The sequence below is a fragment of the Monodon monoceros genome, unplaced genomic scaffold (assembly GCF_005190385.1).
Source record: "Monodon monoceros isolate NGI ecotype Baffin Bay Population unplaced genomic scaffold, NGI_Narwhal_1 Super_Scaffold_4, whole genome shotgun sequence".
Taxonomy (NCBI): Eukaryota; Metazoa; Chordata; class Mammalia; order Artiodactyla; family Monodontidae; genus Monodon; species Monodon monoceros.
In genome coordinates this window covers 19,762,544-19,877,006 of record NW_021703781.1, presented here as the reverse complement: position 1 = coordinate 19,877,006, position 114,463 = coordinate 19,762,544, and the positions used below count along the sequence as shown (strand labels likewise).

The window sequence follows — 114,463 nt, the reverse complement described above, 5'->3', positions numbered from 1 at the left end:
AAAACTCCTAAAGTGATTTGAATGTGCAGCCAGGGTTGAGAACCACTGGATTAGATATTGTACTCTTTATTAAAGACACAAATTTCTTTTTCAGTTCATTTCTAATTAACTGGCCAACTTTTTACAGTTCACCAAATACTGAGTTCAAATTTTTATTTTTTAAATCGGTTATGCAACAAAGTTCCAAGTGAATAAGCGTCCTATTTATGACAGTGTTTTAAGCCACCTAATTGAAAGCATTATATATTTAAAATTGAATATTTTTAAAAACTTCTAATCATCACAATTATAGCTTTCTAAACTACTGAGCAATCCTGCCCCCAAAGATAAATATGACAATGAGAAGAGATTTGAGAATATAAATATTTTAATCATTCACATAGCAAGCTCAGTATGTTTCAAATTCTTTATTATACATCATGGTTGCACAATTTGAGGCTGGTTAAATACAACTGTTTTTCAATTTTTCTTTGAATATTTTCCAGATTACTACATGCAAGTGACCATGAAAATATTTGGCATTTTAAAATTTTGAAACTCTGAACAGGCACTTACATGAAGGAAAACATTACCATTCACAGATATCCACATTTAAAATAGATGCTCCAGCACATGGTACCTGGAACCTTTTGCCAGTTAAGAAGTTGGTTACTGACCATTTTTCAAAGTGCCATAGTAGTAAAACAGGCTTAAAGAAATGTAATTTGGGTTACTTAGCTTACCCATAAAGTAAGGTTAACTGACAAGACTTGCACTGAAGTGTATAAAAAAATATTGGTACAAAAACCAATGAACCGTAAGTGAAAGTAGTTTCACACAACAGGCTTCATTTTAGTTCCTACACCCCACATTTAGTGTATTTGCGATCAGACCCCATGCATAGCATAAAAACAGATGACTGCAACCTTCTTTTTCAGAGGCTTTGAACAATACTTGAATTTAATATTAAAAAAAATTTAAACAGAGTGGATGAATTAGTTTAAATTTGAGTTTGAACTAGTCAACTTTCCAATTTAACAAACATGAAATTGTCGAGATTTGGGTAACTACATACTTCACCAGTTCTCCTGAGTCCCCCATCCTCAAATTTTCCCCTGAAAAGGGAAGAGAATATTTGCAAGAAAATTATATTTGCATATATGTGCTAAAAAGATTCCTTAAATCAAAAAAATTTTTTCAAAGTATTTATGTAAAAATTATATAGTTTTAACAAACTAAAATGCCAACATAGAGTCAACTCCACATTGCAGAAAACATACCGTGGTACCTATCTGATAATATGGTACCCCCCCCCAAAAAAAGCTGCAATGACATGCCACATAATCTCTTATGGAAAAAAATTTAATATTCACACCACAGAAGACTTCAAAGAGAACAAAATTCAGGAAGCCATGAAATGGTAGACTCAGAGGCACCTACAGCGAAACACTCATATGCATTTCTCAAACACATATGGAAAAACAAAAATGTAGTTTTCAAAAATATTGAGATGCCATGTTTTAAATCTTTGCAGGATTAAGGGCCACTCAGGTTTTTCTAATTTTATTTGAACACAAAACGTTTAATTTTTTGCGTGTAGAGAATAAGAGGTAATCATTAGCATGAAAAAGGAGAATAAAAGAATTTGTAATCAACATTATGCAGAAAGAAAGCAAAATTACAAATACCAACCTACTCACATGAAAATCTTTAATGTTTATGCTGATGTACAGCTGAGTGCTTATCATTAAATGAAAGTGTGTGGTTAAAAAAACAACAACACGGCAGTTTAAGAAAGTTCCAGTGTTTCAAAGAAAGCACTTTTTAAATGTATATACATGAAGAACATTTAGTTATGTCATAAAATAAACTCAGCACTGTAAGATAAAGGAAGACTATCATAAATGGGGTTTTGGCCTTTTCCCCGCCCTACACGCTGCGACCATCTTTAACCTGCCGAACTTCAATCTCAACAGATATAGGAGTTTTTTTCTTTTTTTTCTCCTATTCAGTTCACATTTCAGGCTGCTCAGCAGATGCCTGCGATTCTGGCGATTCAAATCGCTGGTGAAAGTTTGTTCTCTGTTTCCTCAGTTTTTCAGGAGCTTTTCTCCACAAAATTATCTCCTAGAAGACAAATGCAAGACAACAAATTAATGTCCTCATATTATTCCTTATATTTTCACCATAGAAATAATGCCACTTCAATTTTAACCATAACAAAACTAACTTCTTCCCTACAAAAGCCCTCCTCTTTCCTTATTGACTCACCTTCTTCCAATTCTAATATTGGGCCTCCCCTTCTGGCAACTCTGCTCCCCCCCCCCACCAACACCCATGCATGCCACCACCATGAATCCAATCTGGCACAAAGTTCTAGCTATTACTGCTTTAAAGAATTCCTAAAATCTACCTTTTGTTTGTTGTTCCACTGCCCTTATCCAAATTCAAGCCCTTGTCACTTCAACCTTAGATACTAAAACAGCTTCCTGGTAGATGGTTCTCCCTTCCTTGCCTGATACCCCTTTCTAAGCTATCCTTCCTATCACTTCCAGATTAGTCTAAAACATTGCTTGGATGACTCTTCCAATAGTTCTCAAGTTCCTCCAGGATAAATCTCCAACCCGGCATTCAAGCCCTCCATAACATTTATCTAATTTATCAACATCACTCTCTTCCCTACCTAGACCCCAGTACCCCACCAGCCAAACTGGGTTACTCTCTGCATCTAACGCACTTCAAATTAAACTTTCCCTCCATCTTCCCCTTTATATTCTTCAAATCCCTCTTCCTCTGCCTAAGTCTTACCCTAACCAATACATCCTGAGATCTCTTCTCTTCTAAATTCTTAAAATTACTTGCTTCATAAAGTCATGGCACGCTGTTTGTTTTTTAACGAACATAGCAGAATTTAAACATCCAAATGAATGCCCGTGGGAAGCATATACTTACTCAATAGGGCCACAATATGTAATTGATTTGGAAATTGTAAATTTCATATAATCTAATTTGAAATTATAAATCACCTATGTTTAATTATACAGCATTATGGCAGCATTAGCAGAGTAACTTTTCTCTCTTCCAAATTACTGTCAAACTATTACTTAAGTTTTCTGTTAATTATACAATCTCTCTCTTTCCACATATCGGCAATGTGAGGGCCTTGAGGACAAACCATGTTTAAAAATGTAGCTTTGGTATTCATCACAGTACTCAACACAGAATAATCTTTTTTTTTTCAGAATAATTTCTAATTTAGTTTTGAACACTCAGCTGACATTCAAATATTTATTAATCTGATTCCGAATACAGAAGACCATTCTAATCACAATCTTTTGTTCAAAATTCACCAAAGGCTTTTAACTGATTTTCAAATGAGAACAACTTTTATGATAAACATCTTATATTTAAAAAGTATTAGGGGGCTTCCCTGGTGGCGCAGTGGTTGAGAGTCTGCCTGCCGATGCAGGAGACGCGGGTTCGTGCCCTGGTCCGGGAAGATCCCACATGCCACAGAGCGGCTGGGCCCGTGAGCCATGGCCGCTGAGCCTGCACGTCCGGAGCCTGTGCTCCGCAACGGGAGAGGCCACAACGGTGAGAGGCCCGCGTACCGCAAAAAAAAAAAAAAAAAGAAAGTATTAGGGACTTCCCTGGTGGCACAGTGGTTAAGAATACACCTGCCAATGCAGGGAACATGGGTTCAATCCTTGGTCCGGGAAGATACCACATGCCGCGGAGCAACTAAGCCCGTGAACCACAACTACTGAGCCTGTGCTCTAGAGCCCGCGAGCCGCAACACGCCTGGAGCCCACACGCCTAGAGCCCGTGCTCCGCAACAAGAGAAGCCACTGCAATGAGAAGCCCGTGCACCACAACGAAGAGTAGCCCCCGCTTGCCACAACTAGAGAAAGTCCGCACACAGCAACAAAGACCCAACGCAGCCATAAATTTTAAAAAAAAGTATTAGATTTGGGTCATCTCAAAAACATTTATAAGAAGATTGTTTAATTATGGAAAAATGGAAACCCCCAAATCCATCAAGTTGATGCAGTCATTAAAAGTGATAAAGGAAATCTTTGTCGATAAAGGAAAGCTATTCAAGATACTATTGACTGAAAAAACAAATTAAAGAACAATATGCATAATAATCATCTAAAAGCACATATACCAATTTGTCTAGAAAACTAATCACAATGGTGGCGGAATTTTTGTTGACCTTTTACTTCATTCTGTTTTTTATTGCCTGATTTTTTTTTTTTAACAAGTAGCAGGTATTGTTTTTATAAAAAACAAAGGTTTCAAGAGAAAAATAAAAGCCTTGCCAGGGACCTCCCTGGTGGTCCAGTGGTTAAGACTCGTCACTTCCACTGCAGGGGCCGCGCGTTCGATCCTTGGCAGGGGAACTAAGATGCCGCATGCCGCAAAATTAAATTTAAACAAAACAAAACAAAACAAAAGCCCTGCCAAATTATAGCCCATTCTGGAGTCCTGCAGAATGACCAGGAAGAGATGGATTACAACATAGTTCCATTCATGCTTACTTCTATAACATACTGTCAGTGTTTTCACTTACTTAGAAACCCCCACTTGCTCAGTACAATAAAGCTTAGAAAAGTGGCTGCTTTCCAGGTGTTTTTGGAATTGCCACAGAACAAAATAACATCTGGGTGGCACCATACCTGCTGCTTGAAGTACCTCCTGTCTTCCTCGTCAACAAGGACTAGATTCAAAAAGTACCTTACTGAAAATTTTTTGTTCACATCTCTCATTGTTGGAGTTGGGTCATAGCCTGCTAAAAACAGTCTTATTGGAATTGATTCACCTGAAAGAAAAGCAATTTCCATTTAATTCTAAAGGATGATTAAATATATCAATAGTTACATAACACCTAAAACTAAGCATCATAGAGAAGACATTAATGCTTCAGTTCCTCACAAGACAGCAGCATAACAAAAGCTTTAGACAAGGGTTTCTCAGCCTTGACACTATTGACATTTTAGGCCCGATAATTCTTTGTCATGGATAAGGTCCTATGCACTGTATGAAGTTCAGCAGCATTCCTGGCCTCTACCCACAAGATGCCAGTAGCAGTCCCCAAATATGATAACCAAAAATGTCTCCAGGCATTGCCAAATGTCCCCTGGGGAGGGGGGACCAAAATTGCCCCTAGATGAGAACCACTGCTCTAGAGCCAAAATGCCTGGATTTGAATCCCAACTCCAGCCAAGTCACTTAACCATCTGTTTCATCTGTACCATAATTTCTAATCATGTGTATAAATTCTTGAATACTTATTACTAATTCACCCAAAGCAACAAACATGTTCAGAATGATGACATTCCTTCATTAGCAATGAAGCAATAGCAAAAAGACTGCTATTCAGATTCTCATGGCTTCTCTTTTTCTAAGAATAATTATTTGCATATTCTGCTTTGAATCCTTTTTATGTAATACTTTTCTTATGTATATCTATTTCCTTAAAGATGTACAACCCATCACTTTACATAAAAATTTGTGGCTGCTGGAATTTTACAAAGTTATGTTGCATAACACAAGAGTACACACACAAGAGTCCTGGAGTCAGAAACCCCTGGACTCAAACTCCAACTGTGCAATGACTAGCTATTGAAGGAAACCAGAATATGTCACCGAAAAATATTCCTCTTTGACATACAGATTATTTTGAGCTGAAGGCAATTAAGCAGCAGCAAAATCAGAAAAGAATCCCCTGTTCTGCCTAAAGGCAGGATATAAATTCTCCTTTTACTGAAGACAGCCTCTTTTCAGGCCAGGGATGGCACCAGAGGAATATGCAAACAAGCCTACTCCATTGGTTTTCTCCCACATATTTACCTGCCCGTAGTTTGCCGCCCTGGGAAGCCTAAACTGCTCTCCTTTGCCCAGTCATTTCTCTCCAAATTTATTGTTCTTTTGAAGATGCTATATAAGCTGAAATTCTAAGTCACAGCTTTGAGTTACTTTTTTGTTGAGGTTTCTCCTGGGTGATGTGTACTGCATGCATTAATCAACTGCTTTTCTCTTATTAATCTTTTTGTTAAAGAATTCCAGCTGAAAATCTAAGACGGGTAGAGGGAAAGTTCTGCCTCCCCTACAGTATATCACCTTTAACAAGTTTTTTACCTCTACATCTCAGTTTCATGTATAAAATAAGGGCTACCACTACCTAACTCAAAGTGTGGTAGGGAACTTGACGGCGCCTGAGAATACAATGCCTCATCTATAGTTGGTACTCAGTAAATGGTAACTACTCTTTGAAGTAATTACTAACAGAGTAAGAAAAACCCAAAGACATAAATTTAAAATGATAAATACTGGCTTCATTGTCTTAGACACTGAAAATTATCTACTAAGGGAACTGCTTATTTTCTTGAGGGCTATATAAGAACTCCAAAATCCCACAGAAATGAATACTCAATTATACTACACCTTATGTTCAGCGTGAGTAAAAAAGATTTACAGAGAGAAACTACGGTAACAAAAGATAATTAAAATATTATAAATTCAGAACTAGGGAAGAGATATCCATAAATGTCTCTTCTAAATTCTAAATTTAAACTGAGTAAAAAATTAAACCTTATTTCAAACTAGAAAGTACTAGTATAGTCTTCTCAGCATTTATACAAAGATGATCTTAAAAATCATTGTAAGAATCATTTTAAGAATTCACAGATGTATTCACACTGAATAAATACTTTCAAACTAATCTGCCATGAACAGTGCTATCTGCACTACCTGTAACTTAAAAGTAAATGAAAAGTGTATTACCTTTTACTGGTGCACCATCCATTATTTCATATTTAGCGATTGTTTCTGTTTCTGTTGTGGTACTGGGTCCTAGTGCAATAATGTAAATGATATTAATTTAAATACTGCTAGAATATGATCTCCAGACTTATACCTTCTTCCTATTTTCTGACTACATTATTTTAGTACTAATTTACTTTCCCCTTTTGTGAAAATGTTGATCATTCTTTTCTATTTCTTGATCTACACTTACTTACCACCCAACTGAAGGTCTCACTCCCTTCCTCCCAAAGGTAATTCAGTAGACTCTTGAAAAACTGCAGGGGCTGGAGCGCTTGACCGTACACACAGGAAAACGTGTGTATAATTTATAGTCCATTCTCTGTATCCTCCACTCCTCCCTATCCACGGTTCCTCCCTATCTGTGGATTCAACCAACTGCAGATCATGTAGTAGTGTAATATTTACTACTGAAAAAAATCCGCTATAAGTAGACCCATGCAGTTCAAACCTCATGTTATTCAAGGGTCAACTGTATACAGTTCAGAAATAATCTTCACAGACTTCCTTCTATCATTTCTAATATCTGCTAAAATAGAAACTATCAATGCACAGCAGTGCACTGACATGCTAGTTTTCTCTGCAACACCCAAAATGTTTTCTCTTGTTAACTTTAACATAGACAAAACATCAAAGTGAATACCTGACATACATACAGTTCTTTTAAACAGTCAATGATATAAGTTTAAAAGGTAAACTAAAACATATAGTAATGATCCCAATGTTGTAAAATATATAATATGCAAAGGCTAAGGTCTGTTCTGGATTATGAGTACAAATTATTTTTTATTTAAAATTTTCCAGAACCGAACATAATTTTTATAACTAGAAAAAAATGTTTAAATAAACAATTTCTTTTTAAACAACAAATGGGAACCTGAAGTTTGGTTTTAATATCTTTAAATCACTTTAACTTTTTTTTTTTTTAATTTTTTTTCCCCAGTCTGTGGCTTGTCTTTTTATTCTCTAAACCATAGACAGTTTTTTTTTTTAATTAATTAATTTATTTTATTTTTGGCTGCCTTGGGTCTTCGTTGCTGTGCACGGGCCTTCTCTAATTGTGGCGAGCGGGGGCTACTCTTCATTGAGGTGCGCAAGCTTCTCATTGCTGTGGCTTCTCTTGTTGTGGAGTGCAGGCTCTAGGCGCACAGGCTTCAGTAGTAGTGGCATGCAGGCTCAGTAGTCGTGGCGCATGGGCTTAGTTGCTCTGAAGCATGTGGAATCTTCCAGGACCAGGGCTCGAACCCACATCTGAGCATTGGCAGGTGGATTCTTAACCACTGTGCCACCAGGGAAGTCCCTAATCACTTTAACTTTTATTAGCAGGTGAAAAATGGAGATTAAGAAATTACAGATATTTAAAATCATGACTACCAATTATAAATTCTTAAAAACTGTTGCCTAAAATTCTTTTTAGCAGAAAACCAGCAAAGTTAAAGGGAACAAACTAAATCTAAATATTAATTAAAATCAGGGAATTCCCTGATGGTCCAGTGGTTAGGACTTCGCACTTCCGCTGCAGGGGGCACAGGTTTGATCCCTGGTCAGAGAACTAAGATCCCACAAACCACATGGCGTGGCCAAAAAAATAATAATAATTAAAATTAAAAAGCAGTTATGGGGCTTCCCTGGTGGCGCAGTGGTTGAGCGTCTGCCTGCCGATGCAGGGGACACAGGTTCGTGACCCAGTCCGGGAAGATCCCACATGCCACGGAGCGGCTGGGCCCGTGAGCCATGGCCGCTGAGCCTGCACGTCCGAAGCCTGTGCTCCGCAACAGGAGAGGCCACAACAGTGAGAGGCCCGCGTACCGCAAAAAAAAAAAAAAAAAAAAAGCAGTTATGAACCAATAGAAGATTTGGGGGCAACTGGTCAGCTATCTGGAGAAAAATAAAGTTGGATCCATAGCTGATCTCTTACATCAGGACAAATTCCAAATGAATTAAAAGTTTAATTAATTAATTAAAATTCCTAAACTATAGTATATTACTTTAGTAGAATCAAGCACAGAAAATTTTTAGAACCTCAGTGTAAAAAAGGCCTTTCTAACTGTGGTATAAAACCCAGAATCCATAAGAGTAAAAACTGATAAATCTGACTTACATAAACATCAAGAACTTCTAGATGGCAAAAACCACCATAAGCAAGACAAACTGGGGAAGTTTTGCTGCTCTTAATACAGAAAGAGGGGGACTTCCCTGGTGGTGCAGTGGTTGAGAATCCGCCTGTCAATGCAGAGGACATGGGTTCGATCCCTGGTCCAGGAAGATCCCACATGCCATGGAGCAACTAACCCTGTGCACCACAACTACTGAGCCTGCGCCCTAGAGCCCGTGAGCCACAACTACTGAGCCCACATGCTGCAACTACTGAAGCCCATGCGCCTACAGCCCGTGCTCCGCAACAAGAGAAGCCACCACAATGAAAAGCCTGTGTACCACAATGAAGAGTATTCCCCGCTCGCCGCAACTAGAGAAAGCCTGCACGCAGCAGCGAAGACCCAATGCAGCCAAAAAAGGAAAAAAAAAAAAAAAAACAGAAGAAAAAGGGATTGATTTTCCTAATATATAAAGAGTTTCTACACATCAAAAGGAAAAGACTAATAATCCAATAGAGATGGGGCAAAGGATATGGATAGGTGGTTTACAGAAAAGAAATACAAATGGCTTTTATACACACATGAAAAGATGCTCACCCTCACTCAGATGAGAAAAATGAATTAAACTTTTCCCCCCTACCCATGAGATCAGCTAAAAGTTTTATAACATCATGCTTATGAGAATATAAGGAGAAAGAGGTACCCTCCTACATTCATTGCTGGTAGTAATGCAAACTGGTACAGTCCATAAAGAGGAGAAACTAATAATATGAATCGAAATTACAAATGAATATACCCTGGAAACAGCAATTCCACTTCTAAGATTTTATCTTGCACACAAACCAACACATATGTGAAATGATATTATTAACTAAAGCATTGTTTATAATAGCAAAAGACTAGAAACAACCTGTTATGTCCACCAATAGCTAGCACACCCATTGAATGGAATACTGTAAGAAAGATGAGGAAGTGTTCCACACATTGATATGTAAAGAACTCTAAAGTATGTATTGTATATAACCACTTAACTAAAAAAAGGGTGGGGTGTAATGTAGAGGCACTTGCAGGTATATGGATAAATACTTAAAGGATTTTAAAACTTATAAACATATCACCTATGAGTAGCTGGAGTACATAAACAGGACACTTTTTACTGTATAATCGTTCACACTTTTTTTTTGAACCATGTGAATTTATTATCTATTCAAAAATTAATTTTTTTAAAAACAAATGAGTAACTCACTGCCAGCAATATTAAGTATCAAAGTTAGTCTCCAAGGTGGATATTTATTTTAAGTTTAAACAATATTTTAAGATTTCAAAATTTCAACTAAAATGAATTTCAGTTCAAATACTCTTCAACTTACCAATTCCCGTGATCTCTTTTTTGATCAGTTGTAACTCCATATGTTGGATTTTTATTCTTACTAATAAGAAGTAAATTTTTCCAACAATCACATCCTTTAAATGATACCTTTGGGGAAAGAGTATTTGTCACTTACTAAATATCAGTTTACAAAACAAACAAAAAGAGTGAAATATGTCCTGAAAGGCTTTATTAGATATCTGTAGGATAATTACTATTTAAGAATACCATTCTGACCATTCATGTGTTTAATGTTCTTTTTTGAAAAAAGTACTCATCATTTTACTATAAAAATAAGGAAGTAAAGTTTACTTGACCATCGATACACCTCAGAGGGAAGAATTAGCCTGATTAATTGTTGGTCCCTACGTAGAGGTTAACTTAGTTTCCAAAGAACTTAAGCATGGAAAATTAAGATTTTTATGCCTGAAAATTTTTATTTGGTGTATGAAGATGTTTTGAACATTAAAAACTCTACACATGGGTTTAGTGTCAGTATTACTCCAAGTGCTAGAATAGTGCAGCTAACAAATCACCTGGCCACAAAGAGAGACTCCATAAATTGAGTTTGTTGCTGTAATACCTACTAATCAAAGACTTTTCCCAGGGACCTTGAAATAATATGGTAGCAAACCTAGGAATTCCTGTAATTCCCAGAGGGCTTTTTTTTTTTAAACTTCTCCCAGGTTTGGATCTCAAAATAATATCCCAAGAGTTGATTAATGCAATTATGTTAGTCTGAAAGGAGGCTTCCAGTGACAAGTTTTATATCCTAAACTATCTAATAATTTTATCAACAATATAATTTAAGACCCTGAACGCGTGTGTATCACAATTTCAGTGATATAAACTGGGACATGACAAGTAATAAAAATCATGTAACAGAAGAGTGCACAGGAAGGGGACAAAAGAATGAACATCCATTTCTTCAACAATAAACTTTAGTGAAAAATAAATAAAAGAGAAAACCTATAAATTAAAAGAGATTTAAGAATAAAAAAAACAAATGTAGTGTGTTTGGATCCACTGGATTTGAGCAAGTCTTGTTTGGATACTGATTTGAACAAACCATATGGGGAAAAAACATTTATGAGTAAATTAGGGAAAAGTGAACACTGACTAAATATATGACGAGGTTAAGAAATTATTAATATTTTTAGATATATACTTTGGTATATGTTTGAAATTTTCCATAATAAAGCTTTAAAAGGCATTAATAAATAAAATAAGTGCCCATTTCTGAAAATGCACAACATATATAAACATATATACCCCCTCCCATGGAAAGATATACATGAGAATTTAATAGTGGTTAAGTAGTAATGGTGAAAATATGTGGTATTTTTACTTCCTTTGACTTTTCTACATTGTCAATTTTTTTAATAATAAAAATGTATTGCTCATGTAGTCAGAAAAAGAACATTTTTGCTTATTTTTAAAGAGATGACCAGCTAAAATGATCTCAAGACAAGAAGATAAATTTTTTGAGACACAGGATTAGATGCCTTCTGAGATGGTGAGATCCTCTATAAAAAATGGTCAATTACCAGGAATAGAATAAGAAAGACATCTGCGCTGAGTCAGAAACAAAACTAAATTCCTAAAGTTTCTTTCAGCTCAGAGATTCTGTTGGTGTGTTAACATCAGATTAATGTTGATTCTATCCTTACCTTGACCAATTTACAAAGACATAAAAGGTTTATTTCTTAATTTTCCCTGAATATTTATGTTATCTGTTTGTGAAAGGTACTTACTTTGATTTATTATATTCAAATTCTATGTGTAGACAATCTTCAATGCCCACTTCCATCTTAATAGAATTGTTGACATCAGGATAGGTAGCAAGCTGGTGAACAATAAGATCATATTCTTTTACCAAGTCTGTCAGTCTTCTTACTATCGTCACTTTAAGGAAATACCTACAAAATTAATGGAGAAGACAAGTTAAATCTCCTGTGATATATCTCAGTGTTTTAAATAAGCAAACATTAACTGCAACTCTGCTTTCTCCTTGCTGGAACTCCTTAGGGATCAATTTACTCCATTTACTTCATGAAGAAGTTTTCATTTTTAAATAAATACCCCCACCATAGAAAAAATGCAAAGTTCAATTTTAAGAATAGTGTACATACTTTTTAGATCAATTTGAAGCACCATCATCAAGCCTACTTGAGGACATCTCTCTAGATCACTGCTTTTTGTTTGTTTTTTGTTTTTCTCTAGATCACTTCTTAACCATACACTAAATGAGATTCATTGGGAAACTAATGGATTTAGAGAGTAATTCCATTTACAGGACAAATGAAGTACCTAAGAACAATTCACACAGGGAAGTGTATGACTAAAACTTCTCATAATAGGATTCTCTAAAACTACAGAAGGCTCTTACTACATCAGATGAGCATTAGCCAGAAAAAAACAAAATATCTGACAGAATTTAAAAAATCTTAAGCCTTCCAGTCCAAAATTATAATTAGAAGTTCTAATAAGACATTCAATAGTAGTCATTACTTTCTGGTTTTGATCTGTCTACAGTTTCTGATACATGTTCATACCTTAAACGGACATTGGCACCGATGTAAGATTCATATGGCTTTTCAACTTGCATAAATTCAAAATCATAACTTCTGCTCTGAGTCAGTTCTCCAGGTAAGGCTAGTTCTTTCACTAGGTTTACAAATTCGTGAGTATTACTCTTGTCATTGAAAAGTTCTAAGAAATTTTAAAAAGCAAAAAGACCAATTATATTTAATACCCATCTCATTAAAACCCAAACTTCTACTTCCAAAGCAAATAATTTTTACAAAAAGAATTAGTTGGATTTGTCTCCACTTTAAATACTAGAGCTATGATCTGAATTCCATTATCTTTCTCACTATTATGCTCCACTTAGGCATAAAAAAATTCAAGCAGCATAGCAAAATGAAAATTTCTATTATAAAAAAATGAATTCATTCCTTTAATGCATTTAGGGTTTGCCCAGTATGAAGCTGTTTTAACAGACATATTTCCAGCAATTATTTGAACTTCCTCCCTTCTAGGCAAAAAATGTATTGTCTTGTTGTTTTGCTTTAGTTAGGCAAATATATTACCTTGATAAAACTATAATACGCAAAAGACTAAAATCAACTATCAGTTAATTACTATAATTTGCCCCTTAAATATAATCTCATCCAAAATAGACATGTAAATAAATATCCACCCACTCCAATTTTGATACTTTAAAAATGTACAGTAAAACTTAGAAAGCTAGGACCTATTTTCTTTTCTCTTTTCCGAATCTGCAGTACCAAAAGATTTATACAGTTTAACTCCTACTAAATCAAGAATGTCTCTGAAATACACATATGGAAACATACACAAGTTGATCTAAGTCAAAAAGAAATTACATTTTTCCTTTTCACATGGAATTTTCTATTGACAAGTGAGTCTGGCTACAGGTACACACTAAGTTAGGAAGACAAATGGCATGGGTAATTAGAAAGTGAAGGATGAAGGTGACACTGCTAATTGTGAATAAACCTGGTGAAAAATGTAGGCAGATGGAAATTTCAGTGAGTAAACTAATTTACTTGAATTATTTTTCAAGGCTGGTAGCTTACATAACTCCTTTCACTTTTAGTAATTAAGTTTAATCACAAATAAAGGCAGGATTAGTCAAATATCATTTAATACAATTAAAAGAAACATGATTTAATGTTTATAAAATAAATCCTCTTTTATTACGCAAAATCAATTCCTTCTTTCCATAAAGCTAAGTGCCAAATCAAACTCTCTTCAAACTCAGTTATCAAAGAAAAAAAAAGTAATACTATTTTAAAACTCACCAATTTGACCTACAAATTCAATTCTAATTCCTTGGTGCTCTAGCCTCTTTCCAGATTGCTTAAAGGCTATGTTTACCTGCCAAAACATGAAATTGTAAGAGATGTTAACAATCCTTTGCGGGCCTACTAGCAGATTGCTTCCAGATGAATACAATGTATAAATATTTCAGGTATTCATTTCTGAAGTCTGAGACACCACCACATACCTAGATCCTACCTAGACCTTACAGTGCCAGAGAAGGTAAAACCTGCTCATATACAATGAGTAATGAACCTCTTACTTATATGTACACTTAAAGCATCTTCTTTGTTAGTAAGGAATCCTTCTTCACAGCTGGAGAACTATAAAGACTCAATAAAAGGGAAAACTTTCAACTATTCAAATATGTTTTCAGGTCAAACAGTTAAAAAATTCTACAACAGCATTTTAATGTAAGGTTATTACTAATTCCAAGAACTGATCTTAAAGATCACTTTCAGCCTTTTATAACCAACAATATATTGTTATAATTCCTGATCTTAAAAGCAATGCTTATTGCCCTGAGTCTGCTACTCATCCTAAAAACAGAATGTCTAAAGATTTAAATTTTGAGTATGATTATCTTACGTACTTTTCAAATTAAATATATAATCTAAAATCCCTAAATTCATATGTGCCAAATGGAAACCTTAATTTTATACATTTTAATTTGACAAAATATCTATAAAGTACATACATATTAAAAACAAAACTCGAAACATTTAAGGATTAGCTAACATACCAAAAAGCATACTTCCAGGTTTATTCTTTACTATAAAAAATATTGGTAGCATGACTCTTAAAAGCTTTTCTTCCAAATAGTGTTTTCAAAAGAGAACAGAAATTAAGGACCAATAAAAACTGAAGTTCAGTTACTTCTGTCTGTAAACTACATAATTAAAATATTCATGCTTCTATATCTTCCATATATCTGTGACCAGGATGAGTTAGTTACTTGCCTTCCAAATTAATATCTCAGAAAAACAAGTAAATAATTAAACAAATTTGTAGTACATCATATGATGGAGTATAATTAAAGTATAAAAATAATAAGGTCAAAGAATATTTAATGATGTGGGAAGATGTGCATGGTATGTCACATGAAGGAAGCATGGTCAAACTGTATACAAGTATAATGCCAATTATATTTTTTAAACTACAGAAAAAACTCTTAACAGGAGTTACTTCTGGAATGTATGCTTATGGGTAATTTTGTTTCCTTCTCTGTAGCTTTTTTTGACAGACGGCAATTAAATTTAACTTTAGAAAGTATATGCTTCAGGAGTCCCAAGACAATTCAATGGGGAAAGAATATTCTTTTCAACAAATAATGCTGGAACAACTCAATCTCAACATACAAAAAAATGAAATTGGATCCCTACCTTGCACCATATACAAATATTAACTCAAAATGGATAAAAGACCTAAATGTAAGAGCTACAGTTACAAAACTCTTAGAAGAAACATAGGTGTAAATCTTCTTTATCTTGGATAGGCAACTGTTTCACAGATGACACCAAAAGCATGAGAAATGAAATTTTAAAAAAGATAAACTGGACATCATCAAATAGAAAATTTTAGTACTTCAAGACACCACCAAGAAAGTGAAAAGACAACTCACAGAAATAGAGAAAATATTTGCAAAACATAACTGACAAAAGACTTGTATCTAGAGTATATAAAGAACTCTTAACAACTCAACAATCAAAAGACAAATAACCCAATTAAAAATGGTCAAAGGATATGTAGACTTTTCTCCAAAAGAGTTATACAAACAGCAATAAGCACATGAAAAGATACTCAATATTATTCATCATTAGGGGAAATGCAAATCAAAACCATTATGACCACTTCTCACCCACTAAGATGGCAATAAAAAATACAGACAATAATAAGTATTGCCAAGAATGTGAAGAAACTGGAACCCTCATACATTGCTGAAGAGAATATAAAATGGTGCAGCTGCATTGGAAAAGCCTGGCAGTTCCCTTAAAAGTTAAACATAGAGTTAACGTATGACCCAGCAATTCCATTCCTAAGTATACACCCCAGAGAAATGAAAACACACAGTCACACAAAAACTTAACACACAAATGTACAGCAATATTCATAACAGTCAACAAACAGAAACCCAAATATCCTCAACTGAAATGTCCTCAACTGATGAATGGATGAAGAAGTGTGGTACATCCATATACTACACAGATATATACTGAAATATTATTCCGCTATAGAAAAGAATGGTGTTTTGATACATGCTGCAACATGAATGAACCTTGAAAACATTATGCTACATGAAATGAGGCAGACACAAAAAGACAAATCTTATATGACCACTTATATGAAACAGAACAGGCCCAGAACAGGCAAATTTATAGGAAAAAAAGTAGACTAGAGGGACTTACTTCCCTGGTGGAGCAGTGGTTAAGAATCCGCCTGCCAATGTAGGAGACACCGGTTTGAGCCCTGGTCCAGGAAGATCCCACATGCACGCAGCAACCCTGTGTGCCACAACTACTGAGCCTGCACTCTAGAGCCCGTGAGCCACAACTACTGAGCCTACATGCCACAACTACTGAAGCCCATGTGCCTAGAGCCTGTGCACCACAAGAGAAGCCACCACAAAAAGAAAAAAAAAGAAGCCACCACAATGAGAAGCCCACGCACCGCAACAGAGAGTAGCCCCCCTTCGCCGCAACTACAGAAAGCCTGTGAGCAGCAACGAAGACCCAACGCAGCCAAAAATAAATAAACTTATTTTTTTAAAAAAGTAGGCTAGAGGTATCCAGGGACTGGGAGAAAAGGGAAAAGAGTAGTTATTGCTTGATGGGTACAAAGTTTCTGTTTGGGGTGATGAACAAATTTTTAAAATAGTGGTGATGGGGGCTTCCCTGGTGGCACAGTGGTTGAGAATCCGCCTGCCAATGCAGGAGACACGGGTACGAGCCCTGGTCCAGGAAGATCCCACGTGCCACGGAGCAACTAAGCCCATGTGCCACAACTACTGAGCCTGCGCTCTAGAGTCCGGGAGCCACAACTACTGAGCCCGCGTGCTACAACTACTGAAGTGCTACAACTACTGAAGCCCGTGCGCCCTAGAGCCCTTGCTCTGCCACAAGAGAAGCCGCTGCAACGAGAAGGCCATGCACTGCATCGAAAAGGAGGCCCTGCTCCGCAACTAGAGAGAGCCCGAGCACAGCAACGAAGACCCAATACAGCCAAAAATAAATAAATAAATTTATTAAAAAAAAAATAATGGTGATGATTGCACAACACTGTGAATGTGATTAATGCCACTGAATTAGACACATAAAAATGGTTAATATGGTAAATTTTATTATATATATATTTTTAAAAAGGAATAAACCTTGAAGACATCATGCTGAGTAAAAGAAGCCAAACACAAAAGGCCACATATTTTATGATTCCATTTATATGAAATGTCCAGAATAGGCAAATCCACAGAGAAAGAAAGCACACTTATAGATTAGTGGATGCTAGGTGTCTTAGTCCATTCAGGCTGCTATGACAAAATACCATAGACTAGGTGGCTTAAAAACAACATAAATTTATTGCTTACACTTCTGGAGGCTGTGAAGTTCAAGATCAAAGCGCCAGGAGATTTGGTGTCCGGGGATAGCTTGCTTTCTGGTTCACAGACGGCTGTCTTTTCACTATGTCCTCACATGTCAGAAGGTGCACATGGGATTTCTCTGAGGACACTAATCCCATTCATGAGGGCTCTGCCCTCATGACCTAATCATCTCCCAACCCCCCCCAGCCCCACCCCCCCAATATATCACACTGGGGATTAGGTTTCAACACATGAATCTTATAAGGACACAAACATTCAGTTTATGGCACCAAGGGAGTTACTGCTAATGGTATGGTGTTTCTTCTGGGGTGATGAAAACATTATGGAATTAGATAGTGGTGACAGTTGCACAACTCTGCAAATATAGTAAAAACCTCTGAACTGTACACTTTAGTAGGGTGAATTTTATGGTATGTGAATTACAACTCAATAAAGCTATCTTTAAAAAAATAAATGAAAAAAATAAAAAATGAAAGTATATGTCACAAATAAACCAATGGAACAGAACAGAGATGTTGAAACAGACTCATACAACCTCTGGCTGATGACAAAGGTGATGCTGCAGTGTAGTGGGGGAAAGGATGGCTTTTTAATAAATGTCCTGGGTTAATAAGATATCCATGTGGGGAACAAACAAACAAACAAACAAGTAGCCTTGACTCCTATATCACAAAGACAAAATCAATTCCAAAAAACTGAAGATCTAAATGTGAAATTGTTTTAAATTATAGGAAAAACAGGAGAACATCTTCATGCCCATACGGTAGGCAAAGATGTCTTCAACAGGATACAAAAAGCACTAACATTTGTAGAGTATTAAAATTAAGAACTCCTGTTCATCCAAAGATACCATTAAGATAGTGAAAAATCCAGCCAGAAAGATATTTATAATACATATGCAAAGGACTCTATATTGAGAAGCACGTATCAAGAACATACCAAAAAAAAAAAAAATCTTACACATCAATAAGAAAAAAAGTCAACTGAGTATAAAAATGAGCCCAAAAAACTCCCCACCAAAACCCAAAGCCTTGAATAGGCATTTCACAAAGGACATCAAATAGCCAATAAATATATGAACAGTCACTCAACCTCATTAGATGTCAGGGAAATGGAAATGTACACATGTAGCGAGAAAATGAGAAGATAAGACGACAAGCCATAAACTGGGAGAAAATATTTGCAGAAGCCACATCTGAGAAAGGGCTGTTTTCCAAAAAGGGCTGTTTCCCACTCTTAAAACTCAATAAGAAGAAAACAAACAACCCGAATGAAAATTAGGCAAAAGATTTGAACAAGCACTTCACCAAAAAAGATATATATTTGAAGATAAACATATGAAAAGATGTTCAACATCATATTATTAGGGAACTGCAAATTAAAACAATGAGATACCACTACAAAACTATTAGAATGGGCAAAATCTAGAACACTGACATCATCAAATGCTAGCCAGAATGTGGTACAACATGAACTCTCATTCATTGCTGAAAATGGTAGTGCTACTTTGGAAAATAGTTTGGCAGTTTCTTACAGAACCAACACTATTTCCTTTACTCGTTTGACATGTTCCATCCTTTTAATGATTTTGTCTGCTCTCTTTCAGGCCTCTTTTCTTTCTCCCCATCATTTTAAAGGGAGAGTAAAGTAGAAAAGCAAAAAATTTATTTCAAATATAACACTAAGACATCAGTAAGTAAACTGGCAAAGGACCAGAATAGACGATGCAGTAAAATAGCTAATAAACCTAAGTTCAACCTATCTAGTAACCAAAGAAATGCTATCTAAGAATAGTATCATTTTTGCCTATAGAAATAGCAAAGATTAAAAAGTGACCATATTCAGTACTACCCTGAGTGAAACAAGGCATTAAGTGAACATGTGATTTGATGCAAATTCTCCAGGTTAATATGTATTGATACCCTTCAAATATTCATGTCTTTTGGTCCAGCAACTCACTTCCAGGAATTCATTCTAAGGAAGTAATCTTATCCTACAGAAATTTGGAGAAAAACTTATGTACTAAAGTTTTATTACTAAAAACATGCCTGTATTACTAAAGATACGGTGATATACTACAAGCAGTCTGAAAAATACAGTAGAAACTATTTAAATATCCAATAATAGGGAAAAGTTATGCTTAATATATTATACATACATTAACTAATGCAGAGAAACTAGGAGGAAACACATTCAAATTTTAACAGTGAATTATTTCCATATGATGGGAATATAGATAATTATTTTATTTCCCAAACTATCTACCATGTGTATGTATCACCTTAACAAGCAGGGGAGAGAAACTCTTAATATTTCAAAAATATTGAAAATAATTGAAAAATTATTTCAAATGTTTTATGACTTGATTTTATCTAGGATATTATCATTCTTCAGTATCACAAACTAATAAGTACTAATCATGTTCCGTAAGGTATAAGAATAATCTTATACATCACTTGGTAAGGAAAAGGAGGAAAATGTTAAACCACAGAAGGCATCATAAATGCATCTGACCATGCATGGACACGTTCCAAATGTACTTAAGTCTTCTATAAAGTATCAAGAAATGAGATCAACAGACACAATGACAGTAGTACAGACAGATAAGCTATAAAGAATGAGAAAGAAACTTTTAGAAAGGTATACTAGAGAATTATCCCCAATCTCCACAACTCAACTTTATGTTAAAGGAGAAACAAACTTTGAGTGGATCACAGCCCCACTGTAGAAACTGTCTGAAGTTAAACAGATGCACATAGTCACAAACACACAAAATTTTGCACAGAGTTTAATTTAGACTCTGCCCCTGTAACCCTTCCAGTTTAAGAATCTTTCCTGTAAATGTTCTATTGAATCAAGGATTTAACTGACCTGAAAAAAATTTTCCATCTCTAATAAAATCATTCAAATTTAGATACAGCACAAGCCATTTTCATGACTAATTCTAATACGCTACAACTAGGTAATTCTCCAAACAAAATATTTACCTTCCCTGAAACAGATTCTCCATCATAGAAAAGATAGTGTTTTTCTACTTTGCCATCCTCAGTTTTCATTTCTGCCATTTTCCTGGTTTCCCCATCATTAAGGACAACATCGATCTCACAAATGGGACCAAAAAATCCTCCAAGAAAACTCTGAAATAAAAGGAAAATGTTCATAATTATGTTTTGTCAGTCACTACATTTCTAAATTCAAATTTAATTACCTATAACCTACAGTTAATCAATGAATTCACAAGGAAATAACAACTTATATCAAATACTACATCAAAACTAAAATTTCATACAATATGCATACAGTTAATGCTGTACTGTATGCTTAAAATTTTGCTGAGGATATATTTGTTATATGTTTTCTACCACAATAAAATTAAAAGACAAAAAAGAAAACAAATTTAAACACGCTATAATTTCAATCATTTCCACAGGTAACCACTATAAATAATCAAATAGTAACATATACCAAAGATCTAAAAGGACTACCCCAGTGGTCCAGTGGTTAAGACTCCCCACTTCCACTACAGGGGATACAGGTTCAATCCCTGGTTGGGGAAGTTCCGCATGCATGCCGCGGGGCTAAAAAATTAATCCTAACATCTGGATTTGAAAGGTTACCTTTAGTAATACAACTATGAGGTTCTTTCATTATACTGCTATAATGAAACTCATACAATCCCAATTACTCATGAGTTATTACAATGTACTAGTTATGGTAAAATCTACTGCTATATAGGTCTGAACAGCATGTGTTACATTGTGTAAGCCCTTGGAATAAAACTGGCTCTAATGGAGGAGACTAATTAAATTTCTACAAATTTTGTGAATACCCAAAAGAAGTGAGCTAAAACTAGGCATGTTTGGTAAGACCAGCCCTCCTGCAGGAAGTTAGTACTGGTGCAGTAGCAAAATCTAGAGCAAGGAACTTGCGTTAAGGCTCAGTTCTGTCCTCAGGAGGACAGCAAACAAGCTAATGATCCTGCTAAGGCTATGTGGGTCATAGGATGATACTATGATCAAAGGAGATAGTGTTTTCCTAAATTCTGAGCTTGCTTCTTTGTTTTTTGGCAGTGCCACGCAGCTTGTGGGATCTTAGTTATAGAACTCGGGCCCTCAGCAGTGAAAGCTCAGAGTCCTAACCACTGGACCGCCGGGGAATTCCCACTTCTTTATTTTTATTAATCCTTTATTAACAAAAGGATTATAATTTCATGAAATCAACTCAAAGAATTGCCAGATTAGTACTTATGACATACTCCAAAGACATAACCAGCAAATCTTCCTTTTGGCAAGATGTTTTAATCTTTCCTGGCAATATTATAAATGACAAACAATTTTAATTAGAAAACTATTCTGAACTTAGAATGAAAAACATCAATGATAGGGCATGTGCACTGTCCCTTCCTAGTTAGCTTTCATACCCCAAGTTTTAAATTCAAAACTTGCTCGAAATGGTATACATTCTCGTAACAGTTACAAATATGAGAATGTATAGCAGCTGAAAATCAGTTACTATTTATCAAGTATGTGCAAAGCACTGAGCCAGCAAAGCGGGGGGGGGGGGGGGGCTGCTGTGGGAGGAGCAATTATGAAAGGGTAGAACATGACAGTCCAAAATTCGGGTTATAAAATAGAAGCAGGAAAATAAAATTTAATTTTCTCATTCCCCCTTAATATTCTTAGAGCTGGTTGCAGGAAAATGAGATTTGAAAACTATAAAAATTGTTTTACAAATGAAAGGAAATATTATGGTAACTTTTCCCACATACATATACTTAACACATACAGCTGAACTGGGATTTGAAAGTTGATATTAAAAGATCAAATAATCAAAAATAAAATAAAATCAAAATTGCCACTAATTAAAATGGTATAAAACAGACTTAAAAGTCACATAAAACTTCACAATTAACTAACAATTAGTAATTGTAAACAATAAGTTTTATTTTGACACTATATGTAAAAATGTAAGTCTTAGGCCTTAAAAATATGTAAAAATTATGTGTTATCCTCTATTATTTTCTGTATGCATGAAGTATTTCGTAACTAAAAATTAAAAATGGACTTACTTTTCAACACAATCAAAACACTAAGATCGGGAGAGATCAGAAGGAATAAAAAAAGCCTAGTGTAGCATATGCAGAAAAACAAAAGGTTGATGATAAACTACAGCACTTTAACACGGTTAAGTTAATGAGGCCATGAAAATTTAGCACTGGGTTAACATCCAGTTTTTTACACCAGGACACATCAAAAATGAACTAGTCTTGGTAAAAGCCTCCAGAAAATTGTGCATGTAGATAACAGAGAGAAAAATATCTGAGAAAAAAGTTTGTCTTGTTTTCCTTCTAGAAGGAGTTGAAAGAAAGATTCTCTACCCAAAGTCTTCTAGAGTTCTTATTTCTAAAAAAAAAAAAAGGAAGGGATTTCCCCGGCGGTCCAGTGGTTAGGACTCTGCGCTGTCACTGCTGAGGGCGTGGGTTCAATCTCTGGTCAGGGAACTAAGATTCCACAAGCCGCATGGTGTGGCCAAATAAATAAATGAAGTTTTTATTTCAAGATGTGCATCTTCTGTATTTCAAACAAAAAGTCACAAAATTAAAATCTTCTTAAAATTATTCACAATCAAATTATAATACTTCTGATATATAAAGAGGAAAAAAATGGTCAGAATGGTGAAGACCAGAAGAAGGAAAAGGAATAAAAGCTGTAAAGAGGGTTAGGATATATTAACATATACTTCTGCTGAAATTACAGAAGGCAGTTTTGAAATCTTTTACGAGAAAGACTACCAAGTTCTTTTAGAAAAGATATCTTCAAGTGAGCATTCAAAATAGGGGATTTTCAGCAGCAATACTAGACAATATACAGGTTCAAATGCTTAGGTGGCCTTTAAATAACTAGAGGGCAATATATATGACTACTTAAATATTAGAGCAATTGTTCTCACAGTTTTCCAATCGTAGCGTGAACTACATATCACTGAATTTAGCTTAATTTAAGATTTTTCACATAATTTGTAAACCTAACACTGAGCATTACCATCTAGCAAAATTACACGTGTATATGTTAAAATACAAACTTTTTAGCCCTCACTGAAGAAATTTCACTACATCCAGTGGCTGTAAAGAAATGCAACTCAAGGTGAGGCAGAAGAGAGGCTCTCAAAATTTATTCACTTAGGGCATACACGAACAATGAAACAGCAAATTTTCATACATATATTATTACACTTGTACCCATTTCAGTGTTATAAAGCTTTACAATTGTGTTTGTTTCAAGAGTAACTTGAAAATAAAAATTGCTCTTGAACATAATTCAAAAGCTCATTAAAAGTAATAATTTTAAATGTAAGCAAAAGATAGGAGGGCCTTTTAAGTTTTCTTTGCAAATTATATTCAACTAAAGAAGGCTTCTTTAACTCCCTGACAAGGCAAGGTCCCCCAATACTTCCTTCTTATCACAACTGTAATTATTTGTTTCCACGTTAAACAAATAATTACACAAATAAATGTTTATCTCCCTCTGGATTGCAAGCTACAAGAGAGCAAGGGCTGTTTCAGTCTTGCTCAGGGCCCCTGGGAGCACCTAAGTATTGTAATTATTTGTTTAAAAAAAAGAGGAAAAGGTTCCAAGTTTAAGAATGAACATGTCTGTCCTCTCTTTTATAAATTAAAACAACTCGATTTCTGACTTTAAATGTATTTATTCAAAGTAACTTTTTTTTTTTTTTTAAATAAACCTAGCTTGGTCTATAAGCCAAAAGTCTCAAGCAGTTTACGGAACCGGGTGAGCTTTGGGAGAGCAGGTACTATTAAGGAGAGCACACAGTAGGCGCTCAACATAAGCTTGCTAAGTGAACCGAGTAAATGAATACTACCATAAAATGAGCCAAGTGAGATCAAATCTAGAGAAGATCGCCAACACACACAAAGCTAAACGCCATCGCGCCCACGCTGGTGCTTCCCACTAACTGTGGTGAGAGTACTCAGATTTCCCTCCCTCCTCTGCTCCCTAGGCCATTTCAACATCCCAAAGCGGTAAGTTTCCAGAATGGCTTGGTGAGGGAAACGAGACCTAACGCTTAAAACAGCGCGCAAGAAACTACTGCCTTTTGCATTAAAAACGTCCTCCCCTCCAACGTCCTTCTCTTTTTCTCTCCCATTCTATAACTGTCAACATCAAGGCTGAACTGGGGTCAGGAAATCGCAGAATATCACCGTATGCAGGCTAAAAAAATCACGGAGTTTATCAAGCTCCCGATCAACACTGGAAGAGAGTGACCAAATCCCCCCGAGTCCGGAACTGGGGGATTCTTGGGTCACCCCACCTGAAAGGAAGCGAGGCTGCCCGGGAGGAGCAGAGGGGCTGGCTACCTTGGAAGGCGAGGGGGAGGCGGGCCCCCGCAGAGGCGGGGTCCGAGTACCCAGCCAGGGCCCCCACAGCCGATCGAGGAACTCGGGCAGAGGCTCCGACATGGCCAGGAGAACGCGCCGCCACCAGCAGGTGCTCGGGCATCGCCGAGACCGGGAAAGGGCGGCGCAGCCCAATAGTCTCCGACCCCGCGGCGGCCAAACAGGCCTAACCCGGCCCCCCCGCCCTGCCCGCCTGCCCCCTCCAGCCGCTCCCCGCAGCCCCTCCCGCGACATCTGGCCCGCCGTTGGCCGCCCCGCCGCGCGCTCCGGGGCGAGGGCTGCAAGCAAGCGCGCTGGCCGCCGCGCACTCACCATTGTCATCGCCACCGCCGCGTGCCCCACACTTCACTCCTCTTCCCTCAGGAGAACTCCCAGCCCCGGCTCCTCCGCCCAGCGTCTTCGTCACGTGACTTCGGGCAGCTCGCCGCACGTGACCCCTCCCTTCCCTTCCTCCCCTTCGCCCAGCACTGGCCCCCTTCGCCCAGCACTGGCCCCCTCCGGGCCTCTCGCCCCGCCCCACTGGTCAGCCTGGCGCTCCGAGGAGAGGCCGTTTGGAGGCGGGGCCTCGTGCTCCACCCCACGGCGGAGGGTTGGGGTCACTGAGTGGCGTCAAGTGGGTGGGGCCAGGGCGGACGTAGGTTCCCCAGGTCCTCCGCGCCCTCTTGTCTGTCACGTGAGGGGCGGTTCGCTGACCGGCGGTTCGCTGACGGGCTTTTTGCCACACCCAGTTCCACTTCTAGTGGAAGTTTGAGCAGCTGGGAAAAAAGAAAGGAGGAAAGAAAAGGTTCGTGTGGGAGGCCATCTCTGCGGGTGGGTTATTAGGCTGAGGAGTTGAAGGGGCGCTGTTACCCGAAGCCCTGATTCGTTAGGCCTCGCAAGAGATGTGCTCTCTCAATTCGGGGATGAGGCATTCTGCCACCATTCTCGAACTCTACCCAACTTCCTTTCTTTCCCTCAGCTTCTGAGATTTGAGAACTCAGAAGCTTTGTCACCTATGAGGAGACCAAAAAAAAAAAAAAGGGTACTGTATCCGTTGCCTCGTAAAGTACACAGATAGTTCCTGAACTATCCGCCCCTTAGCTGTGGAGGACTGAGAAATCACTTGTACCGCCCTGCCATTGCGTGAGGGGTGGAAGGCGTTCCTGAAAAGCGCAATGATGCTGCTCAAAAATACTCTGTCTTGGGCTTCCCTGGTGGCGCAGTGGTTGAGAGTCCGCCTGCCATTGCAGAGGACACGGTTCGTGCCTCGGTCCGGGAAGATCCCACATGCCACGGAGTGGCTGGGCCCGTGAGCCATGGCCGCTGAGCCTGCGCGTGCAGAGTCTGTGCTCCGCGACGGGAGAGGCCACAACAGTGAGAGGCCCGCGTACAGCAAAAAAAAAAAAAGTACTCTGCCTTTAACCGCAGCCTAATCACTGTGGTGTAAGCCTAGAGGACGGGCCCCTGAATGGAATACGGTTTTTTTTTTAACACCTTTATTGGAGTATAATTGCTTTACAGTGATGTGTTAGGAATACTGTTTTAAGATCTCAAAACTTAGCGTTGAGCCACCGCAGTGCACTCTATACATAACCAAAGCAGAAAAAAATGAGTCTGAACCTACCGGTTTTCCCATCATAACAAAACAGCATCAAGTTTGTGAGGCAAGGTCTTAAAGCGAGTCTCAAATTTAAAAGGCTTGAAATTAGAGTTTGGTCTCTAACCACATTAGAATTGAACTAGAAATAACAAAAAGCCAGAAAATCCACAAATGTTTGGAAGGTGAGCAACATAATTCTAAACCTCTATGTCAGTATTTCAGTGGGAATTTTTATATAGTTTGAACTAAAGGATAATGAAAATACAACATAGTAGAATTAATGGGATGCAGTGAGCAGTGTTAAGAGGGAGATCTGTAGCATTAAATGCATGTATTTGAAAAGAAGAAAGGTTTAAAATCTGCAATCTGTGTTCGCCTTGGGAAGTTAAAAGCATATTTAGCATGTGGAGGGGAGCAGGGGTTACATGGGAATTCTGTACTTGCTATGAACCTAAAACTGCTCTGAAAAATAAAGTCTATTTAAAAAATAAAAAGCGCTCACATATATGGTCAAATGATCTTTGACAAAGGTGCAATGATGACTCAATGGGGAAAGGACAGCCTCTTCAACAAATGGTTTTGGGAAAACTGGGTATCTATGTGCAAAAGAATGAATTTGGACCATTATCTTATACCATATACAAAAATTAGCTCAAAATGGATTAAAGACTTAAACATCAGACCTAAAACTATAAAACTCCTAGAAGAAAACATAGGGGAAAATCTTCAGGTCATTGCTCTTGGTAATGATTTCTTGTTTATGACACCAAAAGCACAGGCAACAAAAGCAAAGATAGACAAATGGGGCTACATCAAACTTAAAAACTTCCATTGCAGGGGGCACAGGGAACTAAGAGTCCCACATGCCCAACTGTGCGGCCAAAAATAAAAAATAAAAAAAACTTGTGCATCAAAGGACACAGCAGAGTGAAAAGGCAGCCTATGGAATGGAGAAAATATTTGCAAATCATATATGTGATAAGATACCCAGAATATCTAAAGAACTCTTACAACTCAGTAACAAAAAAATCAAACTGATTAAACAGTCCAACAAGCATATGGAAAGATACTCAGCATCACTAATCATCAGAGAACTGCACGTCAAAACCACAAGATGTCGACTCACACTCATTAGGATGGTTAATATTTGGAAAAAAGAAAATAACAAGTGTAGGTGAAGATGTGGAGAAATCAGAACCCTTATGCACCGTTGGTGAGATTGCAAAATGGTACAGCCCCTGTGGAAAGCAGTATGGAGGTTCTTCAAAAAAGTGAGAATGGGACTACCACATGATATAGCAATCCCAGTTCTGGGTGAATATCCAAAAGAATTGAGAGTTAGGGTCTCAAAGAGGTATTTGCATACTCACGTTCACAGCACATATGAACGTTCCTGTTCATTCATGATAGTCAAGAGATAGAAGCAACACAAATGTTCACGGACAGATGAATTTTAATCTTTAAAAGGAGGAAAATCCTGTCATATGCTACAACATAGATGAAACTTGAGGACATTATGCTAAGTGAAATAAACCAGTCACAGGACTTCCTTGGTGGCCCAGAGGTTAGGACTCCACACTTCCACTGCAGGGGGCATGAGTTTGATACCTGGTCAGGGAAAAAAGATCCTGCATGCCTCATGGCGGAGCCAAAAAAAGAGAAATAAACCAGTCACAAAAAGACAAATACTGTGTGATTCTACTTATATGAGTTACCTAAAGTAGTCAAATTCATAAAACAGAAAATAGGATGCCGGTTACTAGAGATTTGAGGGGAGGAGAAAGGGGAGTTGCTGAAACAGAGTTTCAGATTGCAAGATGAAAACGTTCTGGAGGTCTGTTTTACAGCACTGTGAAAATAGTTAACACTGCTGAGCTGTATACTTAAAAATTGTTAAAATGGTATATTTTATGTGTTTTGTTACCCCCCACACACAAAGCAAATTAAACTCTAAGAAAGTAGAAGGAAGGAAAACAAAAAAATCCTAAAGTTTATAAAGCAGAAATTTCTGTGAAAACAGTGATCTGTGGATTAGCCCTACACTATGGTTAAATGTGCTTTTTTGTGTACGTGGGACATCTTTATACATGTTTTAAAGTTTATCTCTATTATTGCTGATGCTCAGGTCAGCATTATAATGTATAGATAAAATATATAAAAATAAGAAATCACTATGTTCTTTACGTGAAACTAATACTGTAAGTCAATTGTACTTCAATAAACAGGAAAAAGTGGAAATACTTTTCCATTTTTCATTAGGATGTTTGTCTTCTTATTATTGAGTTTATTAATATTTTGGATACAAGTCCTGTATCATATATTAATTGCAAATATTTTTCCCAGTGTGTAGCTTCACTATTTATTCTCTTAATAATATTTTTGGATGACCTGAGAATTTTGGCTTTTACATTTAGGCATGTGATTCATCTTGATTTAAATTTTGCAAATAATGTGAGGCAAGATTTGAGCGCTTATTTTTGTCCACATGGTTCCAGCACCATTTGTTGAAAATAATTTCCGTTCCCCATTAAATTGCTTTGGTGCCTTTGTCAAAAATCTATTGACTATATAATTATGGATTTATTTCTGGACTTTTAATTCTGTCTCATTGATCTGTTTGTCTATCTTTATACAAACCACATTGTCATGATTACTATAGATTTATAGTAAGCCTTTAAAGTAAGGAAGTGTAGTTACTCCAAATTAGTTCTTTTTCAAGAATGTTTTGGTTCTAAGATTTTTGTGTTTCCATATAAATTTTTGAATTGTTAATCCACTTTTTTTTAAGCTGCTGTGATCTTTATTGGAATTGATTGAGCTCTATTTGAGGAAAATTGACATCTTAACAATACTGAGCTTTGCAATCCATGAACATGGTATATTTCTCTATTTATTAAGGTCTTTTTAAATTTCTCTCAGCAATGCTTTGTAATTTTCAGTGTAGAAAGCTTACACATCTTTTGTTAAATTTATTCCTAAGCATTTATATTTTTAATAATATCGTAAATGGAATTTTAAAATTTCATTTTCCAATTGTTCAATGCTTGAGTGTATGTGTGTGTGTGTGTGTGTGTGTGTGTGTGAGAGAGAGAGAGAGAGAGAGAGATTGCCTTTCTATGTTGACTTTATAACTTACAACCTTGTTAAATTTCTTTGATAATGTCCTCCCTTCTCTTTTCTCTCCTCTTTTCCTGAGTCTTCTATTAGTCATATTGGGGCTTCCTGATTGATTTTGTCATTTTCTTACGTTTTCTTTCCTATTTTCCATCTACTTGTCTTTTGGTTCTCCTTTCTAGGTGATTTTCCCTGATTTTATGTTACAGCTCTTAGAACTTTTTTTTATTACTGTGTTATGGTAAACAGCTTCTAAGATGCTCTCCAACGATCCATTTCTCTGTGTACTCCCTTCTCAAATTCTATCAAGGTTGGTCTGTATGACCAACAGAGTAAGGTGGAAGTGATGATGTATGACTTATAAGTTTGCTTCTGACTTGCTCTTTTCTGGATCAATTACTCTGAGAGAAGTCAGCAGCCATGTCATGTAATCCAATGGAGAAGCCCACATAATGAGCTGAGGCCTCCTGTAAACAGCCAGCACTAACTTGCCAGCCAGGTGTTTGAGCCATCTTAGAAAGGTGACCCTCCCACCCCAGTCAAGTCTTCAGATGACTGCAGCCCCAGCTAACATTCTAACTGCAATCTTATGAGGGACCCCCCCCAAACCACCTAGGTAATCCACTTCCAAATTTCTGATCCATAGAAACTATGAAATAATACATGTTATTTTTTAAAATTTATTTTATTGCAATATAGTTAATTTACAAGTTGTGTTCATTTCTGCTGTACAGCAAAGTGATTTAGTTATGCATATATGTATATTCTTTTCATATTTTTTCCCATTATGGTTTATTACAGGATATTAAATATAGTTCCCTGTGCTATACAGTAGGACCTTGTTGTTTATCCATTCTATACATAATAATTTGCATCTGCTAATCCCAAACTTCCAGTCCATCCCTCCCCTACCCCCCACCTTGACAACCACAAGTCTGTTCTCTATATCTGTGAGTCTCTTTCTGTTTCATAGATAAGTTCATTTGTGTCATATTTTAAATTTGATATATAAGTGATATCATATGATATTTGTCTTTCTCTGTCTGACTTACTTAGTATGATAATCTCTAGGTCCATCCATGTTGCTGCAAATGGCATTATTTCATTCTTTTTTTAATGGCTGAGTAATATTCCATTTATATATGTACCACATCTTTTTTATCCATTCCTCTGTCGATGGACATTTAGGTTATTTCCATGTCTTGGCTATTGTGAATAGTGCTGCTATGAACATAGGGGTGCATGTATCTTTTGGAATTATAGTTTTTTCTGGATATAAGCCCAGGAATGGGATTGCTGGATCATATGGCAACTCTATTTGAAATAATATATGTTTATTCTTGTTTTAAGCCACTAAGTTTTGAGGTAATTTATCACACAGCAATAGATAACCATTAGATGCTATTATATTTTTGATTTCCAAGAGCTCTTTCTTATCCTCTGACAGTCCCATTTTAATATCATGTTGTCCTTGTGAAGATAAAGAAACAAAACATCCAGTAATCAACATATAAACATCTAAAAATGTAGATTTGTGCATAAATCACTGATGTAATTTCCTTTATATCAAATCACATATCAAGTGGCTGAATGATCATGATAGTAAAGTCTCTAGTTCCTATGTACCAATGATAAATGATAAATAATTACTATTCCATTATAAGGTGAGAACATAACTAATAAGACTGTAGTCCACAAATAATCATTGATTTAGTGCAGTGGTTCTCAGAGGGGCAATGGGCATTTGGCAATGTCTGGAGACACTTTTGATTGTCAAGTCTGGGTGAGTGCTACTAAGATCAGAAATGCTGCTAAGCATCCTACAATGCACAGGACAGCCCCTTACAACAAAGAAATATCCTGTCCAAAATGTCAATAATGACAAGGCTGAGAAACCCTGGTTTAGTATAAACCTAAGAAGACAAACAGAATTCTGAAAGATCAATCGTATTAATATTTTAAGCAGTGATTTGAGTGGTAAAACAGACTACGTGCTGAGGGAATGGAGACAAAAAGCTTCTGCAAAATCAATCATCCCTTTCTCTTTGCTGCCTTAGCATTTTGTTTATAACTATTGTAAATTGGAAAAAAAATCTATAATGTAATGTATTACAGTTATTTATTTGTTCCCCCCCTACATTGTGAGTAGTCTTAACTGTTTATTCCTGGTGTCTTGGTCCTTAGTAGGTTTTTGTTGATTGTATAATATGAGAAAAAGTGACTGTGAGTTAGAGAGGTACAAAAAGTACAAATTGAAAGAAGCCCAACCCCTTCCCTTCCCTCAAACTCTATAATTATGGCAAATGATTGATTGATAAATAGAACCCAAAAGGTAAAAGAGTAAGAATGAGAAAGAACATGGGTTATATACTATTTCCCCTATGTGCCTAAGAATATTTACTTCTATCTATCTACCTTCCTTTGTGCCAGGCAAGACTAACATATTACATTCACTCTCACTTGATCCCTGTTAAGGCTCTAAGCTCAAGCACAAAGGCTGTCTGGTATGTCTTTGTTCCCCTTTGTACCTTCAATGCCTAGCACAGTACCTGGCCATGCCAGGAATCTTTAAAACAATCTTATGAAGTAGCTATAACACATGTTCATGATAACAATTTTTTAGGGGCTTTGAGCTAATCGTATCACATGTATTGCCTCATTTAATCTTTACCACAACACTATGGGCAAATATTGTTAACCTATAGTACAGATAACAATAACAGCTTGTAAGTTTATTCATCACTCAATGACATTGTTCTAAGCACTTTACATACATTAATTTATTTAATCTCAACAAACCTATAAGGTAGTTACTATCATCATCTTCATTTTAAAGAGGAGGAAACTGAGGTACAGAGAGGTTAAATGAGTTAACTCATCTGATGTTACCTAGTTAGTAAGTGACAGCTTTGAACCCAGGTGATCTGGCTTCAGAGACCACACAATTAACCCCTTCACAACATTGCCCTCCATAGACAATATTAGCAAAATTAAGTAACTTGCCTTAAGTTACAAAGCTAATAAAGAGTGAAATTGGTATTTAAGCCAGGACTTTGAAATTCTAAAGCTCATACTTTTTTAAATTAGTCTAATTACCTCTCTAAAAATAGAAATATTCTACATTTTCTTTGTGGCAAGTTTAAGATCTTTCTTAGTAAAAAAAAGTGTCATTTTTTGATAAAAATCAGCCTAGACTATCTACCCCTTCTTCAAATGTGTAAAACTTATCACTTAACTAGAAAATGCAAAATAGTATGTATATTTTTCTAAACCATGCCTTCTTTTTTCTGCTATGTATTTTTGGGGACCCAAAAGATAGGTCTCATGACAGTAATGTCCTACTGGGCATAAAAACTCGCAAAGTTCCTGTTAAATAATCACAGGTAGATTTATTAATGGAAAGATTAGGGTATAACTTAACAACTATCACCAGAAGTAAAATGCTATAAAGATAATTCCTATGAGTTGTGTCCTATGAGACGCAAACCCATAGAGGAAATTTATCAGGGAGTGTCCTTCGGATCAATGCCTGTGGAGGATTGGGAGGAAGAAGGATTAGACAGGAATAAACTGAGCTGCAATGGAATCACAATATGGTGTCTTCGTGTGACACCATAGAGAGTTCTGAAGCAGTTGTCCCTTCAGAGTTGTCCCAAGTGGAGCATGAGGTCTGAACCTTTATACCCCCACATACATGAGTCTTTGGCTGTGAGCTGTCCTGGGAAAGGAGCATGACCTTAGATGATGTGGCTTCTTCATCTAAGTTGTAGCTATCAGCCAACCTTCCCAGTAGCTGGAGGAATAAATCCTCCAGTTCTAAAGGGGGAATCTGGGCAACACAGTACAGCACAGCATCCATAACAGTCCACCTTTGTGCCTCTTAGATCCATTTGCTTCATATACATTCTGGAAGCAGCTTTTTCAGGACACTGGAGGGTTCTTAGGGAAAACTTATGAGGGGAGGGTCAGTGGAATGAACTGCAGCTGCTTCTGCTGCAACTGGTAGCAAGATATAATCAAAACTCATCAAATTCCTCCTTTGTTATCAATGTAGTTTTCTCTCATCCGTAGCTAACTCCACTACTGGTCTAGATGGCTTAGTTGGAGGATTGACCCAGATCTTCAACCATGAGGATCTGAGCCCCCGGTTACCATGCATTTCTCAGGCCTAACTGCTAACTTTATCCATTTACCATCAAAACTGGGTAAGGAAGTACTAAGAGAAGCCTCAGTAGGTCACCTGGATTTCAAAGATAGTCCTCCCTGTCCCCATTGTGTAGCAACAGCCCTCTCTCCTCCTGATGATCAGGTCCATTTCCCCCACCTAGATGATTACTTCTTATTGACTGTTCATCCCTTGGCACAAAGGGCTTAAAGTGCCTGAATGATGAGAACTATAGCTTAAAGTTCAATAGGATTCTTACTGTGTCCCCTGGTGGAAACATTTCCCCAAGGGTACCATAACATCTAAATCTGCAGAACACAATTGTAGGGATAGGAAGCACAAATTCCCCAAGTAGGCTTGATGTTAAGTGTGTCCTGGCCTACTTCCACTCATTGGTTCCTGGACCCATATATTCTCCACGTATTAAGGGCACAGTACAATATAGAAGTGACTGATTTAGCATGTATACTGCATCCTGGCAGTTGGTGTGCCAACCTCGGTATATCATATCCAAGCTTGTACCTCAGCTGTGCCTTTGATAAACCCTTCTATCATTCTATCATGTTGGTGGCATCTAGGGTCAACAGTGTATCCCATCGTCACGTGCCACTGCTGAATCTCCTTGCTATAAAGTGGGTCCTTTGGTCTGATGCAATGTTATATACGAAGTTATGTTGGTGGATCAAATATTCTGTAAGCCCTTAGATATTGATGTTGCTGGAGGCCCCGTGGGTAGGAAAGACAAATACATACCTAGAATACATGTCTATTCCTGTTAGAACAAATCTCTGGCCCATCCAGAATGGAAGGGGACTAATATAGTCAACCTGCCACCAAAGCCTCCTTGAAGAATGGTGCCATATCAGTGGCACAGCAGTGAGCTCTGTTGCTAGCATATGGGACACTTGGCAACATCAGTAGCTAAAGTAGCCTTGGCCAGGGGGAACCCATGCATAGTCTCCCTCTCTGCCATTATGGCTACTCCTCCATTAGTTCATTGTGCTCTCATTAGGGTAGCCCGTGACAAAGGCTGACTAATACCTGCCGGTCATTTAATCTACCTGGTTGTTAGTGCCTCTTCTGTACTGGATGCTTTCTGATTGGCATTGGCATTTGACCCAAAGATTTTCACACTTTGCATCTTCTCTCATTGGTCCATTCATGTGCCTTTACCCCAGACTTCTTACTCCCCAATCTTGTGATATTTTCTATTTTAGGCCCCTTATCAACTTACCAAAACATTTACCACTACCCATGGAACTGTGTATATCCTAACCTTGGGCTCCTTCTCTTTCTACACAGGGTAAATGACCAGGTTCGCCACCTGAAGCTCTGCTCATTGGATTTCCTCTCACAGCTATTTTCAAGGCTACCCCTAATTGGCACTTCAGTGCACCTGCCATCCATTTTTGACTTGAACCTATATAAGAGGCCAATTCACCTATGAACCCAGCTTGATCTTATTCCTGCTTTGTCAGTCATAAAGAACACTCTCTACCTCCACCATATGGCCATAGTTTTGAGCTGAGGGAGAGATGTCAGTTCATCAGTGGCACATGACATGGGGGTCTGGACGCAGGCTCATGATCCATCCATACAGTGGACCACTGTGATATTCTGTGAGATGTCCAGTTAGTCCAAGTGTCTTCAGATTATATTATGGCAGAGGGCAGAAGATTTAACATAGCCCTGAGAATAGACTAAATGTATACTGTTATCCGTTCCAAGAGAACATAACCTGTTTCTGATTCTCCTTTTTGATAGGGATGGAAATGAAAGCATTTTCCAGCTTAATGCCTGCCTACCACATACCTGAAGCTGTGTAACTCTGCTCCAGCAAAAGTACTATATCTGGCATAGCTGCTGCAAGTACAACTACTACTTCGTTGAATTTGTGATACTCTACTGTCACCCCCCAGAATCCATCTGATTTTTGCAAGATCCAGACTGGTCAATTAAATGGAGATACACTGGGGACTAGTATCCCTGCATTCTTCAGGTTTTTAAAGGTACTACTAATCTCTGACATTCCCCCCAGGATGAAATGTTTTTCATTTGTTTTTGATTTGTTGACAGATGGGGGCGGGTAGCTTTAGAAGTCTCCACCTGGTCTTCCCCATTGCAATAGCTCCTATCACACAGGTCAAGAAATCAATGTGGTACCAATTATGTCCATTCTAATTACACATTTAGGGACTGGAAAAATGACCACTGTGAGCTGGGTCAAGATTCCATTTAATACCTGATCACCTAATGCCCCACTAACAGGGAGGCCATGATGATGCTTTGGATCTCCATGTATCAAAGTTAATTAGACCCTGTAACTGATTGTCTTTGAAATGTCTGAATACTCTCCTTTCCCCAGGTTATAGTACCTGAGTTAATGGCCATCAGTCCCTTTGGGTAAACATTAGAGGAATCAGTGCTGTATATACTTGCCATGGTGTCACAGGGTCTTATTCCAGAGCACCTAACCTCTCTTTTAGTCAGTGGGTTCCAGGTCTGAAAACTAGCTCAGGTAAGGATACTGGAGCCAACTGTTTGATTAAAGGGTTGCAACTTTCAGTCCCACCCCTGACCTCCAGGCAAGGGAGATGGGAGAGGGGCTAGAGATTAAGTTCAATTACCAGTGGCCAATGATTTAATCAATCATACCTATGTAATGAAGACTTCAAAAAACCCACAAAGGACAGGGTTCAGAGAGCTTCTAGGTTGGGGAACCAGAAGCTTCCATGTGCCACCGTGCCAGGCCCCAAACTCCAAGAGGACAGAGACTCCTTTGTTTAGGACCTCACCTTGTGTATCGCTTCATCTAGCTGGATTTACACCCTTTTATAATAAATTGGTGATCAGGTAAGTGAAATGTTTCTCTGAGTTCTGAGAATTGCTCTAGCAAATTAACTGAACCTGAAGAGGTGGTCATTGGAAGCTCCAATGTACAGCCAGTCGATCAGAAGCACAGGTAACAACCTAGGTTTGCGATTGGCATCTGAAGTGGAGGGAAGCCTTGTGGCACTGAGCCTCTAACCTGTAGAATCTGATGCTAGCTCCAGGTAGATAGTGTCAGAATTGAATTGAATTGTAGGACACCCAGCTGGTGTCAGAAACTTTCTGGTTGGTGTGGGGAAATTCCTCACCCCTACCCTGCTAACCCCACCTCTCCAACACACAATGGAATTGGGTGCAGAACTGTTACCAACTATCTTACCTCTGAAGATGCCACTCTATAACTTTGCCCTGCATTCCATTCTGACCTTCCTCATTATGATAATTGTACCACCTGGCTTCTGATGGCTGAACACCTCCACCTGTCCTCTATTATTTTGGGATTTCCCCCCCCATCATTCCCATTGCTATTTGTGAACCCAATTCTGTAATAACATTCTACCATCACCTCTGCCCTTTAGAGGAGAGCTACCACTGATAGCTCAGAGATGCTGCCCCTCTTACCAGCATATTCTTCATTGCTTTGGCCTTCCTTTGGAACAAAGTCATTTGGTAGGTTTTTAGGGCTTACACAAACTGTCCATTCTAGCATGTTAACTTCCTTAAACTTTTTGACCCCTTTTCCACTGCCTGCCATAGTAGTTCTAGCATTTCTACTTAAGAGGAGCTGTCACTTTTTCCACGCTTCTAAGAGCCATTCTAGAAGCATGTCAACACCTTCTCCCGGAGTTCTTGCCAGGGTGATAAAACCTTTATCCCAGAAGAGTACTTCTGTTGCAGGAATGGGAACCCCTTCCAGGGCCCGAGAGTGGGCTCTTGTCTAACACTCAGAAGTGAATTGTCTGAGGAGATACACGTGCTGACAAAGCAAGAGACTTTATTGGGAAGGGGCACCCAGGCAGAGAGCAGCAGGGTAAGGGAACCCAGGAGAACTGCTCTGCCACGCGGCCCATAGTCTCAGGGGTAATGGGGTTAGTTTCCAGTTTCCAGGTTGTCTCTGGCCAATCATTCTGACTCAGGGTCCTCATGGTGGTGTGCACATTGCTCAGCCAAGATGGGTTCCAGCAAGAAGGATACTGGGACATATGGACTGGCATCACCTCTCTCCTTTGGCCTTTCCCGGATTCTTCCAGTCAGTGGTAGCTTGTCAGTGGTAAGGTCCTTCCTTACCAGGACCTCCTGTTGTAAGATAACTCATGCAAGTGGTTACTCTCATGCCTGGCCAGGGCAGGTTGTTTTGGTCAGTGGTTCCCCTAACACTTCCATATTGATAAACACTTCCTTATCCAACTTTGTTTTTCCTCCATCCCTTGATCTAGCACTCTTAGAGTTAAGGCACGTAGACACTTTCTAGGCTTCTGAGGTGCATGTCAGCTAAGCTCTGCAGAAACCTTCACCTTTCCTCCTTAGCAGCCCCAACACTTTCCTGTTGGTTTATATTGTAACTTTAGTTATGGATCTGGTGGCTAGGTGGGGTGGCAAGGCAGACCTTGAGGGAGTGTGCATGTGGTCTTAAAGGTCAGAGGCTTCTTAATCATCTTCAAGCCAGAGGAAAGCATTAATTCTTAAGGAATGGGCCTCTTCTATAGATTCAGAGGGTTTGAGGAAGTCTGGGGATTCGAATTCTGAATCTATCAACCCAGATACATTTCTACTCAGAGGTCTTCATTTCTGAGGGTCCAGTATTTTCCCAGTCAGGGCCCTGATGTTGTATAACAGACTTGGCTAACTTAACATTCTTGAACTCTGCTATTCTTCTGATTATATCCTGGGCCTGAGCCTCAGCTTTTCCTGCCCTTCCACTGCAGAAGACAGTTTCTCAATATGCTGCTGAGGAGGTCCATTAGTTTTCACATTTAGTCTTTAATTAATCATCCTTGGTGTTTCATTAATTGCCTCCAGCAAAAGCCATCCAGTGTCATTGTCTCTATAATTACTACTTCCCCATATTTCTCAGATGCCTCATATACTGCACCCTGGTGCACTTCCTTCCACTGGTACACCATCCCAGTTCATCATCAGTGAAAGTTTGAACGATTGCAGTGCTCTCTTGTGGTTGTTCTGCATCTACAGCCAGTGATGTGGTCCTCATTGCCAGCCAGACAGTAGGTGATCCAGCTCCAAAATCCCATTTTAGCATCTGCTTTCTACCCATCCTGGCACCAACTTTCACAGGTTGGATTCCCCACAGAGCAAACTCTGAGATGAAAACTAGTGTGCAGAAAGTTCCTAAGGGAGCTCTCTCAGGGGGGAATGGAAGGAAGCAAGACTAAGTAAAGGAAGAAACTGAGCTGCTAAACAGTCCCAACAAAGCCTCAGATGACTCCTCAGGGAGCTCTGAATCTGTGATTGCCCTGCTGAATTGTTCCAAGTTCAGGGGAGGGGTCTGGCACTCATATGCTCACATCAACCAGGCATTGGGTGCAGGCTGCCATGGGAAGAGGTGTGCCCTTGGACAAGGTGTCTCTCTTCCACAGAGGTTAATTTGAATAAGTCCTCAGTTCTGAAGAGGGGATCTAGATGGTACAGAACAGGATCCATGACAATGATGCTGACAGGCTTTTCAGAATTAAGGGGAACAGAGATGAGTATAGTATAGCCTTAAAGAAGAGGAATTGTTTGGACAAGAGTAACCCTCTCTGTAGCATGATTGTTTTCTTCATCTGCTAGTTAACAGGATTTGATTCCAGTTACAAAATTTGGTCTCACTGTAAAATAACTTTACAGATATTTTGTTGATGAGAATCTAGAAACATTTGAACAAATAATTACTTCATGAACAAGAGAGCCCAGACAGCTTGACCCTTTGATTATACTTCTGCTTTAATAATGTTTGAAAATACATAGATATCCAGGAAAAAAAGTAAAGCAGTATGAGGTATTGAGAGCACAATTGTGCTTTAATCTGGGTGTTAAGTTTCTAATTGTGACAGCAATCACACTTCTAAGCAAATGCTGTCCACTAGCTCTGCAAACACCTCCAGTGGTACTATTAAAGCAGTTAACTTCACACTGTAAAACATGTCAAATACCCACTCTGTACATTCACTGTATGTTTCATCTGTGTTTTTTCACAAAAAAAGAGGCATATCTAGATTTCAGAGTCAGCTTCCTGAAGATTTAGATATGAAATAATGCCTGTCAATTTGTTTCTCAAACTAAATGTTTTAAGAACAGTATAATTTATTCTTTAAAGCAATTTTATACATATGTGGAGTCTAGTTAACTTCATAGTGATGTTGTTGAATACAATACAAAACAAATGCAGGTATTTTCCAGGACATTAGGATAGAAAAAGGAGGCTTTAAGAATTCATGAGAAAAAAAAGATAATAAAACTTAAACTTCCTTTTCAGATGTTTTAAATTTTCTATAAAGCTTTTTGTCCTCAAATTAATCATTTAACCATGGTACACAAATACATTGCCTGGTGTCAAGCTGGGAAACCCTCTCTTTTATATAGTAAAATCCTCTTCTGGTCCATTCTGACCCAAGTCCTGGTTGTCTGAGGGCAAATTTCTCTCCAGAGACCTAAAGTTGTAATAAAAAGCATCGTTTTCTTCTAGTGGTTGGTATTCCTGTTCGATTTCACGTAGGAAGCCACTTCCAGAGCCACTTCCAGAGCCTGATCCTGAAAAGTCCTCAGAAAGAGGGAAGACATCATTCAAGTTCCTGGATTTCATCATTCTGAAGCATGACAGAAAAGTGGAAAAGAAACATTAAAGTTTGAGACATGAAAAGATAATCATAATAAATTTTTTAAGATATGAAAGTAAATGTAGCCACTCCGTTGCTCAAATTTTAAGTTAAAAGTTTCCCAGTTATTTAATGTTTTAAAACAAAAAATAAGTCAGACCTTTCCACATATTTACAATTCTTACTGTATCTAACTCGTTGCCTTTATCAGCTTCACATCTACTCATTGCAGATGCATATAAAAATGCTAATTTTCTTATCACTAACATAGCAATCCTATATTTAGAATTTACTTAAGGGGTCATTTATTTTTTACAGAAAAGATCCCATTTTTACACTTTCTCCCACTGAAGAAAGGGAGAAGAGAAAGGGAGAAGAAAGGGAGAAGTCTCTAATTTACACAAGTAAATTAGACTAGATATATATTTTTCCTATTTTAAAAATTCTGCAAAATCTCTAATAACTTCACAGGGCTTCAACAAAGCTCACACTTAAATTCTTTGCAACAAGTCATGCATTATATTTGCCAGCATGTTAACATTCAATCTCCTCCCCGCAAATAAGTGCATTCATTCAACTGGGTTCAGTGGGGTAGTTTGAAATCCACTCAGCACCAAAGGACCAGAGCAATGATGCCACCCATCACTGGCAGAATAAGGCAACAAAGCATCAGAGACAAAAGTTGAGTTTCACAGCCTGTGGGTCATTTTCTACATGAAAATAATAAACCACAGGCCATACAACAGATTAGAGTTTCCTTCATGCCTACATTCGATAAATATCGAATATCTGATCCCTGTTCTGAGGGCCTGGGATAGAATGGGGACTGATAGATGAGGTCCCTGCTCAGAGGTTTATAACTTTGGCGGGGAGACAGACAATAAAAAGTGAATAAGCAAATCAGGAAAATATTAGGTGGGGCTAAATGTTATGCAGAGAAACAAAGTGGAATAATGTAATAGAGGGTGACCTGCTGGATAGTTGGTCAGCTGGATAGGAAAAGGAATCAGAGCTGGAAACAGATTTGGTAGTTTCTCCCTCTCCCTCTCCCTCTCCCTCTCCCTCTCCCTCTCCCTCTCCCTCTCCCTCTCCCTCTCTCTCACACACACACACACACACACATATAGTATTTAAAGCCATGCAACAGGATGAAGTCACCCAAAAAAGGCATGCAGATACAAAAGCAGCCCACGACAGAGCTAGGGCCACCCCAACATATTAAATATTAATCAAAGGAGAAAGAACAGCCAGGGAAGTAGAAGGAAACCCAAGACAAGGTGGGGCCATGGAAGCCCAGAGAAAAAAGTATTTCAGAGGAAGGGTGGTCAGCTGTTTTTGACAACAACTGACAAGTCAAGTGGGAATTCCCTGGCGGTTCAGTGGTTAGGACTCTGCACTTCAGTGCCAAGGGCGCAGGCTCTATCCTTAGCCCGGAACTAAGATCCCACAAGCCATGTGGCGCAGGAAAAAAAAGAGAGAGAGAGAGAAGTCAAGTAAGCTAAACATAGAGAAGTAACCAGCAGATGTGTCAACAGGAAGTAATTGTGACCTATTTGTTTGCTGTTTTTATTCTTTTGGATCACCATTCTCCCTATCCCTTTTTTTTTTTTTTTTTTTTTTTGCGGTACGCGGGCCTCTCAGTGTTGTGGCCTCTCCCGCTGCAGAACACAGGCTCCGGACGCGCAGGTTCAGCGGCCATGGCTCACGGGCCCAGCCGCTCCACGGCATGTAGGATCTTCCCGGACCAGGGCACGAACCCATGTCCCCTGCATCGGCAGACGGACTCTCAACCACTGCGCCACCAGGGAAGACCTCCCTATCCCTACTTGCCTCCCTCCCTCCTAAACGTGTACAATAACTATGACTGCTACAAACTTGTATATAGTTTTTGGATCAAATAACATGAGGAGATGGGGAACCATTAAAAATTGGGACTCCTGCTCTCCTTTGCTTTGTAAATTCAGAAGTCGGGGGTGGGAAAGAGGGATAGTTAAAATGTTTAAAAAACTTTAAGCTCCCTTGGAACTTTTACCAGTGTGGAGGAAAATAAAAAAGAACTTAAATTGGGAATTCCCTGGCAGTCCAGTGGTTAGGACTCCACGCTTTCACTGCCGAGGGCCCAGGTTCAATTAAAAAAAAAAAGAAATTAAAAAAAAAAAAAGTGGGCTTCCCTGGTGGCGCAGTGGTTGAGAGTCCGTCTGCCGATGCAGGGGACACGGTTTCGTGCCCCGGTCCGGGAGGATCCCACATGCCGCGGAGCAGCTGGGCCCGTGAGCCATGGCCGCTGAGCCTGCGCGTCCAGAACCTGTGCTCCGCAACGGGAGAGGCCACAGAAGTGAGAGGCCCGCGTACCGCAAAGAAAAAGTAAGTGCTTCTACCAAGCTCTCTGGGTGAAGGTAGAACCAGAAGGGGTTGAGGAGATAGTAAGCATCGGCAACCCTATCAGGAAGTGTTACTATGAAGAGGAGCAGAGAATGGGGCAACAGCTGGAAAGGATGCAGAGTCAAAGAGGGGATTTTACCTAAATGTAGGAGATACTAGAGAATGTCTGCATACTGATGAGAAGAAGATGCTGGGTTCAGAGGGTTAACTGCAGAATTAAAGTCCTGGAGAAGGTGCATGGGGATAGGATGCCCAGCACAAGGAGGGGTGGCCTTAGAAGCTGCCACAGTCATAGTACAGTCAAGAAACTTACCTAAATATTTAAGACAGGGAATTGCTAACACATGAGATGGAAGAGAAGCAAAGCCAAATAGGGAATAATAAGGAAACCCGGAGATGAGGAACAGCAAGAAAATATTTCCCTCCCTGGGCTAGAGGGACAGTGGAGGAGGTGGTACTACCTGAGCCCAGGGACCAAGAGCATCTGGTGGAAGCTGAAGCCATGGATGAGACACAGCCCTGCCAGAGGTGCCACCCAAGGCAGGAATGAGAAGAAACATCCTTGTCTCTCCTTGCTGCCCACGCTGACCAGTCTCCCTTTCAGGCATCCCACTGGCCAAACTCAGCCACAGATCTGGGAGCCTGAGAAATGCAGACCATAGGGATCAGCCCTCACCACCCTCACCCAACGCAGAGCAGGGAGATGGAAGGAGAAGAAATGGATCTGAGAGCAAGAGTGTCCAAGACCGTCACAGAAGCAGGGGCTGTGCATACATATTAACAGGAGTGTCAGAGCAAGAAGGAAAGTTGCTGGCTGAGGAAAGGGAAGATCCTAGAGATTTTTTTTTATTTATTATTTTTAGTTGAGGTAGAGTTGATTTACAATACTATATACATTTCAGGTGTACAACAGTGATTCACAATTTTAAAGGTTATATTCCATTTATAGTTATTATAAAATATTGGCTATATTCCCTGTGTTGTACAATACATCCATGTAGATTATTTATTTATTTTTATTTATTTATTTTTGGCTGTGATGGGTCTTCCTTGCTATGCGCAGACTTTCTATAGTTGGCGCGAGCCGCGGCTACTCTTCATTGCGGTGCGCGGGCTTCTCATTGCGGTGGCTTCTCTTGTTGCAGAGCATGGGCTCTAGGCGCACAGGCTCAGTAGTTGTGGCACACGGGCTTAGTTGCTCTGCAGCATGTGGGATCTTCCCGGACCAGGGCTTGAACCCGCGTCCCCTGCATTGGCAGGTGGATTCTGAACCACTGAGCCACCAGGAAAGCCCGATTATTTGTTTTATTCACAGTAGTTTGTACCTCTTAATCCCCTGCCCCTAGCTTGCCCCTCCCTCTTCCTTCTCCCCACTGGTAACCACTGGTTTGTTCTCTATATCTGTGTGTCTGTTCCTTTTTTGTTATATTCACAAGTTTGTTTTATTTTTTAGATTCCACATACAGGTGATATCATACAGTATTTGTCTTCTCTGTCTGACTTATTTCACTAAGCATAATACCCTCCAAGTCCATCCGTGTTGCTGCAAATGGCAAAATTTCGTTCTTTCTTATGGCTGGGTAGTATTCCAATGTGTGTGTGTGTGTGTATCACATCTTCTTTATCCATTCATCTACTGATGGATGCTTAGATTGCTTCCATATCTTGGCTATTATAAATAATGCTGCTATGAACATTGGGGTACATATATCTTTTCAAATTAGTGTTTTCATTTTCTTTGGATATATACCCAGGAATACAATTGCAGGATCATATGGTAACTCTATTTTTAGTTTTCTGAGGAACCTCCACACTGTTTTGTACAGTGGTTGCACCAATATACATTCCCATTAACAAGGTACAAGGGTCCCCTTTTCTCTACATCCTCACCAGCAATTTATTATTTGTGATCTTTTTGATGACAGCCATTCTGACAGGTGGGAGGTGATATTCATTGTGGTTTTAATTTGCATTTCTCTGGTGATTAGTGATGTTGAGCATCTTTTCATGTGCCTGTTGTCTAACTGGATGTGTTCTTTGGAAAAATGTCTATTCAGATCTTCTGCCCAGTTTTTAATCGGGATGTTTGTTTTTTTGATGTTGAGTTGTATGAGCTGTTTATATACTTTAGATATTAACCCCTTATTAGTCATATCACTTGCAAATATTTTCTCCCATTCAGTAGGTTTTCCTTTCGTTTGTCGATGGTCTCCTTGCTGTGCAAAAGCTTTTAAGTTTAATTAGGTCCCATTTGTTTATTTTTGCTTTTGTTTCCTTTGCCTTAGGACACGGATCCAAAAAAATATTGCTACAATTTATGTCAAAGAGTGTGGAAGATCACACAGATTTGAGGAGGGAAGAAATAGTGTAAATATTTGTTTTGGAGGACTTGCGTTGTTCCTCTAATACCTTAGATTTAAATGAATCACTGTTGAAATCCGTGACTTAAAATAATGGAGGATGCTGTAATATCACGTTCAAGCTTTATGCCGTGGACCTAAAAGCACAGGGTTGCAGAGTTGCATTTTGAAGATGGTGGTGATATAATTTCAGTGATGAAGGGGGTTACCAGGATCCCCAAAGTGATGATAGACTTACGTGGTTTGGGCATGATGATTTACGTGGCTTTCAGGGGAGTGATTTTCTATTTAAGCCTGAAGATTAAAACTTTTATGATAATTCTTTTCATAATGTATCTTTGCTACATATAATTTTGATATTCATTGAAATAATGGGTTTTAATACAATTCAATTTTTGTTACTTATGAATTCCTATTGGATCTTTTTTGCAAGTATAAGGCAGGTTTTATTTGATCAAGAAGAGTTTTGGATATATGGACACCAAGGGAGGAAGTGGGGTGGGGGATGAATTGGGAGATTGCGGTTGACATTTATACACTAATATGTATAAAATAGATAATAAGAACCTGCTGTATAAAACGTAAATTAATTTAATTTAAGTTAAAAAAAAGAAGAGTTTTGACTTTCTTTTTTATGAGTCGTGGTCACTTATTCTTCCTTTCCCTAATTTCTTCTTTTTTTTTTATCACTACTATCTAAACGGAACATTTTTGTCACCCCTCAAAAATCTTGTACCTAATAGCAGTCACTCTTTATTCCTTCCTCCCTCACAGTCCCTGGCAACCACTACTCTATTTCTGTCTCTATGGATTTGCCTATTCTGGACATTTCACATAAATGGAATCATACAATATGTGGCTTTTTGTGTCTGGTTTCCTTCACTTTGCATAATGTTTTCAGGATTCATCCATGTTGTAGCATTTATCAATAACTCCTTCTTTCTTATGGCCAAATAATATTCTACTTAAGGGATGTACCACATTTTGTTTATCCATTCAGGTGACAGACTCCTATTGGATTTTAATATACAATGTGCTCTATTTACATTAATAAAATAATGTTCAATCATTTTCAATACCTATTGGTGAAAAGTATTCAATTTTTGTTTATGCCACAAGAAAAAGACCTTGCAAAAGTGTAGGTGAATAGGGACCTCCCTGGTGGCGCAGTGGTTAAGAATCTGCCTGCCAGTGCAGGAGACACAGGTTCTATCTCTGGTCTGGGAAGATCCCACATGCCGCAGAGCAGCCAAGCCCGCGCTCCGCAACTACTCAGCCCGCATGCCTAGAGCCCATGCTCCGCAACAAAAGAAACCACCACAATGAGAAGCCCGTGCACCGCAACGAAGAGTAGCCCCTGCTCTCAGCAACTAGAGAAAGCCCGCGCGCAGCAACAAAGACCCAACTCAGCCAAAAATAAATAAATTTTAAAAAATAAATAAAATTCTTAAAAAGGTAGGTGAATCATGTATTCTTGTGCATCTCATATACCAGTAAATACAGTACAGTTTTACCCTGTACTGTGCAGTGAAAACCTAACCATGGAACCTAACCATGGAAGCAAGAGCCTGAAGAAAAACGCTCTTGGCAACCCTCCCACCTCCACGCCAAGATCTCAGCAGCGGATGGTGAAAGTAAAATCAAGAAAGTCCACTTACGAAAAAGGGTCAGTCCTTGGAGATAGGATTCTGTTGTATTCACCTGGAAGTAGATCGAACTCTGGTCCCTTTTCATCAATGCAGTTTGCAGAATTGCTGTCAGGGTTGCAGCGTACCCACTGGTATCTGGCTTTCCTCACAGGAGAACCTGCTCAAACATGGAACCCACGTGGTCAATAAATGTCTCTTACACAGCTTCTAATCACTCTGTCCCTAAGAAAATTTTAATTAAATAGATTCTAAATTTGGTAGGTAAGGTGTGGACAGGTTTTATGATCATTAATATCACAGGGGCACCGACTATTTGCTAGCCCTTTATGCACACCATTTGTCCTTCTCACAACACCCCTCTAAAGTAGCCTAGAGTTTAAGGTTAGAACAGGCTTTGGCAATTAGCTTCCTGGAGTGAAGTCCCAGCTCTGCTACTGGTGAGCTGTGAAACCTTAACTTCCCCAAGCCCCCACCAGAAAACTGAGGTACTAAGAGTGTCTCTTTTTCATAAGCTGGTCACAAAAATTAAATGAGAAAATGCATGTAAAGATCTTAACATAGTGCCAGGTAACAGTAAACACTTGAAAATATTAACTATCATTATCTTTGTACTATTTTTTCCATTTTATACAAAGGAAAACTGAGGCTGCACAGGTACTAAGTAAAGGACCCAGGATTCAAACCTGTATCTGACCTGAATCCTGCCTGTTCTGGTAGAGATGAGTTGAATCATGCTCAGAAAGGTTAAGGAATGTACCAATTGGTACCCGAGATACTACAGAGCCCTAGTTCTTTAGGGCCATTCTTGGGTATTGAAAAGAAATTCTTGGGTATTCTTGGGAATGAAAAGTAGGTTAAAAACTTGGCCTCTTTCTTTGCCCTCACATCTAGTCAGAGATTTCAAAAATCCCCCGGCAGTGAAAGCCTGGGGTCCTAACTACTGGACCGCCAGGGAATTCCCTCCAAGGTATATTATTAAGTTAAAAAAAGTAAAGAACACTATGAATTGTTTGTTACCATTTGTGTGTGTTTGTGTTTTTTCACACTATATTTACATATATGCTTACATGCACAGAACATCTCTGAAAAGATACACAGCAAACTGATCATCTTTGTGGAGGGAATTGGTGGCTGGAAGACAGTGGAAGGAAGAGCATTGACTTTTCACTGCATATCCTTTTGAATCATTAGATTTTTGAGCCATATGTATGTATTATCTATTCAAAATTATTTTTATTTTTTGACAGCTTTCTTAAGGTGGACTTGCCATTCAATAAGCTGTGCATATTTAAAGTGCACAATTTGTTTCGACAAATGGATACACAATGGAACCATCACCACAATCAAGGGTATGAACATATTCGACATCCCCCAGAGTTTCCTTGTGCCCCTTTTTGATCCTGCCCTTCTCCCTCCCTCCTCCTGACTCCCCCCAGCCCCCCTCAACCATCAATCTACTTACTGTCATTATAAATTAGTTTGCATTTTCTAGAATTTATGTAAATGGATACATACAGCAACTTGTCAATGGTTTCCTGACTTTAACTCAGGTTCTAGAGGGCTCTCTACCTTTTATAGTACTCTCTCCTAGAAATGGAGAGTTTATTTAGATATTCCTTACATCTAAACTGCTTTTGTTGCAATTTTTAATAACATTTATCTTAGAAAAGGAATGTATGTTCATTATAGAAAATTTTGAAAAATGTAGCAAACCAACATACAAAAAAATTTACTCCTAATCGCATTACCCAGCCCTCCCAAAGACCGTAAGTTCTGGAGTTTTGCTTTTTTTCCCTCTGGGTATCTGTATTTCTAGGAGAGTATGCACAAGTTGTGTCCTATTCTCAACTATCAGAGGTTGAAAAGTGAAGCCTCTACTGAGGTCAAATTCACTTTACATCTTAATGGGATGGCCAAGGACTTTGTTCTTAGAAGATTGCAGAACCACAGAACTTTTGCAAAATGTCCTCTTTCCTCATGAAACTCTATTATGTCTGTTTACACTCAACTTTGTCCTAGCTAATATTTCTGATTAATTTTATAAATACAGCATTGCTAAGTTATTAATAACATCATTAAGATATACATTATATACATATATATGGAGAGAGAGAGAGAGAAAATATATAAAGAATTCATAAAAAAAAAAAGAATTCATGATGCTGTTCACCTTAGTATTATTTAAAATAGGGAAACAGGAAATAACTAAATAATCAAAACAAGAGAAAATACTCAGATTAATTATGAGGCATTCATATGAGAGACTATTAAACAAATGGGAAAAAAGCAGTAGTTATGGAAAAGACTATATAGCATCATAGGAAAATCTATGTTCAAAAATGAGTTTAAAAAAAGCAGAGGGGACTTCCCTCATGGTCCAGTGGTTAAGAATCCACCTTCCAATGCAGGGGACTCGGGTTCTATCCCTGGTCAGGGAACCAAGATCCCATATGCTGCAGGACAACTAAGCCCGCACGCCGCAACTATGAGCCCACAAGCCATAACTAGAGAGCCCTTGCGCCACAACTACTGAGCCCGCACGTGCTGGAGCCTTTGCGCCACCACTAGAGAGGAGTCCGTGTGCCACACGAAAGATCCTGTGTGCTGCAACTAAAACCTGATACAGCCAAAAATAAATAAATAAATATTTTTAAAAAAGCAGAATACCACTCTATGCATAATAGTTGTTAATGCAACTACATAAATAGATATCGGGGGGGTGAGGAATGGGAGGAAATACACAGAAATAACTATAGTGGTAGACTCTGGTGATTTTTTTCTCACTTTGTTTTCTAAATTGCTGTAATAAACAATATTCTTTCAAAAATATAAACAAAACAAAGACTCTAATGTAGAAAGTAAATGTTCTCCCATTGTTTTCCTTCTTTCTTTCTTTCTGTCTTACTTTCATTCATTCTTTCTTTTAGAACTACTATTCTATCACAATCTTCCCATGGTTCCTGAATATAGCTTACAGTTTCTGGTCTGGGATGCTACTCATCCAGAATGGGTTAGCTTTGTCACTGCTTGGAGGCTGGAGGTAAGGCTTGACATGTCAAGTTGACATGATGTCAACTTGATGTTGACAAGTTGACATCAAGGCTTGATGTCAAGTTGACATCACAATGTCTCCCCCTTACTAGCTGTGTAACCTTAACCTCCCTGTACCTCAATTTCCTCATCCATAAAATGGGGACAGTAGTAGCTCTAATAATGAGATATAAATATTAGGCTCGTAGAATAGTACCTAGCACCATGGTCAGAGCTCTTTTTTTTTTTTTTTTGCGGTACGCGGGCCTCTCACTGTTGTGGCCTCTCCCATTGCGGAGCACAGGCTCCGGACGCGCAGGCTCAGCGGCCATGGCTCACCGGCCTAGCCGCTCTGCGGCATGTGGGATCTTCCCGGACCAGGGCACGAACCCGTGTCCCCTGCATCGGCAGGCGGACTCTCAACGACTGCGCCACCAGGGAAGCCCAGAGCTCTTTATTTATTTAAATTAATCTCTCCCTTTTCTTTTCTTTTCTTTTTTAACATTTATTTGTTTATTTATTTTGGCTGCACTGGGTCTTGGTTGCAGCACGCAGAATCTTCATTGCGCCATGCGGGATCTTTGTTGCAGCATGCGGACTTCTTAGTTGCGGCATGTGAACTCTTAGTTGACACAGGCATAGGAGATCTAGTTCCCCGACCAGGGATCGATCCCGGGCCCCCTGCATTGGGAGCACGGAGTCTTAACCGGTGGACCACCAGGAAAGTCCCGTCAGATCTCTTTAAATGCTAGTTTCTCTGCTGAGGAGGAGAATGAGAATGACCTATTGACCTATCTCTGATAGTGAACAGCTTGTAGAGAGACCAAATTTAAATTCCTGTTCCACCACAGTATCCCATAATAGTATCCCAAAGAGTTCCTGTTTAAACAAGATAAAAGTATCTGAAACATCTAGCACAAGCCTTTGCACATGGTAGGTATTTAATACATTTTAGCTCCTTCTCCTCTGATTCTTTCCTGAAGAAGCTTAAGCTTGGCATCTACTGAATTGTTACTTAGAAGCGTCATCATTGTGAGTCAGGTAAAAATTCGACATCTGCTCCAGCAGAGGGCAACGTCTTCACACCCCATGCCGTCTAGACCAGCGCGGTCCAATAGAAACAAGAGAAACCATCCGTACACGTATGGATGTTGCAACAGCCATATTTTAAAAAGTAAAAAAGAGGTGACATTAATTTGAAAATATTTTACTTAAATATATTCAAATATTGTCACAACATAATCAATGTAAGTTATTAATGGATATTTTACACTTTTTTTCATCCTAAGATTTCAAATCTGGTGTGTATTTTGCACTTACACCATACCTCATTTTGGACTTGCCACATTTCACACATTTCAAGTGCTTAGTAGCCACAAGAAGCCCGTGGCTACCATTTCAGACAGAGCAGGTCTAGACAATTCTTCTCTACTGTCGTGGATGGCTGAATATCAAACCAAGTAAGTGCTTGCATAGATAGGAAGTTAAACAGAAAAGTAAAACTAATAGTTTAATGAGGAAGCATCTAAGTGAAAGATCTCATCTTTTCACTGGTGTAAGAAACACAACTGTGGTAAATTAGAAAACTTCTAAAATACAGATTCCCTCTACAGTTTAGAATCTCAGCTTTTAAAATTTATAAAGAAGGGTTTCTTTTTTTGGGTGACAAAAATGTTCTAAAATAGACTATGGTGATGGTTGCACATATCTGTGAATATACTAAAAAACCATCGATGTACACTTTAAATGGGTGAATTGTATGGTATATGAAATCTATCTCAGTAAAGCTATTCCAAAATTGATAAAGAAATCAAAGATAGAAGTCCACCTCCCCCACAGAAATATTTATCTAGTTTGGGACTGGTGATTTTATTTTTTTAATTTAAAAAAGTTTTATTGGTATGTATGTAACATAGCACACAATCACTCTTCTAAAATGTAAAATTCAGTGGTTTTTAGCATATTCATAGGTATGTGCAACTATCACCACAAATTTAGAACAATTTTATCATCACAGAGAAATCCCCTATCCTTTAGCTAGCCAGCTCCTGTATCTCATGCTTCTCATCCCTAAGTAACCACTAATCAATCTACTTTTTATCTCTATATTTTTAAGCAAGTTGGATGTTTCATGTAAATAAAATCATATTAGGTGTTTTCTTAATATTTATTTATTTATTTTTATTTTTGGCTGTGTCGGGACTTAGCTGCGGCACACAGGATCTTTCATTGCGGCACACGGGCTTCTCTCTAGTTGTGGTGGGCAGGCTCCAGAGTGTGTGGGCTTAGTTGCTCTACGGCATGTGGGATCTTAGTTCCCCCACCAGGGATCGAACCCACCTACCTCTGCATTGGAAGGCGGATTCTTAACCGCTGGACCACCAGGGAAGTCCTGAGGTGGTTTTTCTTTTTTAAGTATAGTTGACCTAATATACTATGTTAGTTTCAGGTGCATAACATAGTGGTCCTGTATTGTTATATATTATAAAATGATCAACACACTGGGGATTTTAAATCTGCTTTAAAATAAAGAACAAGTTCCTGATATATTTATTCAAGGGTGTTGGCAGAATGTGAAAATTCAACAGTTCCAGCCCCCGATGTGTGGGAGTATCTTGATTCTGTCTTGCTTGAGAGAAATCTTAAGATTACCGTAATTTAAAAAATAAAAGGGAATATGCTCATGGACAGAAAAATTATCTTCCTAAGAGGTCCCACTTACAGATCTCCTGGTTAATTTTGTGGTGGATTCAAGGGAGAAGAATGTTTTTTATTTACAATCACTTCCCTCACTGCCTACCCCCGCCCTTTCTCTGTCTGTCTTTGTCTCTCTCTGTCTCTGTCTTTGCCCCTATTTCTTTCACACATACACACAAAGTCACTAGTCTTGCTTTAGCAAATACTTTCTATAAGTAAACATTACCAGAGCAAATAACTTACCCCAGTAATATCGTATTGTAATATCAATTTTTCTCCAACATCATCTCAATTTACTAATTTCCTATTCTTAATGGAGACTTGCTACAAGTGTGCTAGAAAAATTTAAGCAGAAACTGCCATGTTGTGGAGAGGGGGGGAGGGAGACCATTTCGTTCATTGTTTGGTGGCATTCAAACAGAAGTCACCATCTAAGCTGGAGCTGCTTCCTACAGGCCAATCAGTTCCACAAGATGAATAAAGTTCCCCCACCCTTGCATGGTTTGACAAGCTATAAAAAGTTCCAAGTTTACTTTCAATTTCTCCTTCTCTGTCCCTCGACTCAGTGGTTTTTGTAGCAAGGGCTAGAGTCAAAGCAAGGTTGTTTTAAATAAAGAAAATCTCTAATCCACCTAGAATACAGCTAAATTGCAGTAGAAAGTTAACTCTGAACTTGAAATCAGATGACCAGCTCTGCCATTAATTAGTTGTAATGGGCCTTGGGCAAGTCTCATAAATTTTTTGCAAGAGGTTGATGTAAAGAGCAAATGAAATGATGAATGTAAGATCCAATTTTCCCCTCTATAAATTGGTGTTAATTCCTCCTCCTAGGGAATGTGACGATCCTTTACCCGAGAATCGATGTGAATCACTTTACAATCAAACAGCAGCGCACATAGGTGGAATCAATATCATTATCATGATCTCAGAGGCAGTGTAGAGTGGAAACATAGTCTGGCAATGACCCCCTTGGCCACACCTGCTCATGGATTTTCCATTTTCCCTCTTTATGGGCATCTTTTAAAAAGAGAGGCAACAAAAGAGTAAGAGTCACCTCATCAATTGATGAGTAAGGCCTCATCGATAATCCCCTGGAGCTCTACATTAAATTGATTAGCCATCTGTCCTCTCCAGGGTCTCCCACACATTGCCAAACTTCCATCTCTTTGCACTTGGTAGACATACTTTTACAGCATGTCTTTACTTCAGCTTCACTTATAGTCACTGATATGGGCTGAATTGTGTCCCTCCAATTCAATGTGTTGAAGTTCTAACCCCCAATACCTCAGAATGGGACTGTATTTGGAGACAGGGCCTTGAAAGTGATAATTAAGACATAATGAGGTCATGCAGATGAGCCCTAATCCAGTATGACTGGTTTCCTTACAAGAAGAGGAGATTGGGACATAGACACACACAAAGAACCATGTAAAGACAGAGAAAAGACGGCCATCTACACGCTGAGGAGAGAAGCTTCAGAATGAAACTAACCCTGCTGACACCTTGATCTTGGACTTCTAGCCTCCAGAACTGTGAGGAAATAAATTCCTGTTGTTTAAGCCACCCAGTCTGTGGTACTTTGTTATGGCAGCCTTAGCAAACTAATACAATAACCTAAGATGTTTTGTTTCAGTAAAAACAAGCCAGAAGCCTAGTGCAGTTGATCAGTTCAGTCAAATCAATGGGTTAAGAAAAAAAATTTTTTTTAAGTGGGGAAAGAATGCTACAGAATCATATCTGGCATCACATAGAAGTATGGTGAAATAGAGACCTCTCTGCAGCCTTGAGCTGATGTCACTCACACACGCAGCTGTGGGTGGACATCTATTTCCCTTCTTATTCAGATGTGAACACTAACCCTTGATTCCAATACCAACTGCACTTCTCCTTTGGAAACTCCCTAGTTTTTCAGTCCATTCATTCTCTCTTTTTTGGTTCCTTTCCCAACAAAGAGCTAAACCTACCTGGTGATGACATAAATACTAGTACTTTATAAAATGTTATAATAGTTTCTTCACTACATTCTGAAGAATACCTATTACATAAAGAATGCTTTTGTTTTCATTTTAGTTTTCCCTATAGAACCTTAGTGGGGAATGTGACATTTCTGGGAAATTTTGAAGATGTAAAGACTCACAGAGCTCTGGTCAGGGTAGACCCAGCACCAACAGGTCACTCAAGTCTGTGCTACAAACATGGACCTGACTGCTTGGATCTTGTCAGAACACATGAGGGAATTATTTCATCAAGCTGAAGGTTTTCCCTAAAAGATCCAAGTAAAGCCTGTTCCTTACATTCAACGATGTTTTATACCTTAAAAAATAAATAGACTAATGGAAAATTTCAGCAACATTATTTGCTGTTTTTTTCTTCAATAACTGCATAACAAGAAGAAAGTGATTTTATAAATTTCCAATACATAATGAATGTATCTGAGATCATGTGTACAATTTCATTTCCACCAGAAGTAAAAACAAGACAACTAGAAGTAACTTCAAAGAAACAAATCCAGGATATGTGCAATCACCATGACTCAATATTTCCTTTACAGTTTGGAGGAACTTTAGTTTTTCTACTATAAATTCTCCCATCTACTTATCAGGCCATGACTTTCTGCCTTATTCAGACATGATCGCTTATTTACCAAAGGAGAAGAAATTGTATTTTTCCTACAAACTGATTGTTTTCATTTTCTTAGTCATTAAAGGTTTTAAGTTGTTTCATTCTGACTAAACAACCCTAAATGATAGACCTAATAAGAAATTTCCCAATGTGATGTTTCTCTGAGCAACAAAACAATTACTAAAATTCTTTGGCCTCTCTTTAAAATCTGAGATGGTTTTCATTAACTATGTCTAAATATAATTGAATTTTCACTAAGAACCAAGTTTAAAAAAGGAGAAAAAATACACGCAAATTTACTCTGATTTTAAAAATAGTATTTCCCAGTGTCACAATAATTATGACACTACCATATTATGCTAAAACTTGGGATTGATGTAGACACTTAGGGGTAGGTCATTTTCTATATTCCTTTCTTAAGCGTTTAAAAATTTATAAACCATTTTCATCTGACAATAAAATAGTACATTTCAATCATTTTAAGAACTTATAAGGCCACACCTCCCTCAGAGTTTAAATTTTTTTGGTACCAAACTTAACCAATCTCACACCAAGGAGTTCAGCTACCCCAAATCCTTTTTTTTTTTTTTTCTTTTTTTGGCCTCCTTTCCCACAGTATAATACATTCCATACCTTAAAGCAAATATAAACATTTGTGTGGACCCCAGGACTTACAAGGAAGATTATAGGGGGACAAGATTCCTGGGTATTACCTTGAACTGAAGAACCCAAAATCAGGATGAAGGCGAGAGCCAGGACAAGCCTACTGCACTGGAGGAGCACCTGCATGATGACCAACTTGCTTCAGCTCCACCGTCTGCACGCCAACCTCACGACAGGGAAGTGTAGCAGGGTGCTCTCTGTCCCTTTTAGAAAAGGTTCCAAAACCTCAAACCCTGCCCAGAACACACGTCACAGTTTCCTGAACAAATAGAAAGAAATCCACATCAAACCCCAGAAAGATTTAGAAAAAAAAAAAAAGGCAGAAAAATAACTATTCATACCCATTATGAAACTGCAGTGGACTCTCCCCAGGTCTGCTTTTTCAAAAGTTTTGTTGTTTGCCACTTGCTGAGTAGAATCAGCATTCAGGACACTTTGTTTTTTCTTTCTTCAGGTAACAATCTAAACACGAGATTGCTAACATTAAGAGCCCGCTGCACAGTTGATGAGATAAGGGAGCTAGATGCTGCCGTGCTGCCTTTTCATCACTAATGCCCTTCAACATAAAATATTCTTAATTTTCTTTTTCATCAGGAGTAGCATAACTCACTGAGCCAAGCTCAAGAAGTGAAACTTCAAAGCTGAGTTTTAATCTACAAGAAAGTGTTGTCAGATTTCAAATGAGCAGTTTCTTCTTACTGGACTCAGTTTCTCCCACTGGCTCACCAGCTTTCCCTCTGCCTCAAGAATCTAGTGAGGATTTTCGGTTACAAAGAACTGGGTAAAACAGAACAATGATTTTGCAGTCCTCTGCTCCTTCACACCGAGTATTTCTTATGATTTCATAAGAAATACTTTCATGTTTTTCTCCTGGTAAAACTTTTCAACTTGACTTTTGGTCTTCTGGCCTTGAATAAGCCGGAAATCAAAAACAAGGGGAGGGCTTCCCTGGTGGCGCAGTGGTTGAGAATCTGCCTGCTAATGCAGGCAACACGGGTTCGAGCCCTGGTCTGGGAGGATCCCACATGCCGCGGAGCAACTGGGCCCGTAAGCCACAATTACTGAGCCTGCGTGTCTGGAGCTTGTGCTCCGCAACAAGACAGGCCACAATAGTGAGAGGCCCACGCACCGTGATGAAGAGTGGCCCCCACTTGCCACAACTAGAGAAAGCCCTCACACAGAAACGAAACCCAACACAGCCATAAATAAATAAATAAATAATTTAAAAAAAAAAAAAAAAACAAAAAAAACAAGGGGAGGTTGTCCTGTCAGTGGGCTGCTGGACCTCAGAAAATACAAAACAACAAAGTAAAGGAACAGCATTTTCCCCATGTCCTGGGGATTGTGTGCTGACTGAGGCCCGAGGAACACGAGGTAGAGGCTCCTTATTAAAGTCACATAATAAACACAACAGTTTATCACACACCCTTGTCCTTGGGGCATGTACTTTTCCCTTACTTCCAGTCAAGATTCAACCTCTCTCCATTGCAACACGTCTAACCCTACAATGCCCACTTTCCATTTTCATCCTCACTCTGGCCTGTCCTTTGACAGGAGGGAGGAGTTTCCCTTCCCTTGTTCTAGCCTTCCTGCTGATTCCTTTACCATTTCCTGCTAAGGACGGGCCTCAGGATCTAATCGCTGAGCAGCTGTGGCGCAAGTCCACAAAGGCTACAAAGAATGCACATTTTGACCCTCCTCAGAACCAGCTGGACGTGTGTCTGGGGACTCCTCCAAGTGCAGTAACCAACTCCCAAACTCACAAACCCAGTGAGTTCCCCACCATGGAATATTGGTTTCAGCTTGAAATAACAACCCTCATCTTTGGTCCCTTTTAATCCTATCCCCCAATTTAAAACCCTGGCACCAAAACAATAATCCCTGTCAATAGCTTCAACAAGGCTGCTGCAACGTCTCAGATCTGATTAGAGTTTGTTCTTTAAAATGGTAATTTTGGAGGCTCTTCCCATTTGAGTACTTTATTTTTTTAATTCTCTGGTCGTGGTGATTTTTTTAAAAACATCTGCAGCATTCATAAGCATTTACTCTGCTTCCGCTACACTGACAACCAAGTTTCTTTTTCCAAACAGTCTTCCTCCAGCTTCATTTCCCTAGTCCTCTTCAAACTGTTGAGGAGCAGGATGTATCCCTAAACCTCAACCTCTCTACAACAAGTTTTCAGTATTTTTAAAAGACAAATTCCATTCTAGACTTAGTCCTTCATTCACCAGGCAACCTTAAATGCACCTGCTTTACTTCACACTCGGTTGATTTGCCTGTAAAATGGGTGTCCTTAAGCCTTAATGGTCATCCTGGAACAGGACAGAAATCAGTTCCTTGTTGTCTAAAAGTGTAACTACCCCCCTGCCCCAAAGCAATGTAAACGTTGCCTTTCACCCGCTATTGGTCTCAGGGTGGCCTTTGGAAACGGGGGATCTGTTTGGAGCACTTCAGCATTCCCAGAATCACAAGTCAGCAGAACAGTTTTTAAGACAAATTGAGGTTGTCAGAGGAGATACTGAGGGCAGCACAAAACTACTCCAAGGGATGGCTCCAAGGCTCAGTTCTTTTTTAAAGCTCCAAGTTAGAGATTCTGCCACTCAGCAGCCTCTGGGGCTTTCTTGGCTGCTCACTGAGAAGGTCTTAACTCTGAACTGGGCACTGCACAAAAAACCCCAAACAAACAGGAAATAGATCCTGTACCAAATCTATATCATGTCTCTGGAGGCTAAAAGAATGAATTTTCCAATAATTTTTTTATTTCTAGAACTGGAAGAGACCTTAGAAATCATCTACCTCACCCACTCAGGTGGGAAAAGAACAAGCCCAGAAAGGTTACAGGACTTGCAGCTGGTCCCACAGCTGGTGAGTGGCAAAACCAGGTCTAGAACTCAGGTTTCCTAGTTCAAAGTCCAGTGACAGAGGAAGAATGAGGAAGAAACAAGATTAAGCTTTGTAATCATCAGAAGTCTTCCTTTTAGTCTCTTTGGTCTTTAGAGGTATGTACTGAAATATTCCTGTTTAGAATGATAAAATGACTGGAATTTGCTTCAGAATAATGCAGTTTGAGGAGGGGGCGATGAGAGAGGTATAGCAGTGGGCTGCTGATTGCTGAAGCTGAACAATGGGAAAAGTGGGGGCTCATTATACCAGTCTCCCTACCTTAATATATTTTTGGAATTTCCATAATTAAGACACTTTAAAAAATCAACCTTTTAAAAAGGTATGTTTATCTTATTTGGAGTCCATATAAATAAGGAAACATCTCCTGACTTAAAAGAAGACTTTTAAGGAAAGTCCAGGAAAAAAAAAATTCTTTTCTTTAAAAAGTCACTTCTTTATTCTTGGATCTCAGTCATCCTTTGAGTTTCCCATTCTTTCGGTTCTACTCTCATTCCTACCACCCTTCCCTTTAGTGCATGGGAAGACGGTATGTAAGACATAAAAGTATCTTGATGTTCTGGTACAATGAGAACAGCTACCACTGTGTTCTTAGACCTCTCACCAAGTATCAGTGGATGGGTACCCATAGGATGAGTGCCCTGGGAGAGGGCACAGGCTCACAGGCATCCCCAGCAGCTCTTTTCCTTGATCTACCCTTCTCATCACTGTAGCCACATATCCATCTACCCTTCTCATCACTGTAGCCGCATATCCAGTTTCCCAGGAGCAGGTGCCCCTTGTTGAAGGTTTCCACAGTCCTACTCCAGAAGGTGCCCCAGGTGTTGCCAAGTACATAAAAGTTTGGGAACTTGGGGGCTTCCCTGGTGGCGCAGTGGTTGAGAATCGCCTGCCAATGCAGGGGACATGGGTTCGATCCCTGGTCCTGGAAGATCCCATATGCTGCAGAGCAACTAAGCCCGTGCGCCACAACTACTGAGCCTGTGCTCTAAAGCCCGCGAGCCACAACTACTGAGCCCATGTGCCACAGCTACTGAAGCCTGCACGCCTAGAGCCTGTGCTCCGCAACGGGAGAAGCACTGCAATGAGGAGCCCGCGTACCACAAGGAAGAGTAGCCCCTGCTTGCTGCAACTAGAGAAAGCCCGCACGCAGCAACAAAGACCCAACGCAGACAGAAACAATAAATAAATAAAATAATAAAATAAATAAATTTATAAAAAAAAAGTTTGGGAACTTGAGTGTTTTAGTCTTGGACTGGAGATAAGGGAGGGGAAGGACACCCCTCCTCCCATAGTTTGGATCTACAATTTGACAAGAAGAAAAACAAGGGGCAGTGGGTATGTAGGAAATCTCTGTACCTTCTGCTCAACTTTGCTGTGAACGTAAAACTGCTCTAAAAAATAAATTCTATTTTTAAAAAGAGGCATAAAAGAACTTCTCAAATACTAACTAGAGTCTAGTAGAATATGACATTCCAATTCCAAAATTATAGGGCTTTGAAGAACCAAAAGTTGCAATGGAACTTGCTGAATATTATTGATATAAATAACTGGGAACAGGGGGATGTGTTACTTTTCTTGGGAATATTTTCACAGGGATCAAAAATACTGGAAACAAATCTCTTAAGAAATATTTCAGACATGAGGGAATGGGAGCAGACACATGATTAGGGGGAATAAGACCATCTGAAAACGAATCAGGAAAGGAGTTTCCTTATTTGACTTCTGAAGTCTTATCTTTTTCCTAAGATTCTATCTGTCAATACTATTCTAAATTATTTTTCATATATTAATTAAATTACATTTTGTATTAAAAATTAATAAATGTTTACTGTGGAAAAGTGGGCAGTTGAGGAATGGCAAAAGGGGACTTAAAGGAAAGTACAAATCCCTTAACACCTTCCATCCAGAGATTAGCACTGCCATGTCCTGCCTTTGGTAATTCTGGTAGCACATACCTCTTGCTTGCACACTGGGATCCCGCTCATCTCCTCTTACGGCTTTTATTTTACACCTTACCCTGTGGCACTACCTGGCCCCACGAGGGTCCCCAGAACTAACTTTGTTGTTGATTCCAGCCAATTCTATAAACCACCCATCAATTCACCACCTGAAGACTCTGAGCTCCCTCTGCAGACTAGCAAACTATCCAAGTTCCCAAACTCAGTATTTCCTAGGCTTCACAACCAACTTCACTCCTACTCCCCAAAACACACACATACCGAAATTCCACTCACTTACCTACAATTATATTTAAGGTTATTGGTTACTAAGGAAGAGAGAAGTTCTTGCCCCTTAATGTGTAACCACAGAACATCAACCAGATCTTCAACGGCCTATTGATTTCAATCTTCTGAGGCGGACCACATTTACCAATTAAGTTACTACACTTTAGTTGGTTCTTATTTTTTGCCAGACTCTAGGTTCCTTTTTTTTTGGCTGGGGTCAGGGGTGGGGTGGGGTGGGGGGCGGTCCTCGGTAACAAACATGAAAAATGAACAAAATCTCTTAGTTAAATGCTTTTTAGAAGCTTCACCATTTGGTCACAGTTATTACATTGAAGTAGTGAACATTTTTCTCATGGGAATCTTAACTTTTTTTTTTTTTTTGGGAATCTTAACTTTTAACCCCCACTAAAGAATGAAAAGATACTGCCTACTCTCCATCCAAAGAGATAGAATCCACTGCTGGAATCAGTTGCTCTTCTGACCTCAATGATATACTCTACATTTGATGACTTTTATTTGATGACATCTCCAAATGGACTAAACTTCTAGATGAGGTTAGCATGTTTCTGTACATTCCCATAAGGCAATGAATGAATGGATAAATGAATGAAATCTGTATTGAATACTTCTATTTTGTTGTATGTGCTAGTCTTATCTTCACACCTAGATTATTCCAAGGATATAGTTTTGACTGGTATAGAATATAATGAGCTCAAATAACTGTTGCTTTCCAAAAAGTTAACAGTGGTGCTTTCTAGACAGGATGACAAGTGTTTCTCCTTTATCCTTTCTAGACAATGCCAAATTTTGTAGAATAAGATTATGTATCACATTAGTAATCAAGGAAAAAACAATAAAAATATATATTATTTAGTTAGTTAGTTAGTTATGTTTGGCTGCATTGGGTCTTCGTTGCTGTGCACGGGCTTTCTCTAGTTGCGGCAAGCGGAGGCTGCTCTTCGCTGTAGTGTGCAGGCTTCTCATTGCAGTGGCTTCTCTTGTTGCAGAGCACGGGCTCTAGGCACGCAGGCTCAGTAGTTGTGGCTCACGGGGTCTAGAGTACAGGCTCAGTAGCTGTGGCGCACAGGCTTAGCTCCTCCGCGGCATGTGGGATCTTCCCAGACAAGGGATCGCACATGTGTCCCCTGCATTGACAGGCAGATTCTTAACCACTGCGCCACCAGGGAAGTGCCAATAAAAATATATTGATTGCTAATAAAAGTTAACTTAAAAAAAAACTTTTAATGGAGAGCATTCTTTGGATAACCTCTGTGGGGACACAATGAGACTAAAGAAGTTGAGTCAGTGATCAGCACTCAGGAACTGCCTGATAAAAGTAATTTTCCTCAAGACAACATAGCTGGGAATACTATAGGTTGGGGAAAAGTAGCAGTCAGGAAAGCTGAAGGGAAAGGACATTTGTGGGTTACATAGATAGTCCAATCTCATCACAGATGAAACAAGAATAGAGTTTCTTTTCAGACTTTAGAATATCCACAGAGATAATAATACTACTGGCTAATGGGGGTGGAAGTGAGGTCCCTTTCACTCTTTCCAAGAACTTGGAAATAGGAGAATGAGACCCCCTTCAAACAAACTTATAATAATGGATTGGAGGAAAGATGTGCAAATTCACCCTAAAACAAAAGAATGGGGAGAGGGAGAGATGAAGAGAGAAATCAAGCCAGCCTTTCCCAAGGCACATCCTACTTTAAAGACAAAACTGAAATCTCCTTGAATGGAATCAAAGAGCATTTCCCCATGGGGAGAAGGAGTGGTCTCTCCTTCTTCTGGGCTGCTAGGAATGGATGAGCAGAACAAGTTTGCAAAATTCCTACGTTAAGGGACTCCTGATGTCGTTTTTATATTCGGATTCATTCACCTAGAAAAATATCAACCCAAGGTGCTCAGAATGCTGGTTTCTGCTCTCACTCTCATAGCTGCTGCCTTTGGTTAATGAGGTTCCCATTAGAGCTAAGTGACTCATGATGGAAGAGCTCATTAAAGGCCAAGACCCTGCAGAATTAGTTCTGCAAGGCTTTCCTGTCATTGCTGGCTTTCCTATGATGCTACTAGCCAGAGTTTCCATGCAGAACCCAAAAAGACATTCTACTTCCCATCCTCATCTCTATCTCAACTACCTTAGTCTCAGGTGATACTCAATGAAGGTATTATCCCAACATTTGCATTTTAATAGAGGATGATAACCATTAATAAACTTATTTTAGATTTTAATCCTCAAGACAGGTGGAGGTGGAAGATGGGGTTAGTGGGGTGGGAGGAAAAGACCGTTAGGGGCAAGCAAGAGCTTGCTCAATAGATCTCAGTTCAAACCACACTGTTGGGCTTTTAGGGCTTGCATCAAGAACCTCCTTGTTCCATATGACCAGAAGACCACCCCTCCCAGAGGCCTTTCTGGTTATCATAGTGGTGACTGGAAGAGAGTCAGGGCCCAGAATGACTAGCCCATCCAAGCTCACTGCCAAGAACCATCCTCCTGTCATTTAGAACTGTACTGTCCATCATGGTAGCCACATGTGGCTATTAAGTGTTTGAAATGTGACTAGTCTGAATTGAGATGTGCTGTATTTGTAAAATATACATTGGATTTCAAAGATATAGTTAAGAAAAAAGAATATAAAATCTCATTAATAATTTCTATATTTATTATATGTTGAAATAATATTAGATATATTAGGTTAAAATGTATTATTAAAATTAATTTCACCTGTTTCATTCACTTTTTTAAATGGGGCTACCAGAAAACTTGAAATCATATATGGTGGCCTGCATTTGTGGCTTGCATTATATTTCTGTTAGACAGTGCTGGCCTTGAAAATGGAGGCCCTTTTAAGATTAAGAAAAATATTGGTTAGAAAGAAGAGAGGCACAGAAACCTATATTCAATATACTATGATAAACCATAACGGAAAAGAATATTTTAAAAATAGAGTGTATATATATATATATATATATATATATATATATATATCTGAATCACTTTGATGTACAACAGTAATTAACACAACATTGTAAATCAACTATATTCAATAAAAAAAATAAAATATTTCTGTAAAAAAAATTTAAAAAAACAAAAGAGAGAGAGAGAGCTGCATGACCTACAGTGTGCTTGCACCAAAAATGTCCCTAAATAGGAGTTCTCAATGAAAATCACTCAGACGTTGGTTAGGAAGAACCTATGTAATCCAAAGAAAAAGCACCCACTGTTGGCTTTTTCTTTAGAACATATGTGTAATTCTAAAGACTTCATCGTGTTAATTCACTTGATCATCATAATTGCCCTGTGCAGTAGGCATCATTTTTACACCTATTATATAGATGATGAAACTGAGGCACAGAGAGGTATAAATGCAGGTGGGATTTGACTTTTGGCCATCAGACTTCAGACCCTGACTTGTACCGGTTCTGTGACCCCTCATATAAGCTCTCCGGGTGTACTTTCTGGGGGGAATTTTCCTTGTTAGTGCTATTTCCCCAGCAGCTCAACCCCAACTCTGTCCTAGCACTAAAAAACCAAACACTGCTGTCTGTCATGGGTAGGGAAAGCCCCTACACACTGGGCCCTGAATCCTGGAGTTTGGGTAAAACCAAGTGTCTGGAAATATGGTGCTCTCAAACCCCTCTTAGCAACTCAGTAAATTGTGAGCACACAATTTTGCATTTCTAGACCTTGCAGCCTAAAGGCTAGGAAACTTTGCCAGGTTTTATCTTTTTTTAATTTGTCAAAGACCGTTTTTTCACCTTACATAATACTTTCCAAACCTTCCCAAACTGACAGTTGGCTGCTTGCGGATGTTCTGAAGCTCAGCTAAGGAAATATTCTCAGGGAGCAGCCCAGAGGGCCTCAGAGCCCATTTCCCACAAAGGGATGACCGTTAAATGCTGGCGAGAGGAAGCCTTTTGCCTCTTTCACCTCATTTTTTTTCCTGACCAAAGGCCATACTCTTGCCTTTCTTTTCCTCAGAAACCACAGAAGTTAGATGGTTTTGCTTTTGATTTTAAAAAGTCTCAAAAATGCTGCAACTGCCATCTTACTTGTAACTTTATTATTATTATCATTATTATTGTAACTATTATTGTTATTACTATTATTACTATAAAGTGCACTCAGGAGATTGGTGAGCAGGAGACCAGGGAGCCGCTAGATGTTGCCTGTCTTCTTTGACAGATGTGGCCACTGAGGCCCAGGGAGTATGCGATTTACTCAAGGCCATGGCCTAGTTGTGAAAGACCCTGGATCGAGGCTAATTTCCCTTGGCCCAGAGGTTTGGGCAGAGCCTGGTCCCCTGGGTCAGGTAAATCATCCCACCCAGTGGGGCAGCCACAGTGCAATTAGCATAGGCATGCATGGCCTCCTTCCTCCCTCCCCTTGGCCTTTTCTCAGATTCCTTATCTTTCAGTTGGCCCCTTCCTGATGTTTGTGTTGGATTTTTTCTTTGAGGCTTTAGCTATTTCCACTGCCTGAAATGTTGGATTCCCAGATACCCTCGTGGATAAACCCCTTTTTCAAGTCTTGACTCATATCTGACCTCCTTAGGAGGCCCTGATTCCCATCTAACACAGTACTGCAGCCTCCTCACCCACACCCTGCACCCCAGCCCCCTTCCTTTTCTTTTTTCTATAGCATTTATCAACTAATTGCCTTCTCCTCTAGAATGTAAGCTCCATGGGGACAGGGATCTTTGTTCGCTGATGTACCCCAAGTGTGCACAAGAACCCCTGGTCACAGCAGATGCTCAGCAAATACTGGGTGAAATGGAAAGTGTTCAAAGCCGTTCTTGATGCTCACCAGCTCAGACGGTAAGAACCACAGGGTGAGGGCTGTGCCCCTGCCACAGGCCCTTGCGAGCAGTGCCCGGCCCACAGGCAGGCCCTTGGGTTCAAAGTAAATTCTAATCTGTACAAAAATGTCAGGAGAGGAGGTCTTAGGGATAACTTCTTTCCACTACTTCTTTCCACGTTTATTTTCTGTCTGAATGTTCTGGAATATGGAAATAACAAACTAAGCTAAAACAAAATTCTGAGGACCCCATGTGCACCCTAGGTGTGACCCTCAGCACGTAACCAGTGGAAGGAGAGGCTGTAAACTCCGAACACTTTTCTCAGGGCCGGGGACAGGAAACCAGCCCATTGGAAAAGGGGCCAGGTCCCTCTTGCTCAGAGAGATTTTGAGACATCATAAGACTATTTTCAAGCATGAGAAAGAGCATGCTGATCAGCAGTTTTCCATCTCTACAGGTGACAGAGCAAGAGAAAATATGCCAATTTCTGAGTATAAGAGTGTTCAATGAGATTTAGAGAATATCCTCCTCAGGAGATGAAACACCAGCAGAATATAACCAGGGGAAATTTGAGACGTCCAACTCTGGAGTTTTGATTAAAAAAAAAAAGCAAACAGGGCTTCCCTGGTGGCGCAGTGGTTGAGAGTCCGCCTGCCGATGCAGGAGACACGGGTTCGTGCCCCGGTTGGGAGGATCCCACATGCCGCGGAGCGGCTGGGCCCGTGAGCCATGGCCGCAAGAAAATGGAATGGTTGGGAGCTGGGGCTTAGACTGAGACTGCTTGGGTTTAAACCTGACACATCCTAGCTGTGATCCAGGCAAGTTGTTAAGTCACTTGTGCCTCAATTTTTCTACGTTTTAAATGGGGTGATAATAGCACCAACCTCCAAGGAACACCAAGGATCAGACAAGCACATTTGAATTCATGTGAAGACCTGGCACCTGGCAATAAAGAACAAAGCCAGGCAGGCACCCAGCCAGTGCCCAGTAAGCAGGCATTCTACCCATATGGGTGTGGTGAGTGAAGTAGTAGTCCTTAAAGGTAGAGGTGGAGAACTGGAATAGGGAACAGCGGGGAATCTTAGTGGAGACAGAAGCTACAAGGAGACACACTAGGTCTGGGAACTAGAGGGTGGGAAGCTTGGGGGTTGGTGGCAGTGAGAGGGGTGGACAATTGGGAACTCCGGAAGGAAGAACAGCAGGGGCAAAACCTTCCTGAGAAATCTTAAACCCATTTTTTAAAATCTTGGGTGAGGTGGGGCCTACTCGTGCCAGGCAGGGTGTGGGTGTGAGATCTGATCTTCACACATCTCTGCCAGGTTGGCCTGACCAGCCCCGCCCCACAGATGAGACTTGAGGCTCAAGGCTGGCTGGTAAAGGGGAGGGAGCCGGGATGGACTGAGGCTTCTGTCCATGTCTAGTCACAGGCCACGTGTAAGTACAGTAACCATCACTCACATGTGCAAGATGAGCAGGCATTGCTCTCAGCACTTTTTACATATCAACGCATTTAATTCTGTCACAGTCCACTGAGGACTGTGCTGGTGAGGAAGCTGAGGACAGAATTTGATCAGCTGGGGCTGAGGTCCAGAGGTGTAGAACAGAGGGGACCCCTCCAATCCAGGGCAGGCTTCCAGAGCCCAGGCTGAGTTGGGCTCCCAGAGGGCTGACCTTAGAGGAGAGAGAGTCCAGACACAGGCCCCGCTATCCTGTTACCACCCAGTGGCCAGAGCCAGCTTGTTACAATACAAATCACATCACGTCACACCCCTCCAGACCTTCCCAAGGCAGAACCACCTAGTCAAGCACAATTTCTCCCTCTCAGAAACTGCAGTTTAAGGCCTCTTAATCCTGGCCTCAAAATCTCATTAGAAGGAGCTTTCTCTGATAGGATCCATCTGCAGCACCTCCTGTTCTGCAGTGTGTACGTGAAGCAGAGATAGGGAAAAACTAATGATGGATGTGTGAGGCAAGACCCCACAGAGGTCCAAGTCCTGGAGATAAGCAGGTCCTGAACCTCTTGCTTCAGTCCCCCAAAAAGGATAATTATTATCTCAGGGCAGCCACACAGGATGAGGCTAGGGTCACCCCTGATTGCCTTCTGCAAGCAGGGGGAGACGGGAGGCAGGGCCCCCCTCTGCCTGGGCCCAGTGTCCTCTGGATGCCCTACTCCTGGCTGTCCCAACCCTTTCCCCACTCTGGCCTGTCTTCACACCATCTGGGTGCAATGACACCAGCATGGAAGCTGGTGAGGGCAGGGACTGGGTCTGATATGGGTAGCCATATGTGCCTGGCACAGAGCAGGCTCTCAGGATATTTTTGTGGACCAGACACAGCTGAATCCAACACTTAACTGTACACAGCATGGGGGTTCAGAGCACGGCTGAGCCGAGCTGCCTGTGTTCACATCCCTGCTCTGACATCTGCTAGCTGAATGCCTTGGGGAGCCTTTAACCTTCCTGAACTCCAGCTTCCGCACTTGTTAAAAATGGGGGATTACTACCTCCTTCACAAGGACATTATGAGGATTAAGTGAGTTGAAGAAGGAAGCCCTCTAGTAGTAAGTGCTCAATGGTTGTTAGCTACTAATTAGCATTACTATATTTAGCTGCATGATACTGGGCAAATCACATCTCTGAGCCTTGGTTTTTTTTCCTATAGAGTAGTGATATTAACCACCTCACAGGGTTGTTGGGAAGATTGAGATTGTCATGTGTAGAGGGTTTAGTACACTGCTTGGAAAACAATGGGTAAGAAGTGAGTCATTTACTGTGCTGTGTTCCATTCTTTGAGGGTCTTGCTAGTTGAGTAACCAACTGGCTGGATATATTAATTAATATTAGTAGTCCACGGAACTTCCCTGGTGGTCCAGTGGGTAAGACTCCACACTCCCAATGCAGGGGGCCCGGGTTTGATCCCTGGTGAAGGAACTAGATCCCGCATGCATGCCGCAACTAAGAGTTCACGTGCCACAATTAAAAGTTCGCATGTCCCAACTAAAGATCCCACGTGCCGCAATGAAGATCCAGCATGCCACAACTAAGACCTGGCACAGCCAAAATAAATAAATATTTAAAAAGAAAATATTGGACTTCCCTGGTGGTGCAGTGGTTAAGAATTTGCCTGCCAATGCAGGGGACACGAGCTCGAGCCCTGGTCCGGGCAGATCCCACATGCCGCGGAGCAACTAAGCCCGTGCGCCACAACAACTGAGCCTGCGCTCTAAAGCCTGCGAGCCACAGCTACTGAGCCTGTGTGCCACAACTACTGAAGCCCACGCGTTGGAAGCCTGAGTGCCACCCAGAGCCCGTGCTCTGCAACAAGAGAAGCCATCACAGTGAGAAGCCCGCCTACCACAACGGAGAGTAGCCCCGCTTGTCCCGGCTCGCCGCAACTAGAGAAAGCCCATGTGCAACACCGAAGACCCAATGCAGCCAAAAATAAATAAATAAATTTATTTTTAAAAAAATTAGTAGTCCAGATAAACTCTCTGGAAAAGATAGAATTTCTCTGGGCCTCCCTTGCTGGGGGCACATCATGAATAGCTCCCAATATCCGCCAACTGGATTCAGTGGTTAATTTCCCCCACTGTTGAGCCACCTAGTCATACTTTTTCCATTGGAGAAATGGCTCAGAGAGGCTCCATTTCCAGACCTGTGCCTGAGCAGAAGCCCTCAAAACCCTACCCTCAAGAATAAATTAGTGGTTGTATTTCAGCCAAGGGTGGTTAGTGAGGGATTATTCAGAGGCAGGACCTTTACCAGTTAGCAAATGCCAAGCCAAACCAAAAACACCCTACTAGTTCCTTGTCCCCAGGCCAAGTCCTCCCCCACGTGCTGACACGACGGCCCCCACGAGGCTGGCAGAGTCGTGGACCTATATGCACAAGGACTCAGGAAGGGAAAATGGCAGCAAATGCCCACCTCCCAACTTCACAGAGGCCCACAGTCGGAGCAAGAGGGAGGTCAACCTGCAGTTCTCAACTCCGAATTCTGGGTGGAAGGGAGAGGTCAGTCAGCCGCTCCTCCCTGAGGGCTGGCCTTTTTCACCTTGCTCTTCTCTGAACCCAGAATGAGCTCCCATGTGGACAAGGGGTTTTTCCCTCCTTTTTGTGATTTTATTCATACACAAAAAAGCTTAAAGTTTAAGAAAATTAAATTAGTTGGTTATTTGCTTACTAAACAATTTTAACTGAAAAGAACCAACTTACATGCAATCTAAACAAGAGGTTACAGTACTTAAACTTCCTTTGATTGGTGGTGTATGGATCAGATGTGATTCTTTCCCCAGGTCTTTTTCTCCTCCAATCAAAATACCTCTGGGTGGGACTTCCCCGGTGGCGCAGTGGTTAAGACTCCACGCTCCCAATGCAGGTGGGCCCGGGGTTCGATCCCTGGTCAGGGAACTAGGTCTCACATGCATGCTGCAACTAAGAGTTCGCATGCTGCAACTAAGGAGCCCGCCTGCCCCAACTAAGGAGCCCACATGTTGCAACTAAGGAGCCTGCCTGCTGCAACTAAGACCCGGCACAACCAAAAAAATACCTCTGGGTACCTTCAAAAAAGACCCAAACCTTTAGAATAAGCTGCCCACTGAGCCACTAGTTCAGCAAGTATTTATCAAGCACCTACTGTGTGCAAGATGCGGGGTCATGAGGGTGAGGCATGAACAGCACAGACCCTTCCTGGAGGAGTTCCATCTAGCCAGGACAAGCAAAGGACTTTGGCCTCCCAAGTCCTGGTTATGCCTACCATAGAACACTCCCACAGAGGTTTGGTTTTTATATTATAATAATGATGCAACAGTTAAAATTTAAGAAAAACCTTGAATAGTCACTGTGCATAATCTCACTGTCTTAGCACAACTATTTCCATTTGTCTTTCCTTTCAGTTCCCAACCATAACATATACATCATGTTTTAGAGCAGAGGCAATCACAACATAATTACCAGATAATATTTTCCCACCATTTATATTCTTATATATTCCTGCCTAGTTTTCATAATTATCCCTTTCAAAAAGCTACATACTGTTCTATCCTGCTTCCTGTGCCAGAATTACAAACTATTCCCCTATTGTTGGACTTCCACTTTTTTTTTCTTCTTGGATTTGTGGAAAACAGTGCAGTGTTCATGGACTCAGCACTGCCTGTGGAGCACCTCTTCCACCCAGGTCCTGTGCTGAGAGCATCGGGGCCCAGGGGCCACCAGCCACAGTCCTCCCAGAGCTCATTGGCCCATAAAGTCCCAAGGAACACCAGCAAACCATTTCAGCAAAATGCAATCATGCTAAAAAGCCCCAGCAAAAGGGACTCATGTCTGAGGGTCCCAAAAGAATTTTACGTTTTCAAAATGACTGAAGTCAAGTGTTTGAGGAAGTCCCAGCTCCCAAGTTTCAGTCACTAGCCGAGCTGAAACTACCTCCACACAAAGTTGTATTTCTAGATAGCAAGTCTTCTGATTTCATTGACGAGTGAGGGAAAACCCACCTTTATTTCAGAATGAATTCCCTAACCCTATTGACCAGCCAGGAAACTCCAGACTTCTAGCCCACCCACGGGAGAGAGAGTTCAGGCCTGTGGCCAGCATGACGGAGCTACTGCATGGGTTGGCCTCTCTCTGGACCTGTCTCCTCTCTACTTCTCACTCCAAACAGAGTGGGGAGGAAAGGAGCCCTAGAAGAACCATGGCTTGGATTTCCTTGTTAATTGACTCTTCCACTGTTTTGGTTTTTTTTTTTTTTTTTTGGCCACGCTGTGCGGCTTGATGGATCTTAGTTCCCCGACCAGGGATCGAAACCGGGCCCCCTGCAGTGGAAGCACGGAGTCCTAACCACTGGGACCTCCAGGGAATCCCTGCACTGTTCTTCTGGAAATAAAAAGAACACACGTTCACTTACTCTACCCCACCAAGACTGTCTCTCCCATAAAACCCCAGGCTCTGGTCCCCCACCCTAACCCAGCTGCCAGAAACGGAGGTAGAAGAAAACCCAAAGGTACACAGCCCAGCTGGAAACTCCAGGCCTCAGGTAGCTTGGGGCAAGTTTATGTGCTTGTGGGTTTGCCCTCTTCCTCTAGACTCTGAGGTCCCACAGGATCAGCTGTGTGGCCAGTGGTGTGGGAGGAGGAATGTTTACTGGTCAGATACTGCCCTTCTAGAAGCTTCTTCCGCACAGCAGAAACTGTTTTCCCCTCCAGGGCTGGCCTCAAAGGCTATCTCCAGCACTCGGGAAATCTTGGGGGATTTGGCAGAGCACTTACCACGTATTGTGAAAGTTTACTTGCCCCTACAAAGCCTTGAGCTTGGGGGCAGGCATAGATCTCACAGTGACAGCTTGGTCAGTGCCCTGGAATCAGTGACAAAGGAGCCCTCTCTGGAAGCTTCATCCCCTCCCAGTCTTTACTAGATAGGGGATCCAAGGCAAGTCATATCCAGATCCAGTGAGGTCCTGGTGATGGGACAACAGCGGGACCCTCCCCGCCAATAGAGGGCCACATACTAAGTACACTAGGTTCCTTGGCCTGGATTTCTCTGGCTTTAGAACATTTCAGAAAAAGAAATCTCCCAGCAGTCTCAGCTCAAGGAAAAGAGATCCCTAATTGTACTCAGTAGGTGCTAAATGTCTATTTTCCTGGCAGAGATTCTGCAGAACATAGCAAGAAAGAGACTTACAGAGGAAGAGCCCAGAAATAACTAGCACCTGGTTCTCAAACTCAGCTGAAATTGGGTAACTGGAGCTTTAAGAAACCCTCATGTTTGGGGAATGGGTAGATGGGTAGCTGTGTGATTAAGGAAGCAGAGTCAGATGGCCATGGCGGAGTCTAGGTGGTAAGTATATGGCTGTTCACTGTAGAATTCTTTCAATTTTACCATATATTTGAACATTTTCATAATGCTATGTTGGAAGGAAAATCCCGATGCCTGGTAGCAACCCAGAGATGGATTTAATTGGTGCAGCCTCTGCATTGAGAGTTGTAAGAGCTCCAGGGTGGTTCTAGTGTCCAGCCAAGGTTGACTCTCCTTGTCTGGTGTGGGCCAGGTGTGGTTCAGACCAGCAAAATCAGCATCAACTGGGAAGCTGTTAGAAATGTGAATTCCGGGGCCCTAATCCAAATCTACAGAATCAGAAACTCTGGGGGTGGACCCAACAATTGGTATTTAAGAAACACCTTCCAGTGATTCTGGTGCACGCTAGCTAAAGCCAGTGGTTCCCAAACTTGGCTGTACGCTGGAATCACCTAAGGAATTTTGGGGGAAAAATAAACACGATTCCAGAACCAGGCTCAGACCTCCTAAATTAGGCCCTAGGAGCCTGTATTCTTTTTCATAAACTCCCCAGTGATTCTGATGTTAACCAAGGTTTGTGTCCAGGCCCCTCCTCGTGCCAGTCAGGAGCTGAGCCCCTCGGGGAGGGGGGTTGTGTGTTGGCCAAGGCTGCAGCATCCCAGAGGAGAAGCGGGATTAGGGTCAGGTTCCTTGGCTCCTTGATCCACTGTTGTCCCCATTCGCCGCCTTTCTATTTTCCCTGATGTTTATGTCGATCAGGTGGGTTTGTTATAGCTCCCTCACTCTAGCCTCCTCGTTCTCAAACTTTGCCGTACATTGTGATCATCTGGGAGCTTTAAAATACCCAGAAAGCTTTCTCTGAAATAAGTGGGGTATGAGAAACGTCCTCTGGTATCATTCCATCTCTGCTGTAACCCCCCTCGCTCTAGGCCTGCACCCAGCCTTGGAATTGTACATGAGAAGGGAGTGCTGAGGCTGCCCGGTAATCGCTAATTTGCTCAATCATCAATCCCCAGCTGTATTTATAGAATCCAGGCATGAGAAGTAGAGCTGTTTCCTGCTGTGCCACCAGCTTACCCTGTACCCCTAAATTGTTACCTTTGTTCCCTGGGGTCACCAAGGAGCCTGGAGAAGCCATTAAAAGGAGTGACGAAAAAAAAACGAAAAAAAAAAAAAAAAAAGCAGTGACGGCCACAGAACTCTTCACATCTATGTCTAAAAAGATTTGGTAAATAGTGTCCTCAAAATAGTGCTGTGGGGAGAATTCTCTGACGGTCCAGTGGTTAGGACACGGCCCTTCCACTGCGGGGGCCACGGGTTTGATCCCTGGTGGGGGAACTAAGATCCTGCAAGCCGTGCATCGTGGCCAATAATAATAATAATGATGATGATGCTGTGGGGGTCAACTGGGAAAGGGGAAGAAAATGAGGAACGAGGAGGAAGGGAGGCTCCTCAAAGTAAGCTTGTCACTTTCCTAGGCCCCTCGCAAGGCAGGAGTCTCAACATTAAACAAAGGGAAAGGGCCCTGCCTGATGCAGGAGCAGTTGAGGGCACCTGGTTGCCTTAGAGCAATCTAATGGACCATGGGAAGTTCCCTCTTCCTGAGCATGTCCCCACGTACCGGGAAAGGAGCTTACAGGGTGGTAGGGATCAAAGTGAGCCAGTGTCCTCCTCTTATAGATGAGGAAACTGAGGCTCAGAAAATGAAGCAACTTGCCTGTCATACGCCAGGCAAAGAGAGAGCCAGAGTTTAAACCCAGATCTATCTCCAGAGACCAGAGTTTTTCAGCTTCTAATAGCTAAGCTCAGGTCTAAGCCTCCAGACTCCAAGACTGGTGCTTTTTCCCAATAGCTGCTCTTGGTCTCAGAACAGCAGCCGCAGGAAGGTCTCAGAGCTCCCGATGAAAGTCATTGCCAAGCTGTCCTCAGAATCAGGGCAGCGACAGTAAAATCTCCAAGTCAGCAGCCCCCAGACCCCCAAGCACTCTCCACCTCTCAGCCTTTCCAGCCTGGGGGTCCAACTCTTCCCTTCTCAGTTGATCTCAGACCCTTGGTCCAGGTATTTCTTGGCCAATGTGACTGAGGTCTAAAACACAAAGATCTGCGTGGTGATTTTCTTTTAATGAACCTTAATGTCCCAAACCCAGCCACTCCCAGTAGAATCACTAGTCCATGCCCAGAGAAGGCAGGAAAGTTTGGACCTGGAGCCACTCACCTCTCTCTGGCTCCTGTCTCTGTCTTTGTCCCTGCCCAAGCTGCAGCGCCAAGGGCTGGAGCTGAGCGAGAGGTTGTGTTTCTAGATCCCTGGCAAAGTCAGACATGGAGAGCTTGAGTCTTTTGCATACAATAGGACCATCTTCAGGTCAGCTGACCTTCAGGTCCAACGGAGGGTCAGAGATTGCTTCTCAAGGTCTGCCCACCCCAGAAAGCACAGACATGCAGCCAGCCTGGAGACCATCCTAGAGGGACAGGGATCCTAGGTCTTCAGTCCTTTGGGGGCTCAGGTTAACTTCTTGCATTTGCGACTTGGTAAAAAGAGCAATGGAGAAGGTTGTTTCACTTGTCAATCCATTAATCTATTCACTCCTTATCCATTCACTCATTCATTCACTCATTCAATAGATAGTTCTGGAGCGTCGACTCTGAGCTGGCACTGCTATGTACTTAGGGGAATGGTAACATGACAGCCCAAGGAGTCCAGTTATAATTTTCTCGAAGGAGTCCATGCTCTTCAAAGTGTTCTTAACTCCTAAGGCCACTACAGCAACCCCTTAAGACAATCGATGAACACTCTTTTCAGAAAAATGACTGTAACCATTAAATTATTTACGTAATTTTAGGGGGTTTAATGAATCCACAGAGTTAGACCTCCTAGTCCGTTGTTTTCTACCTGAGCTCTTCCACCAATTCTCCTGGACATATTCTTTCCCCACTGTAGGCCTCAGTTTCCCCATCTGTAACATGAATTCTCTAGACTCCCTTGGCCTGGTGGTCCCTGAGACCCTACCAAATCTCATAGATCAGTGATTTCAGAAGGCCCCCAAGTTCTTAGAGACCGGGCCAGCTAAAATAAGATTAGGAGGAGGAAAGCATGCGTGACTTTGGAAGTACTTGAGAATGAATAGAAGGCGGAAGACACAAAGCACTGTTCTTAAGAGAGACAGAAGGAAAGAATGATGGCCCCAGCCCAAGGTACAGTCAGTCTTCCCCTAAGACAAAGGGTGTCTGGACAGGACAGTAACAAGCCCCTAAGGAAAACTTAGGGGCTATGATGACACCCAGAAGCCACGCCTTTAATCAGCGAAATTCCCAGGAGGATGAAGTCATTGACTCTCTCACCCATTCAATAAATAATTATTGAGGAAGTCTCCAGGGATACCAAGGTACTGTTCAGGGGCAGAGGAGGTTCCTGACCTCATGTGTGTCCTTTTAGGAGGAGCAGCCAGACCACTCACATGTAAAGCAAGCAAGATCATTTTAGGTCATCAGAAAGCAAGAAGAGAATAAAACCAGTAATGGGGTAAAGGGGGAGGCGGTATTTTGCATGGGATCCACAGAAAAAGCGATGTTTGAGATTAGACCTGAATGATAAGAACAAGCCAGCCAGGAGAAGATGGGGGGAAGGGCTTTCCAGGCAGAGGGAACAGCAAGGGAAAAGATCTTGAGGTGGGAAAGAACTTGGCAAAGCAGTGAGGGGGCGCTGGGGTCTGAGAGGCTTATAGAGTAGGAGCTAGAAGCCACTGGAAGGTTTTGCAGAAAGGAAAGAATGGATGCTTTTCAGACCCTAGTGGCTCCCCTTCCCCTTACCTCTTTGACCTCATTGCTTCCTTCCCTTCCCCCAGCCACACTGCTGGCCTCCTTGCTTTTCTAGACACAGGACCACTCCAGACTACTCTTACCTGAGTCCTTCACACTGGCTGTTCCCTCTGCCTAGGCGCTTTTCCCCCAGAAAGCCGCATGGCTCACTCCCTCTTTGTCAATCTTGGCTCAAATGGTATCTTCTCAATGAGGCCTTCCCCACCTCCAAATTTAAAGTTGTAACTCCTCAGCCCACCACTCCCCATCTCCATCCTGTGCTTTATTTATCTCCAGAGTACTTACCATTTTCTTTTTTTTTTTTTCATTTTAACATCTTTATTGGAGTATAATTGCTTTACAATGGTATGTTAGTTTCAACTTCACAACAAAATGAATCAGTTATACATATACATATATTCCCATATATCTTCCCTCTTGCGTCTCCCTCCCTCCCACCCTCCCTATCCCACCCCTCCAGGCGGTCACAAAGCACCGAGCTGATCTCCCTGTGCTCTGCGGCTGCTTCCCACTAGCTATCTACCTTACGTTTGGTGTGTATATATGTCCATGCCTCTCGCTCGCTTTGTCACAGTTTACCCTTCCCCCTCCCCATAGCCTCAAGTCCATTCTCTAGTAGGTCTGTGTCTTTATTCCTGTTTCACCCCTAGGTTTTTCACGACATTTTTTTCTTAAATTCCATATATATGTGTTAGCATACGGTAATTGTCTCTCTCTTTCTGACTTACTTCACTCTGTATGACAGACTCTAGGTCCATCCACCTCATTACAAATAGCTCAATTTCGTTTCTTTTTATGGCTGAGTAATATTCCATTGTATATATGTGCCACATCTTCTTTATCCATTCATCCGATGATAGACACTTAGGTTGTTTCCATCTCTGGGCTATTGTAAATAGAGCTGCAATGAACATTTTGGTACATGACTCTTTTTGAATTATGGTTTTCTCAGGGTATATGCCCAGTAGTGGGATTGCTGGGTCGTATGGTAGTTCTATTTGTAGTTTTTTAAGGAACCTCCATACTGTTCTCCATAGTGGCTGTATCAATTTACATTCCCACCAACAGTGTAAGAGGGTTTCCTTTTCTCCACACCCTCTCCAGCATTTATTGTTTCTAGATTTTTTGATGATGGCCATTCTGACTGGTGTGAGATGATATCTCATTGTAGTTTTGATTTGCATTTCTCTAATGATTAGTGATGTTGAGCATTCTTTCATGTGTTTGTTGGTAGTCTGTATATCTTCTTTGGAGAAATGTCTATTTAGGTCTTCTGCCCATTTTTGGATTGGGTTGTTTGTTTTTTTGTTATTAAGCTGCAGGAGCTGCTTATAAATTTTGGAGATTAATCCTTTGTCAGTTGCTTCATTTGCAAATATTTTCTCCCATTCTGAGGGTTGTCTTTTGGTGGTGTTTATGGTTTCCTTTGCTGTGCAAAAGCTTTGAAGTTTCATTAGGTCCCATCTGTTTATTTTTGTTTTTATTTCCATTACTCTAGGAGGTGGGTCAAAAAGGACCTTGCTGTGATTTCTGTCATAGAGTGTCCTGCCTATGTTTTCCTCTAAGAGTTTGATAGTGTCTGGCCTTACATTAAGGTCTTTAATCCATTTTGAGCTTATTTTTGTGTATGGTGTTAGGGAGTGATCTAATCTCATACTTTTACATGTAGCTGTCCAGTTTTCCCAGCACCACTTATTGAAGAGGCTGTCCTTTCTCCACTGTACATTCCTGCCTCCTTTATCAAAGATAAGGTGACCATATGTGTGTGGGTTTATCTCTGGGCTTTCTATCCTGTTCCATTGATCTATATTTCTGTTTTTGTGCCAGTACCATACTGTCTTGATTACTGTAGCTTTGTAGTATAATCTGAAGTCAGGGAGCCTGATTCCTCCAGCTCCGTTTTTCTTTCTCAAGATTGCTTTGGCTATTCGGGGTCTTTTGTGTTTCCATACAAATTGTGAAATTTTTTGTTCTAGTTCTGTGAAAAATGCCAGTGGTAGTTTGATAGGGATTGCATTGAATCTGTAGATTGCTTTGGGTAGTAGAGTCATTTTCACAATGTTGATTCTTCCAATCCAAGAACATGGTATATCTCTCCATCTATTTGTATCATCTTTAATTTCTTTCATCAGTGCCTTATACTTTTCTGCATACAGGTCTTTTGTCTCCTTAGGTAGGTTTATTCCTAGATATTTTATTCTTTTTGTTGCAATGGTAAATGGGAGTGTTTTCTTGATTTCACTTTCAGATTTTTCATCCTTAGTGTATAGGAATGCAAGACATTTCTGTGCATTAATTTTGTATCCTGCTACTTTACCAAATTCATTGATTAGCTCTAGTAGTTTTCTGGTAGCATCTTTAGGATTCTCTATGTATAGTATCATGTCATCTGCAAAGAGTGACAGCTTTACTTCTTCTTTTCCGATTTGGATTCCTTTTATTTCCTTTTCTTCTCTGATTGCTGTGGCTAAAACTTCCAAAACTACGTTGAATAAGAGTGGTGAGAGTGGGCAACCTTGTCTTGTTCCTGATCTTAGTGGAAATGCTTTCAGTTTTTCACCATTGAGGACGATGTTGGCTGTGGGTTTGTCATATATGGCCTTTATTATGTTGAGGAAAGTTCCCTCTATGCCTACTTTCTGCAGGGTTTTTTTCATAAATGGGTGTTGGATTTTGTCAAAAGCTTTCTTTGCATCTATTGAGATGATCATATGGTTTTTCTCCTTCAATTTGTTAATACGGTGTATCACGTTGATTGATTTGCGTATATTGAAGAATCCTTGCATTCCTGGAATAAACCCTACTTGATCATGGTGCATGATCCGTTTAATGTGCTGTTGGATTCTGTTTGCTAGTATTTTGTTGAGGATTTTTGCATCTATGTTCATCAGTGATATTGGCCTGTAGTTTTCTTTCTTTGTGACATCCTTGTCTGGTTTTGGTATCAGGGTGATGGTGGCCTCGTAGAATGAATTTGGGAGTGTTCCTCCCTCTGCTATATTTTGGAAGAGTTTGAGAAGGATAGGTGATAGCTCTTCTCTAAATGTTTGATAGAATTCGCCTGTGAAGCCACCTGGTCCTGGGCTTTTGCTTGTTGGAAGATTTTTAATCACAGTTTCAATTTCAGTGCTTGTGATTGGTCTGTTCATATATTCTATTTCTTCCTGATTCAGTCTTGGCAGGTTGTGCATTTCTAAGAATTTGTCCATTTCTTCCAGGTTGTCCATTTTATTGGCATAGAGTTGCTTGTAGTAATCTCTCATGATCTTTTGTATTTCTGCAGTGTCAGTTGTTACCTCTCCTTTTTCATTTCTAATTCTATTGATTTGAGTCTTCTCCCTTTTTTTCTTGATGAGTCTGGCTAATGGTTTATCAATTTTGTTTATCCTTTCAAAGAACCAGCTTTTAGTTTTATTGATCTTTGCTATCGTTTCCTTCATTTCTTTTTCATTTATTTCTGATCTGATTTTTATGATTTCTTTCCTTCTGCTAACTTTGGGGGTTTTTTTGTTCTTCTTTCTCTAATTGCTTTAGGTGCAAGGTTAGGTTGTTTATTCGAGATGTTTCCTGTTTCTTAAGGTAGGATTGTATTGCTATAAACTTCCCTGTTAGAACTGCTTTTGCTGCATCCCATAGATTTTGAGTGGTCGTGTCTCCATTGTCATTTGTTTCTAGGTATTTTTTGATTTCCTCTTTGATTCTTCAGTGATCACTTCGTTATTAAGTAGTGTATTGTTTAGCCTCCATGTGTTTGTATTTTTTACAGATCTTTTCCTGTAATTGATATCTAGTTTCATAGCGTTGTGGTCAGAAAAGATACTTGATACAATTTCAGTTTTCTTAAATTTACCAAGGCTTGATTTGTGACCCAAGATATGATCTATCCTGGAGAATGTTCCAAGAGCACTTGAGAAAAATGTGTATTCTGTTGTTTTTGGATGGAATGTCCTATAAATATTAATTAAGTCCATCTTGTTTAATTTATCATTTAAAGCTTGTGTTTCCTTATTTATTTTCATTTTGGATGATCTGTTCATTGGTGAAAGTGGGGTGTTAAAGTCCCCTACTATGAATGTGTTACTGTCGATTTCCCCTTTTATGGCTATTAGTATTTGCCTTACGTATCGAGGTGCTCCTATGTTGGGTGCATAAATATTTACAATTGTTATATCTTCTTCTTGGATCGATCCCTTGATCATTATGTAGTGTCCTTCTTTGTCTCTTCTAATAGTCTTTATTTTAAAGTCTATTTTGTCTGATATGAGAATTGCTACTCCAGCTTTCTTTTGGTTTCCATTTGCATGAAATACCTTTTTCCATCCCATTACTTTCAGTCTGTATGTGTCTCTAGGTCTGAAGTGGGTCTCTTGTAGACAGTAAATATATGCGTCTTGTTTTTGTATCCATTCAGCCAATCTGTGTCTTTTGGTGGGAGCATTTAGTCCATTTACATTTAAGGTAATTATCGATATGTTTGTTCCCATTCCCATTTTCTTAATTGTTTTGGGTTCGTTATTGTAGGTCTTTTCCTTCTTTTGTGTTTCTTGCCTAGAGAAGTTCCTTTAGCAGTTGTAGAGCTGGTTTGGTGGTGCTGAACTCTCTCAGCTTTTGCTTGTCTGTAAAGGTTTTAATTTCTCCATCAAATCTGAATGAGATCCTTGCTGGGTAGAGTAATCTTGGTTGCAGGTTTTTCTCCTTCAACACTTTCAATATGTCCTGCCACTCCCTTCTGGCTTGCAGAGTTTCTGCTGAAAGATCAGCTGTTAACCTTATGGGGATTCCCTTGTGTGTTATTTGTTGTTTTTCCCTTGCTGCTTTTAACATGCTTTCTTTGTATTTAGTTTTTGACAGTTTGATTAATATGTGTCTTGGCGTATTTCTCCTTGGATTTATCCTGTATGGGACTCTCTGTGCTTCCTGGACTTGATTAACTATTTCCTTTCCCATATTAGGAAAGTTTTCAACTATAATCTCTTCAAATATTTTCTCAGTCCCTTTCTTTTTCTCTTCTTCTTCTGGAACCCCTATAATTCGAATGTTGGTGCGTTTAATGTTGTCCCAGAGGTCTCTGAGACTGTCCTCAGTTCTTTTCATTCTTTTTTCTTTATTCTGCTCTGCATTAGTTATTTCCACTATTTTATCTCCCAGGTCACTTATCCGTTCTTCTGCCTCAGTTATTCTGTTATTGATCCCATCTAGAGTATTTTTCATTTCATTTATTGTGTTGTTCATCATTGTTTGTTTCATCTTTAGTTCTTCTAGGTCCTTGTTAACTGTTTCTTGCATTTTGTCTATTCTATTTCCAAGATTTTGGATCATCTTTACTATCATTATTCTGAATTCTTTTTCAGGTAGACTGCCTATTTCCTCTTCATTTGTTAGGTCTGGTGGGTTTTTATCTTGCTCCTTCATCTGCTGTGTGTTTTTCTGTCTTTTCATTTTGCTTATCTTACTGTGTTTGGGGTCTCCTTTTTGCAGGCTGAAGGTTCGTAGTTCCTGTTGTTTTTAGTGTCTGTCCCCAGTGGCTAAGGTTGGTTCAGTGGGTTGTGTAGGCTTCCTGGTGGAGGGTACTAGTGCCTGTGCTCTGGTGGATGAGGCTGGATCTTGTCTTTCTGGTGGGCAGGTCCACGTCTGGTGGTGTGTTTTGGGGTGTCTGTAGACTTATTATGATTTTGGGCAGCCTCTCAGCTAATGGGTGGGGTTGTGTTCCTGTCTTGCTAGTTGTTTGGCATAGGATGTCCAGCACTGTAGCTTGCTGGTCGTTGAGTGAAGCTGGGGGCTGGCGTTGAGATGGAGATCTCTGGGAGATTTTCGCCGTTTGATATTATGTGCAGCTGGGAGGCCTCTTGTGGACCAGTGTCCTGAAGTTGGCTCTCTCACCTCAGAGGCACAGCACTAACTCCTGGCTGCAGCACCAAGAGCCTTTCATCCACACGGCTCCTTAATTTGGGATGATTCGTTGTCTATTCATGTATTCCACAGATGCAGGGTACATCAAGTTGATTGTGGAGCTTTAATCCGCTGCTTCTGAGGCTGCTGGGAGAGATTTCCCTTTCTCTTTGTTCTCACAGCTCCAAGGGGCTCAGCTTTGGATTTGGCCCCGCCTGTGCGTGTAGGTCGCTGGAGGGCGTCTGTTCTTTACTCAGACAGGACGGGGTTAAAGGAACCGCTGATTGGGAGGCTCTGGCTCACTCAGGCTGGGGGTAGGGAGGGTCACGGAGTGCGGGGCGGGCCTGCGGCGACAGAGGCCAGCGTGACGTTGCACCAGCCTGAGGCGCGCCAGTGCGTTCTCCCGGGGGAGTTGTCCCTGGATCCCGGGACCCTGGCAGTGGCGGGCTGCACAGGCTCCCCGGAAGGGGGGTGTGGATAGTGACCTGTGTTCGCACACAGGCTTCTTGGTGGCGGCAGCAGCGGCCTTAGCGTCTCATGTCTGTCTCTGGGGTCCGCACTTTTAGCCTCGGCTCGCGTCCGTCTCTGGATCTCCTTTAAGCAGCGTTCTTAATCCCCTCTCTTTTGGGAGGTCTGAGGTCTTCTGCCAGCGTTCAGTAGGTGCTCTGTAGGAGTTGTTCCACGTGTAGATGTATTTCTGGTGTATCTGTGGGGAGGAAGGTGATCTCCGCGTCTTACTCTTCCGCCCACCATTTTCTAACACCTCAAATAATTTGCATATTTGTTTATTGTCTGTCTCTGCTGAAATATCAGCTGCTTTAGGGCAGGGATTTTTGTATGTTTTGTTCACTGCTGATCCCCAGTACCTGAACAGTGCCAACACTAGTAGGTGTTCAGGGGAATTCCCTGGTGGTGCAGTGGTTAGGACTCCACTTTCACTGCCAAGGGCCCGGGTTCAATCCCTGGTCAGGGAACTAAGATCCTAAGATCCCACAAGCCGCTCAGTGCGGACAAAACAAACAAAAAAACAAAACTAGTAGGTGTTCAGTAAATATTTCTGGAGTGACTGAAGCAATTAAGAGGCAACTGCAGTAGCTCAGACACAAGATGACAGTGGCTTGTAAAAGCGTGGCGGCAGAGGAGATGGTGGCAAAGGGCAGTGAGAGTTCTGGAATGTTAGGCTGAGCAAGTCTAGAGCCGGCCGGTCCCCAGCCCAAGTGTTCTTTTCACCATCCCCCCCATATTAGGCCTGCAGAACCCAGTCTAAAACCTGCATCTTTCCTGTCTCCTTCTTGCCTTTCGATTTAATATCAACACCTGAACTAGATCAAATGCAAAAACAAAAAAAACAAACAAACTTAAATTTTGAGAGTTATGCTCAGACTTCCAAGTTCCTACTAAACGTAAAAAATAGCCCACCTAAATTTATGCAGAGCTTAGTATATTGTTTTCACTTCCATTATTTTTTTGAGATATAATTCACATACCATAATATTCACCCTTTAAAATTCAGTCGTTGTTTAGTATCGTCACCACTATCTGATTCCAGAACATTTGCATCAGTCCAAAAAGAAACCCTACACCGATTAGCAGTCACTCTCCATCCCTCCTTCCACCCAGCCCCTGTCAACCACTAATCTACTTTCTGCCTCTGTGGATTTGTCTATTCTGGACATTTTCATATAAGTGGAATCATACAGTATGTGACCTTCTGTGACTGGCTTCTTAGAATCCCTTTTTGAAGCTTACCCATGTTGTAGCATGTATCAGTACCTCTTTCCCTTTAATAGCCGAATGATATTCCATTTTATGGATATACCTCATTTATCCATTCATCTGATGTTGGACATTTGAGTTGTTCCTACTTTTTGGCTATTATGGTAATGCTTCTATGAATATTCATGTACAAATTTTCGTGTGGACATAAACTGTATTTTCGATTCTCTTGGGTATATACCAGGAGTAGAATTGCTGTCATATGGTAACCATGTGTTGAGCTCCTTGAGGAACTGCCAGCCTGTCTTCTCAAGTTTCACCTTTGTCATCATCCTCACTTCGCTGATGAGGATCTGAGGTGGATCTGAGGTGGTTTGCTCGTACTCCCCAGCATTGAATGGTGGACCCTGGGGATGCATGAGGGTTGCTCATGAAAAGGAATCCTCTTTCCAAAGCATTTCATCCATTCTTCAAAACTTTTGAGTCTCATTCTATGTGCTAGTCACTAGCCTATGCACTGAAATTACCTCCGAGAGCAAGATAGACCTAATCCTTGCTTTCTCAGAGATATTGTCTAGTGGGGAAAACAGCAAGTAATTACAGTTTGGGCAAGCGTAATGGTGAAGTCTATGAGAGGGTATGCCTTATCTTAGCCTGTTCTTTGAGTAGTGAGGAAGAGCTTAGGCTTGGAGCCAGCCATCCCAGATTCAAATCCCTGCTCCCCACATACCAGCTGGGGGACTTGGGCAAGTTCCCTAACCACTATGCCTCCATTTCTCATATGGAAAATGGACAGAGTAATAGTACCTACTCTGAGGGGTGTAAGGTGGATTCAATGCATCAAAATCTATAAAGCACTTAAAACCTGGCCCTAGTAAAGCTCAATAAATACTAAATACTAAATAAATACTGTTGAGGTTGCTATTATACTGTATACTTTGCCCATCATTCAGGAGTACAAATTCTAGTCCCTCCAACTTGCTCTGTTTCCCACTGCATTTCCCTACCACTGCCCTGTACACACAGCTCTGGCCAGAATGAAGTAGAATTCCCACAGTGCTCTGTTCCAGGGGCGGCCTGCAGTTCAGCTCATCTGGTTTGGTGCCCCAGTTAGAATCCCTGAAGGCCAGGTTCCTCATAGTACAGAGAAGGAAATGCTTTTTATCCATCTTTTCTCCTTAACCAGATTGCGGGCATCTTTAAGCCAGACATTCTCACTTCCGTACTGCTAAAAAAATTTTGGTGAGAAAAACAAATGGAGGCCGAGTCACTGAGTGGGTGGTAGGGCTGCAAGAGCACAAGCTCTGGAGCCAGACAGACCTGGGTCCTAAGCTCTTCTCCTCCACCAAGAGCCGCCTGCCCTGGGCAGGTGGCCGAGCCTTCTGTTCTCATCTGTGAAATGCTGGTGGGGCAGCGGCCTCTCAGAGCCATGGTGGATCTGTAGTGAGCTGCAGAAATGCCTTACTTGTGCCAGGAAGACACCCATAGCCCATGCTTGCCACCAATCTCATCATGGCAGTACTGCAGAGGAGCTGGAGCCTAGCAGGGGCAGCACGCCCAGCTGAGGTAGCTGAGTACAGGAAGTACACAAGGTCAAAAGGAAAATGAGTTCTCACAGATGTCCTCTGATCACTATCACATACGTTGGGTTGAGTGGAACAGAATTTGCTGTTTGGGCTTTTTTCCTCTCCTAACCTCATAGATGCTTCTTTTGCTATTTTTATGAAGCAACAACAGGAACAAAAAGTATTCATTTAACTGTATTCAGTGAACTACTAAGAAATGCATGTGAGCAGAAATTGTGTAATTCCCAAACTGCCATGCCTCATCATAAGCCCACCCGTCCGAGAAATACTAAAATTCCTAAACTGTGCTCTGTTCCCAGGAAGTTTCCTGGATTGACTTTAACACATTACCTAAGAGTTATGACAGAGGACATTAAAAATTCCTCCAACTCGATGGTGCCCTGCAAAGGGGACCACACACCAGCAGTGCATGTCCCATATTTAATCTTTTTTTTTCATAGTTAATCTTCAGAAGCACACGAGGAATAATATGTTTGCCTTTGAAAAGTGTCTTTTCTTCTTGTGGGCTTCATTAAGGACGAGCTGCTTATTCGTATCAAAAGTGCTCACAGGGCTTCCCTGGTGGCGCAGTGGTTGAGAGTCCGCCTGCCGATGCAGGGGACACGGGTTCGTGCCCCGGTCTGGGAAGATCCCACGTGCCGCGGAGCGGCTGGGCCCGTGAGCCATGGCCGCTGGGCCTGTGCGTCCGGAGCCTGTGCTCCGCAGCAGGAGGGGCCGCAACAGTGAGAGGCCAGCGTACTGCAAAAAAAAAAAAAGTGCTCACAGAATTTTTCTATTGCAATGAGCAAGAATCCAAAAATAAAAGTCATATGTGTATGTGTGTGTGTGTATATATATATATATATATGTATATATATATATATATATTTTTTAAGTGACTTTCCAATTTTTTCCTGTGGCAATTCCGAGAAGCAGCAGCTATGTGGGGAGGCTTATCATCTCTGCAAGTCTCATCATGGTACCTGAGCTTCCTGGGGTGTTGAAAAGGGGCCGTGGCAGCTTCTCCTTCATGTCCGTTTTGTATTCAAAGGCACTTACAAACCAGGAGAATTTTGTACAGAAGGAGTCCCCAAATAAAATTCAGAACTCAGAGAAATCTCACTCATTTTGGCAGGGGTGGACCTGAAATATACTTTCCCTTGATAAACTCCTGAGAGAGAGCAAATAAATTATGCAAATGAGATCCAGGGTTGGGGGGTTCTGAATGATTTAAGAAAAGCTAAAGAGAATAAACTCTCTTAAGACTCCAGACTAGTCAAGGGACATGCCAATTATAGACCATTCTTATCTAGAGTCCCCTTTTCAAATATTCTCTAAGATAGATTCTTCACTAATCAGTCTATATGTTGCCCCAAATTGGTCAAATTTGACCATGAAATAAAAAATTGATGGTTGGAGGCAGGAAGAGGGAGGTGACTTCCCTTTGATCGTGGCTAAAATTAGGCAACACAGAAGAAAAGAGAGAGAAGGAAGAGAGAAAAGAGAGAAGAGGAATGAACTGGTCCACGCTGAACTGAAATTAAACAGAAGGCAATCAGACCCAGAGAGTGAATGCTGGGGGCAGAACTGTCGAATCCACGCACTCCTATGGACACCACTGAGCCCTGCCCATGGCAGACACCCCAGGACTTTGCCCTAGCCCCTTTATAATGACGTGTTTTCTGAATCAATAACCAGGACACGGCAGCTGAAAGGAAATAGCAAATCTGAAATGAACACTGACTCAGAAAATCCAGGACCTCTGGGCATAGCCCTCTGGAACCCCAACCTCAGATACCTATAGCCTGAATCACTCTTGAGCCCTTTGGGGATCAGCCCCAACTCTGGGAGGGATTAGCTCCCTAGAAGCACATTCCCTACCCTTTCGTCCTTGTTTGTAGGTAGAGGCAGTTGGGAGATTGTGGGCGATCCTCTACAGGTTCCTTTTGTCACCAGCAGCCCCTCCACCATTGCCAAGGAGGGTGTGTGGGGAGGGGAATCTGTCCTGCACTGCTCAGCTCATGCTGAGAAGACACCACTTCCAGGCAGCCCTGGAGTGAAGGCTTTGGCCCACTTTCCTCCCAGTTTTCAGCAAAGAGGACACTGTGGGGTCACCGTTGTTTGGTTCTTGTTAAAATTCTGAAAACTTTCTCTGCTTGAGGAGGAAGGTATTGACTACAGAAGAGGCTAGAAGACTCTTTATAACATCCCCAGGTTATGCCTCAGGGAGAAAACCTGTTGGTCCTTTGCAGGGAAATCAAGTATTCGGAGGGAGAGTGAGAACTGGGAGAACTAGAGGCCTCTGCCACCTTTGGTGCCTGTGACACCCTGTGTGTATTTCTACCAAGTAGTCTCCTGGGTGTGGTGTGGAACCAGAAATGTGGCCTGCTCTCCATCCCAGTTCCCCTCCAAAGGAGACAGTGTAGGGAGGGGAAAGGGCATCAGACCTGGGGTCCTGGCTCTGCCACCAGCCGTGCGATGGGTCGTGGGGAATTCATTCCACACCTCTGGCTTTATGTCTTTCTCCTGCAAACATGAGGTTTCCACCCTTTGGTTGAGAACCTCTGAATGCTGTGCAGATTTACATGGTGCACATGCATTCTCCGGCGGAGAAGTGTCTGTAACTTTCACCAGGGGCTAAAATAATTCCCTGATCCCCTGAGGATGCAGGTCATGTTTGAGGGCCCTGTTCTCTGACTCTGGGCCCCATGGGGGCCATTTCCTGGCCATGCCATTTGACAGGGTTTTATGCAGGCTCTTATCTCAGGGACCTCCCACTCTCAGCTCAGACATCTGCCCCGAGCTCTCTGACCCCCCTCCAGACTGCCTGCCACCAACAACTACTATTCTTGTGGTTTCACAATGCCTTGTTTCTGACTCTGGAGCGAAGAAGTCAAGTTCCCACATGGTGAAACTCCTACCTCTCACCGACTGGTCACCAGCGTGCATGCCATCCACAGTGTGCATGTCCATGGGGCGGGGGAGGGGCCCCAGGGACACTGTGTGAGCTGGGCAGCTAACACTCCAGCCCCTTCTCATTCAAGACCTTCCTCCTCAAGCAGAGAAAATGTTCAGGATTTTAACAAGAACCAAACCATGGTGACCTGGAGCGTTCGAGGTCGCTGAAATCTGAATGGAAAGTAGGCCGCAGGGCTTTGCATACAGGCTGCCTGGAAATGGTGTCTTCTCAGCATGAGCTGAGCAGCCCAGGAAGTGGGCCCAGACTCCTCTTTCCAGCTCTTGCCTGCGTCTCTACTTCTCATTTCCACTAAACAGCCTTGGTCCCACTGAGCAACCCACCAACAGCCCTGCAGCACCATTTAAAATCAACTTAGTTTTTCTGATTTGTTCTACACACCTATACCAGCCTTTGCCTCCAAACCTTATAAGGATTTAATCTCTTCCTACTCTGAATTCTTTGCTCTGATTCCCTTGCCAGACTCTGAGCTCCTGAGGGCAGGGACTATGTCTGGCTCAGGCTTGGATGCCCTGCATCTGCTGAATTGAAAAGGGCTCTGAATCAGTGGGTCTCCCCTTTCCTCCCCCTGGCTGATGATTACAATAATAATAGGTGTAAGAAGGAGTGGTGAGAAGGCAGCAAGGAGCCAGTGGTCAACACGCACTAGCCAAGGCTCAGGGAACAATTGCTCTCTTCCAGTCCAAGCTCTTCTCGTTTCCTCGCTGTCTGGGTTGCCCCCTCCCCAGTGGGCTGATGCGGCAGAAAGGACAGCCTCAGCCCGGCATCAACAGGCGGGCCTCCTCCAGGGCTGCCAAGGAGGGTGAAGGGGCACTTTTGCCAAGAGATGGGACATGGGGTGATGAGCCAGGGCGCCCAACCCAAGGGCAGGTCAGATAGCCCTGACCACGAATGGTGTGACTTTTGCCGGAAGGCCGCACAGGACAAGAGATCAAGTTATTGTTTTTACTACATGCCACTTGGAACAGAATCAAGGGGAGTGAGCCCCACTGGGTTAGGGGGCCAGGCACAAGAGCAAGACAGGAGCCTGGACATCACTGCCCACTCATCAAGCCTTCAGCTACTGGGTGCTGGCCCTGGCTAGGCCTTGTGCTGGGCACAGAGAACACCATAGAGGCCATCCTTGACCCGTGCTCCTCCTGGCCTTGGACTGGTGATGCTCTTGGGCTGGGCCCTCCCTCTGAGCTGTCACATCCTGCACAATTGTGTCCCCTCTTTCTTGTGAGCCCTATAACATGGTCCATCCCCAGCCTCTCCCACCTACCTCACCCCCAGGAAACTATCTTGAAAGAACTCCAGGGGTCCCACTTATATCGTGTTCTATGAAAATTGTGCTCCCTGGAGTTGTGCAAGGAGGGGACCTACCCACCCCAATTAGAATGTGAACCCCTGAGGGCAGGCTCTGCATTCAGCTCTACTCCCGCTGCCTCTCTGCTTCTGGCGCCAAGCCTGGCACACTCTGGAAGTATCCTAAAGAATTCCTTCCTATTCTCTGCATCTCATTTCCCTTGTAGGGGAATGTACAAGGCAGTAATTATTCTGGGCTCTACTAATTCAGCCATTTAAGATTCTTTTCCACAACACATTCACTTGTTTATTCATTTCAATCCAAAATATTTGAATGCCTACCACGTGCCAGGCACTCTACCAGGTGCTTGGTCTATATCAGTGAAGAAAATGTACTCATCTTTGCCCTCATGGGAGTTTACAGTTTAGCAGGATGGGAGTGGGGAGTCCGGGGAGGCACTAAGTGACACATCACACTCAGGGAAATTGCACAGTATGCTATGGGGGAAATGAACAAAGCGAAGAGGACAGGCAGTTTGCAGTGGGATGCACACTTCTTAAATAATTCAAGGGGCTCACCTGAGAAGATGGCATCTGAGTGAAGATTCAAAGGAGGTGGAGGAGTGAGGCAGGTGGAGAGCCCACCTGTGCAGGAGCCTGGGGGCTACTTGCCTCCTTCCAGAGAAAAGCAGAAGCCAGCCTCAAACCATGGAGACACAGAGTGAAAAGTCTCAGGCCAATCCCTGGGGGAAGCAAGGAAGAAATAGAAGAAAGGGTTTTAGGACCTTGAGCTTCAAGAGCAAGTAGCAAAGAAAAGACCCAATTCCATTTTTATTGTCTGGAGAAAACAATATGACAATGGCATTGCACTGATTCAGTGAGAGCCAGGGATAACCAACCTCCACCCCAGCCAAACAATGGGGGAAGTGGGGCTGGAGGAAGTGAAACACTTGAGCCAGAGGACTTGGAAGGCCCCTCCCCACTGCCAGCCCCAACCAAGTCCGGCAGCTCTGGACGGAGGGTCCAGATGCCCAGCCCCCGGCCCAGGCCTTCTCACTGCTCCATCCTGGCCCTGGCACCTTCGTGGGCAACCCACATCACCTGTGCTAGCCCTGTGTTCCTTGAACTCATCAAACACAGTCCTGTTTCAGGGAATCTGCCCTTGCTCTCGTCTCTGCCCTGAATCTCTGCCCCTAGGTACTTCTGTGACTCACTGTCACCTCAGTTCTTCTCTCAAATGTCGCCTCAGAGTGGTCTTCCCTGCCCACCCCATCCTATCAGAAATAGCCCAGCACTTCTATCACCCTGTTATTCTCTATCCCTCTATCCTGCTTACCACAACCTGACATGATATTGTGTACCGATGTGTTTTTTTAAATTAATTTATTTCTTTTTGGCTCCTTTGTGTCCTCATTGCTGCGCGCGGGCTTTCTCTAGTTGTGGCGAGTGGGGGCTACTCTTCGTTGCGGTGCGCGGGATTCTCATTGTGGTGGCTTCTCTTGTTGCAGAGCACGGGCTCTAGGCGCGTGGGCTTCAGTAGTTGTGGCTCGTGGGCTCTAGAGCACAGGCTCAGTAGTTGTGGCACACGGGCTTAGTTGCTCTGTGGCATGTGGGATTTTCCTGGACCAGGGATCAAACCCATGTCCCCTGCATTGGCAGGCGGATTCTTAACCACTGTGTCACCAGGGAAGTCCTTGTATGGATGTATTGATTGTTTGTCTCCATCACTAGAAAGTGGGTTCCATGGGGCAAAGACTGTCACATTCATCATTGTGTCCCTAGAGTCTAGACCAGTGCCTTCCATGCGCTAAGTACTCTGTTCTGCCCTTTTTTTTTTTTTTTTTTTTTTTTTGCGGTACGCGGGCCTCTCACTGTTGTGGCCTCTCCCGTTGCGGAGCACAGGCTCCGGACGCGCAGGCTCAGCGGCCATGGCTCACGGGCCTAGCCACTCCGCGGTATGTGGGATCTTCCCGGACCGGGGCACGAACCCGTGACCCCTGCATCGGCAGGCGGACTCTCAACCACTGCGCCACCAGGGAAGCCCTTTTTTCTTAATTTTTAAAAGTTTTATTGAAGTATAGTTGATTTACAATGTTGTGTTAATTTCTTCTGTACAGCAAAGTGACTCAGTTATACATATATATATATGTTCGTTTATTTTTAAACATCTTTATTGGAGTATAATTTCTTTACAATGGTGTGTTAGTTTCTGCTTTATAACAAAGTGAATCAGTTATATATATATGTATGTCCCCATATCTCTTCCCTCTTGCATCTCCCTCCCTCCCACCCTCCCTATCCCACCACTCTAGGTGGTCAAAAAGCACCGAGCTGATCTCCCTCTGCTATGCGGCTGCTTCCCACTAGTTATCTATTTTATATTTGGTAGTGTATATATGTACATGCCACTCTCTCACTTTCTCCCAGCTTACCCTTCCCCCTCCCCGTATCCTCAGGTCCATTCTCTAGTAGGTCTGTGTCTTTATTCCCGTCTTGCCCCTAGGTTCATCATGATCTTTTTTTTTTTTTTTTTTTTTTTAGATTCTATATATGTGTTAGCATATGGTATTTGTCTTTCTCTTTCTGACTTACTTCACTCTGTATGACGGACTCTAGGTCCATCCACCTCACTACAAATAACTCAATTTCATTTCTTTTTATGGCTGAGTAATATTCCATTGTATGTAAGTGCCACATCTTCTTTATCCATTCATCTGTCGATGGACACTTAGGTTGCTTCCATGTCCTGGCTATTGTAAATAGAGCTGCAGTGAACATTGTGGTACATGACTCTTTTTGAATTATGGTTTTCTCAGGGTATATGCCCAGTAGTGGGATTGCTGGGTCGTATGGTAGTTCTATTTGTAGTTTTTTAAGGAACCTCCATACTGTTCTCCATAGTGGCTATATCAATTTACATTCCCACCAACAGTGCAAGAGGGTTCCCTTTTATCCACACCCTCTCCAGCATTTATTGCTTGTAGATTTTTTGATGATGGCCATTCTGACCGTTGTGAGGTGATATCTCATTGTAGTTTTGATTTGCATTCCTCTAATGATTAATGATGTTGAGCATTGTTTCATGTGTTTGTTGGCAATCTATATATCTTCTTTGGAGAAATGTCTATTTAGGTCTTCTGCCCATTTTTGGATTGGGTTGTTTGTTTTTTTGATATTGAGCTGCATGAGCTGCTTGTAAATTTTGGAGATTAATCCTTTGTCAGTTGCTTCATTTGCAAATATTTTCTCCCATTCTGAGGGTTGTCTTTTGGTGGTGTTTATGGTTTCCTTTTCTGTGCAAAAGCTTTTAAGTTTCATTAGGTCCTATTTGTTTATTTTTGTTTTTATTTCCATTTCTCTGGGAGGTGGGTCAAAAAGGATCTTGCTGTGATTTATGTCATAGAGTGTTCTCCCTATGTTTTCCTCTAAGAGTTTGATAGTGTCTGGCCTTACATTTAGGACTTTAATCCATTTTGAGTTTATTTTTGTGTATGGTATTAGTGTTCTAATTTTATTCTTTTATGTGTAGCTGTCCAGTTTTCCCAGCACCACTTATTGAAGAGGATGTCTTTTTTCCATTGTATATTCTTGCATCTTTTATCAAAGATAACGTGACCATATGTGCGTCAGTTTATCTCTGGGCTTTCTATCCTGTTCCATTGATCTATATTTCTGTTTTTGTGCCAGTACCATACTGTCTTGATTACTGTAGCTTTGTAGTATAGTCTGAAGTCAGGGAGCCTGATTCCTCCAGCTCCGTTTTTCTTTCTCAAGATTGCTTTGGCTATTTGGGGTCTTTTGTATTTCCATACAAATTGTGAAACTTTTTGTTCTAGTTCTGTGAAAAATGCCAGTGGTAGTTTGATAGGGATTACATTGAATCTGTAGATTGCTTTGGGTAGTAGAGTCATTTTCACAATGTTGATTGTTCCAATCCAGGAACATGGTATTTCTCTCCATCTGTTTGTATCATCTTTAATTTCTTTCATCAGTGTCTTATAATTTTCTGCATACAGGTCTTTTGTCTCCTTAGGTAGGTTTATTCCTAGGTATTTTATTCTTTTTGTTGCAATGGTAAATGGGAGTGTTTTCTTAATTTCATATATTCTTTTCCATTATGGTTTGTCACAGGATATTGAATATAAATGGATAAACAATGAGGTCCTACTCTATAGCACAGGCTATACAGTAGGAATTCATTGTTTATCCAACCTATATATAATAGTTTGCCTCTGCTAATCCCAAACTCCCAATCTTTCCCTCTCTTACCCCTTCTCCCCCTTGACAACCACAAGTCTGTTCTCTGTATTTGTGAGTTTGTTTTTGTTTCATAGATATATTGATTTGTGTCATATTTTAGATTCTACATATAAGTAATGTTATATGGTATTTTTCTTTCTCTTTTTGACTTACTTCGCTTAGTATAATAATCTCTAGCTCCATCCATGTTACTAAAAATGGCATTATTTCATTCTTTTTGATGGCTGAGTAATATTCCATTGTATATATACTACATCTTTATCCATTCATCTGTCAATGGACATTTAGGTTTTTTCCATGTTTTGGCTATTGTAAATAGTGCTGCTGCGAGCATAGAGGTGCATGTATCTTTCTGAATTATAGTTTTATCTGTGATCTGCCCTTTCTTGGGGTTAGAACATGCTGGGGAAAAATACCTGATCACTAACCAGATTCTTTGGAAATATCTTTCCCACAAATGATACTCACCAGTTGTACTGGGTTGAATAGTGTCTCCCCAAAATTCATGTCCACTGGAATCTCAGAATGTGACCTTGCTTGAAAATAGGGTTTTTGCAGATGAAATTTAGCTAAAATGAGGTCATACTGGAGAATCCAGTTGTCCTTATGGGAAGAGGACAGTTTGGACATAGAAGGAGGAAGATGTGAGACAGAGAGAGAAGGCCATAGGACCACAGTGGCAGAGATTGGAGTGATGCATCTACAAGCCAAGGATTGCTGGCCACCACCAGAAGCCAGGAAAAGGGAAAGAAAGATCCTCCCCTAGAGCCTTCCAAGGGAACATGACCCTGCTGACCCCTGATTTCTGACTTCTGGTCTCTAGGACTGTGAAAGAATACTTTTCTGTTTTAAGCCATTCTGCTTGCGACGCTTCATTAGGGCAGCCCTAGGAAGTAACACATCAGTGCTACCTGGAACTCTAGTCTCTTAAATGGCCAAAGATAGATCACTCTATTTGCTGGGTTCCCATCTCTGGAGGGAACTAGACACATGCCCCTGCCCTCAAGGAGCTTTCTTTCTAGTTGGGAAGACATGACTTACAGCTTGTGCTTGCAAAGATTTCCCTGTCCATTCTTGTAACTGCATCTTCTAGAAAGAGGAAGCGATGGGTTGCAGTGAAGCAAGCATACATTGTGAAGGGCACATGCTGACTGAGCAAAAAGGGCGGGGAGTCCCTGCCAACAGGATGGCATCACAGGGCAGCGCTGCCCGATAGACACATGAGAGTCACGGATGTCATTTCCGATGTTCTAGTCACACTTTTAAAAGGTAAAAAGAAAAAGGTAAAATTAATGTTAATAAAATACTTTATTTAACCCCAAATATCCAACTTCTCTTTTAATATATACTCAATATAAAAATTATTGAGGCATTTTCTTTCTTTTTTCATACAAAGTCTTCAAAATTCAGTGTGCACTTTGCACTCACAGCACTGCTCTATTCAGACCACCCACATTTCAAGCTCTCAGTGGCCACGTGTGGCTAGAGGTTGCCGCACTGGACAGTGCAGTCATAGAGGCACCAGACAGACTGGCAGGGCTTAACGGGGGGGCCATGTACCCCTAGGGCTTCATGAATGAGCTTTGGGAAGTCCATTAATTTCCCTGAAATTGCTAGCCAAAATTTGAGTACATGTGCTTTTTCCTCAGGAGTTAGTTTTATTAGATTTTCAAAGGAGGTCCCCCAAAAGGTTAAGAACCCCCATAGTGGGTACAGATTTATAGGCTGAGGACAGAGTCCAACGCCTTCATTTTGCAGCACAGGAGTCTGTGGACGAGCCGCGGGGGAGCACTGCACTCAAGGAACACAGCGCGGACTAGAAGCCATGCCTGGGGCCTGCTTTCCTTCCCCGCCACCTCTGCCCCCAGCCCTGGAGGGCAGCTCAGATTCTTCATGTGATACCAGCAGTGGGGTGGAGGTTGGAGCTGAAGTCAGTGAGCAGTAGTTTCCACAGCTTCTTGCGCCTACAAGTGTGACGCATTCTTCTGCACTCATCTTCATTCTCACACAAGTTGCCACAGAAAGAACATCTTCCTCTTTTTTTGTTCTTGCCCCATCTTCATCGTCAAGAGTTCATCATCTGTAAGTCTCCACCCTGCCGCTCGGAGGGAAGTTCCCAGTAGTGACCCTTCACCCGCCACCCAGGGCAGACCTACAGTGAAGGCTCTTATACAGTGAGGGTCCCCAAATCTGGCTGGTTATCAGAACACCTGGGGGTGTTGAAATTGTAGGTGCCTGGGCCCCAGACTCATTACACCCAAGTCTCTGGGAAAAGGGCCCAGGAATCCTCTATTGATAGAGTTCTCCTAGTGATTCCATTTGTGGTTGCCTTTGGATTTGTTTCTTTTTCCTAAGGAAGGTGCCAGAATGAGGGCTGGGCTTTGCAGTGGCCTGAATTTTGAAGCTGGACTCCTGCCACTTTCTAGCTCTATGACTTCGGGCAAGTTTTTGTTTTAGTTTCTCTGAGTCTCCATTTCCTTACATGCAGAATAGAGATAATATGAGATTAAATCTTTAGCCACTGTAAGAGCTCGGCCGATGCAGTTTCCTGAGCCCAGCACTCCCCCCACCCCATCTAACTGGGAGCTTTCTTTCAAAAATGTGCTCTAGTGGCTTGAAGAAGAACCAAATATTTCAGACATCAGCACATTGAGGGTCAAGACACTTCCTTAATTTCCTCCCAAGATGCCCAAATAAAGATAATCATAGTTATTTCCATCCCCTCCCCAATGGAAAAAGAATATTCCTGCAACCAATTTCAGTCTTGACATGATCCAAAGTGACACTACAGATTTCCCACAAAGCCAAGTGTCTAGGATCCTGCAATTTCCATCAACAGAAATGTTAATGTTGACCCTCGGCCACACTCAGAGACAAGGTTTTTTTTTTTTCTTTTTCCTTTGAGGCCATGTACTTTCTTTTAAATTGAAATATAGTTGATTTACAATATTGTGTTAATTTCTGCTGTACAGCAAAGTGATTCAGTTATACATATATGTACGATTTTTTTAAAATATTCTTTTCCATTATGGTTTTATCATAGGATATTGAATATAGTTCTCTGTGCTAAACAGTAGGACCTTGTTTATCCATTCTATATATAAAAGCTTACATCTGCTCACCCCAACCTCCCACTCCATCCATCCCCCAGCCCCCTGCCCCTTGGCAACCACCAGTCTGTTCTCTATGTCCATGGTTCTGTTTGTTTCATAGATAGGTTCATTTGTGCCATATTTTAGATTCCACATGTAAGTGATATCATATGGTATTTGTCTTTCTCTTTCTGACTTAACTTCACTTAGTGTGATAACCTTTAGTTGCATCCGTGTTGCTGAAAATGGCATCATTTCATTCTTTTTTATGGCTGAGTAGTATTCCATTGCATATATATACCACATCTTCTTTATCCATTCATCTGTCAGTGGACATTTAGGTTGTTTCCATGTCTTGGCTATTGTGAATAAAAATAGAGGTGCATGTATCTTTTTGAATTACAGTTTTGTCTGGATATATGCCCAGGAGTGCAATTGCTGGATCATATGATAATTCGATTTTTAGTTTTCTGAGGAACCTCCATACTGTTCTCCACAGTGGCTGCACCAATTTACATTCCCACCAACAGTGTAGGAGGGTTCCCTTTTCTTCACACCCTCTCCAGCATTTGTTATTTGTAGACTTTTTTTTTTTTTAACAGTACGTGGGCCTCTCACCACTGTGGCCTCTCCCATTGCAGAGCACAGGCTCCGGACGCGCAGGCTCAGCGGCCATGGCTCTTGGGCCCAGCCGCGCCGTGGCACGTGGGATCCTCCCGGACCGGGGTACGAACCCGTGTCCCCTGCATCGGCAGGCGAACTCTCAACCACTGCGCCACCAGGGAAGCCCTGTAGACTTTTTAATTATGGCCATTCTGATCGGTGTGAGGTGATACCTCATTGTAGTTTTGATTTGCATTTCTCTAATAATTAGCCATGTTGAGCATCTTTTCATATGCCTATTGGCCATCTGCATTTCTTCTTTGGAGAAATGTCTATTAAGGTCTTGTGCCCATTTTTCGATTGGGTTGTTCATTTTTTTGTTGTTGAGTTGTATGAGCTATTTGTATATTTTGGAAATTAAGCCGTCGTTGGTCACATCATTTGCAAATATTTACTCCCATTCTGTAGGTTGTCTTTTCGTTTTGTTTATGGTTTCCTATGCTGTGCAAAAGCTTATAAGTTTGATTAGGTCCCATGTGTTTTGGGTTTTTTTTAATTTTTAAAAATTTATTTAATATTTATTTTTGGCTGCGTTGTGTCTTCGTTTCTGCACGTGGGCTTTCTCTAGTTGTGGCGAGTGGGGGCTAGTCTTTGTGAGCAGGCTTCTCATTGCAGTGGCTTCTCTTGTTGCAGAGCACGGGTGATAGGCGCACGGGCTTCAGTAGTTGTGGTGTGCAGGCTTCAGTAGTTGTGGTTCACGGGTTTTAGAGCACAGGCTCAGTAGTTGTGGTGCACGGGCTTAGTTGCTCCACAGCATGTGGGATCTTCCCGGACCAGGGCTCAAACCCATGTCCCCTGCATTGGCAGGCGGATTCTTAACCACTGTGCCACCAGGGAAGCTCCCCATGTGTTTATTTTTTGTTTTATTTGTTTTGCCTTGGGAGATTGACCTAAGAAAACATTGGTACGATTTACATCAGAGAATGTTTTCCCTATGCTCTCTTCTAGGAGTTTTATGGTGTCATGACTTATGTTTAAGTCTTTAAGCCATTTTGAGTTTATTTTTGTGTATGGTGAGAGGGTGTGTTCTAACTTCCTTGATTTACATGTGGCTTTGAAACCAAGTACTTTAAAAAGTCCATAAACCCCCAAGTAACAAATTGTTTCAGAAAGTTCCATATTAGATTATTCCCAAAGATCCTCGGGGGGGTTGTCATGAGGAACAAGTATGTACTTCCCTCTCCCCTGTGCTGGGTGGATGATGGTGGGGGGCTCAGGGAGCAGCTCCAGCAGGCTTGGCTGCACAGAACAGACTCATATCCACACTCTCTTCCCCTTTCCCCATTCATGCACCTCCACTCCATGTACGTGAGGCTCCTCCTCATGCCTGAACATCACTGGCCCAGCCTAGCCTGAGTCCTCATCATCACCCGTGCCTTCTTTTTTTCTCTGCCCCTTTTCATCCTTCTAGTCCCACCTCCTCCAAGAAGTTTCCAGGCCTCTCCAGCTCCCTGAGTTTGCAAGCTCCCTCTTCTGAGTTCCCAAAGCCTTGATTACCTGCACTTCCGCCTTGACCTCTTACTGGAAGCCTGGATTCCCAGGCAGGGCCCAGTGCAGGGGCCTTGCACGAAAGACGTGCTCAATAAAGCTTTGCCAATTGTACAGTTAGATAAGCTCTCCAAGAGGTGGAAGTGGAAATTCAGATTAACTTAGGGCCCAGACATAAATTATATCAGTCTGAGAACTGGGTCTCCATGACTCATGTTTATGTTGAATTTTATTGAACCTGAAGTTGCAGAAGAGAGGAAACAGGGGTTGCTACAAAACAACCTCACCGCAGTGTGCACATATCTTGTTTATTATCTGCATTTGACACGTTTGGTTTCAGAAACACAGGCCTATTGCAAGATTAGTTCCCTGGGCCAGGAACTAGGTCTTCTCTATTGGATCAGCTGAAGATAGTCAGGGGTGGGCCTCTACTAAGTTTTAGAACCTATGTCATATTCAGACACTTTTCCATAAATGGGCTTCCCTTAAGCAAAATGAACCACAAAGTCAAGGATGAAGCACATTGAGAAGGAAAAAATCCTGCCCAGAGTGTGTTTTTCCTGAGTCATTAGCTTATTTTATTTCATGGACACAATGTTGAACTATTTAATTGATCTAGTTTCCCTTTTCTCATTGGTTGCTAGGAACCTCAGGGTCAATCCTGTGACCCACCAATGTGAGGATGTCCATTTCTATATCAGTCTCTTCACTGCCTCTGTTTTATGTTCACATCTTCATTTTTCCCTTTATTTTTCTCATCAACCTGCTGAAATTTGCCGTAAGTTCTATTTAGAATAATGTGGAGGGTAAAAAGAGAAGGGGAGAAAATGGTTCTTGAAGAATCAAGAATATATATATATATAAGGAGATGAGTAACAATGATGAAAATAATATTATGGAAGCTTTTATTTATTAAATAAATATTAAAGTATTTATTAAAAAAATTTTTTAGAACTTATGCAAGGCACTAGAGTACATATCATCTCACTAAATTCCTGAACAGGCCCACCAGGTAGGTACAGAACTGTTATTTTCCTCAGATTAGTATTATAGATGAGGAAAGGGAAGTTGAAAGAGATTAAGTCATGAAGCCAAGATTACACAGCTGACCAATGGATGGCTGGGACCCAAGCCCACGTCTGGGTGATGCCAACCCGTGGACTCATAGGCATCACATCTACAAAATCACATGTCAGGGGCAGAAAGTGAAGGTGCCATAGTGAGTCTTCATAGAGAGTCTGTGGAGTTAACGGTTAAAAAAGATGTCACTTTCAGCCAGCCTGCTCTAAAAAATGCCAATATCTTTTTTTTAAATTGAAGTATAGTTGACTTACAATGTCATGTTAGTTTCAGGTGTACAGCACAGTGATTCAGTTATATATATATATTTTTCAGATTACTTGCCATTATAGGTTATTACAATATATTGAATATAGTTCCCTGCATTATACAGTAAATCTTTGTTGCTTATCTATTTTATGTATAGTAGTTTGTATCTGTTAATTCCAAACTCCTAATTTATCCCTCCCCATCCCTCCCTCTCCCCTTTGGTAACCATAAGTTTGTTTTCTATATCTGTGAGTCTGTTTCTGTTTTATATATGTATTCATTTGTATTACTTTTTATATTCCACATATAAGTGATATATAGCATTTGTCTTTGTCTGAATTGCTTCACTTAGTATGATATTCTCTAGGTCCATCCATGTTGCTGCAAATGGCAATATTTCATTCTTTTGTGTGACAAATATTCCATTGCATAAATATACCACATCTTCTCAAACTAATAATCTGTTAATGGGCACCTAGGTTATTTCCGTGTCTTGGCTATTGTAAATAGTGCTGCTATGAACATTGGGGTGCATGTATCTTTTCAAATTAGAGTTTTCATCTTTTCTGGATATATGCCCAGGAGTGGAATCCTGGATCATATGGTAGCTCTACTTTTAGGTTTTTATTTTATTTTACTTTTTAACATCTTTACTGTAGTATAATTGCTTTACAATGGTGTGTTAATTTCTGCTTTATAACAAAGTGCATCAGCTATACATATATATATCCCCATATCTCTTCCCTCTTGTGTCTGCCTCCCTCCCACCCTCCCTATCCCACCACTCTAGGTGGTCGAGCTGATCTTCCTGTGCTACACGGCTGCTTCCCACTAGCTATCTATTTTATATTTGGTAGTGTATATATGTACATGCCACTCTCACTTTCTCCCAGCTTACCCTTCCCCCTCCCTGTATCCTCAGGTCCATTCTCTAGTAGGTCTGTGTCTTTATTCCCATCTTGCCTCTAGGTTCTTCATGACCATTTTTTTTTTTTTTTAGATTCCATATATATATATATGTCAGCATACGGTATTTGTCTTTCTCTTTCTGACTTACTTCACTCTGTATGACAGACTCTAGGTCCATCCACCTCACTACAAATAACTCAATTTCGTTTCTTTTTATGGCTGAGTAATATTCCATTGTATATATGTGCCACATCTTCTTTATCCATTCATCTGTCGATGGACACTTAGGTTGCTTCCATGTCCTGGCTATTGTAAATAGAGCTGCAATGAACATTGTGGTACATGACTCTTTTTGAATTATGGTTTTCTCAGGGTATATGCCCAGTAGTGGGATTGCTGGGTCGTATGGTAGTTCTATTTGTAGTTTTTTAAGGAACCTCCATACTGTTCTCCATAGTGGCTGTATCAATTTACATTCCCACCAACAATGCAAGAGGGTTCCCTTTTCTCCACACCCTCTCCAGCATTTATTGTTTGTAGATTTTTTGATGATGGCCATTCTGACCGTTGTGAGGTGATATCTCATTGTAGTTTTGATTTGCATTTCTCTAATGATTAATGATGTTGAGCATTCTTTCTTGTGTTTGTTGGCAATCTATATATCTTCTTTGGAGAAATGTCTATTTAGGTCTTCTGCCCATTTTTGGATTGGGTTGTTTGTTTTTTTGATATTGAGCTTCATGAGCTGCTTGTAAATTTTGGAGATTAATCCTTTGTCAGTTGCTTCATTTGCAAATATTTTCTCCCATTCTGAGGGTTGTCTTTTGGTGGTGTTTATGGTTTCCTTTTCTGTGCAAAAGCTTTGAAGTTTCATTAGGTCCCATTTGTTTATTTTTGTTTTTATTTCCATTTCTCTGGGAGGTGGGTCAAAAAGGACCTTGCTGTGATTTATGTCATAGAGTGTTCTGCCTATGTTTTCCTCTAAGAGTTTGATGGTGTCTGGCCTTACATTCAAAATCCATTTAGAGTTTATTTTTGTGTGTGGTGTTGGGGAGTGTTCTAATTTCATTCTTTTACATGTAGCTGTCCAGTTTTCCCAGCACCACTTATTGAAGAGGCTGTCTTTTTTCCATTGTATATTCTTGCATCTTTTATCAAAGATAACGTGACCCTATGTGCATGGGTTTATCTCTGGACTTTCTATCCTGTTCCATTGATCTATGTTTCTGTTTTTGTGCCAGTACCATACTGTCTTGATTACTGTAGCTTTGTAGTATAATCTGAAGTCAGGGAGCCTGATTCCTCCAGCTCCGTTTTTCTTTCTCAAGATTGCTTTGGCTATTCGGGGTCTTTTGTGTTTCCTTACAAATTGTGAACGTTTTTGTTCTAGTTCTGTGAAAAAAGCCAGTGGTAGTTTGATAGGGATTGCATTGAATCTGTAGATTGCTTTGGGTAGTAGAGTCATTTTCACAATGTTGACTGTTCCAATCCAAGAACATGGTATACCTCTCCATCTGTTTGTATCATCTTTAATTTCTTTCATCAGTGTCTTACAGTTTTCTGCATACAGGTTTTTTGTCTCCTTAGGTAGGTTTATTCCTAGGTATTTTATTCTTTTTGTTGCAATGGTAAATGGGAGTGTTTCCTTAATTTCACTTTCAGATTTTTCATCATTAGTGTATAGGAATGCAAGAGATTTCTGTGCATTAATTTTGTATCCTGCTACTTTACCAAATTCGTTGATTACCTCTAGTAGTTTTCTGGTAGCATCTTTAGTATTCTCTATGTATAATATCATGTCATCTGAAAAGAGTGACAGCTTTACTTCTTTTCCTATTTGGATTCCTTTTATTTCTTTTTCTTCTGTGATTGTTGTGGCTAAAACTTCCAAAACAATGTTGAATAACAGTTGTGCGAATGGGCAACCTTATCTTCTTCCCAATCTTAGTGGAAATGGTTTCAGTATTTCACCATTGAAGACGATGTTGGCTGTGGGTTTGTCATATGTGGCCTTTATTATGTTGAGGCAAGTTCCCTCTATGCCTACTTTCTGGAGGGTTTTTATCATAAATGGGTGTTGAATTTTGTCGAAAGCTTTTCTGCATCTATTGAGATGATCATATGGTTTTTATTCTTCAATTTGTTTATATGGTGTATCACATTGATTGATTTGCATATATTGAAGAATCCTTGCATTCCTGGGATAAACCCCACTTGATCGTGGTGTATGTGCTGTTGGATTCTGTTTGCTAGTATTTTGTTGAGGATTTTTGCATCTATGTTCATCAGTGATATTGGCCTGTAGTTTTCTTTCTTTGTGACATCTTTGTCTGGTTTTGGTATCAGGGTGATGGTGGCCTCGTAGAATGAGTATGAGAGTGTTCTTCCCTCTGCTATATTTTGGAAGAGTTTGAGAAGGATAGGTGTTAGCTCTTCTCTAAATGTTTGATAGAATTCACCTGTGAAGCCATCTGGTCCTGGGCTTTTGCTTGTTGGAAGGTTTTTTGTTTGTTTGTTTGTTTGTTTGTTTTTGCGGTACGCGGGCCTCTCACTGTTGTGGCCTCTCCCATTGCGGAGCAACAGGCTCCGGACGCGCAGGCTCAGCGGCCATGGCTCACAGGCACAGCCGCTCTGCGGCATGTGGGATCTTTCCGGACCGGAGCACAAACCCGTGTCCCCTGCATCAGCAGGCGGACTCTCAAACACTGCGCCACCAGGGAAGCCCTGTTGGAAGGTTTTTAATCACAGTTTCAATTTCAGTGCTTGTGATTGGTCTGTTTATATTTTCTGTTTCTTCCTGGTTCAGTCTCAGAAGGTTGTACTTTTCTAAGAATTTGTCCATTTCTTCCAGGTTGTCCATTTTATTGGCATATAGTTGCTTGTAGTAATCTGTTATGATCCTTTGTATTTCTGCAGTGTCAGTTGTTACTTCTCCTTTTTCATTTCTAGTTCTATTGATTTGAGTGTTCTCCCTTTTTTTCTTGATGAGTCTGGCTAATGGTTTACCAATTTTGTTTATCTTCTCAAAGAACCAGCTTTTAGTTTTATTGAGCTTTGCTATTGTTTCCTTCATTTCTTTTTCATTTATTTCTGATCTGATTTTTATGATTTCCTTCCTTCTGCTAACTTTGGGCTTCTTTTGTTCTTCTTTCTCTAATTGCTTTAGGTGTAAGTTTAGGTTGTTTATTTGAGATGTTTCTTGTTTCTTAAGGTAGGATTGTATTGCTATAAACTTCCCTCTTAGAACTGCTTTTGCTGCATCCCATAGGTTTTGGGTCGTCATGTCTCCACTGTCATTTGATGGTATTAGGAGGTAGGCCTTTGGGACATATTAGATCATGACGGTGGAGGCTCATGAATGGGATTAGTGCTCTTATAAGAAGAGGCCAGGCCAAGGGGCTGTGCCCTGGAGGTCTGAGGGGGCCACAACAAACCCTGGAGGTCTGAGGGGAACATCCCTGCCCTGGGAGTCTGAAGAGACAAAGTCCCACCTTGGGGGGTCCTTTGCTCTCCTTGGTGGATGTCTGTGGGAGCCGTGGACGTGCCCTGACAAACCCCTTGGAAACCTTACACACACAGCCCTCAGCCCATTCACATCTGTGTCTGGGCTGTAGGACCAGCCTGCCTGCTACCCCAGCAGTCCTGGTGTGGGCACACCACAGGGCTGTGGCATGTGCCATCTCTGCCCATGCCCGGTCTCCCCTAGTTCACTCTTCCTACCAGACTCTGCTCAGACGCTGCCCTCCCTGACTGCCCGGCCACAGCATCACTGTCACCACATCACTTACCTGCCTTTTTATTTATCATGATCCAACTTTATGTGGTATATGACATGCTTTTTTTTTTAAACATCTTTGTTGGAGTATAATTGCTTTACAATGTTGTGTTAGTTGCTGCTGTATAACAAAGTGAATCAGCTATACGTATACATATATCCCCATATCCCCTCCCTCTTGCGTCTCCCTCCCACCCTCCCTATCCCACCCCTCTAGGTGGTTACAAAGCACCGAGCTGATCTCCCTGTGCTGTGCCGCTGCTTACGACATGCTTTTTTTGTTTGCTTTTGGGTTGCTGTCTCCCCAGTGCCTGTGACAGTGCCGGCCCCACAGCAGGCCCCCAGTGAACGTGAAGGGAATGAATGAGCAGCCCATGGGGCCCCTGGGCCAGCCAGCCCTGGCTAGCCCAGTGCCCGCCCCGCTCTTCTCTCCCAGCCTGGCTGGGCCCCTCCTCCTTCCAGGATCCCCCATGTGTCCCTGCTGACCTTGGCTGAATTCAGTAAACAATGGGACAGCTGGGTGAACACTAACATAAATTCCAAGAGGTCAAGACTTAACCACAGAACATGGAAGCATGAAAGTGCTAGAAGGAAATACTGGATGGTTTCTGATAATCTCAGGAAGGCCTTCTTCACTGGGGGACTTTGCTAAGCAAGGAAGAAAATCCGGACGCTCAAAAGACAAAACCAACAAATTTGACGTAGTAAAAAAAAATTCTGTAGAAAAAAATACCACAAAGTTAAAAAAAAAAGTGGGAAAACACAGATATAATAATAGATATAATAGAGATGATGTAGGCTAATTTTCTTAATATAGCAAAAGGCCAACATGCATTACAATGATAGTTCTCTACTTTGTTAAAAGGCTCTTTTTTGTTTAATAATTAAGGATACCAACAATAAATAAATTAATAAAGAATATGTAAATAAGTAAAAGATGAACAGCCAAATAGAAAAAAGTGACTAAAGGTATGAATAGAGAGTCTACAGCAAAATAAATATAAGTAACCTTTTAATGTAGAAAATTATATGCAGACTCATTCAATAAAAAAAACTGCAAATGGAAAAAAAAAAAAAGGAGAGGCCAGAGAGCTAGCTTGCTCTGCTTCCACCCTGTGAGGACACAGGACGAAGATGGCCATCTGCAGCTTGGAGGAGGATTCTCACCAGAACCCAACCATGCTGACACCCTGATCTCGGAATTCCAGCCTCCAGAAGTATGAGAAATAAATTTCTGTTGCTTGTAAGCCAACACGTCTATGGTACTTTGTTACAGCACGCTGAACGGCCTAAGATATCATCTAAAACATACCTTTCCAATGACGTCTAGACTGGGTTTGACCAAACAACTGGGCAGCGTAGCCTAGCCAAGCTGACACATAAAATGAACCATCTCAGGCACTTACTGGATTGTGACTTGGGCCTCAGTGATGACATCTACTTCATAAAAGTGTTGGGAAGGTCAGACAAGGTACACACACCAGCGCTTTGCACCGTGTCTGGCACATGGTGAGTGCGGTCAAGTCTGGGTGGGACCCCTGGGAGCGGAGTACGGTGTGGGGGGTGTGTGGGGGTGGATCCAGGCCTCTGATGCGAGTGGCAGTGGCAGCTGAGCCACCTTTCCAACCAGGTATATGCATTCTGCCAGGTTAGAGAGCAGCTTGGGGCAGGGACGCACATTCATGACCCATTCCTTCTGGAAACACAGAAGCCATAGGTGTCAGCTGCCTCTCTCTAGATGGCCTGACTTGGCTGGGCTTGGCTAGGCTACAATGCCAGTTGTTTGGTCAAACTCCAGTCTAGATGTCTTGGGAAGGTATTTAGTCCATTCATGGTCACTTTTGAGCTCCATCCTGAGGGCAGTGATGCCAATGCACTAGCTGAAGAAAGACCAGGTTTCATCCCGAGGCGGGCCAGCTCCAGTGACCTGTTCCTGTGTCCCTTCTCACCTTAGAGGAAGATACACCATCAGATACATCCATCCAAGAAAGGATCCCCAGGAGGCCCTCAGCAAAGAGTTCATCTTGTATGACAAAGTTAAGCCTGAAAACAGAGAGCTTATAGCAAACGCACATGTAAAAGGGAAACATTTCCCTAAGAATTAAAATCCAAAATCTAGATAGGTTCCTAGGTTTCCATTATCCAGTCATTTTCAGCCATTGACACTGCCCTAAGACGCCTGAAATAAAATTTAAACTTAAGAATGACTTTTAAAAAAACCATACTGACCTTAAAAATGTCCATTCCGGGTTTGATGGAAAAATTATGGGACACACATCTGCTGCCTCCAAGACGATGGCCTGCATGCATATTCTGGAAAAGGAGAGCACTGGGCCAAGTGGGGGTGGAGATGGAGGGCCCCCATCCCTGTACCCCGTGGCATATCTGGGGCAGGAGCAGACACAGGTGGAGAAGAGACATGGTAGTATGTCCTGCACCTCCTCTTTATTCTTCTGGGAGGAGGACTCACAGAAAGACTAGAGTGTCGGCGATCTTCTACTTTAAATCCCAACTTCAAGAATCACATGAAAACACACCTTCCCTCCCTCCTGCAATATGAAGTAAGACAGCTCAGGGGCAAGGTAACCTAAGTAAATGAGAGACTAAGTGTGAAGGGACACCTGGAGGGCCAGAGCACAGCCAAGACCCCTCGCTGACCTGTTTGTCCAGATCTGGACCAAAGTTCAATGGTCCCAATTTTTTTTTTAAAATAATTTATTTATTTATGGCTGAGTTGGGTCTTTGTTGCTGCACGCGGGCTTTCTCTAGTTGCGGTGAACGGGGGCTACTCTTCATTGCAGTGCTCGGGCTTCTCACTGTGGTGGCCTCTTCTGTTGTGGAGCACGGGCTCCAGGCGTGCAGGCCTCAGTAGTTGTGGCTTGCGGGCTCTAGAGAGCAGGCTCAGTAGTTGTGGTGCACGGGCTTAGTTGACCTGGGGCATGTGAGATCTTCCCGGACCAGGGCTCGAACTCATGTCCCCTGCATTGACAGGTGGATTCTTAGCCACTGCGCCACCAGGGAAGCCCCAATGGTCCCGATTTAAAAGGTGGGTGTCTCAACCAAAGCTTCAGGAAGGATCCCCTTGTTGATTGAAAGCAAATGTTTCCAGAGGAGATTGACATCCCTGTTCATCTCCAACATCAGAGCTGTTCCTTCTCCGTAGCCCCAGGACTGGTTGTCCTTCCCTTTCCCTGGTTCATTTCCACCTCCAGTCCCGAGCAGTGGATTTCCCCCCAGAGAGCATTCAGCCATATCACCAAACACTGACTTAGAGCTGCTTGGTGTGCAGCACTGTTTTCAGAGCAGGGGCCCCCCTACACTGTTCCTGCCCTCACAGAGCTGGCATTCTTGGCCTTTACATCTTCCATTTCTTCATGGGAATCTACCATTCACAAATCTTGACCTCCAGCTGGGACCTGACCCCAGAGCTCCAGCCCAGCTGGTGCATCTGGATGGCCCAACTCACTAGGACTTGATCAAAGTTTTCTTACCCTCCCTAATCCCCACCTTTGCATCCCTATTCCTGCCAATGACACCACTACTTACCCAGTCACCCCAGCCCCAAACTTCAGTAACAACAGAAATGGGTCATCTACCGTGGGCTAAATATGTTCCAGGCACATATATTTTCTAATTTAACCCTCCCAGAAACCCATGAGGTGAGCTCCATCACAGATGAGAAAAGGGAAGCTCAGAAAGGTCAAATAATTTGCTCAAGGTCACACAGCTAGAAAGAAGCATAACCGGAACTCAAACCCAGGTCTCTTTCCAATGAGTAGCAGGTTTATTCAGTGTGTTCAAGGATCCTTGGGGATCACTGAGGCCTTTTCAGGGGTCTGTGAAGTCAAAACTTTTTTCACAATAAGTTATGTGCCTTTTTCACTCTCATTCTCTTATAAGGGTACAGTGGAGTTTCAGAAGCTGTGATACTTGGTATCACAATAGATTGAATGCAGAAATGGATATGAGAATCCAACAAGTTGTCTTTCTCATAAGCTGGACATCAAAGAGATCTGAAAAAATGTAAACAATGCCTCCCTTCTCACTAGTTTTTTTCATGTTGGAATATATAATGATTTTTGTTTTGAAGTATAGTTGATTTACAGTATTGTGTTAGTTTCAGGTATACAGCAAAGTGATTCAGTTATTGGAGTATATAACTATCAATCAGAAAATATGTTAACTAAATTAACACAAAATGGGTTTATTATTGTTATTTGGATTTTTCTTAGTTTTAATTTCTATTATGGTAAACATCAATGGATATAACCCACAGCAACAAAATTCAATAATTAAAAAAAAAGGTAAAGTGGTCCTAAGACCAAAAAGATTGAGAACCATTGATTTAAAGCTTTTCTTGTTGTCTTTCCTTTCCATTTCCTCAACATCTCACATCTAAAATTTTTAAGAACCTTCAGATATTTTCTGGCCTTCAGGCTGCCTGCCCTTGATCCACCCTCTCGGGCAGCTCCTATTTGTAGATTTCTCTTGCATTTACTACCCTACATTCCCTGTTCTTCTTCTCTTTTTTTAATTTTTAAAATTTTAAAATTATAGTTATATTTTATTTTATTTTAAACAAGTTAAGGCAAATACTTTAATATGACACATGTGTTCCCATGTGTATTGCATATCACTTTATGCAATAATTTGTTATCCCCTGAAAATCCACGGTTAAGTCTATTTGTTCAAAGTGAATCATGTTTAAAATGTTCAGGAGAAGAACAAAACAAAGAACCCTTGGAGACAGTGGTTCTCAAACCTGAGCTTGCAGCAGAGTCACCTGGAGGGCTAGTCAGCACCTCGGCAGCCTCACCCCAGAGTTCCTGATTCAGCAGCTCTGGGGTGTGTGGGGCCTGAGAGTTTGCATTTCCAACAGGTTTCCAGTTGATGCTGCTGCTGCTGCAGGGACCACACTTTGAGAACAACTATTTTAAGGAAATAACTCCCAATTTACATTTTCTATTAAAGTGAATCACTCTACAGGGAGTTTGCTTTGCGCGAGCTTCATTACGTAACAATATCACATCTTTTCATTCAAAATGGGCCCTGTGAACGGTTAAGCTTGGAGAGAACACACAGGTAACTCCAATAAGGTGGGTGATTTTTTGACAGTTGCTATCTTCTTCCACCAGCAGGGCACGAGGAATTTTGTTGTGTTGTGTTGTGTTGTGTTTTTTTAAGTCAGTACTCTTAACTATGTTTTTTTAAGTCAGTACTCTTAACTACCAGTGACAGAGACTCAAACTGGGTTGATCTAAGCATAAGAGGTAATTTATTGTGCATGTCAGGGCTTCAGGCACACCTGGGTCCAGGTGCCACCATCATCATCAGGAATCTGTTTGCACCTTTGTTCTCTGCTCTCAGCCAAGGTTCTGTCCCCACATGGTGGCACGGTGGCCCCAGCAGTTTCAAACTAGGCTCACATCGCCTAGCGATGTCTGGAAAAACAAAGATCCTCTTTTCTAACAGGTCTAGCAAAACTCCAAAATTTGTGTGCGTGTGGTGAAATATACATGACATAAAATTTACCGTTGTAAATCTTTTTTTTCTTGGCCAGCCAGGTGGCTTATAGGATCTTAGTTCCCCGACCAGGGAGCAAACCCGGGCCCTTGGCAGTGAAAGCATGGAGTCCTAACCACTGGACCACCAGGGAATACCCTGTAAATCGTTTTTTTTATTTTAATACTTTTTATTGGGGTATGGTTGACCTACAATGTTGTGTTAGTTTTAGGTGTACAGTAAAGTGAATCAGTTATACATATACATATATCCACTCTTTTTGTAGATTCTTTTCCCATATAAGCCATTACAGAGTATTGAGTAGAGGTCCCTGTGCTATACAGTAGGTTCTTAACAGTTACCCATTTTATATATAGTAGTGTCTATACTGTCAATCCCATTCTTCTGATATATCCCTCCCCCTTTACCCCCCGGTTACCATAAGTTTATTTTCTAAATCTGTAACTCTACTGTGTTTTGAAGATAGGTTCATTTGTAGCCTTTTTGTAGATTCCACATACAATGTCATATATTTGTCTTTCTCTGTCTGACTTCACTCAGTATGACAATCTATAGGTCGATCCATGTCGCTGCAAATGGCATTATTTTGTTCTTTTTTTTTTTTTTGCGGTATGCGGGCCTCTCACTGTTGCGGCCCCTCCCACTGCGGAGCACAGGCTCCGGACGCGCAGGCTCAGCGGCCATGGCTCATGGGCCCAGCCGCTCCGCGGCATGTGGGATCTTCCCGGACCGGGACACGAACCCGTGTCTCCTGCATCGGCAGGCGGACTCTCAACCACTGTGCCACCAGGGAAGCCCTATTTTGTTCTTTTTTATGGCTAAGTACCTTATAAATCATTTTTCAGTACAGTTTTGTACCATGAAGTGCAACTCATATTGGGCAGTTATGACCACTATTGCGCTTTCTGGGTAGCAGTCTACCAGTTTTCCTTTAAGGAACCACCCACCCCCAAGTCCCTGTCCATCTGCTTTGGTGGGGCTTCCCATGTTTCAGCTTCAAGGGTGCATATGAAATTCATGCCTGGCCAGTGAGAGTTGTCTCCCAGGCCAGAGTAGTTGGCCCAGGGACAGTCTTGGACGGAAGTTGGGTGAATCAGAGTCAATGCTCATCATCCTGGGTTGTGCTAAAGTGCTGGGAGAGGGGACTGCCATGCTGCTAAGCTGGCAGGATGTAAGCCTGGTGATGCGGGGTCCTGTTCATAGAAGGAGGTGCCTGAAAACCAAGAGAGGAAAGTAGATCCAAGAAGTGAAGAAAGACACAGGCCTCAGTTATTTAAGCCAATATATTTCTTTTCTTCTCCTTCTCCTCCCTCTCCCTCTCCCTCTCCTTCTCCGCTTTTGTTTTTGCTTTTGTTGTTGTTGTTTGCTTGCAAGGAGTTCCAACGAACTAGCCCAGTATGGCAGGCAGAATAATGGCCTCCCAAAGATGTCTCTGTCCTAATCATCCTTGGAACCTGTTACCTTACCTGGCCAAGGGAAATTGAGGTTGCAGATGGAATTAACGCTGCTAATCAGGTGATCTTAAAAGAGGGAGTGGCCTGGATTATCCAGGTGGGACCCATGTAATCACAAGCGTCTTTAAAAATGGAAGCCAGAGGCAGAAGGAAAGTTCAGGGTGATGCGGTGTGAGAAGGTGCGGTTTGCCTTTGCTAGCTTTGAAGATGGACTAAAGGGCCACAAGCCGAGGAATGCAGACGCCGGAAAAGGTAAGGGAGCAGATTCTCCTCTGGGGGTTCCAGAAAGAAAGGCAGCCCTGCCAACACCTTAGTTTTAGCCCGGTGAGACCCATGTCAGACTTCTGGCCTATAGAACTATAAGGGGACACATTTGGGTCATTTTAAGCCACCAAGTTTTGGGCAGTTCGTTACAGCAGCCACCAACAGTGTGGTAATTTGTTACAGTTAAGCTTAGAAAATTAAACACCGTGCGTTCTACCCGTTGCCTCCTAACACTGCCCTGTGAAAGCACAGCCGTTTGTTCCACACGCCCGCGGGCCAAGCCCACAGTCCTCACCGGGAATTGAGGGCTTGCGTGGGCCGCCTGGCCGGCCTCAGCCTATTTTTCCAGCCTCATGTCTCCATCAGTAGTTTCTTCAGTTAGGGTTACTTCAGTTAGGGTTTCTTCAGTTAGGGTTACTCTTCTCACTTTCCCCTCCAGGCCCTTGGTGTTGAGGCTGACCTACCCCTCCTTTCCAGCCCTCCCCCCACAGATGATGCCTTGCTCTCCTTTCTGCCATTGCAGCACTCCGACACGCCCATCCCTTCCTTCAGGGCTCAGCTCTCGTCGCACCTGCCTGCACAAACCCTCATTTGGGCCTGGACACTCCTGCCTAAAGCTGTGATAGTTTCACATGTGCGAGGACAATGGTTTGTCCCCTTGGTGCTGTGTTCCTGGTCCTAGAGGGACCTGCCCAGGCTGGGCATCTGGTGCGCTCAGCACTTCCAAGCCCTGCTTCTTGGGAGAAAACGGGCTCTGAGAGGGCAAGTGATGCCCCCCAAAGCCTCCTAGCCTTCAGTCCACAGGTCTTTCCACTTTTCCCTGCGGCCTTCAGGCCCTCAGTAGAGATGTTGCACGTGTGATTGCTTGATTGTTTCCTCAACCCGGCTGGATGACTCACCAACCTCCACAGACCAGCCATCCCTGCCTGCGTTCAGCAGGGCTCCCTCCCTCAATGCCCCCAAGCTGAAACCGCAGAAATGCGTCCAGGGTAGGGGGAGCCTCCAAGAACCTCCACTTTTTTATGTCTCAGGGCAGAAAGAATCCATCGAGAGGCAAAGTGATAGAAGTGATTTATTAGAATAGGACACTTGTGAGGCTTACAAGCAGGTGAGCAAGGGAGTGCTGTACCCCGAGAACTTAGTGGGCTACAGTTTTATAATCAAAGGAAAATTGGGGAGGGGGAGAAGGCCACCTTCTTCCTCGTTCTTTTTTTTTTTTTTTTTGCCGTATGCGGGCCTCTCACTGTTGTGCCTCTCCTGTTGCGGAGCACAGGCTCCAGACGCACAGGCTCAGCGGCCATGGCTCACGGGCCCAGCCACTCCGCGGCATGTGGGATCTTCCCGGACCGGGACACGAACCCGTGTCTACTGCATCGGCAGGCGGACTCTCAACCACTGAGCCACCAAGGAAGCCCCACTTCCTTTTTCTTGAGTAGATGTCATGCCTCCATCATCAGCTCCTCCTCCAGGTTAGGCGGGGGAGTTTTCTTGTCCCTACGTGATTAAATGCGGACTGACTTGGAGCAATGGGAATGAGCAAAAAGGCGGTAACATATACTAAAAACAAATCATCTCAGGTTTCAGCATAATGTCACCTTTTCCTTATGTTCTTGTTCTTAGTGTGCACAGAGGGGCACATCCTAGGAATCATTAGCTAACTGAGCTCACTGGGTAGGATGTGGGTTTCGTTCCACCATTTGCTTATTGTTTGGGGG

The 114,463-nt window shown here is 41.5% G+C and overlaps 2 protein-coding genes across 2 annotated transcripts; both read right to left on the bottom strand.

Annotated features, from left to right (window-relative positions):
* Window positions 1-394: 394 nt before the first annotated feature.
* On the bottom strand, window positions 395-25,563 carry VPS26A (VPS26, retromer complex component A). Its single transcript, XM_029200934.1, has 9 exons — window positions 25,437-25,563; window positions 20,698-20,847; window positions 14,097-14,172; window positions 12,825-12,981; window positions 12,024-12,188; window positions 10,271-10,377; window positions 6,766-6,834; window positions 4,659-4,801; window positions 395-2,106 (listed from the first exon to the last, which is right to left on the bottom strand). The coding sequence occupies exons 1-9, from the start codon at window positions 25,443-25,445 to the stop codon at window positions 1,993-1,995; spliced, it is 990 nt and encodes a 329-aa protein (XP_029056767.1). The 5' UTR covers window positions 25,446-25,563; the 3' UTR covers window positions 395-1,992.
* Window positions 25,564-39,730: 14,167 nt separating this feature from the next.
* On the bottom strand, window positions 39,731-56,214 carry SRGN (serglycin). The gene is made up of 3 exons (XM_029245781.1): window positions 56,077-56,214; window positions 47,024-47,171; window positions 39,731-40,614 (listed from the first exon to the last, which is right to left on the bottom strand). Exons 1-3 carry the CDS (start codon window positions 56,150-56,152, stop codon window positions 40,383-40,385), a joined length of 456 nt encoding a protein of 151 aa, XP_029101614.1. The 5' UTR covers window positions 56,153-56,214; the 3' UTR covers window positions 39,731-40,382.
* Window positions 56,215-114,463: the final 58,249 nt, after the last annotated feature.

Excerpts from the sequence above, each read along its gene's own strand:
- VPS26A (XM_029200934.1), bottom strand. Across the intron at positions 14,173-20,697 it reads GAGAATCTGTTTCAGGGAAG|GTAAACATAGCCTTTAAGCA; the intron begins GTAAATATTTTG and ends ATGTTTTGGCAG. Across the intron at positions 4,802-6,765 it reads GGATGGTGCACCAGTAAAAG|GTGAATCAATTCCAATAAGA; the intron begins GTAATACACTTT and ends CTTTTCTTTCAG.
- SRGN (XM_029245781.1), bottom strand. The coding sequence starts at position 56,152 with ATGCAGGTGCTCCTCCAGTGCAGTAGGCTTGTCCTGGCTCTCGCCTTC. Across the intron at positions 47,172-56,076 it reads TTTGGGTTCTTCAGTTCAAG|GTTCTCCTGTGAGGAAAGCC; the intron begins GTAATACCCAGG and ends ATGTTTGAGCAG. Across the intron at positions 40,615-47,023 it reads CCAAGGACTGACCCTTTTTC|AATGATGAAATCCAGGAACT; the intron begins GTAAGTGGACTT and ends GTCATGCTTCAG.